The sequence below is a fragment of the Mesoplodon mirus genome, assembly GCF_964341445.2.
Source record: "Mesoplodon mirus genome assembly, chromosome: 20".
NCBI lineage: Eukaryota > Metazoa > Chordata > Mammalia > Artiodactyla > Ziphiidae > Mesoplodon > Mesoplodon mirus.
In genome coordinates this window covers 9,416,881-9,561,059 of record NC_138996.1, presented here as the reverse complement: position 1 = coordinate 9,561,059, position 144,179 = coordinate 9,416,881, and the positions used below count along the sequence as shown (strand labels likewise).

The following is a 144,179-nucleotide window of genomic DNA, read 5'->3' as shown; positions in this document are numbered from 1 at the left end:
TGTATCCATCCATCTATGTATCTGTGTTATCTATGTATCCATCCATCTATGTATCTGTGTTATCTATCCATCTATGTATGTATGTATCTATCTATCTATCTATTTATATAGCTATGTATCTATGTATCCATCCATCTATGTATCTGTGTTATCTATGTATCCATCCATCTATGTATCTGTGTTATCTATCCATCTATGTATGTATCTATCTATCTATCTAATCTATACGTATACATTCTTACTCATGTCATCAGAGTTGTTAGTGCTTCTGATGCCATATTTGTCAATAAGCCTTAATGAATAGCATGAGATGCTGATAGTTGGAGCCTTGCAACACTACAGATCCCAGGTCACAATCAGAAAACCTCCATGGGGACATTGATGCTAGAGTGCCTCCTTGACCTGTTCCTTCAGGATGATCCACTGCAGAAGCGGCATGAAATCCCTGGTCCCGGTGTCTCAAAATGGGTGCAGAGAGTAGATGCCTGATGCAATCCAAACCTTCCTCAGTGATCCACGTGAGCTATCTGCCTACAGAGGCTTCCATTTGTGGGAAATCACGTTGCTATTCAGCTTATGCTGAATAAGCTGATAAGCTATGCAGCTTATCCAGGAATTCTTTACATGAAAGAATTGGCTAGAAGCTCTGTCTGGTGGCCTGGATTTAATCCTGAAATTGAGAGGAAGGCAGGGAAGTGGGGTATGTGCCAGACTAGACAAGGGAAGTGATCAAGAAACCAGAATCACCCATATTTCTTTCTCGGGGATCATATCTGGGGAAGAATATCTTGGTTTTGATCTGCTTCTTCTCAGACGGCTCCTGATTTTGGTCGATTACAGCTCCTGCGGTATCAATCACAAGTCTAAGCCAGTTAATTGAAAAACACTGATAACCAGACACTATGGTTTCTGACTCTGGATTTGCTTTTATCGTATGGGTGTATCTCTACATTGTCTGCACTGTTTCTCAAAGTCTTGCAACAGAGGTATTACAGATACTCTTAAATCAATTATTGAAGGAGGCTAGCCAAGAAAACTTCTGTGGTTTCTCATTTCCGATACGACAACTGAAGTCATTCTTGTTGAATTACTGAAGAGGAAACATCTCAAATCTTGCCTAACATTTCCAGTCAGACTTAGATAAGACCTTACAACACAATCAAGCATATATTCTAAATGTTTCTTAATGATGCTCTTTCTACACCTACTTTATTCTCCTTTTTCCCACCAATGCTGGCATTGTAGGAACCATGGGATTTGAATCAAGAAATGAGCTCCTGACACCAAACTTATGTCATAGTCAGTGACCTGGAAATCTAGAATCAGACAGACCAACGCAGCATTGCCATAATGAAAGCTATTTATGGAACACCTGAGCACCAACTATTTATTGGGTACTTTTCGTAATTTCTCCCTAGTTCACACATCACTACGATATAGTACATATCTCATCTCCAGCCCCATTTTTACAGATAAGGAAATGAGCTCAGAAAGATTAAGTAACCTTCTCAAGTTACAGCCACTAAGTAGAATGACAGTCCAAACCCAGGTCTGTCTCCCCATCAAACCCGCTGCACTAAGCAGACCATTCTTCACGATGGCGGCTATAGCCATGGCCCCCTTTTAAGAAGACTGCTCAACTCACTGCACCTGTACAATGAATAAGCCTTAGATGCTTTCTTGTATGTGTTGCCCTGCTGAGGTCATTATTAGCTCTGGCCAAGCTGATTGGAGCAGGGGTGAGTACTGCCACTAGGCTGCCCAGCTGGCCAGTTGATAGGTTGAACTGTGGCCCATGAAGTATCTCAGACCAAAGAGCATTGCCCAGAAAGCATAATGATGATTCACTTCATCCAGTCAAATCCTCCTTCTCTTGGACTTTAACAGGAGAGACAGGGAAAGAGTCGATAGCTCGTTTTGTTGGGGGAGCACTAGGAAACCACACAGGAAGAAGGCATAGAAAGAAGACAGGCCATGAGGGCTCAAGAATAAGCAGTGTCAATGAGAAGCTGAAGATCTGAGTCAACAGAATAAAACACCCATAAAAGATGGGGGATGAGATAGTAGGTTGGTAGTCACCTGAGTGCTGGAAGCAGCGAGGAAGACGTTCTGAGTCACCGGAATCGTGGGAACCAAGAAACTCCAAGGGTGGGGAGGAGTGGGTGGGAGAAGGCAACCTGGTGCCTAGAGCTGCGTCTTTCCAGCTCCCAAGCTGTGTTCCCGTGTCTTTGAGGACAGCTCTGCACCTCTTTCCAAGGATACTGTGACATCCCTGTCCCCCTTGTTACGTACGTATTCTTGCTCTGAATCCGCATTCCTTGACATCACTAAGGACCAGGGGAGGCAAACTGACCCGCACCCTCCTTCCCTTATGTGGTGCTCCTCGGGGGATGAGCGCCTGCAAAGTTCTCTCCTGTTCCTGCTGCAGCCCGGCCAGGAGAGCGGCTGAAGCATCTCTCCTAAGCTGGCTGAGTCCCAAAGCCTCGCTGGTACCCAAGAGAGGACCTCTGGTCACAACTGCGGAAGATGCAGCTCCCTGGCATTTTCATACGACACAGGGACAGCCTCGAAACAGCGCGAAACGACTTAACTGATGGAAAAAGGATGGGTGGTTCCCCACTCGGCTTTTGTTTCTTTCTGGGATTGTGGGCACCTGTTCCTGTGAGGTTGCTGACAGTCTGAGCCTCAGAGATACACCCTCAGCATGGTCTCGTGAGCTTTGCCTGGACTTGAGGGTCTGCTTGCTTCCTGCGTGTTCCTTGCTACTTGGGTACAGCCAGAACTAAGCAGAGGGTTTCTGGTCAGGAATAAAGTTGAGAGAAGGGAAATGAGAAATGGTCAAAAACTCCATTTGAGACCCAGGAAAAAAAGGGGGTTTATAAAAGAACATGCTCATGCCCCTCCTAACGGCTCTGGATCTGCCCCCAGAAAGAGGGAAGGACCCTCCTCTGCCCCGACTTGAGTCAGGAACGCCGGCCAGCAGTGCACTGAGGCACAGAGGACCAGGCATGTCGTCCTGCAAACTTCCTTTGAACATCAAAGAGCCCAGGGCCTTCTGGGTGACCTTGGAGGAGGGAAAGAGAAACGGGGAAGCCCGGAGCCCCGTGTTGATGGTACAAAGATCAAACGGGACCCAGTGGAACATAATGCTTCCCTTTATCTCCTGACTCTAAGAGGTTTCAAACTGCCTGCCGTGCCCTGAAGCTGGGGAATTAGGAAGGAACTGAGGTGTCTTTTTTCATTGGGGAGACAGAACAATGCAGAAATTATAACTCATCCTAGGAAAGCCTGCTAGGGGATTTTCACCTTCCCTGTGCTGGGGAAAGCCCTTGCTTCTGAGAAGTCTCACCCCCCTCATTGCACACCCCTTGCTCCCCGCTCCAGGGCCCCTGCCTCTCTGTCACTGTCATTCTCTTGAGACTCAGCACCCGGTCCAGTACCCGGCCTTGAGATGGCACTAATAAGTATTTGCAGAATAAAAGAGTAATAAAGGAATGAATGAGTGTAAGATGTCTTGTTGGAGGGGGCAGTGGATAAGCACGGTCAGTCTATCAGCATTGCATCATTTCGCTCAACTTCAATGAACATACACGAACCGTCTGCCTGTGTGTAGGGGGAGACAAGAAGAGCCTTAGACACAGCACCTACGCTCAGCCGCCTTCAATTTACCTAAAGAGATGACATATGGACCCATTACAGGAATGTGTGTAGAGTCTCAAACTATCACCCAGGGAGCACGAGTTAAAGATGCAAGTTTCCCAAGCCCCACTCACCAGGGCTTCTGATTCAGATAAGGGCCCCCAAATTGAAAATTTGAGCCAAGTCTCCATGTAATTCAGAAGCTGATGTAAACCAGTCCACTCCTGGAGAAACACTGACGTGTGGGGAGAAATAGACCCTCTAGGCAGGTACTGAAGACCTTGCCCGGTCTTTTCAATGACGTCCCATGACTCCTGAAACCTTTCCGGCCTCTTCTCAGCACCCACTTCCTATCCCATGATGACTCAAAGCTCTGAGCCCCATATTGTATGGGTGCACTTGGATCTCTGCGCACACATTTCTGGCAAACTGACTGAGAAGGCTCAACGAAGCCTGTTGCCTGGGGGCTAAGACACATCCTGGGAGAATCAACTCCATTCCCCACCCCCCACCCCCCTGCTTTCGCTCCTGCAGGATGTCCTATGGGAGAAGGAACCAGTCACAGCGGGCTGGGTTGTCAGAAGTGAGGGACACGGGGAGGATGGGTTCTGGCAAGCAGACCTCTTCCCCTCCCCGTCCTCCTCTGAGTCACCTGGAGACGAGGGAGTCTCTGTGTAACAGCTCAAAGGACAATCTTATGAAAAGTGTAAAATCATTAGGAAACAAGCATCACTCCCCCAGGACACTCAACACCCCCGTCCCACCCAGGTCAAAGCACGTAGCCTGTGAGGGCAGAAGCACCCTGGGGGCAGGGCATGGGGGGACCACGCAGGGGCGCTGACTCACTCACCAGCACCTTCGAGACAACCCTGGGAACCCCCAGAACCCCCCTTGGGAGGAGGCGGTGTAGGGATACAGGGTCATCCATGGAGCAACAGCCATTAAATTTGTGTCTTGGCTGTTGGTTATCCCCACATGGACAAAATTCTAAAATATCTCTTGAATCCACCTGCACGTCTGCCTTATCTTGGGATGACTACTCAACGTCCCACTGGGTCTTCCTGTCTCTCATTTCTTCACTCTCCATTCTACTCACGGTACTTGCAAGCATTTTTTTTAAACTGTTAGTCTGACCATGTTTCTTCCCCATCACCTACAGGATCAAGTTCAGACTTCTGCAGACCCTTCAGAGCTTGATTCAAGCATAAGGTCCTCCAGGAAGCTGTCTCTGGCTTCCTTGGGTAAAGAATGGGCCACTTCCTCCTCTGCCTCTGCTGTATTTTGTATAAAGTCCATGTCACATTTCATGGGCTTTAGTTATTTACCTTATTCCCCTAGACTGGCATCTCCTTGAGGGCAGAGCCTGTGTCTCTCATGCATCTCCATGCTCGTGCCCAGCACAGCACTAGGTGCACACGATGAGTTTGACCAGCGTTTCACTCATTCATTCATTCATTCATTCATTCCTACCCTCATATCAACTCCATCTAGGATTATTACCTCCTTGCACCTCAACATGTTCTCATCCCCACTACTGAACTTTTCTTCTCTTCTTCCCCTTGCCCGAATTGTTCTCTATTCTCCTTTTCATTCCTCTTTTCCTTCCTCTTTTTATCTCTGTGACATTTTCTGTAACCTATCATTGTAATACATCAAATCCTCGAGAGAACGGTCCTGCCCTTTGGTGTTGTTTATGCTGACTCTTGCTCACAGTGGCTTGTTTCCTTGTGCAGTTTGTAATTTGGGGTTACGAGCTTGTGTTTGGTAAGGTGTCCTAGGGCACTACGAATCAAGAACCACTTAAAAGTTAATTTTGTAGCTTGAAGTTTCCTGCACAATGCAAGTAGTATAAAGTTAAACCCCAATCCCATGGGAGAGTACGCCTACCTATGGTAACCAAGTCACAGGGCAGATACTTTTCTTTTTCCATCCAGAGCCCAACCTGATAAGACAAATTTCCTTATCTGTTTTTCTTTGCCCAGGGCCACATTTCTCCTGTACCACATTTTCCCTGGAGATCTTGTTTCATGTGTATGAGGGATGTCTCCATTCTATCTTCTTACCTTGTATGGGCCCAAGATCAGAAGACCCACAAAAGGCATTCTACTCTAAGACTCCAGATCAGAAATTGGTAAAGTATGGCCCAAGGCTCAGGTCCAGTTTACTGTAAGTCAAATCTTCTTATACCTGCTGCTTATGTATTATCTCTGGCTTCATTCATGCTACAAAGGCAGAGTTGAGTTGTTGCAACAGAGAACCATATGGGCTCATAAAGCCAAAAATACTATCTGGCCCTTTACAGAAGATGTTTGCTAAGCCCTGCTCTAAACAACGAGGAGTACCAAAAGCAGTGTCAACTCTCACCTTTTTGCCAACTCAGTGATGCATTTCAAAGGAATTTTGTATCCAGCAAGTTTAGCTATATTGTATGGGGAGATTTTCTAAGACATCTAGTCTACCGCATTGCCAAAAGGTGAAATTAGCCTCTTCTTTCTTTTTTAGCCTCTCAAAAGGCTAAAACGATCCAAAACAGAACTGCTCTCCTTCCCCAGTGATTTCAGCTCATGTTATCATTCTCTATGCTTCTAACACCCTTGCCCTCTATAACCTATGGTTCAGCAGTTCATTGTAGGGGTTTGTGTGTCTGTGTGTGTGTTTGTGTGTGTGTGTGTTTGATTGCTCTCCAGTTGCACTGAACAGGTAATTTTTCTGCTTTGTGAGGTTGCCAGCACCTTGAGAACAATGTTTATCATTTAGATCAAGACCTAGTATTGTGGGTTTAGAGAACTGGAACAATCCTCAGGTGCTAAAGAACCCTAAATCTGGTGGGTTAGAAAAGAACCCTTGACAGTGGAGAACGTAGCAGAAGGCAGTAGTGAGTGATCAAGCCTTGGGTTTAGACGGAACTGCGTTCAAGTTTGATCTCTGTCACTAGCTGCACGATCTCAGCAGCTACTTAATCTTTCTAAGTTCAGGTTGTTTCATCTATGACATGGAGAGTGATGTACCTTCCGTGGACAAGTGGGAGACTTAGAATGGATGCACAGTATCTGGTACAAATAGGTGACCAATAGGCTATCATCATGCTGTTATGGGAACAACTTGTTTATTAATGCTCTTGACACTACACTTGAAGATGGCTTTGACTATTCTAATACTCAATGCATCGCAGCTGGAATTTGATCTGCATTTATATCCAAATTTGTAAAATTTAAACAAGGAGCATAGGAAACATAGAAAGTGAGGAGTTGGGAAGGATGCATTCCTAGACCTTACAAAAATCAGATTCCCAACATTTCAGGTCTGACCATAGAAATGCTGCAGGACTGGACTATGAATGGGCCAAATGATCTAATCCATCTAATCAATAAAGAGTGCTTCTGAGTTATCACTGTAATAGCTGTCAAAAAGTGTTGGTTGACGGTTACTGCCATAGGTACCTCATCTTGGTTTTGCATTTGGCATTGGCCTCCTTAAGCTCTGTTGGTGTCTTGTCCCATCATCCTAGCAGCCCTGAGCTTTGCCAGCTAGCCCTGCTCTTTAGAGAAGAACACATTTGTTTGTCTCTTCTTTCCTTTCTCTTAGGATTTGTAACAGAGGAATAGGACCCAAGGCAGGAAGTTAAGAGAAAGATGGGGTGGCCTGAGGTTGTACCCCCTACCTCCAGGGTGACTTATACCTATGCCTTCGGCACTGGTTTGGGGCCTGGCCTGGGGGCTCTGGGGGAAGGGTTTGAACCAGGGATGGCAGGGGAAGGAGGCACAGATATACTTATGGTCCCAGCCACAGAAGAGGCACAGGGAGTTTGCTGGTGAGAAAGCTGGTTCTTTCAGGCACAGGGCCTTGATTTCTTAGCACTGGGCACATTTACTGCCAGCTTGACCTCTCTAAGGCCTTGCCTGTGGCTGGCACAGCCGCCAGATCACCACGCTGCTCCTGTCCTCCTGGGACGTCTGAACTCACCTGCTTCATGCAGTTTTCTCTTCCAGGCGGTGAAGGGGGCTCCCACCCCATCCTCACCCTGCCCAGACACATCCTGCCTGCGTCTCTCTCCCCATTTCCCATCATCTTCCTGGTCCATCACTTCCGAATTACTCAATTATGTTTTTTTTTAAATCTACTTGTTTGTGTTTCTTGCAGTGTCAAACACAGGTGTTCTGTGTTTCTTGACTATTTCAACCACTGTTTGTTAAGGTGTTTTGCACCTGACAAGGGAAGTTAAGCAATCGTGAATGTGATTTGTGCAGTATTCTTTTTTTGTGTGTGTGTGCAGTATTCTTTTTAAGGAATGTAATTGTATACTTTTTTCAAGTAAATAAAGTAGCTAAATTAGGTCAGGACTATGGTTTACTAAGTCATCTAGAATGATCTATAACAAGCAATAAATTGATGAAAAGATTTCAATTCCAATTTCCCCGGTATACAAAAAGCATTGCAAAAGAGATCAAACCACAGCAGAAAAATGGCAAAGAATATGAACAGACAGCTCACAGGAAAGGAAATAAAACATGGATTTTAAATATAGGAAAGTGCACTCAACCTCATTCATAATCAGAGAAAAGCAACTTCAAACTATATCATCTTACAGTTTTTTGCCTTTCAGACAGGAACAGATAAAAGATTTGATAACATACCTTGTTGGCAACTTTGTGAGCAAAAGTGTGGGGAAATAGTCCAGCTCATGAGCTGATGGAAGGAGTATAACATGTGATTTTGCAATATTCATAGAAATGACAACCGTTCACAGCTTTGACCTAGGAACGCCACTTGCAAGAAATTATTAAACACATGTATTCTCACATATATGTGAAATAACATATACACAAGATTATTCATTGTAGTGCTATTTATAATAGCAGTGATTTGGGAATAAAACTTAAATATTCATGAACAGAGAACAATGCTTAAGTAAATTATGGTATATCCATAAAATGGAATACTATGCAGCTGTCAAAAATGAAGGGAGGAGGGGTAGTTCTTAGGGAAACTTTATATTGTTAAGGATACACTGTTAAGTGGAAAAAGCAAAGTGCAGGAAAATTTGTAACTTACATGGTTGTCATCTGTACCAAAAAGCGCAGGGAGAGGAGAATACATACAGATACTTTTATATGCATGAAGTATCGCTAAGGATACACAAGAAATTTAACATGGATCGCCTCTGGAGAATAAAACTGGATGTCTGGGAAAGAGAGATGAGATGCAGACTTTTCACTGTGTGCTGTTTTGTACCATTTGAATTTTGACCATCAAAATAAATAAAACATTTTAATCAAGTGCCTCAATTGTTGGTGATGAGTGATGCTTCTGTTGTGCATCCTGAGCATCACCAAATCCCTTTTGGAAGTAAGATGGCTGCCAAATATTGGCCGACTCCAGCTACCAACATACCCTTGTCATTTCTGGGTGCACTGGAGGGCTGTTTCTCAGGTGCCCTCAAACCATCTGCATCTGTGCCACCTCTGCCTCATCCTTCTCTCCCACTTATCCTCCCACCTGCCCATGCTACCCCCAGGAAGGCCTCCTGGAGTGGCCTCACCTCACTGCTGCCATTGTCTCTGCCAGGACAACTCCGGATGCCTCCAAAATTTTCCATTCCCCGGAAGCCTCGTTCCTGACGAAGCAGGTGAAGGACCAGCAACCCTGCTCAGGGCTGTGTTTTCTCTCCTTGACCCTGAAGCAGCTCTGCCTGGACAGAGAGTCTCACGTCTCTTGAACATTTCTATCGGCATCTAGTACCAACCTCCAGTCCCCTGTTTGTAAAGATCAAACTGACTCCACAGGGCTGATGGGAGACAGATTCCCTAAAACCCATCAACCCTTCAGTTTTGTGAGGGAGGGGCAGATGGTGGAGGGGCATGCTTCCTCCCCCATAAATCCCTTTCTCTTCCCTCAGAAGTAAAACAAATATGGGTGGTGGTGGGTAGAGGGAAACAGATGTTATCAACAGCACCTGCAGTCAAGTAACAATTTTTGGTAACAACTACACTTATAAAAATACAGTTTTGGACAATTCCTTTCTGGCAAGGATGGGCACATTAGTTCTTCCTTGGTGTTTTCCACCACACTGATTTTGACGCTGATTAGCCCAAATCCATGAGAGCTACCATCCTGCAATTACCTTCAGCCCAGCCTGGTTCCAGTCTCCCCTCTGAGCTGTATCAGCCCTCCTAAAACACCCGAGTCAGACTACGTCTGCAGGATTGAGTGTCTGAGACCATCGAACTTTTCAAAGAACCCTGGAGAGTTACAGCCCATGTAAAGGAGACTGGCTGCATTGATCAGGCTGGAAAACGGGACAACACACCCGACGAGGAGTTATGCGCATGCTCTGTGGGAGTTGCTGGGCTAAGTGACGTGTAGGAGAGAGGGATCTGGTCTTCAAGGAGCTGCAGACAAGGAGAGAAAATAAAACTTTCACACCGAGTGGCAGCCATGCAGGGCCCAACGTGGCACATGACATAAAATCTGTGCAGACAACATTCAGTGCAAGTTCACAGGAGGGAGCGGTTTCATCCGGCTGGAGGCAGCAATGAGATCCGAGGAGCGGCATGAAGGAAAGGGAGAACTTGGACACACAGAGAAGGAAGAGGAGAGTCTAGCCACGTGAAAAGATGCTCAGCATCGCTAACCATTAGAGAAATGCAAATCAAAACTATAATGAGGGGCTTCCCTGGTGGCGCAGTGGTTGAGAGTCCGCCTGCCGATGCAGGGGACACGGGTTTGTGCCCCGGTCCGGGAAGACTCCACATGCCGCGGAGCGGCTGGGCCCGTGAGCCATGGCAGCTGAGCCTGCGTGTCCGGAGCCTGTGCTCCGCAACGGGAGGGGCCACAATGGTGAGAGGCCCACGTACCACAAAAAAAAAAAAAAAAAAAAAATCTACAATGAGTTACCACCTCTCACTGGTCGGAATGGCTGTCATCAAAAAGTCTACAAATAACAAATGCTGGAGAGGGAGTGGAGAAAAGGGAACCCTCCTGCACTGTTGGTGGGAATGTAAATTGATGCAACCACTATGGAGAGCAGCATGGAGGTTCCTTAAAAAACTAAAAATAGAGCTACCATATGATCCAGCAATCCCACTCCTGGGCGTATATCTGGAAAAGATAAAAACTCTATTTCAAAAAGATACATGCACCCCAATGTTCATAGCAGCACTATTCACAATAGCTAAGATATGGAAACAAACTAAATGTCCATCGACAGATGAATGAATAAAGAAGATGTGGTATATATATATATATATATATATATATATATATATATATATATAAAATGGAATACTACTCTGCCATAAAAAAGAATGAAATAGGGCTTCCCTGGTGGCGCAGTGGTTGAGAGCCAGCCTGCCGATGCAGGGGACACGGGTTCGTGCCCCGGTCCGGGAAGATCCCACATGCCACGGAGCGGCTGGGCCCGTGAGCCATGGCCGTTGAGCCTGCGCGTCCAGAGCCTGTGCTCCGCAACGGGAGAGGCCACAACAGCGCGAGGCCCACGTACCGCAAAAAAAAAAAAAAAAAAAAAAAAGAATGAAATAATGCCATCTGCAGCAACATGGATCGACCTAAAGATTATCATACTAAGTGAAGCAAGTCGGGCGAAGACAAATATTATATGATATCACTTGTATGTAGAATCTAAAAGATAATACAAATGAATATATTTACAAGACAGAAACAGACTCACAGACATAGAAAACAAACTTATGATTGCCAAAGGAGAAGGGGAGGGAGGGGTAAACTAGGAGCATGGGATGAACAGATACACACTACTATATATAAAGTAGATAAGTAACAAGGATTTACTGTAAAGCACAGGAGACTATATTGAGTATCTTGTAATAACCTATGATGGAAAATTATCTGGAAAAATATATATGTATAACTGAATCACTTTGCTGTATGCCTGAAACTAACACAGTATTGTAAATCAACTATACTTCAATAAAAAATCACATTTCTTTAAGAAAAAAGATAAGAGCCTGAGCAAAGGGGACCGTCTGGAGGATCTGGACAGGACCCTGAGCCCGGGAAGATTTGGTGGGAGTGAGCCTGGGGTAATAATCATAACACCTACCGTTTTAATGGAGCTCTTTCCTGCGAATTGTCATGTGATGTCACAGTGACCTCCCCTGATTTAGACACTTTCATATAAAGCAACGAGGGCTCAAAGAGAGCTTGAAATAAGTCACCCAAGGTTACTCAGTGGCAAAAGTTGGTTTTAAGTTGGGAAACTACATGGTACTGTGCATGAGAAGGCACTAAAAATGCCGTAAATATGTGTTGGTTGGCCCCCAGTTGCTTGAGGCTAATTTTAAAAGTTCTTTTCCATAGTTTTAACATTCCCCTTGAGTAAATAATTTTCCAATATTAATTTGTATTATGAGTCATTTCTTGAGGTTGAATTTCTTCAGGTAATTGCCAGGTTAAACTTCAGGCTTGACCCTCTTAGAATTATCCAGATTACTGGGGGGTGAACTACTGTCTATTCTTTTAAGTCAGGCGGCCCAGGCCAGTCATTCCAGCCTCATCATTTTCACAGGCATTTGTTCACTGCTTTTGTGAAGCCCTCAGACTAGTTAGAGTAACTAACGGGGAGACCCTTTATCTTTTTCTCCTTTTTTGGTTTTTGTTTTTACTGTTTTGTTTTGCTTTTAATGAGGATTAAAAGAAGGAAAGTGGTTCCGATACATCTTTAGGACAGAAGTGAATGGATTTCGTTATTATGTCTATTCTGAAATTTCTCCCCAGGCTGATATAACTGAACTGGGTCGGTTGCAAATAATCACTTCCTATGAGATGCCTGTTGTTGGGTAGTGATTTACTTTTATTGTTCTTATGTCCTGATTTCTGTTGTCTTATTGGTGAGTGGATTTTCCGTTCTATTTGTTTTTTTTTGTTTTTTTTTTTTGCGGTACGCGGGCCTCTCACTGCTGTGGTCTCTCCCGTTGCGGAGCACAGGCTCCAGACGCGCAGGCTCAGCAGCCATGGCCCACGGGCCCAGCCGCTCCGCGGCATGTGGGATCTTCCCAGACCGGGGCATGAACCCGTGCCCCCTGCATCGGCAGGCAGACTCTCAAGCACTGCGCCACCAGGGAAGCCCTCTATTTGGTTTTTGTTTTTCTTGTTCTTGCTTTATTTGGGTCCAGGGAGGGTTGCTGGGTAAATACTCTGCCGAGAAAGAGTTCAGCTCTGCAGGGAGAAGCCCTGCCTCAGTGGCACTGTCCTTGCCCCCGTCCTGGGTGTTCTGATGGCGTTTGCTCAATGAGAGAAGTCATCCTCACCCAGGTGAACCTAGAACTTTCCAGAACTCCAGGGCTTCCTCACTTGTTACCCAGAGAGAGGCACCCAGGGGCAGGGATGCGGGCCAGTTCATGCCCATCCCCATCACAGGACCTGGATGAAAAATATGCAGTCTGTTTTTGTTTTTCAAGGGAGTTACGTTCTACAGTGTCTGCACACACCGCCTTAGTGAACACTGAACCATGGCTCCGAGGTGCCTGCGAGCCTCTGGTCACAACATGTTCGTCAGCCAATTCTTACTAACCTCATTTTAGGTCTGTTGCAGTTTAAAGACGGCTTTTAAAATATTTACTGTTGATTCATTAACATAACTCACAGCCAACAGCACCGTAACTCGCACCTGAAGGAAGCGTGTCTAACCCGCATCCTTTCCGAGAGGTAAGTCACAGCCTTCCTGTGCCTGGGGACACTGGACAGCTCTTAGTCCTATTCTTGGGGGCTAATCGAAACAGCGAAATCACCAACAAAAAGCACAAAAATGCAAAAAGAAGTGGCACTAAATAGATCATGAAAAGGACATCTATTTACAGGAGGAAACAAGAGGGCAGAGGGTTACCTTTTTTGACCTCAGCTGGGAACGGGCGCAGCAGGAGACCCCAGCAGTTCATTGGCAGGTCCACGAATGACCACAAAAGCACCATGAGCACTGGTTTGGGGTGATGAATGCATTTTAGCGAATTCACAAACACAGAATTTGCAAAGAATGAGCGTTGACAGAATATTAAAAGTGTGTGTGTGTGTGTTCGTGGAAGGAACGAGGGGTGCTGTCTGAGGCTGGGCAGTGTCAGGCTTGTACCCAGCCAGCTCAAGGCCACTGCTGTCTATCTGGCGTCTTCCTATGAATTACAGGCGCCCACGGCAGCCTCAGACCCACAGCTCACAACTGAGAAGCAGGCAGAGGAGGGGAGGAGAGGAACCCCTTCCCTCAGGGCGTGAAGCTTCGCACAGCATCGCCTGAGCTCTGCTGAGGGAACACCGACAGGATGCCAGGCCCTTCCCACCATCCCGATGCAGGCGAGATGCGGTGGTGTAGCTGGGCCAGCTCCGTCTTGAAGCAGAAATGAATCCTTTAAACATGCCCTGTCAAGGAGCCTCCGAGGGGACCTATATGTCAGCATTTCCCTCCTCTGACCCATGTTTTGCTCCAGGCCTGAATTTGTTTAAAAGCCCCTATATTTTTTTCCAAGGGCTGCTGTAATAAATGACCACAAACTGGGGGGCTTCCAATAGAAATTTGTCCTCTCAGAGTTCTGGAGGCCAGAAGTCTGAAATCAGGGGTCAACGGGGCCATGCACCCCTCTGCAAGCTCCGGGGAAGAATCCTTCCTTATCTCTCCCAGTTTCCGGTGGCTTCCGGTCCCCCTGGCTCGTCGCTGCCAAGGTGGCTCATAGCTTCTGCCTCCGTCTTCATGAACTTCTTCCCTGTGTTTGTCTCTCTTGGTCTGAGGACACTGGGCACTGGATTCAGGGCCCACTCTCACCTAGTGGGACCTCGTCTTAACTAATTGCATCTGCAAAAACTCTATATCAAAATAAAGTCACGTTCTGAGCTTGCAGATGGACCTGAACTGGGGGAAACTATATTCAATCCACTACCACCCTACAAATGACATCTCGGGGGGTGGGCATCCTGATCATAGGGACCTTGACAGTTGTCTGATCTCCTTCTCCCAGAGCCCTAGATTATTCTCAGGCTCTCCACTGTCACACCCCACCAGCATTAGGGGATCTTTGCCCCTGTGTCCTCTTCAGGCTTGAAGGGGTTGGAACTGATGGTAGCGCAAGAAAAGAAAGAGAAGGAAAAACAAACGGCTGCCGTCGGAAAAACACTAAAAACGTTTCACCTTTTGAAAGTTTATGCAAATATGTACACAACCTCTGCTCAGCAACATCTTAAAGTTTGCTGCAACCCGAGGGCGAATTCCAGGGCTTTAGCACCGCAACCAGAATAAAACGGGAGGCTACACATCAATGACCCCTTTGGCCACGTTTCCCACGGACTCAGGAAAACGGCACCTCAAAGCACACCTTTGTCACATGTGTCCTGACACATTCCGTAGGAGACCCCACCCTTCTGTCTGCTCCGAGCTTTGGACTCTTGACCACGACCCTGAAATAAGTCCCGTTCAGGTGCATCTCTGCCTACAATCTATCCACCAATACCTAAGCCTAAGTTCTTCTGACGACAACAGAATAATCTTTTGAGAATGATTCCATCCACTGCCCCGTAGAGTCAGTACCAAATACAGTGGACTCCACAGCTCTGTGGACTGCTCAGCACCGTTCTGCTCTCCCCCCATTTGTCCAGGTGTCCCAGGTGGACTTCACTCCACCTTTGCCTCCAGGTGGACAGGTAAACTGAGCCCGCCCATCTAGAGCACCGAATCCTTCTGGCCGCAGCAATTGGATGAAAGCTGGGTGTCAGACACAATCGGGGCCGATGAAGAGCAGGGAGACAGTCTGGGACTTTGGGGAGAAGGGCACAAGCCGTTCCCGTTGGGTGTGTACAGCCGCCGGCAGCCACAGTGCCACCAGGGAATTACTTGGCAACGAAGCCAAGATGAAGAACAGCAGAGCTGAGAGAAGAGTCTAGACTGAGACTTGTCAGTGGCATCATTTGAGCCCTGCCTTGAGCCACAGATGAAGCTGGGACAGCATCTACTGGACTCTGAGTTACATGAAGCAGTGAACTCCCTTTTCTGCTCATTTGAGTTGGGTTTTGTGTCACTTGCAGTATCTCAACTGACATGGCCACAGAGGACTGGTTATCCAGGGGGTTCTGACCCTAGACTCCATCTCCTCTTCCCCAGGACAGAGGAGATGCTTCTGAGCCAGTGAGGCTGAGGTCCCTGTGATCACCCCATCGGGTCCTTCCTCTGGGTCTCCCATTGCCCTCATCCCACTCTGTCTGATCTTCTGGGGTTGTTGATTCTTGATCATCATTCAGTCTTTGCATATATATCGGGTTCTCTAGATATACCTCCTCCTGCAACCCAGATGGACAGAGAAAATATAATATTTCTGGTTTGCCAATAGCATATCTGATCTTTTCCCTCTGGAGTCTCTACCCACTGGTTAACAAGAAACTATTGAACAAATCCAGTTTAAACGTACTCTAATCCAATCACTCAGATTTTTAAAATAAATTTATTTATTTTATTTATTTTTTTTGGCTGCATTGGGTCTTCGTTGCTGCGCACGGGCTTTCTCTACTTGCCAAGAGCGGGGGCTACTCTTCGTTGCCGTGCACGGGCTTCTCACTGCGATGGCTTCTCTTGTTGCCGAGCACGGGCTCTAGGCGCGCAGGCTCAGTAGTTGTGGCACGCGGACTCAGTAGTTGTAGCACACAGGCTTAGTTGCTTGGCAGCATGTGGGATCTTCCTGGACCAGGGCTCGAACCCATGTCCCCTGCACTGGCAGGCAGATTCTTAACCACAGCGCCACCGGGAAGTCCTGAAAACAGATTATCTTAAAAAGAAATACACAGATTTATTTGGATAAAAATTCTCAGTTACTAAGACAGAACTTCCCTCTTCCTGCTTCTCTCCATAGAGGGTGTCTGGGTGCACGAGAGGAAGGGGCTAGCTCACCCTGTGTCCGCAAGGATGGATGAGAGGCCTTAGGCTTGGTATCCTCAACCTCCTCCAGGGTCTGCACACCTCCCCAGTCCACCCAGGAGAAGTCTGCAGTGTAGATCTTGCCCTGGCTATTCTTGCTTATCTTGCTCAGAATCAAGTATCTACCCCAGGCTGCCTTGGCCTCACCTTGGCTGCCACTAGGGCTGGACGTTGAGTCTCTGCCAGCCCACCATCTAGTCCAGCACCCTGCAGGTCTGGCACCAGCCCCTACAGTGGACCACCTCCACCTGCCACGGTGGATGCCATGACGGGTGCCCTGGCTGCCCGTGCAGTGTCACATCCCAGGGTGACCAAACAGGAGGCAAGTCTGCAGGGCCTCCCGAGGCTACCCTGTGCCACGGGTGACCTTAACATGACTGGGTACCAGGCTGATGTGTGGCAATTCTGCTTTTAACGTGGCCCTCCTGCCTGACAGCCCTGCCCTCACCAGCCCAGGTCTGGGTCAGCAGACGTGAGTCCAGCTGCGCCTGGTCCTCAGTCCTTTTCTTCTCCTGCCCACATTCTCCAGGCAGAACACACACTCTGCCTGTACTTCAGAAAATACTCGGATTTGTGTTTTCTTCCCCTGCCTCCAGCTAAGCCTGGCTACCCTCTTTGTGGTGAGGAAATCTCTGGCCCGAGTCGTCTGGGCTTTGCTGCTGAAATGTCAGAGGGGGCGGTAAAGAGATGTGGACAATTGGTTTTCAAGACGATAGTCTGACACACACAGCTCTGTTATTGTGAAAGGATCAGATTCACAGTGTCAATGGCTGAATATCAAGTGCTTCTTCCGCTTCACATTTCTTAAATAACTTTCCTCATTTCCTCTGTGGCCTTCAACCCCTGAACAGAAGAATGCTTACAGCCGACCTGTCCAAAAGAACTTTCGCAAGGATGGAAATGGTCTCCATCTGTGCCTTTCAGTCCAGTAGCCACTGGCCAGATGTGACTATGGGGCCCTTGCAGCGTGGCTGGTGGGCCTGAGGATCTGACTTGGTAATTTATTTCATTTCAAAGAATTTAAAAAGCCACACCTGGCCTGACACTACGAGATCAGACAGCACAGAACTAGAGTAAGGGTCTCATCCTCAGCAAGGCAAGGAAGAAGGGTACAAGGATCACTATAAAATCTGATATCTCCCAGGCCACTTGAAAGTGGTTGTATCATTCTGCGATCTTCATTCCAGTGCAAGTGTTCTGTGTGGTTAATTACTTCACACCCAATACTTTCCATTGTCACCCCAGACAGCACAGCCGGTGTCTGGTTTTGTAACATTCCGCCCCACACAAATTTCCAAGAGCTGTAAGAGGTGCAGGCCATTTCCAAGAAACAAGTCCTTAACCTAGAATCCTGACGTTCTCATCCAGACATCTTCCTCATTTTTTTGTTTGTGTGTTTTGTTTTTCCTTTTTGAGCGTTTTTTTCCACAGCATCACGTTGGCAAACATCTCGGGAACCTTTAGGAGGAAGGTCAGTGAACAGCAGGAAACAGCTCATGAAAGCCTGATCTCCCGGGGCTTCAGGAGGTCACAGGAGAAGGGCAACCTCCCGGTTTGGTATATTTTCTCTGGGAAATGTCTGTCATCCTGGTCTCTTTCATCCTGCAAGCCTGCAGGCACCCGCTGGACCAGGAGCCTCCTGCAAAGATGTTGGCAGGGAGGACCCATCCCCTGAAGACCCCCGCCTTCCAAGACACACCTCCGTGCCCTCTGAGTGCCCCTAAAACCTGGGGACCTGGAAGGATGGGACGCCTGGCCCCTTCCCCATCCTACTGAGGCTGCTTCCTGAGTGGAAAGCAAGGCCAGGCAGCTCAGGGCCTGCCCAGTGCTGCACCCCTCAGGAGGATGGCTCGGCCTAGGACACACTCCCTCAGGTTGAGGTGCTCTGGGAACAGGCTCAGAGTTCCAGGAGCCTCCCAAGTGCCCTCTGTGTGGGCTCCCCTGACACACACGTCCCTCAGGGCTGCTTCTGTGAAGCCACATGGGGAGAGGGGTGCAGCTTCCTGTAGCCACACTGCCCCAGGCCCTTCTTTTTCCTTTTTTCTTTTTTTTATTGAGGTATAGTTGATTGACAATATTATAGAAGTCTCAGGTGTACAACATAGTGGTTCAATATTTTTATAGATGATACTCCTTTTAAAGTTATTACAAATGAACTTATTTACAACACAGAAACAGACTCACAGACTTAGAGAACAAACCTATGGTTACGGGGGGCAATGGTGGTGGGGGAGGGATAGGCAGTTTGGGACTGACATGTACACACGGCCATATTTAAAATGGATAACCAACATGGACCTACTGCACAGCACAGGGAACTCTGCTCAATGTTATGAGACAACCTAAATGGGAAAAGAATTTGAAAAAGAATAGATATATGTATATGTATAACTGAATCAATTTGCTGTACACCTGAAACTAACACAACATTGTAAATCAACTAGACTCTGATATAAAATAAAAAGTTAAAAAATAAAGTTATTACAAAGTAATGGTTATATTCCCTGGGCTGTACAATATACCCTCATAGCTTATTTTTTTTTATTTTTATTTTTTTTGTGGATGGGCCTCTCACTGTCGTGGCCTCTCCCGTTGCAGAGCACAGGCTCCGGACGTGCAGGCTCAGTGGCCATGGCTCACGGGCCCAGCCGGTCCGCGGCATGTGGGATCCTCCCGGACCAGGGCACGAACCCGTGTCCCCTGCATCGGCAGGCGGACTCCCAACCACTGCGCCACCAGGGAAGCCCGGCTTATTTCTTTTGTACACAGCAGCTTGTACCTGTTAATCCCCTACCCCTCTCCTGCCAAGGCTGGTGACAGGAGGCCTGCCGAGAGTGGGGAGCATGAGGCTTGGAGGCCAGAAGGCTCGCAGCCACTAGGCCGTCGCTGGGTGACCCCAGGCAGCCCAGGCCAGCCTGCTCCTCTGTCACCTCCCTGCCCCCACTCCTGTGCAGGGAAAGTAGAGATGCTGACCTCGAAGCCCCTTTCACCCGTCCCTTCACGGAGCGCCTGCTGTGTGCCAGGCACCCTGCCAGGAGCTGGGAAGATGCTCAGGGGCCAACCCTCAGGTTCCGGCTCACGGAGAGCTTACTATCTAGCTTGCAAAGGCAAGAGCCCACTCAGCTGTGCTGGACACACACACGCGTGCACACACACCACACACACACACCACACAACACACACCACATCACAAACACACACAACACACACACACATCACACACCACACACACACCACATCACACACACACCACACGACACACACACACCACATCACACACACAACACACACACACATCACACACACAACACACACACAAACACACACACACCACACACACCACACACACACACACACACAACACACACCACACACACACCACACAACACACACACACCACATCACACACACACCACATCACACAACACACCACACACACACACACCACATCACACACACACCCACCACATCACACCACACACAAACACACACACACACACACCACACACACACACACACCACATCACACACACACCCACCACACACACACACACCACACAGTAGGCCTCCATGGCTCTCTTCCTAAAAGCCGTTTGAGGATCAGTTAGGACTTGGGTTTGCTGCCCTGACGCAGAGGGTCCAGCAGCTCAGGAGCCGGCTCCCCACCCTGCCGTGGGCCCTGGCTGTGGGGCCTTTCCCTCTCCAGGGGGAGGGCCCCTGCGCTCGGAGCTCTGGGCTCACCCAGACGTGCATGGCTCCAGCACCTGAACTGGTGTAGAGCCTTCACGGGCATCCACTGAATTCAGTTCCGACGCTGGCGTGAGTGGGCAGTGCCCACCATTCCCGGGCGCACTGGCCCAGCTTCCAGCAGCAGCAGCCATTCATTTACTAACAGCCACAGAGGCTGCCAGCGAACCTGCGCTGCCCCTGGATCGGGCGTGCAGGGACCCGCCCTGCAACCTGAGGCAGCTCTCACCGACTCTCCCTGCTCCTTCCTTGTCACCAGCCAGCCTCCCTCCAAAGAACTGAAAAGCAGAGATTTCCCCCTGAAGCCACCCTACAAAAGCCCCTCACCTCCACCCGAGCAACACCACCATCCTCTTGGTCCCTCAGAAACCATTCATGGCACCATGGTGCCAAGTCTGGCTGGACTTCAGAATTACCTGCAGAGCTGGGACCCACCAGGGGACAGTCTGATTTAGTGGGTCAGGGCTGGAGCCAGGCATCTGTCTCAGAATTTCTTTTTTTTTTTTTTTTGTGGTACGCGGGCCTCTCACTGCTGTGGCCTCTCCCGTTGCGGAGCACAGGCTCCGGACGCACAGGCTCAGCGGCCATGGCTCACGGGCCCAGCCGCTCCGCGGCATGTGGGATCTTCCTGGACCGGGGCACGAACCCGTGTCCCCTGCATCAGCAGACAGACTCTCAACCACTGAGCCACCAGGGAAGCCCGTGTCTTAGAATTTCTGTTTTCAACTTCACCCTCCATCAGAATCAGCTGCGTGTTAACGTCGATGCATATTTGTGTACAGGGGAGGATGGTGGATTTAACATACACATTTGCCGGGGCCTAAAAGGTGGAATGAATCCCCACCTCCTTCCAGCATGATGAGATACAAGCATTCAGAAAATGGAAGGCAGTTTGGTGGGCTGGAAGGCAGGAGATCAGGTTCCAAAGTCCAGCTCTTCATCCGCTAGCTCCGTGACCTTGAATGTACCACCCCACCTCCTGGGCCTCGGTTTCCTTGGTTCAGGTCCAGGGGGTATACACATGACTTGATACAATGACTCAGGCCTCTCAAACAGAAGAGGAAGAGTTGCTAAGTGCCCCCACTCTCTTGGTGGTTTGAGATCTTGGATCTTGGTTTAAGGTCACCAAGGGAGAACTTCAAATAGCATTTTCCAAGGAACAGAAAAGATTAGAGGCCTCCGAACCCAAAGGGACAAGAAAAGTCTCTTACTTCTAGAACCTTCCACAGCCCGAGTCTCGAGTCACTCTCAGCCCAACAGACGGTGTTATTGGGCTCCGATATCCTGGATCGCCTTTTTTAAAATTTGAAATGGGACTTCATCTTGGCTTCACCAGTGTCCCTGTTGCATGCCAAAGTCACAAGAAACCATGGGGTTAGTGCTGCTGGCTTTCTTCCCCATTGCTGTGAGCACCAAATCCTCATCGGTTTTATTTTTTTATTGATTTACAATGTTGTGTTAGTTTCAGGTGTATAGCACAACGATTCAGTTTATATATATATATATGTGTATGTATGTATGTATCTATATATTCCTTTTCAGATTCTTTTCCTTATAGGTGATTGCAAAATATTGAGTATAGTTCCCTGTGCTATACAGTAGGTCCTTGCTGTTTATCTATTTTATATATTGTAGTGTGTTAATCCCAAACTCCTAATTTATCCCTCAATCCCCCTTTCCCCTTTGGTAACCAGAAGTTTGTTCTCTATGTCCGTGAGTCTATTTCTGTTTTGTAAATAAGTTCATTTGTATTATTTTGTAGATTCCACATATAAGCGATAGCATATGATATTTGTCTTTGTCTGACTTACTTCACTTAGTAAGATCATCTCTAGGTCCGTCCATGGTGCTGCAAATGGCGTGTTTTCATTCCTTTTTTTATCGCTGAGTTATATTCTCACTGGTTTCAGAAGGAACCTCACAAGTCAGAACTGAGAATGGCTGGGATGGAGACACCTTTTCTTTTCTGTTTGCAGGGCCTGGGTCCACCAGATGCCAGTCACCGTCCAAGGTCTGCGGGGGCTGATAAGGAGATGAGTGATGGTTTTCTGGGGAAGTTCCAGGTCAGTGGGGTTTTCCAGGCCTGGGAAGTCCTCCCTGTCAATCCACGGCTCAACCGCAGAGCTGTAATTGGGAGCAGACGGCTTTGCACACCGACAGGCTGAATGAAGCAGGACGTGCCCATGGCTCTTGTCCATCATCAGTTTGCTCTCAGACTGGGAATAGCAGCTTGACGGGGAGGCTCAAAGCAGAAAGAAGCCAAAGGGTGAGTTAATTCCCAGAGGAGCCTCAGCCCAGCCAAGAGGGGATGCAAGCTCTCCAAAGGAGAGAGGACGGCTCTTAGAAGCACAGCTAACTGGGATGGAGACCCTACTCCTAAAACCAGCTGAGGTCTTTGGGGCCGAAGTACCCTTGCTGCCTGCAGGCCCCTCGTACAGCATCATCTCACATCCACATCTTCTTGAACATGGTCCAAGTGGCAACTTATTTATGGACGCACCATCGACACTGCCACCCTGGAGAGGGATGGCCATGTAGCAGCAGCCCATGATGAGCTGCGCTCCTCTCCTGGCCTCACTGAATTTTTCCTGCCTGAGCTCCCCACCCCCATAGGGGTCAGGAAAGGCCTCTGCAGAGCACGGGAGACGTCTGGGTCCCCCCATCATTTGGAAGCAACCAGCCATGGACGATGAGGTGCAGCGGGAGGGGATGTGGCCTCTGTGGCCGGCTGTGTGTCGCTCATTGTTAGAGACGTGGCCACGCCTCCAGGAAAGACAGCAACTTGCCGTCCCTGTGGATGGCACTACCCTGGCCCGGAGGGAAAGGAGCCTGGCTTGGGGAAGGGCAGAGCTGGGGGCCTAAGCTGAATGTTACTAAGTCTTCCCACGAGGGTCTCCCCAGCTGTCCCCAAGCTGAGACAGGCTTGGGTGGAAAAGATCGGGAGGGAGGGGCCCTCGACAGGGGTCGTCTCGCTTCATAAGTTTGTCCCATTCCGAAGCCTCCCATGGCTTCCCGACAGCATGGATTCCAAACTGCACGCCCAGATTAAAGCTGCTTAAATGTGGTCCCACTTGACCATCCCAATGTGTCTGCCCGCACTTGGCACGGATGTGATCTCGGCCTCCTCACCCCTGCTCATCCCCCAGTCCAAGCCGATGCTCACATGCACCCTTCCCTCTGGCTCCCCCACATCGCTCCACATGTGAACTCTGTTCCCTTGGACCCCACACCCGTCCATACTACCCCATTCTCTAAGCCGTGTATGAAGACCCATCAAGAAGTGTTCCCCAATCACCCTTGCTGACACTGACCTCCCTGAAACACTCGTTCTTGCTGTGTGGTTTCCTTATGGGAAGAACTTCAAGTCCTGACGTAGCCTGTGCTTAGTAGTTTTATACCTCCCACTAGACTGTCAGCTTTGAAGGAGAGAAAACCTTTGAATTTTTTAAAACATCATTCATGTGAATGAAGGGACTCCAGACTCAGGTGCCAAGGATCCTAGGCCACTGCCCACCTCTGAGCAGCTTTCCAACCTGTAATTGCTGCACTGAGGTGGGATTTGGATGGGGCTGGCGTGATAAGGAGGGTCCTACTCAAAACCTCTCGCTCTGGCCTTGTACACATCACCTTCAGTCTGGCCCCAGTTCCTTGACACAGAACTGCCCAGCTTGCTTCTGGGTCGATAGCTAAGCACAACTCTAGAGAGTGCCATTCACTTAGACTGTGGTGTGACTTAGCCCCCTAGATTTGCTCAGCGCGGAACCTGCACAACCACACATGGCAATACTATCCAACTTCCTGTGGTCGTGTGGTTAGAAGTCCATGTTTTTAGAGCTCTCCATCTATGGCCACTAGGAAGAAAAAGGACACCAGAGATGAGCTGAGCATGGAGTTTGGCTGAACATTAAGCCTGTGGCCTGAGAAAGAGCCAGCTTCTCTCTTGCACACTCCATAGCTTATGTGCCAGGAATCACACTGAACCACCACCTGGCATCTGGTCACGCCCCTCCTCTCTCCTCACAATGGAGAAACTCTGGGCCAGGCTTGGGGTCAAACCAAGGGCCTGGGGGCCCTCTAGGTGCTGCCTGGGATTCTGACAAATTGACACAATCTAGTTGAAATTTTGCCCCTGGATCTTAAAAAGCCCTGAATTCCAAATGAATTCCCAGCATCCCTGTTCCTCTTCATTTTTCTCTGCCCCAAAGAACATCCTGACCTCCTGGGCTGCCCACGCACTTGCGGGGACCGAGGCTTTCGTCATGCCATTAAGACTTTCCAGACAGTGCGTAAGCAGAGCAGCTCTGCAGCAGGCAGGAAATTATCAGTAGAAGTGGAAGTGACAGGGTGTTTTGCAAACATTAAACCAAGGAAGCTTAAAAGGGCTTTGAGCATCGTTAAATAAACATTTAGGATGACTGAGAGGGCAGAATATAAAATGGAAAGGGAAGTATAAACACTTTCTGTGGGTGGGGAGACCTTACTCTTCCATTGTCTCCCGAGCATAGGGCTGCAAGGCTGCTAGGAGGGCCCTGAATGAAGCTACCGAATCCTTAAGCTAAAATTACCCTTTGGAGGCGAAGCACGAATCAGCAGACATTCTGAGCAAAGGAACGTGGTCTCTTTGTTTGTCTCCACAGTCAGATTTGGCTCAGATATTTGTGCCCTGCGATGCTGGGCAGGTCCCCAAGTCTAGATGGTCCCGGGAGCTCAGCTGACTCAGGGCCTCACCCCCCAAGACACCCCAACTGGAAAAGCAATGGGAAATCCAGTGTAGGGACTGAACAGCCCCCGCTGAGTGCCAGATACATTACTTAAGCTTCGAAACCACCCCCATGGCTTAGATGTTCTTACCAGCAGGCGAAACGGAGGCGGAGAGAGTAAGGTTGCACAGTGAGTGGCAGAACCGGGGCTGGGGCTCCAATCCGTGGGCCCCCGGGGCCCATCCTTCCAGCTCCGCTCCCGCATTGCCAGGAAGTGTCACAAGGGGCTCCCACCGGGCTCCTCTCAGGGGGACCGCGAGGGAAAACGAAGACTGGGAGAGAAAGGGGGCCAAGCCCAAAGTGACAGGAGCAAGTGACAAGGGGGCACCAATGGCAGAGATCACGGACCTCGAAGCTTTAGGAAGCAGTGTCTGCTGCGCCCCTCCTTGCTTTCTGGGGGTTCTCAGTGCCTACTTTGCAGAAGATTCATTTCTCACATGGCCCCAGTCAATCCAGGCAAAGGGCAGCAAGGGCAAACTTGAGGCAGAGGAAGGCCAGCCAGCCTCCCTGCTGCCGGGATGAGTCCTGACAATGTCACCATCAACTCAGAGTTGGAAAGCCTGTCCTCATTTTCTGCCATCGGGGCTCAAGTCTGCTAAATAATCTCAGGGCTTTATGGGCTCCTGCAGACAGAGAAGACACAGGCACAGGATTAGCGAGTGTGTCTGCTTAGGACTATCCCACACAGACACACACACATACACTACCCTCTCCCCTGACAACAGGGATGGCTGAACACCAGAGGCTATCGCAGGCCCACCACCTCCCCACAAGAAGACCACCTCCCCACCAGGGGCCTTTGGCTGCACTGCCTTGCTTTAGTAACTGGAGGATATAAGAACTTAACCCAACAATGCAAGGCAAGTCAATAAACAATAATTCAATAAGTGCAAGAGAAACAACCACGGAGCCAGATGCATCCAGCAGCGTCTCCCCTAGAGCCTCAGTGAAGGCCATGCCTTGCCCGTGTCTACAGACTCATTCTGCATCCCAAGCTGCTTCTCTGCTTCCTTCCCCAAAGCTGTCCGAGGCTCCCCACAAAGCAGCAGAGAGGACCAAGTAGCTGCCAGCACCCAGCCAGTCTCTTGCTGTCTGTCTCCCATCCCAGGTGCCTTCTGCATCCCCAGTTCTGGGTCACCTCATGTGATTTTCCTCCCTCCTTCTTTCTGTATCTTCTCCAATCTCTGCCCTCCAGCGAGGCCCGGCTCCACCTTCCCTTCAGGAAGACTCCCTTCCCGCTGCCAGTTCCAGGGACACCCCCTCCCCTGAAGCACTCTAACCTCAAGCCTGGAGCTCGGCTGCCTTCCTTTGCACTGAGGAAATGAATTCTGACTCCTCTCTTAGACCCTCAATCTCTGGGCTCAGAGGCCACAGCTGCTGTTTCTTTGCCACCTGGCACGTGAGGGCTGCTTAGTTAGCCGGGAAAGGCACATCTAGCCTTTCTGTGATAAAGTCAGGCCAGCAGCGTGGCTCTTACTGGTCGGGCCCATCCAAGATCTAAGTGGATACACTCCAGGGACCCCAGAGCATTAATGAAACCTCGGCGCCTATCCAGATCAGTCACAGCTTCAACCCCGACCTCCAAAATCAAACCCTGACCTAATTTCTCTTGTGTTGAACTAAATCCCAGTGACACCAAGAAAGGGGCAAGAATTTTAAAATAGGCTTCTCTGTTACATGTTGAATCAGTTATGAACTTCCACAAACAAGGTTCCATCTTTTCCAAATTAGAGTTATTTTTATAGTATAGTACAAGGACTCAAAGAACCAGTTGTGTGATTACAACAGCTGGCAGGGCCCGTCTGAAGCCTCAAACATGTGTGTTTGCTTACACAGCCCGGGATTTTTAACTCTGCTTTGTTTGTTTGTTTGTTTTTGTTTTTTTAATTTATTTATTTATTCATGGCTGTGTTGGGTCTTCGTTTCTGTGCGAGGGCTTTCTCGAGTTGCGGCAAGTGGGGGCCACTCTTCATCGCGGTGCGCGGGGCCTCTCACTATCGTGGCCTCTCTTGTTGCGGAGCACAGGCTCCAGACGCGCAGGCTCAGTAATTGTGGTGCACGGGCCCAGTTGCTCCGCGGTATGTGGGATCTTCCCAGATCAGGGCTCGAACCCGTGTCCCCTGCATTGGCAGGCAGATTCTCAACGACTGCGCCACCAGGGAAGCCCTCTGCTTTTGTTTTAATGTAATGATACATCTTATGTGTGAGGCAGTCTCCACAGGGATGTGTTTCAAGATGCTGTAGAAGTGCCCGTGTCGGGAACTGAGTTCCCAAAAGCATCCAGGAGGGAGTGGAAGGGGGAAGGCCAGCTGTGTGCAGGCGAGAGGCTGTGGGCGGAGGAAAGCCCAGGCTCTGGATCAAGACGTGGGCTTTGCTTCCAGTTCTGCCACTGAGACCTGTCTGCCCTTGGGCAAGTTACTGAGTCTCTCAGAGCCTTTATTTTTATTCCTGTGAAAGACACTCGTATTAGTTTCCTGGGCTGCCATGACACAATACCACAGACTGGGAGCTTAAACACCAGACATGTCTTTTCTCACAGTTCTGGAGCCTAGAAGTTCAAAATCAAGCTTTCAGAAGGGCTGTGCTCCCTCTGTAAGGTCTGGGGAAGAATCCCCTCTTCTCCCAGCAGCTTCTGGTCACTGCCAGCATTCCTTGGCTTGTAGCTGCATCATCCAGTCTCTGCCTTCATTGTCAGGTGGCCTTTCTTCCCACGTGTGTCTCTGTATCTGAGTATCTCTCTCCTTTCTCATATAAAGGCTCCAGTTATTGGATGGAGGGCCCACCCCAGTGCAGTATGACCTCATCTTAATTTGATTAGATCTACAAAGACCCTGTTTTCCAAATAAGGTCCTGTTCACAGGTATCGGGGGTTAGAACTTGAATATATTTTGGGGGGGGACACAATTTAACCCACTTCAAGGGGATAATAATTTGTGCCTCCCTGCAATGTCTAGGGAGAGAGAGGAGGAAGTAAAATCACAGAGTGCACAATAATTGGCCCATATATGCACAGTAATTTAGAACAGTCATAATCGTGGTGAACTTGGCCTGTGCAAGGATGGGGGCCAAAGAGCCCAGGAGGGTGGGGTTGGCCTCACAGCTGGAGTCTTGGGAAGTGGTGTGCACAGGACAAGTGAAGAGCCGTGGTGTGCTGCCCGGTGGTCCCTCTGGTTTAGGGCAGACATCTGCCAGGAACTGGAATTAGTGAGAACAGGGCCTGGCTCCCAGGGAAGAGGTCACCTGGGTGTTTGGGTCCTCTCATATTGGAGAATCAAAGCAACAAGCTAGTCACACACACTGGCCAAGCAGGATGGAGCAAAGAAACCTCCTAAGCACAGAGGTACCCCTCATTAAGGACAGAAAGACCACCTTTTGGAAGGGACAGTGATGGGTCATGAGATGTGCCTGCTGTGGTCCCACTGAGCCCTGGACTGAAGTGGGCCTGTTGTTTGGGGGAAATCCAGAAATGATAGGGGACCCCTCAGACACAACCATCACAGACCTGTGTCATCTCTCTCTTTGAAATGATGAGCTGCTGTTGGCACCAGCCAGCTCAGGGAACCCTGCTTCACTCTCTCTACTGCTCTGTGTTTCTCGTGTAAATCCTACCTACTATTCAAGGGCCTGGTTCATCATTCAGCTTCCCTAGAAACCTTTCCCATGCATCCTAACCTCCTCCCTCACTTTACATTTTAATCACACAATTCACTCCTATAGAACCTCTTACTATTGTTTTGTAGGTTAATTTCTTCCCCAAATGGACCATGAGTTCCTTGAGAACAAAGATCCTGCCTTATTCTCAGTACTCCCATGAGCACATGTGTGGTACCCGGGATATAATACATACTCATAAATACTTGCTTATTAATTTCTTATATTTCACCCATCCTCCATTCCAGAATTTTATAGGTTTCAACAGAAGATGAAAACTATTTCCAGGGGAAAAGATGTGGCTGAAGACTTATATCTTAACCCTTACTATTTTTTAGAAGTTGATTCTGCAGCAGGTTCCAATAAATAAGTATCATATTATTCCATGACTCAGTTGGAATCTTCCTACCAGATTGGGGTAAAGTCCTTCATCACCCTCAACTACAAATATCTTAGGGCACTTACTATGTGCTACACACTAAATTAGCATAGGCAATGTCAAGAGGAAGAGACCCCTGCCTTTAGGAAACCAGAGTACGTACTGGATTTGTTATAAAAAAACATTGTCCAACTGAAGATATCCTGCTGACCTAGTGGGCAGGGGTTGACCATGGAAAAGAGCCAAGTCCATCTGCTGCAAAATGAATTAACGAGGGAAAAAAGTTTTCTAAATTCAAAAGAGGACACGAATGAATTGTGTCAATACTACCCTCCTCCTCCAAGATCTGGAGTTTGGAGGCCAATTTTAGTTTCGTGCTTGATTGGGACATTGATTTAGTTGGTGGCATGTTAGCAATGCAAAGGAATGGACTTGAGAGAGGTCATGGCAGAAGAGGAAGAAGTCCAAAAGCCTTGGTCACTTCCCCTCTCCTCTTCCCACACGCCCGCTGTGCAAGGAGAGCATGAGCATTTCTAGTACCAAAAATGACTCTTTCATGGAGGGGAGCCACGGTGTTCCTTGAAGAGGATTGATTATAACAAGACCAAGAACGCAGTATTCCTCTGGATCATCTGATTGAATATGAACACAGTTTTGTTGTACAGAGTCCAAAAGGACCTATAAATGTTACCATCTCCTGAATTAATGTCAACATTGGATGTAAGTCTATTTTTTTAAGGTCTCCAACAAATATTTGTGTATCATTATAACGGCATAGGCCCATTCACCAGGCAAAACTTATTAGAATAATCATCTCCACGCATTATGACAAGTGTCAAGAATAGAAGAGTAGCTCACAACTGGAGGAGTGGGTATCAGAAACCCACACAGCCCTCTACATCCCAAACATGCCTCTGAAACTACGATAGCCCCTCACTGCTGTACGTAGTTTCAAACAGCTGCTCAGGAGACCCAACCACTGGTTGAGGGCCTCCTGGATTTGTGTCAAAGCAGGATTGGTTTCCCAGCAGCTGCAATGATAAGTAATGAACATGATTGTTCCTGTCTTTGCAAATTCCCATCCACATTGCCCAGGAGATCATTCATAACAGCATAACGGCTCTTAGTCCTGAACAAGAAGATTCACTGAAGGTTAAAATGATCCTGATGCCCTGACTCAGGACTCTCAGGCCACCTTGCCTCTTTTGGAGATGACTTAGACGAGTTGAGCATCTCTTGGCTTAGTTTCTATGAGAACCGAAGGAGAAAATAAGTGTGTGTGAAAGCACTTTGCAAAGTTGAGATAAATATCATGGACTTTTGGTTGGGCGTCCAGAATCTGAGACAAAGTTTGACAAGGACCTTGGCTGGGGGGAGACATAAAGCAGGGAGACAGGCACGTGACTACTCTCAACCCTGAACCCCAAGCTCCCACTCACACAGGGTCTAACTGCTTGATGCCCAGACGTCAGCATCCACACAGGGCAAAGCAACAAGTTTTCTTTCTCAGAGACATGGATGGAAATGTCCTTGTCTCTCAAGGTGTCAGCTTTTAAAAGAACAGTGGAGCCTTGGGAAGAGTACTTTCCCAAGCTTTGGGACTGTATGGATTTGTGTGGTGTCAGCTTTGGGAAATCGGAAGTAAAGTAGAAGCCAGATTCCTTTGACAGTCAGAAGGTCAGGGCAGCATGCCAGGTGCTGCCTGCGTCTGTTCGCGCACACCGTCATTGCCTGCGGCCTACCCCATTGCCATGGGGAAGCAGCCAAGCCCAGGCCAACTCCAGATGCTGCCAGATCCCCTCTTGAGCACCTTCAGTTCATGGCCCAGGTGGGTTTTAGCACCATGGCATAGGACGTTGGTTGCTCCTGCAGAATACCCATCACCAAAGTTCCAGGTGCAGATGGTGAGAGACCAGTGGGGGTTCTAGTTCATCCTCAGGGGTTCTACGTCATCTGTATAGGTTCTTTCTTGTCCTTGCTTCTTCTGCTTCATGAGCATCTTTACAGACTGGCCGCCCAGCTGGTCATGACCCAGCACCAGTTTCAAAATCCAGAACCTCTCATAGAATGCCCATAATGGTCTAAAGCTAATTCTCACAATAAACCCCTATTGTGTAGAACTCCTTGTGGCTTCTCTAACTGAACCTTGTCTCATACAAAATTTGGTACTGGGAGCTTGGTTCAAGATGGCGGAGTAGGAGGACGTGCTCTCACTCCCTCTTGCGAGAACACCGGAATCACAACTAACTGCTGAACAATCATTGACAGGAAGACACTGGAACTCACCAAAAAAGATACCCCACATCCAAAGACAAAGGAGAAGCCACGTGAGATGGTAGGAGGGGTGCAATCACAATAAAATCAAATCCCATAACTGCTGGATGGGTGACTCACAAACTGGCGAACACTTGTGCCACAGAAGTCCACCCACTGGAGTGAAGGTTCTGAGTCCCACATCAGGCTTCCCAACCTGGGGGTCCAGCAACGGGAGGAGGAATTCTTAGAGAATCAGACTTTGAAGGCTAGTGGGATTTGATTGCAGGACTTCGATAAGACTTGGGGAAACAGAGACTCCACTCTTGGAGGGCACAGAAAAAGTAGTGTGTGCATCGGGACCCAGGGGAAGGAGCAGTGACCCCATAGGAGACTGAACCGGACCTACCTGCTAGTGTTGGAGGGTCTCCTGCAGAGGCAGCCGGTGGCTGTCTCTCAGCGTGAGGACAAGGACACTGGCAGCAGAAGTTCTGGGAAGTGTTCCTTGGCATGAACCCTCCCAGAGTCTCCCATTAGCCCCACCAAAGAGCCCAGGTAGGCTCCAGTGTTGGGTTGCCTCAGGCCAAAAAACCAACAGGGAGGGAACCCAGCCCCACCCAGCAGCAGTCAAGCGGATTGAAGTTTTACTGAGCTCTGCCCACCAGAGCAACAGCCAGTTCTACCCACCTCCAGTCCCTCCCATCAGGAAACTTGCACAAGCCTCTTAGATAGTCTCATCCACCAGAGGGCAGACAGCAGAAGCAAGAAGAACTACAATTCTGCAGCCTGTGGAACAAAAACCCTATTCACAGAAAGGTAGACAAGAAGAAAAGGCAGAGGGCTATGTACCAGATGAAGGAACAGGAGAAAACCCCAGAAAAACAATTAAATGAAGTGGAGATAGGCAACCTTCCAGAAAAATAATTCAGAATAATGATAGTGAAGATGATCCAGGACCTTGGAAAAAGAATGGAGGCAAAGATCAAGATTATGCAAGAAATGTTTAACAAAGACCTAGAAGAATTAAAGAACAAATAAACAGAGATGAACTATACAATAACTGAAGTGAAAAATGCACTAGAAGGAATCAATAGCAGAATAACTGAGGCAGAAGAATGAATAAGTGACCTGGAAGACAGAATGGTGGAATTCACTGCAGCGGAACAGAATAAAGAAAAAAGAATGAAAAGAAATGAATACAGCCTAAGAGACCTCTGGAACAACATTAAACACAACAACATTTGCATTATAGGGTTCCTGAGAGGAGAAGAGAGAGAGAAAGGACCCGAGAAAATATTTGAAGAGATTATAGTCGAAAACTTCCCTAACATGGGAAAGGAAATAGCCACCCAAGTCCAGGAAGCACAGAGAGTCCCAGGCAGCATAAACTCAAGGAGAAACATGCTGAGACACATAGTAATCAAACTGGCAAAAATTAAAGACAAAGAAAAATTATTGACAGCAGCAAGGGAAAAATGACAAATAACATACAAGGGCACTCCCATAAGGTTAACAGCTGATTTCTCAGCAGGAACTCTACAAGCCAGAAGGGAGTGACATGATATACTTAAAGTGATGAAAGGGAAGAACCTACAACCAAGATTACTCTATCTGGCAAGCATCTCATTCAGATTTGATGGAGAAATCAAAAGCTTGACAGACAGGCAAAAGCCAAGAGAATTCAGCACCACCAAACCAGCTCTACAACAAATGCTAAAGGAACTTCTCTAAGTGGGAAGCACAAGAGAAGAAAAGGACCTACAAAAACAAGCCCATAACAATTAAGAATATGGTAAAAGGAACACACATATCGATAATTACCTTAAACGTGAATGGATTAAATGCTCCAACCAAAAGACACAGGCTTGCTGAATGGATACAAAAACAAGACCCATATATATGCTGTCTACAAGAGATCCACTTCAGATCTAGGGACACATACAGACTGAAAGTGAGGGGCTGGAAAAAGATATTCCATGCAAGTGGAAATCAAAAGAAAGCTGGAGTAGCAATACTCATATCAGATAAAATAGACTTTAAAATAAAGAATGTTACAAGAGACAAGGAAGGACACTACATAATGATCAAGGTATCAATCCAAGAAGAAGACATAACAATTATAAATATATATGCACCCAACATAGGAGCACCTCACTACATAAGGCAACTGCTAACAGCTATAAAAAGGGAAATCAACAGTAATACAATAAGAGTGGGGGACTTTAACAACTCACTTGCACCAATGGACAGATCATCCAAACAGAAAATTAATAAGGAAACACAAGCTTTAAATGACACAACAGACCCGGTAGATTTAATTGATATTTATAGGATATTCCATCCAAAAAAAGCAGATTACACTTTCTTCTCAAGTGCGCACGGAACTTTCTCCAAGGTAGATCACATCTTGGGTCACAAATCAAACCTCAGTAAATTTAAGAAAATTGAAATCATATCAAGCATCCTTTCTGACCACAACGCTATGAGATTAGAAATCAATTACAGGGAACAAAAAGGAAAAAACACAAACACATGGAGGCTAAACAATACGTTACTAAATAACCAAGAGATCACTGAAGAAATCAAAGAGGAAATAAAAAAATACCTAGAGACAAATGACAATAAAAACATGACAATCCAAAACCTATGGGATGCAGCAAAAGCAGTTCTAAGAGGGAAGTTTATAGCTATACAAGCCTACCTCAAGAAACAAGAAAAATCTCAAATAAACAATCTAACCTTACACCTAAAGAAACTAGAGAAAAAAGAACAAACAAAACCCAAAGTTAGCAGAAGGAAAGAAATCATAAAGATCAGAGCAGAAATAAATGAAATAGAAACAAAGAAAACAATAGCAAATATCAATAAAACTAAAAGCTGGTTCTTTGAGAAGATAAACAAAATTGATAGCCAGACCCATCAAGAAAAAGAGGGAGAGGATTCAAATCAATAAAATTAGAAATTAAAAAGGAGAAGTTACAACAGACACCGCAGAAATACAAAGCATCCTAAGAGACTACTACAAGCAACTCTATGCCAATAAAATGGACAACCTGGAAGAAATGGACAAATTCTTAGAAAGGTATAACCTTCCAAGACTGAACAAGGAAGAAATAGAAAATATGAACAGACCAATCACAAGCAAGGAAATTGAAACTGTGATTAAAAATCTTCCAACAAACAAAAGCCTGGGACTGGATGACTTCACAGGTGAATTCTATAAAACATGGGACTGGATGACTTCACAGGTGAATTCTATAAAACATTTAGAGATGAGCTAACAACCATACTCCTCAAACTCTTCCCAAAAATTTCAGAGGAAGGAACATTCCCAAATTCATTCTATGAGGCCACCATCACCCTGATACCAAAACCAGACAAAGATACTACAAAAAATGAAAATTACAGACCAATATCACTGATGAATATAGATGCAAAAATCCTCAACAAAATACTAGCAAACAGAATCCAACAACACATTAAAAGGATCATACACCATGAACAAGTGGGATTTATCCCAGGGATGCAAGGATTCTTCAATATATGCAAATCAATCAATGTGATACACCATATTAACAAATTGAAGAATAAAAACCATGTGATCATCTCAATAGATGCAGAAAAAGCTTTTGACAAAATTCAACACCCATTTATGATAAAAACCCTCCAGAAAGTGGGCATAGAGGGAACTTACCTCAACATAATAAAGGCCATATATGACAAACCCACAGCAAACATCATTCTCAATGGTAAAAAACTGAAAGCATTTCCTCCAAGATCAGGAACAAGACAAGGATGTCCACTCTCACCACTATTATTCAACATAGTTTTGGAAGTCCTGGCCACAGCAATCAGAGAAGAAAAAGAAATAAAAGGAATACAAATTGGAAAAGAAGTAAAACTGTCACTGTTTGCAGATGACATGATACTATACATAGAGAATCGTAAAGATGCCACCAGAAAGCTACTAGAGCTAATCAGTGAATTTGGTAAAGTTGCAGAATACAAAATTAATGCACAGAATCTCTTGCATTCCTATACACTAATGATGAAAAATCTGAAAGAGAAATTAAGGAAACACTCCCATTTACCATTGCAACAAAAAGAATAAAATACCTAGGAATAAACCTACCTAAGGAGACAAAAGACCTGTATGCAGAAAACTATAAGACACTGAAGAAAGAAGTTAAAGATGATACCAACAGATGGAGAGATATACCATGTTCTTGGATTGGAAGAATCAATATTGTGAAAATGACTATACTACCCAAAGCAATCTACAGATTCAATGCAATCCCTATCAAATTACCAATGGCATTTTTTACAGAACTAGAACAAAAAAAAAATCTTAAAATTTGTATGGAGACACAAAAGACCCCGAATAGGCAAAGCAGTCTTGAGGGAAAAAAAACGTAGCTGGAGGAATCAGACTCCCTGACGTCAGACTATACTACAAAGCCACAGTAATCAAGGCAGTATGGTACTGGCACAAAAACATAAATATAGATCAATGGAACAAGATAGAAAGCCCAGAGATAAACCCACGCACCTATGGTCAACTAATCTATGACAAAGGAGGCAAGGATATACAATGGAGAATAGACAGTCTCTTCAATAAGTGGTGCTGGGAAAACATGACAGCTACATGGAAAAGAATGAAATTAGAACACTCCCTAACACCATACACAAAAATAAACTCAAAATAGATTAGAGACCTAAATGTAAGACCAGACACTATAAAGCTCTTAGAGGAAAACATAGGAAGAACATTCTTTGACATAAATCACAGCAAGATCTTTTTTGATCCACCTCCTAGAGTAATGGAAATAAAAACAAAAATAAACAAATGGGACTTAATGAAACTTAAAAGCTTTTGTACAGAAAAGGAAACCATAAACAAGATGAAAAGACAACCCTCAGAATGGGAGAAAATATTTGCAAACGAATCAATGGACAAAGGATTAATCTCCAAAATATATAAACGGCTCATGCAGCTCAATATTAAAAAAAACAAAGAACCCATAGACATTTCTCCAAAGAAGACATACAGATGGCCAAGAAGTGCATGAAAAGCTGCTCAACATCACTAATTATTAGAGAAATACAAATCAAAACTACAATGAGGTATCACCTCACACCAGTTAGAATGGGCATCATCTGAAAATCTATAAACAACAAAAGCTGGAGAGGGTGTGGAGAAAAGGGAACCCTCTTGCACTGTTGGTGGGAATGTAAATTGATACAGCCACTATGGAGAACAGTATGGAGGTTCCTTAAAAAACGAAAAATAGAATTACCATCTGACCCAGCAATCCCACTACTGGGCATATACCCTGAGAAAACCATAATTCAAAAAGACACATGCACCCCAATGTTCATTGCAGCACTATTTACAAAAGCCAGGTCATGGAAGCAACTAAATGCCCATTGACAGACTAATGGATAAAGAAGATATGGTACATATATACAATGGAATATTACTCGGCCATAAAAAGGAATGAATTTGGGTCATCTAGAGACTGTCATACAGAGTGAAGTAAGTCAGAAAGAGAAAAACAAATATCGTATATTAACGCATATATGTGGAACCTAGAAAAATGGTACAGATGAACCGGTTTGCAGGGCATATATTGAGACACAGATGTAGAGAACAAACATATGAACACCAAGGGGGAAATTGGTGGGGGGTGGTGGTGGTGGTATGATGAATTGGGAGATTGGGATTGACATGTATACACTGATGTGTATAAAATGGATGACTAATAAGAACCTGCTGTATAAAAAAATAAATAAAATGAAATTCAAAAGTTCAAAGAAAAAAAAATTTGATACCAGAAGGTTCCAGAGGAACAGATCTCAAGAATCAGTTCTCTGAATTAGGCTTTCAAGAATTGGTTTTCTGATCTACATTTAAAGACTTTAGTGGTCCTGTCTCCAGTGGTAAAATGGGCAAGAGCAGCCTGTGGTACTCAGTGGCAAAATAGTTCTCTAAATTATCACTTACAGACACTTGTAATCCAGTGTCTAGAGAGGGCAAGTCTTTGAGTAACCAAGTTTTTGCTGCCACTAAAATTTTTAGTGAAAGTAAGAAATACAGTGCAACTGGTTAATTGTTTCTAAGTGCAGTGGAGAAATGGGGGCTGGGGGATGATGATATCAGGGCTTTAAATTTCCAGTTCAAGGTTCATACAAGGGACTCGAAAGCTTCCATTACGGTCCTAAATAACCCATCTTCTATAGCCACCGAAATGAGACTTCTAAAAACAAAATCTAAACCCAAAGTCTAGCTCGGCAGGTAGTTAAATTGTAACACAGATGGAATTGTCTCCCTCATAGACTTTCTCATGTTAGTTAGAGTTGGTTAGTTAGTTAGATTTTGAAGGAGTGAGACTCTGAAACTTGGGTAGATTCTAACTCCTCAATTCGGCCACACCTCCTTTCCAGAACTTTCACCCAAGAATGGGGAGGGTCGTCTCCCATTGGCCAAAGAAACGAGAGTGACTTCACCTGTCTGGTAAGGGATTATACCTCCCCAGCTCTTCCTCACCCTCTCTCAGCACTTCCAGATTTATGGCCAGAGTCGAGTCCCCAGGCTCCAGAGGGTAAAGTACAAAGAGAGATTCGTGAGAAAGTATGATGTACAATGAAAGAATTGCATGATTTTGCCAATTTATGTTGATAAAAACCTGGGAAATACATGTGGAATGGTTCCAAATGGTGTGGGATTAGATTGGAAGGAAAATTAAGTTGGATCAAGCCAAACTGATCTATATGGACCACTAAGCAGAGATTTCAGATTCAGTGTGTTCGCTGTACGGGCTGAGAGTTCTCTAACACTTTTCCTGGTTGGTGGACAGAAATCTGGACCAAAAGGTGGCTCACACTACAAGTGGCTGAAATGCCAAGATTTCCAAGGCACATGGTAGGGAGATGTTACTGGCACGGTGACCGTAATGGACAGCAGAGGCCTTGGGTGTCCATAGGACTGACAGGATGGGGATCCCACTCACGTCTTGATCCATACAAGCTGAGAAGCTCTAGGTCTGAGAAGCACAGTAGAGTCATGGACACTAAATTCACTCCCTATTAAAGCCAGTTCACTGTTCCAGAGACCCTTGAAGGAAAGGGAGGCCAGGTCTTCTTGAGGAAGCACCTGCTACACAGCCCAAATTTTGCCCTGGGAATCTTCCTCCTCATCCCCTCCAAAGGCACCTGCACATTTGCCAGGAAGACTGAGCTTCATGGAAGGGAAATAATCAGAATTTGGAGAGACAACTGGACTGTGATTCTGAACTGACAGTAATTCCTAGACACCCGAAACTCCACAGCGGTAGACTAGTCAGTGTAGAGGCTTATGGTGATCAGAAAATCAAAGAAGTTTTGACTCAAGCCCATCTCATGAGAGGTCCTCACACCCCAATCCCACTCTGTAGCTATTTCCCCAGTCTGGGAATGTATAAGTGGAATATATACACTCAGCAACTGGCAGAATCCCATGGAGTGAGGGCTATCATGGTAGGGAAAGCTGAACGGAAGTCGCCACGATTGCCTCTATCTACTAACCAAAAGGCAATACCAATCTCTAAAGAAACCAAAGAGATTAATACCACAACCAAGAAATTGAAAGATTTAAGGGTGGTGATTCCTACTGCACTCCCTTTCAACTCACCTATTTAACCTGTACAGAAGAAAGATGGATCTTGGAAAATGACAGTGGATTATCATCATAAACTTGATTAGATGGTCACTCCAATTACAGCCACTGTTCCTGGTGTTTTTTAATTGACAGAGGAAATCAATATATCCTATAGAATCTGTATGTAGCTACTGAATTGGTAAATGCTTTTTTCTATGTACCTGTATTAGTTTCTAGGGCTGCCATAACAGAGGACCACAAACTGAGTGGCCCTCAAAACAGCCACTGAAGCCTCTAAGGGATGATCCTTCCTTGCCTCTTCCAGCTCTGGCAGCCCCAGGTGTTCTTTGACTTGTGGAGCATCACCCCAGCCTCTACCTGCATCATCACCTTGTCATCTTCCCTCTGCAACTGCATCTTCACAAGGTGTTCTCCTCTGTGTGTGTGTGTGTGTGTGTGTGTCTGAGTTCAAGTTTCCCTCTTCTTATAAGGACAGCAGTCATGGTGGATTAGGGCCCATCCTAATGACCTCATCTCAACTTGATGATGTCTGGAAAGATCCTATTTCTACATAAAGTCACATTCACAGGGACTGGGGGTTAGGAATTCAACATATATATTTTTTGGAATACACAATTTAACCAATTATAGGCTGCCTTAAGTACTCCCATGCCCTGTGATTAAATTAATGTAATGGGATTATCATTATAAGAGAATAAATGGATGGAAAACTACAGACGGTACTAATGGCCCAGACCCTTCAGGAATGAAGTCTGGCTCACCTCACTAGGTAGGGAGCCATGACCAGCCAAGGTGCTTGCTAAGAACAAAAGGAATAAATATGTTCTGAGAAATATAAGATATGTATGAACCATAGCTGCAACCATGGACACAATTGCAGAATAAGAATTGGAATAGTTATGAATAATTTTTCTTTCTTTTTTTTTTTTTTTGCAGTACGCGGGCCTCTCACTGTCGTGGCCTCTCCCATTGCGGAGCACAGGCTCCGGATGTGCAGGCTCAGTGGCCATGGCTCACGGGCCCAGCCGCTCCGTGGCATGTGAGATCTTCCCGGACCGGGGCATGAACCCGTGTCCTCGGCATCGGCAGGCGGACTCTCAACCACTGCGCCACCAGGGAAGCCCAATTTTTCTTATTTTGATAAGAATATATTTGAGTATATATTAACCAATTCTTTTCTTTCTTACTCTCTTCCAATTCTCTACCATCTAAGCTGTGTTAACAGTAGTTTACCTTATACCTCAGTATTTAAGTCAGAGATATTAACATGTTATTGACCAGGGGATTTTTGCAGAAACTAATACCTGTGGCCGTAATATGTCTCTGGTCAAAAATGTGTTAATAAGGGAGTGTAACTCAGCCAGAAGTGGAATAAACCTCATCCACAGATGGATAAAGGGATTTTGTTTCTTCTTTTCAGGAGAAGGTTAGCATGTTTTCAGTTGTGTGGAGGATAGTTGTATCATCTTAGGTGAAAGCATGGTTTTGCTATTGTCTTTGTTAGGAAATAGTTAATAGTGATACATGTGGATAAGAAGTTTCTAAGGGTATATTGTGGTAAATTTGTTTCAAGTCAACTTAGCTAAATGAAACTTGGTTTCCCAGAAGTTCTGGGTTAGCACTGGCCACAAAACGCATTTTGCGTGAGATCTGGAAAGCAGAAGTGAAGCTGGAGCCTTATCCCTTTCATGCTCGGAAAGTTGGTGCAGGGTTGCTGGCCCTGCTACCGCAGACACACACTGTCACTCATCTGGCTCGCCTGGGTGATGGCGCAGCAGCTGCATCTCCGGCCAGGTCTCTCTTCAGCTCAATTCCTGGGCCAGATGTGTTTAGCTCCGTGGCAGCTCCCGCCAGCTTCTCCTGCCCATCGACACCCATCATCAAGGTTGGAGGCTTAGAGGTGACAAGAGGTCAATGCAGATTCTAGTCCATTCTCATAACTTCCGGATCATCTGTGTCAATTTCAGTTTCTCCTTGCTTCTTCTGTATTACGTACATCTTTTCTTCCCAACTGCCTGGCTGCTGAGTTCAGATTCCAGCACCAGGCAAAGAAGAGACAACCTCTTAACCTTTGTGAAATTAAAGTCATATTTTTATGGCAAGACAAGAGAAATTTAGACAAAAATTCTTCTCTGCCCTTTGGCCTCCTCTCTCCCCCCACTGTGCATTGTATATCTGCATTAAGCATCACCAAACCTCCCCCACTGGCAGGAATACCTGCTGAACCATAAAAAGCAGCACTCCCCCTGCATCAACAAGACAACTCCATAAAAGATAACATTCCTTCTTGATCTTGTAAGGGGTCACATAACCCACCAGGATGACACTTAGATATCTGGATTATGTGAACTGCCAATAATATGTCTCAAAAAACTTATATAAACTGTGTCTTGACTTCAAACGGGTGGAACAGTTCTCAGAGATTTCTGAGATGCTTCCTGGGTTACAACCCTCAAATTTGGCTCGAATAAAATTTTTCATTTCTTTCTTAGATTGATTAATTTTTTGTTGACAGCTTTTCACCAACTCCCACAATTGTGGGAGATCAAATCCCCACAATAAACCCCTCATTATAAATCCTAGTGGGTTCTAGGTATTTCACTGTAAGAATCTTTGCCATAAGCAGTTTCTCAGCACAATTAATTGGCCGTAAGACAATTTTGCCATAGAAGATAAAATAATAAAAATAAGATAAAAGATGGACATTAAAAAGGACATAGTGAATCAGGAAAAGTTAATGACAAAAACTTTTAAAGATCTTATGGTGAAAAATGAAAATACAAAAAAAATTGAATACATTTAAAATGTCTCTGGGTTCATGGCAATACTGCACAAATAACTGATTTTAACTTGTGGATTGTATCTCAGCACTTGTCTTCCAAATCTTTCCTTCATTCATAGCACTACAATTTTTTTTTTGCTTGTTAATTCCCTCCTAGTATGGCATTCCATTTTCCCTGTTGCACTAAAATATCCCTCTTTATTAAGACAGATATCAGTTTCCAAATCCTAGGATGTATATTTGTAACTGCATTCTGTGTCTCATTGTGGAAGCTTCTACACTATTGTGTGTTCTTGGCATATTGTCACATGGCTGCTGATAGACATTCCAAAGTTCTATGGGAAATGTGCGTTCAACTGTGTGCCTGGGAGACCCTCATCCTCTTTCTCTTCCAATGTTGTGTGCTTCAAAATAAGAAAGCAACTCTTTGTCACCTGTCAGCTGGATAAAGCCATCAGTAATGTCACTAACTGGAAGAAATGTTAACACTGCAAAGCATTTAATTTTCACGTTAAATTCAGCATCTGTTTGACAGAGCAACTTTTGTTCAGTGTCAATGATTTTGTAGAAATGTTTTTTGCCATATAAAACAAACAGCTGGGGAATTCCCTGACAGTCCAGTGGTTGGGACTCCGAGCTTCCACTGCAGGGGACATAGGTTAGATCCCTGGTCGGGGAACTAGAATCCCTCATGCCAGGTGGCAAAACAGCTCGTTATCATTGTATTCAGGTATATCTTTTTTTTTTTTTTTTGGCTGCGCCAGGTCTTAGTTGTGGCACATGCGATTTTCACTGCGGCATGCGGGAACTTTTTTTTTACTTGCGGTATGCGGGAACTTTAGTTAGAACATGCGAACTCTTCGTTGTGGCATGTGGGATCTAGTTCCCTGACCAGGGATGAACCCAGGCCCCCTCCACTGGGACAGTGGAGTCTTAGGCCCTGGACCACGAGGGAAGTCCCGTATTGAGGTATATCTTAAGGAAAGTGATGATACTTCCCTTCTCAAAGTCGATCAATAAGGATTCAGGATCTAATGTTGGACATAAGTTCTCTACTCTATACATATAATCTGCTGTAAGTCTTTCCAGATTTCCCCGGAAGTAAAACTAGGGATGCTGCTATTTCTCATTAATGTATGTAACTGCTAGAATGTATCTGGGCTACATTGGAATATTCCATCACCTGCCCAGTCCCTTATATTTCACCAAATCATCTAAGCCAGATTCTGTGCCAAATACCAAAATTCCATCTACATCATGTTCTCTACTACCAAATAGCAAAAAAAGTCACCATTTTCAAGAAACTTATGTTCATCAGAAATCACATAACCATACCTTTTGGGGGAGAGGGAGGGGCTTGATTCTTCTTCTGCCTCCAACTTCTAATACCGCTGATATTGATAAATTTGCTAAAGATGGCAAGAGAGAACAAGCTGGTGTATCTAAATCAGCCAATGAATCTATCATGAATGCTCTCAAAGACTCTTGTGAATTGCCACCTCTTATAAAGACTGTGGCCCCGAGGGGCGGGAGGGAAGACTGTGCTCATGGAAGGATTTGCAAACTAATATGTTATCATTTTCTACTATGGTATGCAATCCAGCTCTGCACACGCTTATTTTACACTTCCACTAAGTTTTCTTATCATCGTGTGTTCTATCAAGTCAATAAACATGGTTGTTTTCATCCACTCTTTTAAGATCACCATAACTACATCACTGTAGAGATCATTACGGGGCCTGAGGTGTATATAATAGAAGAAGGGAGTATTGTATCCATGGAGAAATGAAACCCAACTGGTAATCAGCTGTCTTGCCTTTTACGGCAAAATTACATTACAGCCAATTAGTTGTGCAACAAAGCTGCTTGTGGCAAAGATGTTTCTGGAGAAAATATGGACACAATCCTAGAGGTGCTGCTTCTCTGGTTGAAGCCTGCTGACACAATGCTGTCCCAGACCTTGACCTGCCAACCTTAAAAAAGCACGGAGAGGCTGTAGTCTTAGCCACTGGTCTGTCAGCTGCGTCAGACCTGCCCAACATGGTGGCCACTGAGGGCTCAGTGTTGAGACGGTTAAGGTTCACACCCAAGACCCATTTGTTAATGTTTACCCCTGTGGACATCTTTTTATAAATGTGTAAGGTATCCAAAAATTGTGTTTATTAGGTACCCTTTACATTGTTTTCCCATATGTTATGACTGAGAGCTAATCAAAGCTGCTCATCAGAGGAGTGGGCCAGCACTGCTGTCCTGCACTGAGCTCATTCCATCCAAAGACAAAGAAACCTGACGCGCTGGCCAGCTCTCCCAGGAGGGGGAGTCGTCACGTCGTCAAGTTTCCCTCAGAAAAGCCTGTGGGGAGAGAGGACATCAAGATGGGTGAGCCACGGGGCTTCCCTGGTGGCGCAGCGGTTGAGAGTCCGCCTGTCGATGCAGGGCACACGGGTTCGTGCCCCGGTCCGGGAGGATCCCACATGCCGCGGAGCGGCTGGGCCCGTGAGCCATGGCTGCTGAGCCTGCGCGTCCGGAGCCTGTGCTCCGCAACGGGAGGGGCCACAACGGTGAGAGGCCCGCGTACTGCAAAAAAAAAAAAAAAAGAAATAAAAAAAAAAAAGATGGGTGAGCCACAAAAAGCTTCCCAGTGATCCTCGTCAGTGGGATCATGACAGTCCCCAGCAGAGCCCTGAAAGCAAGGGAAGCAAAAAGAATGGGTGGAGGTTGGGGGAGGAACAGGTGGACTCCCCCGCCCCCCATGGGGAGCAGAAGAAGCTCTCCGGCAGCGTTCAGAGCCTGCAGAGAGGCTGCCTTTCTGCAACAGCATGAAAATAGAACTGCACACAGTCAGAGAGGAAAGTGTAGAAGGCCCTCAGTCAATGTGACGGTCGGGACGGATCCCAGGGCAGGTCCATTGCTAACCCCGATTCAGCTGGTTAAGTCAGCAAAGCTTGGACAATGGCACAGATAAATCCAGAGCAAAGAGTCACCCCAGGCAGAGCTCTCCGGTGGAAGTGAACAGAGAAGAGTTCATCCCGTGAGTTACCTCTGAAAAATAATGACAAACAGGCAATAACAGTAGCCACACTTGGCGTGGGTTAGAGACCTCACTCAAGATCTTGCACTGTGCTGAGTGAAGTCTGTGACCTTGAGTAGGTGACACCTTTCCTGGCTTAGTTTGCATCTTTAAATAAAAGAAGGACCAGAGGGCCTCCTTGGCAGGGGTGTTAAATACGCCAAAGATCTGCACTCTAGTCTCTGCTGGAAAAGCAGCTCTGCGGCCAGGACTACATCTCCCAGACTCCTTTGTCATTAGCTCTGGCCAATGGGATGATGAGTGGAACTGATTGGATGTCTTTCAGACTAAAATGGACAAGAAATGAACGTGCCTCTTCCATACTCTCTTCTGCTATATCCTGGCAGGGTGTTGTCATGCAGGGCAGCCCTGGGAACCACGTGTACAGAGCTCCCATCAGCCCACGCTCCCGAAAGCTCGCATGGAGCAGAGCCCAGTCCTCACAGATAGGACTCTGCGTGAATGAGAAATAGACCTTTATGGGCTTCCCTGGTGGCGCAGTGGTTGAGGGTCCGCCTGCCGATGCAGGGGACATGGGTTCGTGCCCCGGTCTGGGAGGATCCCGCATGCCGCGGAGCGGCTGGGCCCGTGAGCGATGGCCGCTGAGCCTGCGTGTCCGGAGCCTGTACTCCGCAACGGGAGAGGCCACAACCATGAGAAGCCCGTGTACCGCAAAAAAAAAAAAAAAAAGAAATAGACCTTTATTACGTTCAACAAGTGACACTGTAAGATTTCTCTTTCAAAGCAACTAGAAAAACTGATAGGGCTCTCAGCTATAAGTTCATGACCAATTAACAGCTTACAAATACTTTCATTTAAAAACATTTTGGTGCTGAATTTGACCTGAAGAACGACCACCCTGTGAAATAGGTCAGTTAAATCTTTCTTTCATTTAACCTCAAGAACCACGCTCTGCTAGCTTCATACTTTTCTTCTGCAGCTTCCTCATCTCTCTCAGCCTTCACAGAATTGAAGAGAATTGGGGCCTTGCTCTGGATGAGGCTTTGGCTTAAGGGAAGGCTGTGGCTGGTTTGATCTTCTATCCAGACCGCTGCAACCTTCTCCATATCAGCAATAAGGCTGTTTCCCTTTCTTATCGTTCGTGTGTTCACTGGAGTAGTACTTTTAATTTCCTTCAAGAACTTTTCCTTGGCAGTCACAACTCGGCCTACTGTTTGGTGCAAGAGGCACAGCTTTCAGCCAATCTTGGTTTTCATCATGCCTTCCTCACTAAGTTAACCATTTCTAGTGTTTGATATGACACAAGTGATGTGTGGCTCTTCCTTTCACTTGAACACTTCGAGGCCAGTGTAGTGTTATTAACTGGCCTATTTGCAATGCTGTTGTACCTCAGGAAATAGGGATGCCCGAGAGATGGGGGGAGAGCCCACTGGTGGAGCAGTCAGAACACATACATTTATCAGTGAAGTTTGCCATCTTATATGGGCGTGGTTTGCGGCACCCCAAAGTAATTCAATAGTAACATTAAAGATCACTGGTCACAGATAACCAAAACAAATATAATAATAATGAAAAATTTGTAAATACTGTGAGAATTACCACAATGTGACACAGAGACACAAAGTAAGCAAATGCTGTTGGGTAAATATGCTGGTAGACTTCCCCAAGGCAGGGTTGCCACAGAACTTCATTTTGTAAAAAACATAATATCTATGAAGAGCAATAAAGTGAGGTGTGTCTGAATATTGAGAAATTTAAGAGGAAAACGATTGTCACCCAAGATCTCTCTTCCTCTCCCCAAGATCACCACCGCTAACATTTTTGTGTCTTCATTTCTAGGTTTTTCTCAGTGGATATAAAAAATACAAACGATTTTAAAATAAAATTGAATCACATGGTGTAAGTGTTTTATTACTCTGCTTTGTTCTCTTGACATCCTATGATAAGTATTTTATTGCCATTAAATACTCTTTCAAAATACCATATTTATCACAGAATAATATTTTTAGACATTCAGGTTGTTTATAATTTTTAATGATTGGACATAACACTGTGATGAAGATCATTAGACATAAGTCTTTAATCACATTTTGATTATTTTTTTAGGAGATACTTGAAAGTGGGATCCTTCTGACAAATGACATAAATATTTTTACGAAAATTCTTACTGCTAAGTTGTTTCCAGGAATGTTGCACCAGTTTATAGCCCTAACAGCAAGTATGGGTTAGTGCAAAAGCACTGCAGAAACAAGTCAATATTTTTAAGTGTTTTTCATATTAATAGGAGGAAATGATATCTCATTATTTTGATTGATATTTCTTTGATTAATGGGTCTATTGACCAATTCTTAGGTTTGTTGGCCATTTGGATTTCTTCTATGAGTTGCTTGTTTATTTTCTTTGGTCATTTTCCAATTGGGGTATTAGTATCTTTTATTGACTTGATGTAATTAAGGCTGTTATTCTTTGTCAATTTTATTGCAAATATTTTTGCCATTTTTTTCATTTCACTTTTAATTTTTATTATAGAGGGATTTTTAAAAATACAAACAGTTTTGGGTTTCTTGTTTGTCTTACGTAGTTAAACATAACAGTTTCCCCTGTGATGTATCCCAATGGCTTTATGCTTAGAAAGCTCTCCACATCTCAAGATCAGTTAAATGTTCCCCTATCGTTTCTTTTAAATAATTAAGAAGATTTATAAAATCACAACCTATAAGAATTGGAAAAGCACTGTGTTCTTCATTTTATAAATGAGACAACTCAAGCTTAGGAGGCAAAGTAACTCAAAAACCGGGAGACAGCCAGTGAGTAGAAAAGCCAAGATTTTATTTCCGATTAAAGAATAATTAGCACACAATAAAAGTTACATATCTTAAGTATTCAGTTTGATATGTTCCGACAATTGTACACACTCTTGTAACTACCACCCAAACCAAGATACAGAATATGTCTACCACCATCAGCACCTACTATCTGACATTGTTCACTATAGATTTTTTTTTCCTTTATTTGGATTTTATAAAAATCCAAAAGTACTTTTTTGTGACTCTCTTTGTTCGCTTACTTAGCATAAAATGTTTAAGATTCAATCATGTTATTTGGTCTACAAGTAGTTCAGTCATTTTTTATTGTTGAATGTACTATGAATACACTAGTAATTGATCACATGAATATATTATGTAAATATAGTATGTTTTGTTCATTCTCTTATTTATCAACTTCAAGTTGTTTCCAGTTTGGGGCTTTTTTGAAAAAGGCTGATGTGAATATTCTTGTAGAAGTATTTGTTCACACATGTGATTTCATTTCACTTGGGAATGGAACTGCCGGGTCATTGAATAGATGTGTGTTTTACAGTTAGGGTTTGCCAGCTGACTCTAAACACCATGTCCTAAGCCATTCAACCACACTGCCCCTCAGAGGTCCAAGCATTAGGAGATCGAGTTCAAATCCTAGCTCTTCTATGTCCTTGCTGTGTAAACTCGGGCAAGTTACCTCATCTCTCAGTGCCTTGTTTCCTCAGCTGCACCAGCCCCTCAGGTTATTATGGAGATTAAATGAATTAACAGAAATAAAGCACTTCGAACAGGTCTGGCACATGGTTAGTTTTTATTCTTATTCTTATTCTTATAAGAGAATGTGTCTACATTTAGCCTCGCGAATACTGGATTCAGAGAATGGTTCTCTTGAAGCCAGGGGGAAAGGCCTCCCTGTCGAAGGTGGGACCACACCGTAAAGATGATTTATGGAAGAAGACTGTCCCTTCCCACAAATTCAGCTGGACCTGCCACCTAGGCGCCTAGTGTTGGGATCTGGCAGCCTCAGGCATCTCTGAGGCTCTGAGGGTCTCATTCTCTAGTTCCTACACTCGTCCTTGTCCGGTCCTACATGCATTCGGCCTCTGTGTCTGCAGGTTCCACATCCACGGATTCAACCAACTGCCATTTTATATAAGGCCCTGAGCATCCTTGGATTTTCGTATACATGGGGATCCTGGAACCAGTCCCCTGTGGATACCGAGGAACAACTGTACTCTATCCTCATGCTCAGTGTCCAGCCGCAGCCAGTCCCCGAGGACTTGCTCTGCCCTGAAATCCTCCTTCACATCTGAGCAGGAGCACATACCTGGCTCCACCTCTCCTCCCTGGGCATCAACCCTATGGCCCAAGACTCTAACAGTGCTGTGTAATTACCGATGTCCCAGCCTGAGGTCAGTATGGAGGGAGATCTTCAGGAGGAACACGTTAGTGGCCCGAGGTAGTGCTGTTGGTCCTGAAATGAAGAACACTTTTCCAATCTTGATTATTTCCTGATCTCTTTGGAGCATCATCAATTATGGCCCTTTCTCCACGCCACTCTCCCACTGGCCAGTAAGCTCCACAGGGGCAGAATCCAGACTATTTAGCGCAGGATGGCATACTTGAGTGCCTAGCAGAGACCCGGCATACAGTCAGGAAGGCACCCAGTAAGCATTGCTGATGTGTAAGAGGAAAAGGTACTTACAGACAAGTATTCAGCGTCTCTCCTCTCCTCTTACCTGCCGGGGAGATTTCTGCCTCCCCTCAGAGTTCTGGGCTTTTATTATCAAGATCAGAAAATAGTTGAGAAGGGAAACAGAGCCCAAGGAGTCTTCTTAGATTTTGCTGGAAAATAAATAGAAGCAAACTATTCATCCATCAACAGGAGTATTTATAAATAAATTATGACCATGCATATAATAGAGTATATAGTGTAAATACACAATCTAACGTGCACTAATCCATAGACTTTCTCCATGCTCTTATGAACACGGATAAACACATAAGGCTCGGTTTTTTAAATTTGGAAGGTGATATATACGTACGTATATGTGATGCCATTCAAATGAAATTTGAAAAATGCAAAATTATGGTACTGTTGCTATAATAGATGGTTATGAGATAGACATAGAAATATTATATATACATAATATTATGAAAATGATAAATACCAAATTCAGGATACAGGTCATGTAATTTGGGGGCAAACTATATGATAAGTGCGCTTTATTTGTAGAGTATAAGTGAAAGTATTGGGGGAAAGAGGTTTTTCATTCCATATCCATCGAGTGACCTTTAGGTGCCAGGCACTGCTATTGGCACTTAGGATAGATCAGGAACCAGACAAAAGTCCCCATTGTGGGCTTCCCTGGTGGCGCGGTGGTTGAGAGTCTGCCTGCTGATGCAAGGGACGCGGGTTCGTGCCCCGGTCTGGGAAGATCCCACATGCCGTGGCTGCGCCCGTGGGCCATGGCCGCTGAGGCTGCGCGTCCGGAGCTTGTGCTCCTCAACGAGAGAGGCCACAACAGTGAGAGGCCCATGTACCGTAAAAAAAAAAAAAAAAGTCCCCATTGTCACTGGTATCCTTGTAGCTTTCTAGGCCTGAAGTAGAAGCACCTGTCTCAGGGTGGTCCAGCTGACAGCTAATGAGGGCCTGGAGGTGTGAGGGGAGGGAAGAGGAAGTGTTGGAGCTAGAGGCCACCTGGGTGGAGGGCAAGGCCCTGCGGTCACGGGGGAGGCACGGTGTCTTGGAGGAAAGTGGGACTTTGCATCTGGGTGCCCCGAGCAGTGGGGTGTCAGGGCAAGAAAGAAGGGGCTCCTGCTCTAGGCCTCGCCCTGCAGCAGGGCCAAGTTCTGCAAAGATCGATGATGTGTTCCCTGCCCCCAAAGAGCTCGCAAATTAGTTGTGACAACCATTCACTCAGCAGTTCGTTCAGCAAATACTCTCTGAAGAAGCATGCCGACATCTGCGCTAGAGAACTCATCCTCCTCGCGACCCAGCCAGAACTTGACCTCCAGCCCCCGAAGACAGAGACGAGAGGGCCCCCGGCTCCGGACAGCAATGAACCTGGGAGAGTTACGAGGTGCACTCTCCTCTCACCCAACTCAAGTACCTGCATGTCTCTTCCATAAACATTGTTAATTCCCCACGCCAGGTCTCTTGCTGGCTCAGCCCCCAGGAGCAGCAGGCCACAGCCATAACTTTCCAAACTCAAAACATCCACTCAGGCAGGATAAATTTCTGGTTCTGGCAGGACCCTCTGGGAAGGGCTGTTACAAAGGCTCACCCAGGGCAGCTGGCTGCTCTGGGGGACTGAGCATCAGCCTGGAAAACTGGAGAACAGAAAGAGTCTGTAAGCAAGTCAGAGATCTGGGTTTAAGTCTCAGCTCTGCCGCTAACTAGCTGGGTGACCCTGCACTACCACTTAACCTCTCTGGGCTTCAGTTTCTTCATGGGTAAAAAGACACACTTAGATCTCTTGGGGCCACTCCAGCTCTCACCACTGTACCAGTTTCCTAGGGCTGTTGTAACACAGTACCACAAACTGAGAGGCTTAGAACAACAGAAATGGAATGTCTCGCAGTTCTGGAGGTTGGAAGTCCAAGATCAAGGTGTCAGCAGGGTTAGTTCCTTCTGAGGCTATGACAGGGGAGAGTTCCAGGCCTCTCTCCTGGATGCTGGTGGTTTGCTGGCAGTCTTGAACATTCCTTGGCTTTTAGAAGCATCACTCAATCTCTACCTTCATGTTCACTTGGGCTTCTCCCTCTGTGTGTGTGTGTGTGTCTCTCTCTCTGTCTGTCTGTCTCTTCACACAGTTATTCTTTTTATAGGACACCAGTCATATTGGATTAGGAGCCCACCCTACACCAGTATAACCTCATTTTAACTACTTATACCAGAATGACCCCATTTCCAAATAAGGTCACATTCTGAGGTCCTAGGGAGTTAGAAGTTGAATACGAATTTTGGGAAGACATAATCCAACCCCTAATGAAAATCTTGAATCTCTAATTCCTCCTCCCATGGACCTTTGGGGGGGCATAACATTTATTATTATCATCCAAACAGGACATTTTGAGAATGAAAGGGGGCACCATGAATACTTATGACAGACAACAGGTGTAACTGGGAACTGACCCAGGCAAACTGGGACATACGGTTCCCGCAGGTACTGTTAGGTCCAGCAGAGGCACTTGACACAAGACTGAGAAGCAGGGATTGGGACTCTTCTCCTGCTTCCTGCTGGTCACTCTGTGACCAGGCTGAAAATCACATCCTCTCTCAGTGCCTGGGAAATGCCGGAGGCTGGGACATGCTGCTGCTGAGGATGTTCACCCATGGGGATGAGTTGGAGAAAAGTCATCCCAGTTTCAAGCAGGAACTCTTCACTGAGAGGCAGATATGGACTCGAGCCCAGGTCAGACCTGCAGGGTGTGCGTGACACCATATGAAGTATGGAAAAGTCCCCTCAATGAGTCTTCAATCTATCTTGAGTGAGATTGAGTCACATGAGTAATGAATAAGGAGGTACTGGGCTGCTTGGTGCAAGCAGGGTTCAGAAAAGGAGACAGTCGAGTGCTCTAAAGTAACTGGGAGATTTCAAGGTGTGTAAATGTCACTTAAGGCCAAAAGAAGTAGCCAGGCAGCCTGAGTAAAGCAGGCTTCATAAAATGAGTTGAGAAGTGTCCCCTCTTCCTCTATTTCCTAAATTTGTGTAGGATTCGTGTAATTTCTTCCTGAAATGTTTGATAGAATTCTCCAGCGAAGCCACCTGGGTCTGGAGTACTATTCTTTGTGGCATGGCTTTAAATTATGAATTCAATTTCTGTCATTGATTTGGGTCTACTCAGACTTTGCCTTCTTCCTGAGTCAGTTTTGGTTGTTGGTGATTTTTTGTTGCACTTCACCTTTCATCTAGGGTGTCAAATTTATTGACATAAAGTTTAAAAAATAATATCCTCTTAGTATTCTTTTTTTTTTTTTTTTTTTTGCGGTACGCGGGCCTCTCACTGTTGTGGCCTCTTCCGTTGTGGAGCACAGGCTCCGGATGCACAGGCTCAGCGGCCATGGCTCACGGGCCCAGCCCCTCCGCGGCATGTGGGATCTTCCCGGACTGGGGCACGAACCTGTGTCCTCTGCATCAGCAGGCAGACTCTCAACCACTGCGCCACCAGGGAAGCCCCTGCCCATTTTTTGATTGGGTTGTTTGTCTTTTTAATATTGACTGCATGAGCTGTTTTTATATTTTGGAGCTTAATCCTTTGTCCATTGATTCGTTGGAAAATATTTTCTCCCATTCTGAGGTTTGTCTTTTCATCCTCTTTATAGTTTCCTTTGTTGTGCAAAAGCTTTTAAGTTTCATTAGGTCCCAGCTGTTTGTTTTTGTTTTTATTTCGATTACTCTAGGAGGTGGGTCAAAGAAGATCGTGCTGTGATTTATGTCAAAGAGTATTCTTCCTATGTTTTCCTCTAAGAGTTTTATAGTGTCCAGTCTTACATTTAGGTCTTTAATCCATTTTGAGTTTATTTTTGTGGATGGTGTTAGGGAGTGTTCTAATTTCATTCTTTTACATGTAGCTGTAAAGTTTTCCCAGCACCAGTTATTAAAGAGACTGTCTTTTCTCCATTGTATATTCTTGCTTCCTTTATCAAAGATAAGGTGACCATATGTGCGTGGATTTATCTCTGGGCTTTCTATCAATAGCTCTTTTACTTAAATAAACTGTTTATTTTGGAACAATTTAAATCTACAGAAAGGTTGTAAAGATAGCACAAAATTCCTATATAACCAACTCCCAGTTTCCCCTAATAGTAACGTCTAACATAACTACGGTACGTTTCTCAAAACTAAAAAATTAACACTGGTACATTTTTATGAACTAAACTCCAGACTTGACTTTACTGGATTTCACCCGTTTTTCCACTAATGTCTTTATTCCAGAATCTAATCCAGGATACCACATTGCATATGGTCATCATGGTTCTTAGTTACCTCTGGACTGTGACTATCTCTCCATCATTCCTCGTTTTCATGATCTTGACAGTTTTGAAGAGTATTGGTCGAATATTTTCTAAAATGTTTCTCCAGGGCTTCCCTGGTGGCGCAGTGGTTGAGAGTCCGCCTGCCGATGCAGGGGACATGGGTTCGTGCCCCGGTCTGGGAAGATCCCACATGCTGCGGAGCGGCTGGGCCCGTGAGCCATGGCTGCTGAGCCTGCCCGTCCGGAGCCTGTGCTCCACAACGGGAGAGGCCACAACAGTGAGAGGCCCGTGTACCGCAAAAAAGAAATGTTTCTCCATTAGTGTTTCTCATGTTTAGACTGGGGTTATATGGGGGTTTCGGAGGAATACCACAGAGGAGAAGTGCCCTTCTCATGGTATCATATCAGGAGGTCAAAGATAATAAAATATCACTGGTGATATGAACCTTGGTTGCTTGACTAAAGTAAGGTCTGCCGTGTCTCTTGCTGTAAATAACTACCTTTCCCACTCCATGCTCTTTGGAAGTGAGTGGCTAAGTCCAGCCACACTCATGGCAGTGGAGGTGGGGAAAGCTAAAGTATTGTTTTGCCATTTCTTTCCATCATGTCTGTTTCTGAGTTTCCTTTGAGTAATATTTTTGTCTTAGTTATGAGTTAGATTTTCCTGCTCCTTTGCAAATCTAGTGATTGTGTGAATTTTATGTTCTTGAATGCTAGATTTTGTTGCATTGCTTTAGAGAGTGATGGATTTATTCTGGCAGTCAAGTAAGTGATTTGTACATCAGTTTAATCTTCTGGGCTTTTATTAAACCTCTTTTCAGGACGTCTAGAGAGTCTTTCTTCAGATTCATTAAGTCCTTCTATTAGGTATGTCCCTTCTGAGGCCTTAATGATATAGAAGAACGTCTCTCCACACTGTCTGGTGGAATTGAATGATTCCCAGTTCTGTGTGGGGTGTGGCAATATTTTGACTAACAGTTCCTCACTGTCATCCTTCTCAGCCAAAGACTCGAGAAGACACCATGCATGTTTCTGGATCTCCTTTCCTATAAAACTCTTTCTTCCCTGGTATTCTCCCTCACAAACTCTAGCCACCTCAGCCCCCCTAAACCCCAGTCTCTGTCTCCCAAAGTCAGCAGGACACTGGATTCTGTTTGAGTTTCCTCTCCCCTTTCCATGGTTCAGGAATTAACTCCCAGCAGAGAACCAGGGCCAGTATAGAGCTTACCTCTTTCACTTTCCCCTTCTCCGAAATCACAGTTCTGAGCATCCCATTTACCCAGAGTCTAACAATAGCTATTTTATCTATTTCATCCAGTTTTCTAGTTGTTTATGGCAGAAGGATCATTACAGACCATTTACCATTTGTGGTGGGAAGAACTTCGAAACTTCCATAATTCCTGTCGCTTCCCTCAGTTCCCTAACTGAGGGTACCGACATCCTAGGGTTACAACTTTCATAATACCTTAGTAGTTGGTTTTGCCTTTTCAGTTCTCCAATACAATTGGAAAATTGTATCATTAATAATTATTTATATTATACTCTCTCCATCAAAATAACGTGTTTTCTGTCTCCTGCCAATCACCTTCCTTCCATTTATTTATTTATTTATTTATTTATTTATTTATTTATTTATATTTTTGTCTGTGTTGGGTCTTCGTTGCTGCGCGCGGGCTTTCTCTAGTTGTGGTGAGCGGGGACTACTCTTTGTTGAGGTGCGTGGGCTTCTCATTGTGGTGCCTTCTTGTTGCAGAGCGCGGGTTCTAGGTGTGCCGACTTCAGTAGTTGTGGCACACAGGCTCAGTAGTTGTGGCTCGCGGGCTCTAGAGCCGAGGCTTAGTAGTTGTGGTGCATGGGCTCAGTAGTTGTGGCGCATGGGCTCAGTAGTTGTGGCTTGTGGGCTCTAGAGCACAGGCTCAGTAGTTGTGGCGCACAGGCTTAGTTGTTCCGCGGCATGTGGGATCTTCCCAGACCAGGGCTCAAACCCATGTCCCCTGCATTGGCAGGTGGATTCTTAACCACTGCACCACCAGGGAAGTCCCTTCCTTCAGTTTAAAATGATAAGAAAGAGATGGAGGGAGAGGGTTGGTGATAATGCATTTTTTAAAAATTGAAGTATCATTGATCTCCAATGTTCTGCTGTACAAATAATACATTTCTTGAAGAAGGTTGGTGGCTTCATAAAAGTAGATATAGATGTGATCTCTCTGCCTACCACCTCAAGCCAAGGGGCCCTGGAACTAGAGCAGAGGTCAGCAGGAGAGTTCCCAGAGGAGCATAAAAAGCGTCCCCAGGAGTTGGGAAGTCCTAGGGTCATGCGTCTGACTCTCAACAGTAGACCTCTAAAGGCAGCAGGTGGATGGTTATTTGGAAAGCCAAAGTCATGAGAGGGCTGCTCTGGGAGTGGCTTCAAGGGCCAGGCTTTCCCACTGAGGCAGAATAGGTGGCTGGGAGGAGCCCATGTAAAAGGCTCAGGTGACCCTGGCAGACAGATCTGGGATTGTCAGCTGGAAGATGAGATATCGAGGTATCTCTATGTGTGTTGGGGAGGATTTCCAATAATTCATAAAAAAAAATTAAAAAAAAAAACATGAGAGAAAGCGCCTAGTTTGGGGCACCATCCAAATTAGATGGCCTTACTTTAGACTATTACATGCTAGAAGAATGAGAACTTCTCCCACCGGGATCCCACTGCAGGGGGGTGCAGGACAAGGGGAGGAAGAGACCACCTCCCCTTTCTCCCCTGTAGGTTTCAGAGGCTGGAGGGGGGAGGGAGGGAGAAGTCAAACCTGAATAAGAACTTAAAACTTTTAGGCAGCCTGGACTCTTTGGTCCATGAAAACGAGATTCCTCCTTAGTACCTGCAAGGACCAGAAAACTATGGAAGCTGCATGAGTTCTTGGGATCAGGATCCAACCCAGCAGCTGGGAAAAGCAGTAGTTGGAAAAGGGAGTACTGTTTCCTTATTTCAGGCCAAGTTCAGTTCATGGAATAAACCAGTTACAAATACTAAACACGTGAAAATAGTTTATAGGAAAAGAGATGGGGCTCCAAAGCCTCCCCTGAGTCCATGATGGTGGCCTTGCTGTGGCCAAACCAGGGTCCAGATCTGCCTTACCACCCAGAGTGCCCACTCCTGTCGTGGACACTTTAGACTCGTGTCCTGCCCCACTGTGTGGGCTTCACATGGCTATGCAGACACAGCATGTGCCACGTGTGGTCCATCTGGAGAGAGGAAAGAGACTGGGCTTCACAGGACAGACCTCAGCAAACAGTGTGAGGGAGAATGGGGTCTATTTCAGGAAAGACCACAGCGGTAAGTGAAGGGAGTGCTCCCCCAACTCTCTGTCATGAAAGACTAGTAAGGTTTTTCTTCCTGGTCTGTCCAAGAGCTCTATATATTGTAAGATACAATAAAAACAAATTGTTAGGAAAAAATTGAATAAAAGCAAAGCATACAAAATCCAAGTGCAACATTCGTATCGTTAGATTCGACATGCACTCGCTCCGTCAAATAGCAATTTTGTATCATTAGATTCGACATGCATTCACTCCATCAAATAGCAATTTCTGCACGTATTTCGTATTTCACGTGTATAGTGACAGCCCCCCACGGATCGGGCTCTTGAGTAGCACTAGCCGGGTCAGTTCAATGACAGCCGCTCGCTTCTCAAGCAGCCTTGGACAGACCCAGGCTGTGTCTGTCCTCCCTGACGGCCTCTCCAGGCTCCTTGAAAGCAACTTCTGATTATGTCCATCTCCAGAGCATCGGAGGGTCCCGCGGCACCAGCTCCGTGCCCTTATTCTCTCTCTCAATGTTCGTGCTGTTCCCTCTACGTGGGACACCCTCTTCTTTTTTTTCTTTTTTTTTTGCGGTACGCGGGCCTCTCACTATTGTGGCCTCTCCCGTTGCGGAGCACAGGCTCTGGACGTGCAGGCTCAGCGGCCATGGCTCACGGGCCCAGCTGCTCCACGGCACGTGGGATCCTCCTGGACCGGGGCACGAACCCGTGTCCCCTGCATCAGCAGGCGGACTCCCAACCACTGCACCACCAGGGAAGCCCCAGCACACCCTCTTCTTGACTTGGCATATCCCATCCTCACTATTCTCTGGGGCCCAACGTCAGTGCCACCTGCCCTACTTTTTTCCACCCTCCTGGATAGCATTGCTCTGAGACCTCTCTGATCTGGTGCTTCACTTTCTACGTAGCACTGTGGTCAAGTCCATGTCTTCCCTTCCCTAGGAGACCATAGGATACTTGGGAGAAGGATTCATTTCTGCTTTATCTTTCCTGCCTTCATAAAGGCAAATAGTGAATCGCCTCCATGCCAGTGGTTACCCAAGAAAGTTGGCTTTTATCAGCGACTGGCAACAACAGAACCGTCTCCCACGGTCTGGATGGAGCAGGCCGGGCAGAGAGAAATGGCTGTTTGTCTGTTCTTCCTAACCTCGAGGGCCAAGAATGTCCAGGCCCTGACGGCCCCTGGCCAGGGAAATCCCAACATCACTACGAAAAGTAGTTGATTGCTCAGGGGACCCTTTTGAAGGGCTCTGTGCCTCTCAAAGCTCTTCAGAAAATGAGGCCACCAGCTGTCCCCTGCCTCAGTCAAGCAGGACGTTTCCTTTCATCTCACTCAGGCCTCTCCCTGCCCAGCAGGGTGTCACAGCCCAAAGCCAGTTGTCCCAAGCTGGGGAAGCAGATCTGACAGATGGAAGATGGGTCAGCTGTGTGTAGGGAAGCACTTTTGTTTAGAGCCTTGCATGCACGGCAAGCCCAAGTCTTGATTACAGGGTGATGAATCACGGGAGGAATGTGCCACCTGGGCTGGAAAACCATCGGGGCTTGTTTTTCTCCTGCATCGGAGGACAGCACGCAGGCAAAACGTGCCACCTTTCATCCCTACGGGAACGGACCACGCCCCTCCTGTCCCTCAGAGAGGCTGCCGTCCCTTCAACTCTGCCGTGATGTCCCTGCTGCACAGCAAGCTTGGATGCCCTCAAGTCAAAGGCAGTCTGAACTGGCTGGCTGAGAAGTGTGCGGGGCAGGGCAGCCTCTGTAAAGGAGGCTCTCTGACCTGGTACAGCGGAGACAGAGTCCCCGAGTGTGGTCCAGCCTGCGGGAGAGTCCCTGCTGCATCCCACCTCAAAACACAAGTCCCCGAGCCAAGGATTGTATCTGGCTATGAAAGCAAGGAAGACGAGGGGAGAGCTCGGAAAACAGGTAGGAAGATTGAGGGTGGAGGAGGGGCCGGAGGGAGAGCTATGAGGAAAGATGATTTTTTGTGACTTTGAATATTTTTATTGAAATATATTTGACCTATAACACTGTATAAATTTCATGCATAAGACATGTTGACTTGATACATGTATATATGGTAATATGATTGCCATCATAGCCATAATTAACACCACAATCATGCCACATAATTAGAGTTTCTTTTTAGTGGCTGGAACAATTTAGATCTAGTCTTTCAGAAAGTTGGATGACTATAACACGACACTTCTGTCTATATTCACTATACTGGACATTAGGTCTCTAGGGCTCTTCACTACTTGTTGCAACTTTGTACCGTTAAACCTCTGTGCTATTGCTCCCGACACACACAGCAGGGGTGGACTGTGAGAACATTATGCTAATTAAGTCACACAGAGAAAGACAAATACTGTATAATATCACTGAAAGGTGGAATCTAAAAAAGCCGAATGTGTAAAAATGGAAGGTGATTCAGACATAGAAAGCAAACTTATGGTTACCGAAGGGGAAAGGCGAGGGATAAATTAGGAGTTTGGGATAAACAGATATACACTACTATAATATAAAATAGATAAACAGCAAGGACCTACTGTATAGCACAGGGAACTATATACAATATCTTGGAATAACCTACAAAGGGAAAGGATCTGAAAAAGAATATCTATACGTGTGTGTGTGTGTGTGTGTGTGTGTGTATAGCTGAATCACTTTGCTGTACACCTGAAACTAACACAGCATTGTAAATCAACTCTACTTCGGTTTTAAAAATGGAAGATGATGACAGAGAATGGAAAAGAAAAAAGAAAAGAATGAGCAGCAAGAAAGGAAAATAAAGAAATCTTAAAAGCCGGGGTTGAGGGGAAGAGAAGGCAAATAGGGAACAATGTTTGCAGAGCCTCGTGGATTGATGGATGCTGTTGCTTGGATACATGTCCCCTCCGAGTTGGGGCCTTCGGTCCAAACTCCGTCTTCTCACACCAGCAAGGAGCAGGGCCACACAGGTGAAGCCATGAGCTTCTCAGCAAAGCCCAAGGCAGCCCCATCCCCTTTCTCCTTCCATTACAAGTCCTGGGGGCCCAGGGGGGCGAGTTCAGGGTTCCACTCCAGCCCAGCAGGGGCACTGGGACATGGTGTCATTTCACACAGGACATCTGCTGAGCTGGCTGGAAAGTGTGTGCACGTGAGTGTGTGCATGCCTGTGTGCAGGGACGGTTGAGGAGCGTGCCTGCCTGGGTTGGAGAATCTCGCCCGTCGGAGAGTTCTGCTCACTTGTGCTTTGGGCGAAGCTGGTTTCCTCTTGTAATCCCCAGTGTGGTGAGCAGAGGAAGTGGAAAAAGCACCCCTTGAGGTTTTTTCCATACGGAGGCCACGAAATTGCCCAAGGAACTCAGAAATAAGGGTCTGCTGCATCCGTAGCTTCCAACTCACATCTTCCTGGGCTCTGGAAACCCTGTTTTGTCCCGGAAATGCCCAGGAGAGATGGAACAGTATTTTTAAAAATTATTTTTAATTGTGGCAATTAGACATGCCCAAATTGACCATCTTTTTTTAAACTTTATCTTTTATTGAAGTATAGTTGATTTACAATATTGTGTTGGTTTCTGTTGTACAGCAAAGCGACTCTGTTATACATATATATACATTCTTTTTCATATTCTTTTCCATGATGGTTTATCACAGGATACTGAATATAGTTCCCTGTGCTCTACAGTAGGACTTTGTTGTTTATCTGTTCTATATATAATAGTTTGTATCTGCTAATCCCAAACCCCCAATCTTTCCCTCCCCTCCTCCCCCTTGGCACCCACCAGTCTATGCCCAAAATTTACCATCTTAACCATTTTTTTTTTTTTTTTTGCAGTACGCGGGCCTCTCACTGTTGTGGCCTCTCCTGTTGCGGAGCACAGGCTCCAGACGTGCAGGCTCAGCGGCCATGGTCACGGGCCCAGCCACTCCGCGGCATGCGGGATCTTCCCGGACCAGGGCACGAACCCGTGTCCCCTGCATCGGCAGGCAGACTCTCAACCACTGCGCCACCAGGGAAGCCCTCTTAACCATTTTGAAGTGTAGAGCTCAGTAGTGTTAAGTACATTCACATTGTTCCCTTTTCATCTCACAGACTTGAAACTCTGTGCCCGTGAAACAACTCTCCATTTTCCCCGCCTCCAGCCCCTGGCAAGCACCATTCTACTTTCTGTGTCTATGGACTTGACTATTCTAGGGACCTCATCTAAGTGGAATCACACAGTACTTGTCTTTTTGTGACTGGCTTATTTCACTTCATATATAATTTGTCCTCAAGTTTTGTCTGTGTCATAGCATGTGTCAGAACTTCCTTCCTTTTTAAGGTTGAATGATATTCCATTGTATGTATATACCATGCTTTGTTTATCCACTCATCTACCTTTTGGCTATTGTGAACAATGCTGCTGTGAGCGTGGGTGTACAAATCTCCTCAAGCCCTTGCCTCTTGTTCTTTTGAGTACATACCCAGAAGTGAAATTGCATGGATCACATGGTAATTCTATTTTTCATTTTTTGAGGAACTGCCATATTATTTCCCACAGCGGCTGTGCTATGGCTCCCTCTCTCTAGCCATGCACAAAGGTTCCAGTTTCTCCACATCCTCGCCAATGCTTGTTATTTTCTGTGTTTCGATAGTAGCTCTTCTAATGGATGTGAGGTGGTATCTTGTTGTGGTTTTGATTTGAATTTCCCTAATGATTAGTGATGTTGAGAATCTTTGCATGTGCTTATTTGTATATCTTCTTCAGAGACATGCTTATTCAAGTCCCTTGCCCATTTCTTACTCAAGTTCTTTATTTTGTTGTTGAGTTGTATGTGTTCTTTATACATTCTGCATCTTAACCCCTTATCACATGCATGATTTGCAAATTCTTCCATTCCATGGGTTGCCTTTTCACTCTGCTGATTGTGTCCTTTGATGCACAGAAGTTTTTAGTTTTGATGTAATCCAATTCATCCATTTTTTTCTTTTGTTTCCTGTAAGAAGAGTATTTTAGCCAATTTCAATACCATGGCTCTTCTCAAGATGCCTTTAAGTGAGAGAACAAGATAAAACCCTGTGCTGATCATGGGTGCCCTGGATCTCAGTGGCCACAATGAGCAAACGTGGACCAGGACAGGAGCTAACCTTTCCTTTCTGTTACTTTCCGAGTCAGAGTTTGTACGAGGTTATAAGAAATCCTTTTTTTTTTTTTTTTTCCAGACCTATGCTAAACTTAGGGGTTTGGGTTTTGGCTTCTTTGTTTTGTTGTTGCTGGTTGGGTTTTGTTTCGATGCTGGGTGTTTTTTTGTCCCTGCCTTCTGGGTATACATTTTCCCGTCGTACAGCAAGGAATCTTAAAGAATTAACTTCACATACAAGATCCAAAATGAGCCACTTATTTAGGAGAAAATATCCCAGGTTTTCTGGCCAGTTCAGATCTTCGTTACTTGCATCAGAGGGGATCATCCTAAAAATCAATCAAGGGTCCCCAGGGAGTGAGCCAAATGCAAACATTTAACTGCTCTGAAAGATAAGGAGCTGAAAGCATCTTAGAAGAAAGAGCTGAACATTCAGGTCTTGGCTCTGTGCTTTATGAGTCCTAACTCTGATCGGTGTCAGTTGCTGAGTCCTCTGCCAAAGAAATACTGGAAAGCCAGCTCTCCCTAATTCCCTCGGTACGCCAGCAGCTGAAGGTCACCTTCTGTGAGGCCAGACCAACCTTTAATACATTCCAGTCTACTGGCATGAACGCACCACTTTCCTCTCATAATGGAAAAAGCAAAGCTAGTTTAACTGAAGACACTTTCAACCCAATGGTGCCACAGGAGGTGAGGAAGGGCTCCCGGGCAGGGACAGCAAAGCCACTGCCACACCGCCCACCCTCTTCACCCTTCCCCTCACCTTCCTCCCTCATGTGAGGCCTCACACATGCTCCCATCTGCAGATTCAGAAGTCCCGCTGTTTCCACTCATCCCCCTTGTTTCTTAACCATCAAGACAAGTTACCCATGTAGACAAGTTACCTGAGTACAGGCCGTGTGCCAGGCAGCGGAGGGGCGTGACCCAGAACTAGTATCACACAGGTATAATGCGGGTATAACGTATAACGTTCCAATTACCATGTGTAATGCATGGTATAATGTATATTACACTAGTATTAGACCTCACGTGCTACAAACAGGTCGAAGGGATTAAAAGACATCCCAGGAACAAGAGCGACCCGTATGAGAGAGACTTGTCACAGCACCACTTAACGTTCCATTATACGTCAGGTGTGGTGGGTGCTCGAAGAAGAGGGGCCTGTGAGGAGGGGACCACCCCCCCCCGCGGTCTGGTAGTGGAGCCACGTTACACCACACAGACGCCAACATCAAGGCAAGCACACACGTCCCAACATCAGCTCTTGCACGCCCCGACACTCACACACACACACACGCCTTCCATACACATCCACACCCTGCAAAGAGATGTGTTCTCTGCACACCAGTTCACGGGTAATTGTTTGTAAGTTCCTCTGCTGAAAGAAATGAGAAATGGACAAAAGCACATAGTTTCCTAAAGAAGTTTGGGTGGCCCAAGAAAGCACTCCCGGCTGAATTTTTTTACTGAACTATAATTGATTTACAATGCTGTGTTAGTTTCTGCTGTACAACAGGGTGATTCAGTTATATATATATATATATATATATACACACACACACACATATACATATATATTCTTCTTCATATTCTTTTCCATTATGGTTTATTACAGGATATTGAATACAGTAGGACTTTTGCTGTTTGTCTCTTTTATATATAGTAGTTTGCATCTGCTAATCCCATACTCCTAATTTATCCCTCCCCCACCCCCTTTCCCCTTTGGTAACCATAAGTTTGTTTTCTCTGTCTGTGAGTCTGCTTCTATTTTGTAAATAAGTTCATTTGTATCATATTTTAGATTCCACAAATTAGTGATAGCATTCATATTTGCCTTGCTCTGTCTGACTTAGTATGATCATCTCTAAGTCCATCTATGTTGCTGCAAATGGCATTATTTCATGCTTTTTTATGGCTGAGTAATATTCATATACATATATATACCACATCTTCTTTATCCATTCATCTGTCAATGGACATTTAAGCTGCTTCCATGTCTTGGCTATTGTAAATAGTGCCTCTATGAACATTGGGGTCCATGTATCTTTCTGAATTAGAGTTTTCTCCAGATATATGCCCAGGAGTGGAATTGCTGGATCATATGGTAACTCTATTTTTAGTTTTTTAAGGAACCTCTATACGGTTTTCCATAATGGCTGCACCAATTTACATTCCCACCAACAGTGTAGGAGGGTTCCCTTTTCTTCACAGCCTCTCCATTGGCTAAATGTATAATGTCATCCTCCTTTTGCCCCATTCCAAACAGGCTTTATGAGTAACCCATAAGAAAATGCACCCTAGATTCCTGGAAGGGTTGGGCTTTTTGAAGGAGTAAATTAGTGTCCATGGGAGGTGGTCGCTGGAATTTCAGGGGAAGAAGAGAAAAGTGTGAAGTGTTCATCCCGGAATTTCGAACGCTCTTGCGGATAAGCATTTATCCCATGAACAGACGCTGGCCTCTCTTTTCATGGACTCTGGCTCGTTTCCAGCACAGGTCAAGTTCAAATGCTTTATGCTGCCTAGACAGTTACTGGGCCGTGAGCAAGTCCAGGTGGTTCTGATCAGGTCTAGAGACGCCTGGCTTTTCCACTAGAGAATCGGTCGGTTCCAAAGGTCGGCATTCCTGCCCCTCGGTCAAGTTTCATGCCTAATGGAACGTCGCTTCCCGGTTCAAAGTGAAGATCTTTGATTCCCTTTTCCCACCTACCTTCCTCACAAAAAGTCATAAGGAAAAAAAATGGTTGGCTTGGAATAGAGGCCCTGAGGTTTGTTTGGATATCACCCACCCCTTGTAAATCAACATTTTAATGAGTTAAGCACACAGTGAGAAACACAGGGGTCACATTCCTCTGCAATACTTGGTCGGGGTGCATTTAGCCTAATCCCAAATCAGGTGGCAGGCCAGGCCCTTGTCACATCTCCCTTGTCCCCAGGTTTGGCTCAGCACCCAGGACCCCGGATGGTCAGGACAGAGCAGGGACTCACAGCCTTGAATTCCCGTGCTGGTGGGTGACAGCTGCCTGACGGCCTGCCTGGGGAGGGGTGGGGGACACTGGCTTCATGATGGATACCAACAATTCCCACCGCGCTGCTGGGATGGCCTCCCCGAGGGGCAGGCAGGCAGAAGAGGAGGCAAGTGATAATGAGAACAATGAAAGGGTCTGACATGGACATTTCAGTAGGAAACAAGCAATTACATGAGAACAAACATTCCCAGCGGCCACTCACACTCATCCGAACACATAACAGTGATTATAAAAACGATAGCAACCAATTGAGACCCGGAGCTGTTTGTACTTTGAGAAAACGGTCCTTCTGGGGCGGAGCTGTGACTGTCCTCAGGCACATGTGTGACTCTGTGTGTGTGGTGGGGGGCTTTTGAAACACATGAATTCCATTTGACTTGATTTAAAACTGGATCTCTTTCCCCTGCAGTTGAAACCACTTCTCCTGAACAAACACATTTCCATCCACCAGGCGGGGAGGAAATAGTGAGTCAGAAAAGAGGGGAGGATTTTTCTGGACCTGCTGTAGGTTCAGTGGAGCCCTGATGGGAAGCGTTCAGACCCGAGGAGAATGGTCCCCAGTGCAGAGCTCAGGCTTGGAGGTCGGATCACATCGAGGAGGGTCTAGGATGCAAATATTTTGCTAGGAGCCTAACTGACCACAAGTTGTCCTTTTTTTCATCAAGTGTCACAGCACAGTCAAGCTAGTTCTTAGGGTTTTAAAGGTGAGTTCTTTTCCTTCCAACTCACTAAATGGAAATAAAAGTAAGTCTCTGGGTCCGGCTGTCCATCTCAACTGTCCCTACATCGTGGGATGCCTTCATCACCCCTCTCCAGCCTCCACATCTTAAACAGCCTGAAGAGAGGAGACATCCAAAAGTAAGGAGTCGGCTCTAGAGAATTAGGAGAGGGCTCGGAGAGTTTAGATGTGACAGAGGTTGGCAAATCAGGGGCAGAGCTAGACAGGCTTCCTGCTGACATTAATTGCCATTTACAGACTGGGGTGCAATTTTCCTCTAGCCGGCTCCACGCTGCGTCTTCCGTCTTCCGTCGCCTCTTCCTTCTCTGCAGGGGCCTTGAGGCTTCCCCCAGGCCTGGCCCAGGTCAGGGCCTGACTTGCATGTCAGAGGGGAGCTACTGTTGCTAGACGTCACTGAGTAACCTGCAGGATGGGCAGCCAGACTTGGATTCCCCGTGGTCTCAGCTGTCAGCCTCTGGAGGGAGTGCTGACCCCCGAGGAATCCAGTCAATTCTGTGGAACCCACCCTGGCTGTCTCTGGGTCACACTGTGACACGCACACTTGGGTTTTGGCATGCGATGCCTTTCTTCCTTCAGCTGATGGGCTAAATCTTCTAGGCAAAGGGGCAAAATTACCCAGATCTGGTCATTACAAACTCTCCAGAGGTCAACAGCAAACATGGAAACCGAGGCCCTTAAAGCACCTCCCACCCCCAATCCATTCCCAGGTACAAATAGTGAGGGTGATGCTGGTGTGAATTATTAAAAAGTGCAACAGAGGTGGGATTATGTACAAAACAGTTAGCAGCATCTCCTCTTTTCTTTCTAATTCTCTTTTTTTTTTTTGAAAGGAAATCAAATGTGCACTTCTGGGGTTTAATGGCTTTATTTATCTCTAAGTCCTGACATCCAAGGAATCTCAGAGCAGCCCTAGCCCAGGATCCCACCTGGCTAGCTGATGGACAGGCTTCTGCAGTGTGCTCAGTTTCAGGGCCCAGGACTCAGGAAATCCAGGGCAGAGAGAAGGTAAAACCATTCCTTGCATCTCATGGATGCCTACAGCAGAGCTTAGCTGAGACGCCGAGGACAGGACCGTGAGAATTCCGAATCCTTCGCCCCCGCCCTATCCACCAACTCTGGTGCTCAGGTGATGGGAAGGTCATCCTAATTAAAGCCACGTGGTGGGGTTTCAGCTGTGGAAAAATTGCTGGATCCTTTCTCCTACCTCCCATCTCCTCTGTCTCTCCTGAAACATACACATGCAACCTTCCCTCCCTTTATTTAAGCAAACAACTCTCTCCGTGATTAACTACAGCCCCCGCTTATCTAAATAGTCCACAGACCTATAAAGACACAGGCACTCTCGGGTGCTATTCCGAGCTTGTTCTGGCACCCGTCTTCTCCAAACCTACAAAGCGCAGCCTTCCTCGGCCTTTGCTGACAGAAATTCCTCACGCCTGTTCCCCGGGTAAAGCAGCCTTGCTCGGCAGGCTGTCCTCAATTTATCAGAGAGGTGGGATTTCCCCTCCAAATACTTCATCCCCCCCCCCGCCACCCCTCTTTTCGTGGCCTCTCCCATAACCTGAGCTTGAAGCTGCCCAGATGTGAACATCGGAACATGAAAAGCCCCCGTTCTGTTGTCAAATTCTGATTCTGTTTGGCGGTGGAGGGGAACACCATCCATCGAGAGGTGAACCCCAAGGCCCCCCAGTGGGCGGGGCTGGGGGAGGGATGACGGGGAGGTCCAGAGGCAGACCTGGACAGGACAGGTCTGGATGGCTAATAGTTTGCTGAAGAAGAAAAAAAAAAAAAAAAAAAAGAAAGGAGTCTGAGGAAAAAGAATCAACCCTGGAGAGCTAGGACAAAGAACCCTAACGAGTGGATGGAGAGGATGGGCCCCCAGCTTTGGGTTTCAAACTGCGACTCTCCCACAGTTTGATTTTCTTTCCACCCCAAAGCATGGTTCGTATTTTGAGTTCCGAGGAGATGGGCGCTGCGTGGAGACCCAGAGGTGACCTTATTAGCGCAGGGAGCCAGGACACTGCTGAGCGGGCAGCCCTTCTTCTACGTGCCAGTGCCGCTTAGGGCCTCCGAGGACCGGCAGCGCCAGCTCCGCCCCTCACCCGGAGCCAATCAGAAATGCAGAATTCCAACCCGCCCCCAGATCTATCCAATCAGAACCTGCATTTTAACTCGGTCTCCAGGTGACATATGCATATTGGAGGTTGAGAAGTACTCCTTGGAGAGCAGGATGTACCTGGCAGTAAAGAGTTAGGTTCATCCCCTCCCTCGTGTATCTAACTTACCTCTGTTAATTAATACCTAGTTAAGACTAACACAGAACTTCAGAAAGGGCTGCAGCAATATGAAGCGTGTGAGTAGGCAAAAGAGATACCAAAATAATCGTCTGCCTCTCATTCCCAAGCCACCACGTATGTCCTACTAGGATGTCATGCAAAGTAAGATCCAGAGGACTGCTGGCATCTGGAAAACCTAGAGCGCTAGCTCAAAGTTGAGATTCTAGGGCCCCATGGCAAACCGCCCGAATCTGGATCTCTGGGAGTGGAAGACAGAAACTGCACATTAGTAAGCGCCCCTCGGTGACACATGCTAAAATTTAAGAATGAGCCTCCCTATTTCCTTTAAGTACTATTGGATGGTTGGTACGGATTTCTCTTCCTCCAGAGAGAAAGTGAATTGCTAGTACTTCTGGATCCGTTGCTGCCTTGGAAATAAGACCCATCTAACTTGGATAACTTTGTGACCCTGACTTCTTTCTGCCCCTGAGTTGGAGAGCACCTGTACAAGTCCTTCAAGAGGTGTGAGTGCTACGGAGCCTGAGGGTAAGGCTGCTGTTCTCAGCACTGCCACCCTCTCTTAATCACGAGGCTCTGGCAGTCCTGACACTTGGAACACCCCAAACTCCAGGGCGACGCCAGCTGCTGAAGCCAGGATGCCTTTGAACACACTTCATCATCTTTTTGGTGATTTGATTTTTTTTTTTTGATAATTCTATTTTAACTTTTTAACTTTTTAATTTTTTTAATTTTTAATGAAGTATAGTTGATTTACAATGTTGTGCCAGTCTCTGCGATACAGCAAAGTGACTCAGTTATACTGATTTGATTTTTAAAAATGCAAAAGAGCAGTGAGAACATATGGGTCGTGGTGGTGGGGTTCAGTGGGGTGACAATGATATCCACGCCCAGCCTAAAAGAGATTTTCCTTCTTATTAACCACAGAGGAATAAAAAGGAAATGCCAGGGCTTCCCTGGTGGCACAGTGGTTAAGAGTCCGCCTGCCGATGCAGGGGACACGGGTTCGTGCCCCGGTCCGGGAAGATCCCACATGCCGCGGAGCGGCTGGGCCCGTGAGCCATGGCCCCTGAGCCTGCGCGTCCGGAGCCTGTGCTCCGCAATGTGAGAGGCCACAGCAGTGAGAGGCCCGCATACCCGAAAAAAAAAAAAAAAAAAGGAAATTCCAGTATTTTCCTTGGCTGGGCTGGCATTCCAGGTACAGGTCCAATAGTATGGGAAAATCTTTTTTTTGTTTGTTTTTGCGGTACGCGGGCCTCTCACTGTTGTGGCCTCTCCAGTTGCGGAGCACAGGCTCCAGACGCGCAGGCTCAGCGGCCATGGCTCACGGGCCCAGCCGCTCTGCGGCATGTGAGATCTTCCCGGACCGGGGCACGAACCCGCGTCCCCTGCATCGGCAGGCGGGCTCTCAACCACTGCGCAACCAGGGAAGCCCTGGGAAAATCTTTTGATACCAGAGCATGACTTAGTGGAATTTTTACATGTCCTCATACCACGCCTTAAAAATGGTTTCTCTGTGCTTAGGTGTGGTCTGGGGTCACTTGGAGTATTTGCTCACTTCTGGGTGAAACTGCCAGTTGTCTGAGGTTTGGAAGTGCCTTGTTAGTCAGGGAAAGACATGAACTGAAGTTGTCACTGTCGTCACTTACAGAATTAAAAGTCACAGCGAATTCCTTAGGCAAGAAGCCTATAGCAGCCTATAGCCTCATATCAGAGAGCTTGGGGTCGCCAAGTGGCACAGTCTGGATCCAGAGGGAGGCTCAGCTGTAATTCAGACCTTGATCCCATGGGACTGGGACTTGGGAGCCCTGGGTTCTGGTTCCAGCAACGCCAGTGACCTGGGAGCCTCACCCTTCTTGGGAAACCCTAGCCATCTCACATCTGAGCTTCCCATCTGTAAATTAAAGGGGCAGACATGGTCTCCTCTAAAGCTCATGTGGGTCTCAGACTCCAGGTACCAAAGAGTTTTCAAATTTTAGTTGGAATTTTAACATAGAATTGGCTGGAGGGGAAAGATCATCTGAAACCAAAAACATGGAAAAGAAACGCAGGCAGCGTTGAAAAATACATTCTTGGAGAGCAAGTATTTAACTTTCTCTCTGATCTGAAACACACAGCCGGGGGGGAACTTCTGGAAATGATTCATGGGAGCAGGTGGTGTACATGGGATGGGGTGAGGGTGTCTGCAGGGCCCCCCAGGTACTCCGCTGGCCCACCATGCCCTGTTACCATTTGAAAGCTGTTAAACTGGGACCCGAAAAAAATCAAGAGATGGGTATGTGTGCAGTGGAAGAGGGTGAATGGTGCATCACTGGCGGGAAAAAGTCACCGTGCACATTACCATTGATTAATTGAGTGATTTTAGTCGAGTGAATATTGATACATGGCAGGAAGGCATGAAAATAAAATGAACACATACGGGAATTACTATTAACATAAGTGATAACATCAAAACATCTGGTAAGATGCAGTTAAAAAAACAACACACAAATGAAATGGAATGTAAAACATTTTCACAGTATTCAAAGCTTTTGTAAGAGATTTAGACTCTATAAGAGGAGTGCTACGTGGAGAACTAGAGGAAACAGGAATCTCGTCTGTGTCCTGTGTATCCGCTGGTGAAAGGCCAGGAGGGCCAGCACATTAGGCCACAAGAGTCTCTCCTAAATCAGAACGCCTGAGCCCAGCACATCCACGGGGTTCCAGCAGAGCAATTAGTTACCTGGAGTCTGATGAGAAAGACAGACTCTAGGTTTGGGCAATGGGGTTTCTGGAATTTACAGACCCAGAGGCCTTCGGGAGCCCTCAGTGCTAATTCACCGACACCCAAAGCCAAGTGTGACACAGGATGCTCTAAAAATAAAGCGTTCTTGGAATTCTCACCTCACTTTCTATCTTCTAAGATAAGTACGAATATTCTTCAAAGATTTAGCTGAGTTCTGCCCATGACCTCACTGGATTCCACCCAGAATGATGATTTTAAACCTTCACGAATACGACCTTTGCACTAGCAATAATCACCAAATCACACACAGACCTCTTTTGGAAACCAATGAGAAAGCCAATGAGTCTGCACATCGTTTTTGTTACATCCTTTGTTGAGAAAAACAAAGGTTTGTGATCAAATGCAGCTTAGGGCCCAGAGCCTCCCTTTGCCCTGCAATGGCTGATGTGTCATAGTCAAGGCTGTCCCAAGTCCACAGTGAAACTCAGTCTCGGGACTCTGTGGTTGGACTCTACAATTGCAATTCACATTTCCAATTTATTTTGAACTCTCGTACTGCTTCCTACCTGAGAATTCCCATTTAGAGAGTCCACCTGTTCATTTATAACCTTCCTGGGGTAACTGCTATGGCCCACACAAGGGCCTTTCCCAAGGCCCTCACCCTGGACAGAGGCCTTGTTGCCTGACCCACTCTGTCCAAACAAGCAGATACATATGAGCACAGAACTTGTGAGTTAATCAATCAAGACTAAAACCCAGATCCAGACGCTCACGAAATTGCTCTGAATTTCAGTTGACAATAGGAAAGTAGAATATCTCGAATGAACTAATATATATACACATTTAAAAAAATCATCCAAAATTACAGGCAAATCACTTAAGATCCCCAACACTTTATGATTAAAGGTCAGAGAGAACCAAAAAAAAAAAAATGTATGAAATGATGGGTCACTAATTGTCAGGGGTTCATTAGATCAGGATAACCCTCAAGAAAGTAATGAAGTTGGCAGGCTGGCTTTCAGACTGGAGTTTTGGGAAGTTAACAGAATCTTCCACTGTTTCTGTGTCAGGCAGAGGCCATGCGGGTGATGCCTTCCAGCCCCACTGAAGCATTGGATTGGGTATAAACATTTGCCCAGAGAGACAATCGTTAAATCCTCGAGGTGTTACAGAGAATTGAGAATCAGGCTTGAGGGAGAAATTAATTTGGGAGGAATTACTTCCTATACATTGAATACAGGAGTCAAGTTGCTTCCGTGAATGGGTTTATGTACATCACTTATTAAACGCAATGGCTTTGAGAATTATCTTAAGGCCCTTGGGGGAAAACCGTAGCTGCTTTGCCTTTTAGACTCCCTCTTTGGATGGGGACCCTTGTAGCTTAACTTCCCCTCTGCAGAAATGAAAAAAAAAGCCAAACAAACATTTTTTTAAGTGCAGAGGACAGGCAGGCAGGCTATTCTGAATTTCTCTGATCTCTAGGCAATCAAGTTCAAAGGAATTCATTTCTTCACAGGAAAGACAGGAATGGGATGTATTGTGAGTTTTGATTAGCGTTGTGTTCGGGCCAGGGCAACCCAGAACCCCTCAGGAAGGAGGATCCACAGCTACACTACCAGGAGAATCCACCTCCTACTGGAAATGCTCAGAGAGACAGCCACTCAGCTAGAAAGTTGCCTCAAAGGCACCAAGAGACCCCAGTCTTACCACACCTTTCAAATGCTCAGTGGAGATTTTTTTTAAAACCTTGAAAAGTAAGTGGGTCTGTTGGTCACTTTAAAGCAATGTGAAATGAACAAACAAGGGAATTAGAATACTAAGCTCTTTACCCAATGACAATTCACCCTAGACTAGCAACTTGCTCGACTGTTCTCAATTTTTTCTGTTTTTCTCCTTTAACTCTGTTTTGTGAAAACCACCGTTGCCTTCTCAGTCTACGAATCATCACCTCTGTCACACCAAGGCAGGCCCGTGCCACCCTCCATGTTGCAGGAGGTGAGATCAAACCTGAGGCTGACGGTAACCACCTCCAGGGCATCTGAGACTGGCTGGTTCATATCAGAGATGACACATGGCCACAGGGCCAAGCAATGCAGGCCCCTCCCTTTGTTCTTACTATTCCTCCTGCGCACTGTCACTCTCTGAGTGTGGTGTGTGTCTGTTTCTGTCCACAACGAACAGAAAGAGAAACTCCTCGGGAACTGAAAGCCGTGCATCTTACCAACAGTTAGAATTTTCTAGTTCCAAAGGCGTAGATTAGCTGATAGATCCATAAGCAATTTGTAACGACACAAAGAGAGTGGCAGAAGCTAACGTTTGCGCCGCCTCTCCCTTGCTGCCAACCCCCTTTCTTAACCGGCAGCGCTTTCTTTTGTAGTGACTGTGTCTCTGATTGAGATGGTGCTGCACCTGCCTTCCCCTGGAGACGTGCTGCTCCACACTGCAGGTCTTCAGAAGCTTCCTGATCTAAATGGGTTTCCTCATCTGGGCATGCAGCTTTAAATATTGGCTATACTGGGGTCTGGAGCATGGGGATGGAGGGAGGGGTGGGAAATGCTGCAAGGGCAAAGTAGCTGGATTACGATGCCCTCCACCTTGAAGGAGCAGGGGGTGTGAACCACCGAGGGTCCAGGGGTGTCCGCTCCCCCCAACCCACCCCACGAGAATCACTTAAAGACCGATTGGAAAGTGGGACATTCGTGGTTCTTCATCTTCTTCATGAAGTTTTTGAATTCTTTGTTTTTCTTGTCCCACTTATGGATGGCCGTCAGCAGGTACTGGCTCTTGACCTTGCGGCCCATGATGAGGAAGTGGTGGCTGAGGTTGTCCAGCTGGTGACAGGGGCAGTCGGCCCCATTCTTCAGGTACAGGACCAGCTTCTTCAACTCCTTCTTCTTGATGGGCCCCAGCTTTAGGGGCTTCTTCTTCTTGGGAACAATCTTCTTGTCGCCATTTTCCTTTTTCACTTCTTTGATTTTCATCCTCAGGGCTAGAGACGGGGAGGACACAGAGGGGAAGAGGAGAGAGACAGTTTTAGGACATGGCTTTTCATCAGAAACCACAACCCACCTGTGGGCAGAAGAGCAGGAGACATAAAAGGCAAAGAGCACCTAAAAGAGGGAGGCTCCATCTCTCTATTCTATAGATAAGGACCAAGGTCTCAGCTCACCTTCACGTACCAATTCTGCTCCCTGGGTTTGCAGTATCTGATGGTATCTCAGTGGTTGCCACAGGATGCCATGAGAGTCTCAGATAAATGTTCAAAACCAAATCATGTGTCTTTTTTTTTAAAACTCCAGGACTCAGACTATCGTACAATGCTTTAAGAGAAGGAGGGGATCATCTAATCCAATCAAGTCCACGTAATCGAATGCTACCAACATCAGCACTCAGAGAAAAAAACTTACCCTGAGTTTTGTTTGTTTTAAGGAGAAAGTTATTGGTTTAGGGTTTTTTTTTTTAACATCCAAAGGACCTAAAATTCTCTGTCAGTTGGGTCCTGGAAAGAAGACAGACAGAGCCTGTGTGTGTGCAGTCAGCAAGGGAAAGCTGACTGCATCAAACGTCAGCGTCCAGCTTTGTCATCAGAGAAACCAGGGTTCCAACCACTGGACCTCCAGCGCGTTCAGACAGCAGGTACCGTTGACGTGCTGTCCACCACTCATCAACCACTAGATGGCGCCACTAATGGGCTATCCTACCCACCGTGTAGACCCACAGAACCAAACTCGGCTTTGACCTCTCGACCCATTCGAGCAAGTCCTGGTGAGGGCCTGATGGATAAATCCAGGTGGTGATTCCTTAAATCTCACATGGTACCTGGGCTTCTTCCATTCTCAGCACGGCTCCCTGAAGAGAGGGAAAGCCAGCCCTCGGCCAACTCTGCCTTCTGGCCTCTTTGTCTCTACAGAGCCTGAGTCAACAGTGTTTCAGGGTTCGTGTGTGGACCACACACTCTAGTGCTGGCTTCACGGGGTTAACTGGTGAGGATAAGTTAGCGTGGAGGCGTTCTATTCATTGGAAATGCACCAGAAACACAAACACAGCGTCCCTATAACAGTCAACTCCCCTCGAAGCCTCGCCAGCCCTGGAGAGTTCCAAAGGAGTTGGAAATCATTTCTAGATTCTGGTCACCAGATGATGTGTCCATCCCTTGAATTCTTGTGAATTCCAAATCACCAAGCCCTCTCTTTTGAATAACTCAACGGTTCCACCCACATTCCATGAGGAAAGACTTGAATCGAGCTACAAAACAGTAGCTAATGACTAGGAAAGCATCTGGATGCCCTCAAGAGCGCTGAGTATTTTCCATGTACTTCCTCGGTGAAACCTGATACCTCCACGAGGAAGGTGCAATTATTTCCCCCATTTAACAGATGAGAAAACTGAGGCATAACGGTTACGTTTACTTGCCCAGAGTCACTGACCCTAAACTAAACCCACGGACTGAATGTGCACTTATAATCACCATGCTGTCTAGGCCGAATTGCAAAATTCTTTATAATGAAGCTGACATTTCAAGTGCTGATTAAATGGACCAAGACAATACGGGAAAAGAGCTCGGGCTCTCTTCCCAGGTTTACCCACATTTCAAAATGACTTTACTTACGAAATGGTTAAGAGTTCCTCCCGGTTGAAAGGGAACACCGCAAGAATGAAGGCTTTATTATTTATTCTTTAGCTGATTAGAAAGCACACCCTTGGCCACCCCAAGAATTAGGAGAAATCCTAGGAACAAAGCTTCAGTGAATGTGTCAAAATCAGGAAATCAAATGCACTCCCATCCCTTTTGCTTACGGAAGGAGTTCCAGATCTGCAGCCACCGAGCCCCGGGTAACAAATACCCCAGGCCCACAGCCCTTAAGAAAGACCTCACTCCCAAGGGTGGCGGAGGTCTTGGGGACTGGCCCAAGCAGCAGATGGTTAGCACACGGGAGTGCGCTGAGCACAGTTTCCCAGTGAGCTCCTCTCTTTACTGCCCCCCGTCCCACGGAACCAGCCACTGCCCAGCACCTCTGATTTTGCTTGATTCCTGCACCCACTCCCACCCTGAGGGCAGAGGCAGGGGGACCAGCAGGTGGGAAAGCCGCGACTAGGGATCAGCAGAGACCACCCCTCTGGGACCTCCGCCCAGACCTGCCCAAGCAGCTCTCCCTCTCCCGCCCCGGCTCAGCTCCCCTTGTCGGCTTACCATCCTTGTACCTGGTGGGTCACCTGAGAAAAGACTTCACCTGGGCCAGTCTATAGTTCGCTCATCTAGAAATGTGTCCGGGGGGTTGAGCCAGAGGAGACTCCCTGCCCAGGCCCGGGCAGATCAGGGCTCCATCTCTGCCCGCCCTCCTCCGCACTGCGAGAACCGACTGACCCGAGGAAGGCGGCCAGGGACTGCAGGAAGGCGAGGCGGTGAAGACACCCTCCGAGAAGTGCCCCGACGTGTCACGTGACCCAAGGTCTAAAGCTGGGATAAATTACATCCCTGGCAGGGACGAATGCATTTCCAGTGACAACTGGGCAGCCTCTTTTCTGCAGAGAAGTGGGCCATCATTTGTTTTTGGAGAACCCGCTGTGTGCCAAGCCCAGGACAGGTGCTCTCTGTGCGGCTCTCCTGACTTAATGCACAGCAATTGCTGTTATTACTGACGACGATCAAGGACTCAGGTTAAGGGACAACGCAAGGCCACACTTTGTAAAAAGAGACTCAGGACTAGAACCCACCCCTGACCCCAAAGACCACGCTGGTTCCTACTATACCATGACGGGGTTTCAAATGCTATTGCTCCAGTGGAAACTATTTCCCTCTTTTGATTGTGTTGCTTTTAATCACAACTCAAATCAAAAATTAATGTTCCTTTGCCATGACCGTGTCAAGGAATTTAGTTTACATAGGTGGGAGCATGGCGGGGAGAGGGAAAAGCAAACGATGGAAATGTGTTCTGCATTAGACTCTTCGTTTCTTGCCATTTGGCTCACTTTCTTTTTTTGAGGTAGGGAGAGTAGAGAAGAAGGAGGCACATGTGGCCAGAAATTACTAACATCTTTCCATCTTTCAGGGCTTTATTTTAGGGATGCAGATTACCAACGATGTTTGGATAGGCGATTAGCCATTCCAGGTTGATTTCCCCCTGCCTTGTGGGTATGTGTGCAGCCTCCCACCACATACATTCAGGGGCTGCTGGGACGGGGTGGAGGGAGACTGATCACCACTTCCTTTTCCCCCACCCGGCCTCCACCACGCAGACAGCCTGGACCCCAGGGATTTCACCCATGGACTGTGTTTGCGCCGTAACCGGTGCTGGTGGGCAGTGGGGGAGCAGCCCCAGCAGGCAGCAGCTGGGCTCACAACAGGGGCGCTGCTGGAGTCCCAGGTCCTGGGTTCTAACTGGGTGGCCACAGAACCTAGATCTGAGCTCCTGGAGTCTGTAAAGCATGGAGTGCAGTCTGCCTGCTGGCCTGGCCGGTCGAGCATCCAGAGGGCCCGTGCTGGGCAATCCCAGGCAGACTACTGCGCCCACCCTGTCCCCGTCCTTCTCTGCCCCCTTCCCGAGCCTGTCTCCCACAGGGTGATGATTCTACACCTGCCTCAGGCCCTTGATCTCAGCTACCCGTGACAGCCAGACCCTGAACTAAAACAAAACAAAACAAGAAACAAAAACTTTTCTGCATTTTTTCTTAGCAGCAACTGAACACTCTCCAACAGTAGGATATGACTCCTGCCTTTCACCTTGCTGGTCACGGCCAGCAAGGATGCAGAGACCAGGAACTTTGAAAACTCAAAACTTAAGGTCACAGTTAGGGGCTGTCTGGGTCTTTCTCTGCAACCTTAAAATAAATAACCCCTTCTATTCAGGTTAGACCCTGGAAGTTTCATCCCACTTGCAGTCACCGAAACCGTATTTTTTGCCCACAAATGATACCCCCCTTGGTAGCCTCCCCACAAAGCCTGGCCATTTTCTGAGGCTGAAATGAGCAGACGAAGCTTGTTACACTCATCCCAAACCCACACTCTCTTCAAAACAATCTTTTTCTCGTGACCTGTTTATGCTAATGTGGCCGCCATCCTTCCAATTACCCAGACAGGGAGCCTGGATGAGAGGCCACTGTTGGCCAAGGGCCAGGCATTTACACGATCGACAGTGTGGAATCGCTGCAGGAGTGCAAGAAAGGGCCTGAGATGGGGAAGGTGCCGAACGGGCTGAGTCAGTCCCCAGCTTTGTGACTCATTTGACTACAGAAAACGGTTGCAGTGAAGAATAAAGTACAGAGACGAGAAGAGAAGGAGGGACCACCACTGGGGAGTTCCTGTGAAGTCATCAGAGGCACGGATGGAAAACTAGGCAGCTCAGCGTCTCAGAAAGCACAGGGGGAAGGCGCTTCAAGTGGAAGAAATGCTCCTTCATCCCCAATGCTGCAGAGTTTAAGAATGAGTGTGGGACTAGCTTGCTAGCCTTGGCAGTGGGGGCGGGGGGGGGTTTGCTGACGACCTGTGGGAACCACGATCCCAGGGGTTGAGGGAGACTCCCAGAGAGCTCCACACCAATGGGAAGTGAAAAGGTTTTCCATCCTGACAACCACCAAGCGTCTGGAATGTTTGTGAACAGTTATCACCGGCCACTTCTAGCCAAACATAGTAGATGGAGCACACAATCATTTCCACCCCTCTAAAATTATAGTTTAAAAAAAGTTATAAACACACGCAAGAAAATGGTAAAGAAACAAGGACATCACATTTAGTATAATAGAAAGCAAATGGATGGTGGGTCCTGGCTTGATGAGAAAAGAAAAGCTGAAACCCAGCTGCTAACAGAGGGAGCTGACAGTAAGAAAGCAGCAGATCCACATGGCAGGACCCAGACATGCTCGTGAACTGGGGCCATTGGGTGCTTCTGCACTCGATGACAGAGACTGTATTAAATATAGGAACTGAGGAGTCTGCATCAGGGCACCCAGATCCACCAGCCTGGCCATAAATCCGGATGAGTGCCCCTCACCAACTCCAGCTGCAGCCAAGACGTTTATTCCGTACAGAAGGTTTGAACCCAGACAGACTGGGCTTGCGGACACCAGACTCACAGGAGGACAGGGTAGGGAGGAGCTGCCCCGACACCCAAGGATTAAATGAAGGTCTTCACAGTGAAGAGTGAGACCCTCAGGTCTTAGAACACTACAGCGATACCCCCAGTCAGAGGACTGTAGGGTTTCTATCTAAAGAAACTAGTAGCCCCAAAGAAAAGACCTACAGCTCCCCCTAACAAAATTCCAAAATGAGGCCCAACAAATCACAGGCCATGCATACACACAAAGAGCTCCAACTTAGTGCTTTACTCTCAAACGCCAATGGCCAGCCAAGGATCAGCAGGCCTTTAAAGGAAAGCCTCTAAATGTGAACAGGAGACCAAAACGTACAAAACACACAGAAAAAAAGAAATCAGAGATAACAGAAACAAGGTATGGCACAGAGGAAAACTGTTTACAAAGATCATGGAAGATATTGTATTCATGAAACCAGAAGAGAATGCTATCAAAAGGAATGTTCCGAGAACCAAGAGTAGTTGAAGTTTGAAAAGGTAAGAGCAGAAATAAAGAATGCAACACACGTGCTTTGAGATGAGGTTGGAACAAAATGACAAAGAGATGGAAATAGGAGAAAGAAAGATAAAAGAGAGAATCCAACCAGGAGGTTCAATATCTGAATAAGAGAAAACCAAGAAAACAAATGAGAGAAAATACCAAAGAAATAATACAAGAAAAATTTTCCAGAAATGAAGAATGTAAGTTCTCAGATTAAACAGTGCCCAGGTCAATGAATCACAGCATTTAGAAACACCAGAGGTAAAGAGAACTTATAAAATCCTCCAGAGGCAAAGAGAGGCTACATCTGCTGCAAAGGACCAGGCATCAGAATGGTACTCGATTGGTCAACAGCAACACTAGAAGCCAAAACAATTTCCAAATTCAATACTGAGCCAGTCAATGTGGGAGAGGAGAATAAAGACAACTTCAGGCATGTAATGGTTAAAAAAAAAATCTTCCATGTATCTATTCTTAGGAAACTGCTCCAAAAATGCAGCACAAGACCCAGGGTCAGGAAACTAAAGCTCTAACATAAGATAAAAGCAATGGAAGTCTTAGAATGGTTTCTCCAGGACAACTGTGTGGCCGGCGTAAAGCTCAACCAGTCCAGACTGAAATAGGAGGAAAGAGGGATAGATGTACATCTACAGGAAGGTCTGGGGCTGAATTCAAAACACAAACATGGGGGCTTCCCTGGTGGCGCAGTGGTTGAGAGTCCGCCTGCCGATGCAGGGAACACGGGTTCGTGCCCCGGTCCGGGAGGATCCCACATGCCGCGGAGCGGCTGGGCCCGTGAGCCATGGCCACTGAGCCTGTGCGTCCAGAGCCTGTGCTCCGCAACGGGAGAGGCCGCAACAGTGAGAGGCCCGCGTACCGCAAAAAAAAAACCCACAAACATGAGGAGCCAGGAAAATAAAATGAGGCAACTGCTATCTCAAGGGAAAACCAAATGGTGTATAATACAGGAAATCTACATGCAGTACACTACAGGGCTCAGCTGCAAATAATATTGACATAATTACAATAAATCAAACGCTGAATGTCCATTTAACCGGAAGTGTGATATAACTCTATTGAAAAGAATGGGGAGAAGAGGGAATAGAGTATAAGACAGATGTCTTTATCGTCAGTCATAGAAAAGCAATAAATAGTGTCTAAAAATTAAAACGAAGAATTTAACTAAAACTTAAAATTGGGTAAAAATTAAAATTAAGAAACAAAAGTGAGACAGATCTTTGTCTTCAATAATAGAAAATCAATAAGCAATGTCTAAAAATCAAAATTAAAAATTAAAATTAAGTATGGTATTTATTTACTCCATTTTGCTATCTATCGTAAGAAACAGCTAAAATCGCTGAAAATTATTACCTCTGGGTTGTGGAAATTAGTGGTTGGATGGCATGGGGCAGAGGCCTGCAGTTTTTTGTTAAAAGCCTTTTAATACTATTTGACGTTTTAAATTGCATTTATTCTGAAGCAAAAAACTTAGATTTTAAAAAAGCTTGCTGTCTAGTAAAGAACTGAAATGTATATAAAATGTCAATGAGTCACAAAATGGGAGCTCTTAAAAGAAACACAAAGATTACATTTCCTGGTCCTTCACTCCCCATTCAGCTGGAGCAGCTTGGCGTTACTTAGGGCTTCTCAGGAAGGGTTTTGTTTAAGAATTCTGCTTTTTCCACTGTTTATTTGGGAGGATGGGGTAGCCTATAGAGCTTGTCAAGCCGATCATTTTTCAGATAAAAAACCAATTAGGTTAGAATTCGGATTATTTACTTTGAATGCAAAGGGACGTCAAACCTGGTTCAGCTGAAAAGGCTGCCCGAGGCTGGAGGTGCCCGCAGCTCCCTGCCTCTCAGCCCTGCCACAGCTCCTCCGAGCAAGGAGCAGGAAAGCATGGGGTCCCTGCAGATTCTGGGGACAACTGACCAGCAGTCAGATATACTGTCTCCAATAGGTGCTAATAAAAAATCATCCTGGGGGCTTCCCTGGTGGCGCAGTGGGAGTCCACCTGCCGATGCAGGGGACGCGGGTTCGTGCCCCGGTCCAGGAAGATCCCACGTGCCACGGAGCGGCTGGGCCCGCGAGCCATGGCCGCTGAGCCTGTGTGTCCGGAGCCTGTGCTCCGCAACGGGAGAGGCCACAGCAGTGAGAGGCCCGCGTACCGCAAAAAAAAAAAAAGAAAAAAAAAAAGAAAAAATCATCCTGGGGCAGGTAACCCACCACACAGTCTGACTCCTGACTTGCTTGCTTTCCTAAATTACTTTCTCTGGCAGACAGGGCTGACGTTCCTAAACAGATGATCTGTGCAGCAGTGGGGCAAGGTGGACAAACTCCTTACCGAGTGGCCTGTTCCCAGACCCCAGGACAAGGAAGAGCCCACAGGTGAGCGCCTGGAGCATCAGCCCTGCGGGTTCAGCTTACACCCCTCCTCCCACCCTGCCTCCTGGGGAAAGAGCCTGTTCAGATAGCAAGACCTCTCACTTAGCAGTCAGACAGAGAGGACCTGCTTTTCTACGTCCCAGCCCCGTTTTCACAGATCTCTTGGGTGGGCGACCCTGAGGCAGAAAGCGCCATCCCCAAAGCCAACTGTGCAAATGAGATTTGGTAACAGCGCTGCGCAAGGGCGGGGCTGGGAGAAACTGCTGCTGCTTCCAACACTCAGCAGAGGGTCTGGGCACCGTGCAGGCTGGCTTGCAGGCATCGGGATCCAAATGAGTCCTGCTGACAAAGGCCCTGCAAAGGCAGCTCAACAGACCTCCGTTCCCAGCAGGGGCCAGTGTTTGCATCATTAATTCCTTTAGCAAAGAAAGGGGCTTGCGCTTGGTACAATAACTCAGACTCTCTCCCTGACCACAAACCACGTGCTGCATACTTACATGCATCTACTGGCTACAGGACAGACGCTACAGAAAGAAAAGGAGAAAAAAAGAAAAATCAAAACAAACAAACAAAAAGATTGAAAGCGGTTTTTTTTTTTCTCATTTACAAAAAATCAGCAGATGTAAAAAATGCTCCTGAGTGGCTTATTTGAGACAAATTATGTAATTGAAATTGGCCTGTTTTCTGGATCCCAGACATCTTGGGGAGGTGGGGGGATGGTCAGGCAGGAGGGTGGAATTTGCAGCTCTATGCCCTCCCAACCCACTTACAAGTACTCACGCACACAGCATGGCGGCGTCGGTGTCAGCCATCGGAATCCTGTTGCCTAAGTGCTTGATTTCATGGATTGTGTTAAATCCCCACTGATCGAAGCTAATGGTGCAAAATGGAAACCCCACTTTGAGAGCAAAGGGCTGCCTGGTGTGGGTTTATTCTGGACGACGTGTGCACCGCGGCCCAGGCAGCAGGGGCTTGGGCCCCTCTCCTCCCAGTAAGGACCGCATCCCTCATCCATGCCTCCCAAAGCAGTCGGCAGAGGAGAATAGGAGACTTGCTTAAATAAAGTCAGTCAAAAGGATTAATGGAACCTTGGCTCCAAGTCCGGGCCAACCGGCCAAGGCAAACAGTCCTCCTGCCGGAGGGCTCACTAGTTTTCCATTCCAACCCGCAGTGTTCATCCCACACGGCACGTTGGAGTGCGCAGTGGTCTCTTGGAAGGAAGACGGTGGGGAGTGGGTTTCAGAACCAAGAATCGGAAAAGCCATGAGCTAGCCCTGGCTCTGAGAGATGCTCCAGAGAGGGGTCCTCAGGATCTCCTGCAGGGCTTGTTAAAATGCAGATTGGGGGGCTTCCTGGTGGCGCAGTGCTTGGGAGTCCGCCTGCCGATGCAGGGGACACGGGTTCGTGCCCCGGTCCGGGAAGATTCCACATGCCGCGGAGCGGCTGGGCCCGTGAGCCATGGCCGCTGAGCCTGCGCATCCGGAGCCCGTGCTCCACAACGGGAGAGGCCACAACAGGGAGAGGCCCGTGTACCGCAAAAAAAAAAAAAAAAAAAAAGGCAGATTGCCGGCCTGCCCCCAGAGCTTCTGCTTCAGCAGTAATGGGACAGGGCCTGAGAATGTGCATTTCTGACCTGTTCCCAAGTGATGCTAATGCTGCTGGTCTGGGGACCCCACTTGAGAACCACTGGTCCAAAGGGTCTGAGGGTGGGCTTTTTGGTCTGTCACCTTGGTTACTCACAGTGACGCATTCTGAGGACGCTTTCTTGGATGGTGCTTAAACTTACTGGAAGCCCAGGGCAGCCCGCCAAACTCATTAAAACTCAGGCTGAAGTCAGCACGGGCAGGTCCAAGACCCAGCTGACCTTGGGCAAGCTGGTCTAGTGCCATTTTCAGAATCGCGGAGGTCTCTGGGGTCCCTACCCCGCAGGGGTGGAATCTTGCAAAGTCAGGAAAACCAAGGCTTTGTTAGCAAGAGGCCGCACCTTTCAGAGTAAAGGACTCTGAGTCCAGAATCACCAACTCCAGCTCCTGGTTGGGATTCCATCACTAACTTCTGTACAAATCACTTTACTTCTCTGCGTCTTCATGTAGCCATCTGGACCAGTTAATCTCAACTTCCATTCCAGCATGGGCATTCTGTCTAAGTCTTCATATTTCCTTTCTCTGTCTTGAAATCCAGTATAGATCATCCAAGGGAAAGTATCCTCTATCTCAGACGGTACCGGCTGCCCTCGCCTGCTCATGGTGCCCAGGGACCCAGATGACAGTGGTCACAGCCCAAGCCCACAGAGAACACAATGGCACAAGAGCCTGGCCCTGACTGTGGAGTTGTCTAAACTCAAAGACAGCCCCCCAAAAGCATCTCCCAGCATGGCGGCAGGCAGGTCTTCACGCTATCCCATCTGACCGACGGGAGAAGAGGCCTGGGAGTGCCCTGACCCCTTGGCTGGGAGATCCCCGAAGCAGCTATGAGGCACGCCTCTGAGAAGGCCTCAGATCTCAGCCCTTCACTGTTCTCATAGTTGATCCCTCTGAAGGCAGAGCGCGTGCTCCAGACAAAATTTATGCTTTTCCAACCCATCCCTCCGGCCAAGCCACAGATGATCTTCTCCAGCCTTGACCTTCAAGGCCCCACCCCCGCCATCTGCATATGGACTCAGCACAGGTGGTAATTACCCATGAGTGTGCTTCCTCAGCGCCCTCCCACCGTGAGCCTGCAGGCCTGGCCCACCTACACACCCCTGTCCCTGGACTAGTGGGTGTCCCACACATCCCAGAGCTCAGCTAACACTGATACACAAGCGAACAAAGAGATGTAAACAGCACAGTCTGCCCTGAAGTTCACGGCCTCACTGGTGAGACGGGCATCATTCGCCCAAACCTCTGCTTCAGCAGCAACCACCACGGCCAACAGCTACTTGGCAGATCAGGCCCTGGTGTAGGTGCCTTTACATGTTAACTCACCGAATTCTCTAGCAACCAACCCTGTGAGGTGGACACCCTCCTGATAACTGGCTTGCTGATCAGGAGGCTAAGGCAGGATGGCTCAAGAAACTGGCCGAGGTTCCACGGATCTCGAGGGGACGCTAACTGTGCCAGGAGGCGTGGAGGCGAGGCCATCACCATCCACCACCTGAAGCACGGACAGTGCTAAGGTCCAGGTGACCCAGGCCTCGTGTGAGGCCTGGGCCAGTGGCCGCTGCAGGCTGGGTCTCACTAATTCTTTCCTAACACACAGAGAATGTTTTCCGACAAACCGACCCCAATCACTGTCCCTGACAGAGGTATGCCTGTGAAACCCTTGCATGGTACCTATAATTAAGAGAACATTTCAGAAACTAACACAACACTGTAAATCAACTTCACTTCAATTAAAAAAAAAAAAGAAGACATTGGGCTTCCCTGGTGGCGCAGTGGTTGAGAGTCCGCCTGCCGATGCAGGGGACGCGGGTTCGTGCCCCGGTCTGGGAAGATCCCACATGCCGCAGAGCGGCTGGGCCCGTGAGCCTGCACGGCCGGAGCCTGTGCTCCGCAGCGGGAGAGGCCACAACAGTGAGAGGCCCACGTATCGCAAAAAAAAAAAAAAAAGGGGGGGACATTGATACGTTGAAACAGTAAGTAAGAGAAAAATCTCTGCCTTTGAAAGGCCTAGGGTGAGGAAAACTGCAGAGCAAGTTTAGGAGTGTAAAAGTCTACCACGTAAATTTATTTGGGAAGCAATCACTATGCAAAATTGTGCACATCAAAGACGCAGAGGAGAGAAATACTCCAAAATATCAGCAGTCGCTGTCTCTGGGCACCCTGAGTATGGCTGATGTCTAAGCTCTTTATTGTGTTTCCCACTATGCTCCAGGTTTTATAATTTTTCCAGTGAAAAAAAAAATTATCCCAAAGAGAAGTAAGTCTTATCTTACTCTGGGCAAATAAGATGTTTACAGCTTACAGTTCATGACTCTTCCAGCAGGTGCTCAGCAGGTCTTCACAGAAAGCCCACAAGACACCAAATTAAACGTCGATTAACCCTGTGTGCATTTGATCAGATTTCCCAAACAAACAAAAAATTAAATTCCTTGCTACTCCCTGAAGTTTCCTGGGGCAGCCGGCAGGGAAAAGCCCTGGTCATGGGCAGGGAAGCGAAAGGAATACAACTGGGCCTGCAAACCAGGACACTTTGGAGATAGAGGGCCATTCGGTTTTATGCTGGGACCACAGGAATAAACCGGGGCTTTCCTGAGCAAACAGGATATGTAGCCACCCTAACAAGGAGGTGGCCCGTGTGTAAAGGGGGGGGTGCATGTTTCACAGGTGTGGCTGGCATGGAGGTGGTGACGAGTGGCCTGGCAGAGGAGAGGGCACCGGAGGCCCTTCTTCTCCCTCTCCTGGCTCCCAAAGCTACCAGGCAGGTGCAGAGGTCAGAGGGTCAGCACCCTGTCTGACCGCAGGGTTGCCCACACTTCCGCGGCCCTGGCTGGGGAAGCAGAGTCCAGTGGACACAGAACCATCGGGCTGGAAGGAGCCTTTGACACAGCCCTACGTTCTACGACCCATTCCCTCCGTGGAGTGAGGACAGCGAGGCCCGGTAATGTCAGTGACGCCGGGCATAATAAGAAGAACAGGAGACCCGTGTCCTAGGGCATCCTCCACCGCTGGGGCCTGGGGGCAGGGAACGTCCTCACTCAGGAGCCACTGTCCCCCTTTCCCTCCCAAGGACGTTCGAGGTATAAAAGGATTCGGAAAGGGAAGTACCTCTCTGATTCGTCACAGGTATCTCTCAAGTACCAAGTTCAAAAGAGGGCCAAAAAACAGCCTATGTCCAAAATCGTTCATTCTAACCATCACAGGATGGCACAGGCAGAAACAGAGGCTGGTCCTAGACCTGAGCCCACCCCTTGCCCGACATGAAGGTTCTTCCTGCTCATCCGAGATCCTGACCCACGTAGCTACCCAGCAGACTGCACTTGAATGTTGCTGTTTCTTTTTTTCAGTCTTTCTAGGCTTTGTATAAAGAGCAGGGAGGGCAGAGGGCGCAGTCACCCTAGCAGCCTGTCTGACCCCGGCCTGGGAGGCACCAAGGACCAGCCCGAGTCCAGCCCACCGTGCACACCTTCCCCATCCATCAGATGGGGCAGCACCGGCTTCACCCCAAAGCCCCAGAGAGGGGCAAGAGCACACACGTTCTCCTGTCACCCGCCCAGCACTGCCCCACCACAGACAGACGTGTATCCCCTTGGATGACAACGTAATCCAATCAGGATTACAGTGTATCTCCAATCAGGATGGAGAGGAATGCTGGTCTCCCAAAGGTGAAGTTTGTCTTGGCCTCATGTAGGTCTGGATGAAGCCAAGAGTCTGAAAAGTTAAGGGCAGTCGGCACCCGGTCCTAGCTCTGAGCTGGCCTCCTCTCGAAAAAGGAACCCTCCTACACTGTTGGTGGGAATGTAAATTGGTGCAGCCGCTATGGAAAACAGGATGGAGGTTTCTCAAAAAACTAAAAATAGAACTAACATAGGACCCAGCCATCCCACTCCTGGACATATATCCACAAAAACAAAAACACTATGTATGCTGAAAAGATATATACACCCCAATGTTCATAGCAGCATTATTTACAATAGCCAAAACATGGAAGCAATCTAAATCATTCAGATGAATGGATAAAGGAGATGTGGTGTATACACACACACGCACGCACACGCACACGCACACACACAAATGGAATACTACTCAGTCACGAAAAAGAATGAAATGTTGCCATTTGCAGCATGGATGGACTTGGAGGGCATTATGCTAAGTGAAATTAGTCAGAGAAAGACAAATACTGTACGATGTCACTTAAAAATCTAAAAAATACAACTAACTACTGAATATAACAAAAAAGAAGCAGACTCATAGATATAGGAACAAACTAGTGGTTACCAGTGGGGGGGCGTGATGGGGGATGGGGAAGGGGGTGGTACAAACTGTTGGGGGGAAGATAGATAGGCTCAAGGATGTCTTATACAACACAGGGAACGTAGCCAATATTTTGTAAATGGAAAGGAACCTTTCAAAACTATATAAAACAACAGCTAAAATGAATTGAAAGCTGGCCTCCTCTCTACTGTCTAGGGTCCTTGCTCCCGCCAAGCTCAGCAAGCAGGCACGCAACGTGGCCAGTGGTATCGGCCCTGAGCTGGGTGTCCCGAGTCCTGCTTCCAGATCCTCTGACTTCACTGAGTCTCTTTTCTTTCTCTCCACCCACCTGGAGCCCCACACACAGGTAAGGGGGCAGATGTGGGTCCTCAGAGCCTGGGGGACCGCGGGAGAGGGGAACAGAGTGATGGGATGGGGTGCCCCACTTGGGGCTCTTTTCTGCTTCTCCAGGAAAACTACTTATTTAAAAGAGACGGAAACAAAAATCAACACATCAACAAACAAACTTCCCCATGGCTGCGGAAGCCGCTGCGCCCCGGGGCCGAGTTGGCCTAAAGGAGACCCCTGGGGAAGCTGGTGGATGGGCAAGGACTCGGATAATGACGGGGACAGAGCTTCTTGGGCAGCAGGTGTCTGACCACATCCTGGGGCGGTGCGCCAACTGCAAAGGCACGCCTACCACTCAGGCAGCCAGTGCTTCCTACGTGTTTACCAAGCTCCTGGCTGCAGAACCGACAGATTTTGGTTAATGGGCCCCAGGACGCCCCGTGTGAGGTGCATCCCTTCCTGCTGAAGACAGTCAGGACCCCGGGGTTCCGGGCGATGGCTCTGGCTCAGTTTGCTCCCCAGCATCCGGCTTCCTGGCCAGGCGTGCCCTTCACTGGCAGAGGTCAAGAGGGCTGACCCTCTGAGCCCACATACTCGCTTGCCCCCAGTTGTCCCCCCAGAGCTGGGATGAAGCAGGAGGAGTCGGGAAGCTGGGCGGGTCCCCCCCTGGATCTGCCCAAGAACGGAGGTCACCGCCCTGCTCATGCTCCAGGCATCGGAGACTGATGTCACCGCCACTGACCAGGGAAGGTGGAAGACGAATGTCACCCAGCTTATGATCAGAGCTCCGGCACCAGCACAGACACTTCAGGACACAGAATGCTCGAGCTCACGGCCACCACCCGGCCGTTGCAGATAAGCTGGTACTACGTAGGAGGCACCTTGTCACCTGTCAGCACCCGTTTTGATCTTTGATGGACAGATGTATAGACACCGTACACCCAACAGCTACAATGCCAATTTGTCGTAAATTGAGGGTTTGCAGTGAAACCATCCTTAACACGGCTGCACGCGTGACTAACTACTACTGGTAGCCTGAGGGGCTGACACACCCTCTGTATGAAGAATTTCATTTGCTGGCCAGTGAGGAAAGATGCGGTTTCAAGATCCAGGCCCCCTGAGCCGTTTTCTGGCGTTCTGATCTACGCCAGTCGTGATTTCTCCGAAGTTCCTCCCTCCTGTGAATGCAGCTTCTCATGCCCCACGTTCAACAAATAAACGGTTTTTAAAGGGTCCTTATTTTCTAAAGCGCTTCAGATGAGCTGCTGGGGCAAACCCATCCATGTGCTGGAGACCTTCGGGGCACTGCAGGCCAGAGGCACAGAGGGGGGCTCCACGATCGCTCCCGCCACCCTTTAGAACCTGTTCCAAAGATGCCTTGGGAGCCGACCTTGCCCCACATCAGCAACTGACTTTCCCTGGCTTGGCTGAGGGGAGACATCCTCTCACCTCGAGACTCTAGACACTGCACCTTGAGGCTCTTGGTTTTCTGCGGTTCTATTCCCAAGCTCACTTATAATGTTAGAAATCAGCCTTGTAACACCCCTGCCCCCAGCAGCTAAGCAATAGAGCCACTGGCTGTATTTGGAGCTGCTCCCTGCTTCCCAGGGGCCACCAGGAGCCAGGCCCTGCTGTGTGTGACACGGCGCTCAGCGGGCCACCATCTCACATCTAGAATTTTCTCTGCCAGGCCAGGTGCTCCAGACCAACAAGGCTTTTTCTGCCTTACAGATGCCTTCCAAGATTCGCGCATTGGTACTCACCGCATGAAGCCGGCTTTCTTTGTCTGCGAGCCCATCACGCCTTTGACGACCACCGCCCTCTGCTGCGACCTCCCAAGTCCACCTTAGGGACCCCGGTACTGACCGCAAGTGTCAGGCATCATCCTTAAGGGCCTTCCAGAGACCTGGTAAAGTCGGTACAACTATCACTCACCTTGTAAGACAAGAGGATTTAGGCTACAGTTTTCCAAAAGACACCAGCTAGTAAGTAACGGAGAACCAGGACTCGATCTCAGGTAGGTTGGCTCTAGAACCCTAAAGTGAGTTCAGTAGCGTGCCCCCCAATTCACATGCACCTGGACCCTCAGAATATGGCCTTATTTGGAAATGCAGTCTTTGCAGCTGCAATTAGTTAGGATGAGGCCACACTGGATTTGGTGGATCCCAAACCCAACGACTGGCGTCCTTACAAGAAGAAAGGACACAGACACAAGGGAAGAGCCTCGTGGAGACAGAGTGGAGACTGGAGTCATGAGTCAAGGGATGCCGGGGACTGCCGGCAGCCAACAGAAGCCAGGAGAGGGCCCTGGAGCCGAGTCTCCCCAGAGCGTCCCGTGGAGAGCACCCCGCCTTTGGTGAGCGGCAGGACCACACGCTGTGGGCGGCAATGTCATCGTCCATACCCACAGGGGTATGGACAGGCCAGGGGACACTGGGTAAAGGCCCCGATGTCCATCCAGGAAGAAAGGACACAGCCCTCACACAGTGTCTCATCGGATAATCACAGCCCTTCCTCCTTGAGGTCAGACACCCTCCCAGACGCCCAGGAACCTCTTAAACGAGTAAGGGTCAGTCATGCGCCACGAGTAAGAAGTGGCCAAGCTAACCCAGGTCCAGGCCCCCCTCCTCCAGCGTAGAGGCCCCCGTGGACCAGTTTCTGTGATGAAGGTCAGGGTAAGATTTCCTTTGAAGAAAGGTTCTGCTTCGTGGTGTGTGTGTTTAAAGAACACTGCGTTAGGACATGGAGCACGTTCTGAGAGCGACATGGGATTTAAGAGGCCATCCAGCCAAAGTCTTGTTCCAGAGATCAGCGAACAGGGGCTGAGAGGAAGCAAGCATCCGGCTCATCAGGAGCTGGAACCAGGACCCCCGCTGCCCCCCCCCACCTCGATCCCCAAGCGCTGTCCTTCAACACACACTCCGTCTCGGAAAGAGGACACCCGGCCCCTCGGGCTCCAACTGCAGGTAATCACAGTCCCCTTCCCTCCTCTCCAAAGGCAAACAACCCTCCCCCTGCTCCAAGGCCAGAACAAAATGCCCCAAACCGGAAAACCAAGCTGCAGCCGGGCTGCAGTACAACCCCGGCTTGCTCTCAGGTCTGTTCCTTCCTCCAAGAAACGTGGCTGCAGTGAAGGAGGAAAGCCGGGGCCAGAGGTCCCTCTGCCAGTCCCCGCCCCCGCCCTTTTCAAGGAGAACCTGGCCCCTCACTCTGACCCAGGACCACCCATCAGGCAGAACAGCAGGCTGCGGCCCAGCACTCCATCCCCTCCGGTCCAGGAAACTCTTCCTGAGCCATCCTGGGGCCTGTCCTCGTGAGTCCCAGACCTGCCTTCCTCTGGGGGCCTTTGTGGGTGAGTCAGGGGCTTGGAGAGCAGGCTGCAAACCCCAGGAAATGGGCTCCCAGGCTTCACACCCCCGTGACAACCAGACCCGGGGGGAACGCCAGTGACCCTTCAGGCCACTACACACGTAGCTGCGTGTCGGTTTCCTGAGCCAGGGTTTTTTGGGGTGTGGGCCCCCCTGGAATTTCCACGCTGAGGGCTCCCAGGGAGGAAGCAGGCAGCTTCTCAACTCTGGCTGGGGTTCCTCATTCTAAGGCCCCGGGGCCAGGCAGGAGCACAGAGCGTTCTCGGCTGGTCCAGACTGGATTCCACCCCCCAACCCGCTCGGAAAGGGGGGACCAAGATGGGGATGGTGAGCAAAAGAAAAGGAAAGCACCGGTGCTCTGCGGGGCCTGAGTAATCAGAACAAGGAAACCTGCCAGAAGACACATTAGGTCTGTAAGGGAAGAAGGCTGCAGGCGAAGAGCTGTCAGTCACGAGCAAACCCACACCAGCCAGGGAGCCCCGTCATTCCAGAGAAGCCGGTCCCGGGCTCCGCTGCCCCCAGCGCCTCACACACACACACCCTCACACACACAGTTACACAACTGGGGAAACCAAGTCCCCAGGAAAGCTGATACCCGGAGTGGGGGGTGGACCAGATGTCCCGCCTGCATGAAGGCAAGGGCAGGAGGGAGGCCCGCCCGGGCCTGCACTTCATTCTAGGTCTGTCGGCCTCCTCCCTGGCAACCGGAGGACCAGTCCCCAGGAGTCAGGAGCTCCAAGCCATCCGGTCTTCGCCACAAAGACACGCAACTCAGACCAGCTTCGAGGTTCTGCTATGCACACCAGAGCCGGCCTTTCCCTCCTGAAGGGTCTACGCGTGAGGGCTGGGGGGGACTCGAGGCTGGCATCCCAGGTTGCTGGGTGACTTGACCAGGCCGCAGGCTGTCCCTCCACCTTCCTCCGGAAAATCAGCCGACGTCCTCCTGGGAAGGAAGGTTCGCCCTCCGACACAGCCACCTTCCTGGGAAAGCCACCAGCAGGAGTGCCGCCAGCAGGTGGCCTGCGGACCACGGACTCTGTGGGGCTAGAAGGACCGGAGAAGTTATCCTCCTGCTTCCTGCCAGATGCAGGCCTCTCGGGGTCGCAGGCAAGAGGCCATGCCCCCTGTGAACAGCTCCCTGGGGAGGGGGGACCCCACCACCTTGTCGGTCAAGGTTTTGTTTCCTCAGCAAGCCGGGCTCTACCTGAGCTACACAGCACACGATGTCCCTTGGCTGGACAAGCCAGTCCCAGTTCTCTCAACCACCGTCCTCCTGGCCCTTGTGGTCCTGAGAGGCAAACACAGCCTTGTCGTTTGAAGGAGGAAGTGGGAAGAGAATCACCAGGCCCCAGAGAAAGCGGGAAACACCCAACTTTGACCCTGCAGCACCTAGGAGTGATGCTCACAGCCTACCTGCTGACACTTCACAGCTGCTGCCCACACAAAGTATCCGCCATTGGCTACCACGGGCCAAAGGGATGTTGAGTGCTCATTCCACAGGCCAGCACCAGTGCAGAGGGTGTCCGTCAAAGCCCCGGGTCACTTGCCACTGAGGGACAGAGGTTCCCAGATGTGCCCTGTCTGCACCCGGCTTGCCAAGGCCACTGGCCCCTCTCGGGGACAAGACTGACGCAAAGTCTCAGTCCCAGACGTTCTGAGCGTCCTCTCCACCTGATGCTTTGAACTTTAGTCTTCAGGTAAGATTTGCTCCCCTTGTGAACCCAGAGATGTCTGGGGGGTGAAATCAGCGTGTATTTTAATAACCTCTAAAATTCCTTTGAAGCTCCTCTGAGAAAAGCATCACCATTAAGTATCCTGGTTCAGATCTGGTCTATCTGTAAAATGCATTCATTTTATTTTTTCTTTTTTAAGGAAAGCCAAGTGTGTGGCTTAGGTTAGAAATGCTTTAGGGAAGAGAGGCCATGAAGGGTTGCCCAGCAGAGCTGTAAGATGGCACGTGGGACCGCGGCCAAGGTCACAGGCTCGGGGTGGATTTGCAGTGTGTCCTTTCCAGGACACATCGGTACAATCTCATGGGGTCTATCCACCAGTTCTGAGAAGTATACACAATTATCCCGATTTGGCAGGTGAGAAAACTGAGGCCCAGAGAACTGGAGTTGGCCAGAGTCTCATGGCTGATAAATCATGGAGCTGGAATTGAAAATCGGTTCTGAGGTTTGGAAAGTCCTCCTTGGAAATCACCTGCACCGTGCCTGCAAACTGGTCTCCCACCAGGCTGTCTTCCCCGCACAGGTGGAAAGGGTCCCCACTGTCCCTGGGTTTCTGAGGAAGCACGGGGGGACACGTCCAGGAGAGGGGCTGAGGTCAGGGCGCCCAGCAGCCTGCCAGGCCCCGTCAGGGAATGCAGACCTGCCGTGGACCAGTGCCGCTCCCAGGCTGGGGGTCCCACAGCTGCACCCCAACCCAGCTCCTCTGCGACGGCCTCCCACTCACTGCTCAGCTCTTCCACACGCGCCTGAGATGGAGACCCAGGTCCTCGGCAAGCAGGGAGATGCCAGCAAAGATATTTAGCAAGAAACCAAGTCACAGCACTTTGCGGAACAAAACCATAAGATTTCAGAGCTGGAAGGAGCCTTAGAGGTCATCAGGGTGACCCCTTCAACTTGCTTAATAAGGAAACAGGCTCAGAGACGTCACTGACTGGCTGAGTGGCAGCGCTGGGTCACATCGCAGGACTCCAGGACTGGGGCGATTGTCTGTCACATCCCCCTTTATCTCCTCGCACAGAAGTTTGTAAGCTTGTTTTATGGTTGCGTTTTGTGTACAGGTGGGTAAACTGAGTCACAGAGCAGTGAAGCGGCTTGCCCAAGCTGACACAGTAGGTGGTGGGACCAGGCCTTGAACTCAGGCCTGTATGACACCTCAGGCCGTGCCTGTTCCTCCGGATGGACTTTTTATATCCCAGGGATTACACCATGCCCTTCACAACAATCCCTGTGAACCGCTGGCATCTGCGGAGGAGGTGGTCTCGCCCAGAGAAGCAGCAGTTCTAAATGGACTTGCTACAAACACTGAAACCTAACAAAATCAGCCTGGTTGGCATCTGGAGGAATAAACAAAACACGGGGACTGGAGGAGGGCTCGCCGACCCGCAGAGGTGGCCCTGGGCGCGCCTGCTGCCCAGAAATCCCTGCCAGGCTCCAGAGCCTTCCCGAGTCCGGGGAATTGGCGGCGGGTTCTGGAAGGCCTCTCTCTGGAGCAACGGGGAAAGGAGGAGGCCCCTGACCTCGGCCGTGGAGACTCAGCCCCCGGAGGGGTGACTGGCACCCACGCTCACCAGGCAGACACACTGTGCACAGATGAGCGCGCTCAGATCTACCCACACACTCAGACGTGCGCACACACACAAACCACACTCGCACCCCAGCCGAGGCCTCCCCCGCCCCCTGTGGCCGCAGCCCCTCTTGCCTCCCCCTCCACGAGGCCCCGGACCCCTGGGTTGACTCAGCCCCACCATCGCAGGCCTGGCTCCACAGGCGCCGAGCGTGCTGCCCGCCCGGCCGCTAACGAGGGCTGGAGAGTGAGTCAGGAGTTTACGACGGCTCCTAATGACCGCCGCTCTCGGGAATGACACGCTCTGCGGTGACCCGCGTGTGGGCTGATGACACTCTCGGGCTCCTGCCCCGCGCTCCCCAACGGAAGTCTCCCGGGGCCCTGACCGCAGCAGATGGCCTGCCCGGCTGCCCAAGCCGCGTGCCGACCTCATCAGAACGGCCGACAGCGGCGCCTTGCAGTGGGTGGCCCGGCACCGGCCAGCGCTGCCCTGAGCCCACAGGCCCACCTGTCCTAAACCTCTCACCTCTGACACCTGAGGCTCTGCACATCAACGCTTTGGATGAATGAGCACCTCCTCCTTCAGTTTTCCTCCTCCCCCTCTTCTTACCCCTCCTCCCCCTCCCCCTCTCCCTCCTCCCCCTCTTCCTCCTCCTCCCCCTCTTCCTCCTACTCCTCCCTCTCCCCCTCCTCCTCCTCCCTCTCCCCTCCTCCTCCCCCTCCCCCAGCCCCTCCTTCTCCTCTTCCTCCTCCCTCTCCTCTCCTCCCTCTCCTCCCCCTCCTCCCCCTTCTTCTCCCCTCTTCCCCTCCTCCCCCAGCCCCTCCCTCTCCTCCCCCTCCCTCCCCTCCCCCAGCTCCTCCCTCTCCTCTCCCTCCTCCTCCTCCCTCTCCCCCTCCCCTCCTCCCTCTCCTCTCCCTCCTCCTCCTCCTCCCCTTCCTCTTCTCCCCTCCTCCCCTTCCTCCTCCCCCCCCCCTCTGCTCTCCACCCAAGCCCTTCACTTTAAAACAGGCTCCTGACGCCCCTCATTGACAACAAGACAAATGTTCCTTTCTTCAGCATGGCATTCAGGGCCCTGAGCTGACTTTTGCCTACGTTGTCAATCTCATTTCTAGATACCCACCCCCATACGCCTTATAAGCCGTCCACAAAGAGAATCGCCACTCCCCCATATACAGATGACGTCATGCCTATGTGTCCTGGTCTCGGAGGGGTCCACCACTTAGAATATTCTTCCTATGTCCATCTTTTTGGTGAGAAACTCCAACCAATCCTTCAGTGGACAGCACAAGGCGCCTCCTCTCTGGAGCTGTCCCGACCCCTCCCCAGGAAGACCTGCTCCCTCGCCTGTGCTCCCACGGCCCCAGCGCTTACCTGTTACAGGGATTTCAGCATTGATGACGTGATCTTATGCTTGCCTGTTTTCTCCCCTCTGTCCCCTCTAGACGGTAAGCCTTCTGCAGGTAGGAAGCACACCCCGGTCATCCTGCACAACCACTGTCGTGTGCACTCACTGCTCCCGAGTCTGCATGTGATACAGCCTTCAATTCCGCCGGCATTTAGGACATCTCTAACGCCAATGCGGGACTGGGTGAACCGCTCACTTCCCTCTCAAGGGCAGGGAACACCATATGGGCTGGCACAGAACTGGTGGGTGCCAGGTGCCGAGAGGCAGAACAGAAGCCCCATGGGGAAGCCCCCAGATGAAGCTTTGGCCTCAAGCTGGCTCCAGGAAGAGGGAGGGTGAGGTGCCCTGGTCCTCCTATGAGGTCACCTAGAGACACCCCGCCCCCCGAACACACCACCCCCACCTAAACCTCCACCACGTTTGGATGGAGACCTGATAACCTGGGCCGCTCACCCCCTCAAGGCAGCTCAGTACAGGCCTTCTCACTGAGAATGCAGTTTGAAAGGCTGCACACAAAAGGATGGACGGAACTGCCCCTACTACAAAGCTCCCCTGATGTGCACAGGTAAAAGCTATCTTCTGCCTGAGGTCTGACCTTCCTCGCCAAGGGCAGGGCACCTGCAGAGAGGAGGCAGCGCTCTCTTTGGCCTTGACCGTGGGGACTCCCCTCCTCCCAGGCTCTGGGAAGAGACAATACAAACACTCCTGCCTCTGGATGTCTGTCGATCCCAAAGTCAGCATACGTAGCTTAAAGTATAAGCAGGGCCATGTCCTCCGCAGAAGCCCAACAATCGTCTGTAGGATCAAATCTGTGCAAGACTGCCCACCTTCTGAGATCGTTAGACTTTTCAAAAGAAAACACACGCACACGTCATATGCCTGTTTTTAAATGAATGCATGTCAAGAGTAAAGGAGCTGTCACCCTAGAGGCTGGGTGCTCGCTGGCACCTGGCACGCTGTGGGCACCTGAGCCTCCGCATCTCAGAACAAAGGCCAGGCCATGACTCTCTCTAGTCAGCCCCCTCACTTTCGTGGAAGCCGCTGTAGTTGACATGAAGTTAGAGGCTGTCTTCGTAGGCTCAGTCGCCCAGAGCAGATTGCCACACTCCCCCTGCAGCCATGCCCTGCCGGCAGGATCCCTGACTCGGACCCACAGCCATGCTGGTTGGGTCACCCCTGTAACACACCTGCTCACTCCAGCTGCTGCTCCCCCTGGGGCCCCAGCATCCTACCAGCGGGGAACCCGGAATCAGAAAGACCACCTCCTTCCTCACACCTCAACTCAGCCCTTGCGTCCCCCGGTTTCGGCCAAAGCGAGTCCGAACAGGACGCCGAGTCAGCTGCCAGAACCAACAGATGACCTTCTCTACCTGTGCTGATTTACCCGAATCAGGTTTTGTCAATTTAAGAAGTACTATTTGATACCATATGATCTCGCTTATACGTGGAATCTAAAATATGACACAAATGAACGTATCCATGAAACAGAAACAGACTCACAGACACAGAGAACAGACTTGTCACTGCCAAGGGGGAGGGGGCTGGGGGAGGGATGGAGTGGGAGTTTGGGGTTAGCAGATGCAAACTATTATATAGAGACTGGATACACAACAAGGTCCTACTGTATAGCACAGGGAAATATACTCAATATCCTGTGATAAACCATAGTGGAAAAGAATATGAAAAAGAACGTGTACATATATGTACAACTGAGTCACTTTGCTGTACAGCAGAAATTAACACAACATTGTAAATCAACTATACTTCAATAAAATAAATTAGAAAAAAAAATTTTTTAAGTACTATTTATTTCGAGTCTTAACTCCTTTCCCAGCCCTCACCTCCTGACACCAGGATGCCTTCCTTGACTTTCTCCATTAAACTTCATCTCCTCTAGGGAGCCGCCCTGGATGTATCCAGCCCCCGCAGGAGACCCTGCCCTCCTAACAGGCCCAAGAGTTGGAACCCGGCACTAAAGCAAGAGAACAGGGACTGACGAGCCTGGCTCCAGCCTGCCTCATCCTCCAGGTCCTCAGATCAGTTAGGGACCTGATGGGGAGCTGAGACCACAGGAAGGAACACAGGCCGTCCCTGCCACAGACACAGGCCGTCCCTGCCACAGACACAGGCCTGGGTCCAAGAGGCCCCAGTGGAGCCTGAAGGGTTGCACGTGCTTATTCCAGGCCCCGATTCCAGCTCTGCGGCCATAGCCATGGAGGTGGGGACTTCCTTCAGCCCTAAAGCCGTGTCCAGAGCCAGTTGGCTTTGCAGTGCAAGACACACCAGCGTGAGCTCATTTTCAAAGGGCTCACAGAGAGCAGAGAACACGTCTGAGGAAACTCCCAGGAGGCAACGTCCTGGGGAAAATGCTGACGGAAGTTCTCCCAGGATAGAGAACATCCCTCTTGGTTATCCTGCCTGAAGGAGAGAGAGCATCGCTTAGGGAAGCTGGTTCCTAATTTTTCCCCTCTGCCAGAGTACTATTCTGGCATCTCTTTCCAACTCACAGACATCCTTTCAGAATCTGCTGTAAAGGATTTCCCTTAATTCCTGCCCTAAAGAAATACTCCTTTATTCCCCTAAATACCCACAGGCCAGTAAGCATCCATTACCTGCACATAAATCCCTAAGGAGCTGTTAGGACCGCCGGGCCTTACACACCCACGGCTCCTCCAGCCGTGAAAGACCAACACCGTTTCCTCTCAATCCTCAAACGTGAGCCCTGACCCCAGCCCCCAAAGCCCTCGCAGGTGACTTCATCGCTTCTAGGGTCCTGGCTTCCCCTCCCTGACCCACCAAGGAAATCAGGATGAGCAGGACCCAGGATGGTGCCTAAATAAGAGGTGGTACCCACAAACACCTTCAGACTCAGCCTTCCATGAGGACCCCAAGACCAGGGTGATCCAGAAGCTCCAGACTCCAGGGCTGTCTGAGAACAAGCAGTATATAACTCAGCAGCCCCTCCCTGAAAAGTCACTATAAATAGCTGCTGCACTATCTCCCTCAGAAAGACCTAGAAGGCTCCGTTTCCTCTCATTCCATCATCACCATTCATCCATTCATTCCCTCCCCCACTCAGCCAGGTCCTGGGCACACGTGCCTGTGCCGCCCTCACAGGGCTGGATCTGCCCCCTTTACTCCTAAATGGAGCTCTCACAACCCCCAACGCGCAGAGCCAGAGACCCTGGGAAAGCATCTCAGCCATCTGCCCCCATCCTTCAAGCTCAGCAGAATCTTCAAGGTGATTTCACCCCTGACCACCATGCCCCGGCCCCAGCTCCCAAATCATTCAACACGCCCCAGCCTCCTGCCAATTTGGTTCAACAAATGTCTATTTGCAAAGAAAACTAAGGTGGCCACTTCTGGATGGGCTGTTGGTGTGATGCAGGGGGAAGCCGGACTGAGGCTTGCCCCCATCTGAACCAGGAAGTTCCCAGTGCCACACTAAGTGGCACTTGAGCCCAGGGAGGCCCATGCAGCAGGGGCAGCTCTGGCACACAGGGGCCCTGCCAGTCCTTGGGCCTGGCAGCCCACCGGCCCGGCTGCAGGGCCAGGCCCTTTGGGGCACGGCGGGAGTGACAGTGTTGGTGACAGGCCGGGCCTCTGACACAGCAAATCTGTAGCTCAAATATTTATTGTATGCGTCTGGCTTTCACACAGAATTTGCAATCTGCCAGTTACCAGTGTTTACCTTGGTAGAAATTCACGGGAAATCTTCGTCTGAACAGGCCCGGAGTTTATTTTACTGCCAGATAAACAACTTTCTTTGATAAATCATCCATGTGACAGTGTTCCTGAAAGACTAAACAAAGATTTCAAGTGCAATCTATAGGGCTTTGAGAAGCCTTCCAAAGCTAATGCATGTTTAATTGGCTGCTCCAAGCACGGCGAGGGCCTGACATCTCTTTGGCCATTTGCTCTCCTTTGAAAAATAAATACAGATTGGAGCTTCTGGCTCCTTTCTGAAAAACTGGAAGAAATGTGCCAACACTTAAATGCTCACTTGCTTCTGAATATGGCCTATTTCTCTGGCTCACAGGAGTGCATATCACAGATATCACAGCTGCTGGAAAAAATGTGAAAACTGCCCCAGAGACAGTGCTTGGGAGAAGGGGACAACACGGAGGACTCTAAGGTCTCTCTTAGACTCAAAGTATTATGAGCAGAAAAACTCACATCAGGAATAAGATTTCTAAAAATCACTCAAAAACAAAAGAACAGAGTTCAGTGGGCGTGTCCTAGAATTAGCAAATGCTCAGTCCAAGCCCTACATATTCTGCCGTCATCATTGTCCGATGACTTCCAGTTTTTAGAGTGACTTTAGGGTGTCATTTCACTAAAGCCCGGACTGTCTAACTTCTAGTATTTATAAGGTTGCTTTTTGTTTGGTTTTGGTTTTGTGAACTTCAGCACCTTGAAGCCACATCAACCTTTTAAAGTTTTCCCCGGTGGGGTTTGTAAAAGATTTCTCCAGTTTAATCCTCTACTAAGAAGAAATTCATCAGGACATTCCATTCCATTTCCTAATATTTTGTGCCAAGCTAGCTGTTTTATTAGTGCTTGAATCCTCCTACCAAGGCCAATCTCCATGCTGAAACAACTCTTCCCAATAAGAAGAGAGAATAACGGTTATGGCTGGAGCAGGCGCCATGTCCCAGGAAATGAACATGCTTGACTGACCCAATTCTCCTCCCAACACAGTCACACAGGAATCACCATCCACAGGTGATAGAAACAGGCTCAGAGAGGTTAAGAGACTTTCTCGTGGTCGCTCAGCTCATAAAGGTGGGATTTCATCCAAGTCTGTCTGGCCTGAAGCCTATGTTCTTTCTATTCAACAGCACCGCCTGCCCCTCCACAAAGAAACCAATGATCGCCGAGCTCTTTCCCTGTGTCAGGCACAGACATCCGTCCATTTATACCCGGCAAACTCTGAGAGCACCCAGTGCCCCTTCCCAGAGAGCTTCCTCTCCCATTCCTGGCAGGATGGGAACGTGATGGACATGAGGGGACATGAAGGAGGAAGGGTGTGGAATCCAGACTGGCTACCCAGCTAAGAGCTGCTGGGAACAAAAAACGGTAAGGGATGTCAGGCAGAGAGTGGCCTTGGGCAATCTGATGACTAACTCCTTTACCTGAGTCTTATTTTCCTCCATCTGTAAGCTGAGCGCCCTGGACTGCCTGATCTTTGAGGTCCCATCCAGCTCAGCAGATCTTCAGAATGACAAAGGGGTACGGAAGAGCAAGGCAGCACCCAAAGAAATGGGCGAGCAGCCCCCCCTTGTCTCAGCTCATCCTCTACCCCCCTCCTTCTCCACCCACCCCCAGAAAAGCTCCAGGGAACAGAGGTGAACTTGAGGGTAAACCCTTCCCTTGGCTCCCCTTCTCCATGACCGTTTACATACACATCAGATGATAAGGAGGACACGATGCTAAGTGAAATAAGCCAGACACCAAAGGACAAACAGTGCAGGCTTCCACTTACACGCAGTACCTGGACTAGTCAAAGTCTTAGAGACAGAGAGCACAGTGGCGGTTCCTGGGAACTGGGGGGAAGGAGAAGGGGGGTTAGCATTTGGGTACAGGGTTTCCGTTTGGGATGAAGAAAAATATCCAAAGATGGATGGTGCCGATGGCGGCACAACAGTGTGAATGCGCTTAATGTCACTGAGCTGTACACCTAAAAAGGATCAAAAGGGTACATCTGGGCTTCCCTGGTGGTGCAGTGGTTGAGAGTCCGCCTGCCGATGCAGGGGATGCGGGTTCGTGCCCCGGTCCGGGAAGATCCCACATGCCGCGGAGCGGCTGGGCCCATGAGCCATGGCCGCTGAGCCTGAGCGTCCGGAGCCTGTGCTCCGCAACAGGAGAGGCCACAACGGTGAGAGGCCCGCGCACCGCAAAAAAAAAAAAAAAAGGGTACATCTTATGTCATGTATATTTCATCACAATAAGTTTTTTTTAAAAAGCAGGGGAAGGCAGTGAGGGGGGGGCCACTCAACAGGAGAATCACGGAATGGCAGGTTGGAGGGCGCGTCAAAGGGCACCCAAACCCCGCGGTCTGGCAACCGACCGTCCCAAGGAATAACCTCTTCGGAGCTGGACTCATCGACAAAGAGGGAGCAGTCACGTGCCCCCCCGCAACCACGTGTCTTGGGTCAAAGAAAGCAGCAACTCCAGCAGGATGTGAGACAGGGAAGGGCTGGAAACAACTGAGCGCCTTGGAGCCGCACACCCTGCTCCTCTAGTGAGGGGAGGCCTCATCTGCTGGGGACAAAGGGCTGGGCCACCCGTCCTTGCCAAGCCCCCCGGCATGAACAGTTAGCGAGTCCAGCGGGTGTGCGGGGCCCGGGGCTGGGTTCCTTACACCAGCTCACCTGTGCCTCACCAAAGCCGATGCTGGGTATTAGTGTCACCTCGTAGGGAAACCGAGGCCTGGAGAGGTTCTGAGATGTCCCAGTGTTGCCCGGCGTACGTATAGCGGCAGAGGGAGAATTGAACTCAGCTCCAGGGGTGCCGCCTCCACCCGTGGAGCCTGGGTTTCTGGGTCCTTTCTCAGTTCAATATACTTTCTCAGGGCCAAGTATGCTAAAGAAAAGTGTTGCTATTGGCATTTGCCTTATCTAAGAATCTTCCTGCCAGGTACAGCCAAGAGAGAATTAAATGTGCAGAGAGTGCTCACCAGAGGGGGAAATTTGGCTCTTTTCCCAGCTTTTCCTTGCGGTGCCTCAACATGGCTTCAGAGTGCAGAGTGGTCCCCATGGGATCTCGGCCCAAACTGCCCGGGGCTTGATTCCCCCAGCCAGGCCCCCAGCTCTCCACTGGGAGGCCGTGGAATCGCCACCAGGACCCACCCAGCCCACTGGAGGGCTGCAAAGGCCCTCAAGGGTTCAGCAGTGGTCTCTGCACGGAACAAACCACCCCCATCACGGGCGAAGGATTTAGGACGGGCCACAGGCCACGAGCTGGGAGTGGCATTTCCAGGGCACCTAAAGCTCTGACCCCGTGTTTCCCTGAATGTGAAATGCCATACGGCTCCTTCCAGCTATTTCCAGATCTGTGGATGGGCTGTGTATTTTAGAGACCTTCACTGACAATAAAAACCAGTTGTTTTCAGCCTGTCAACTCCACCCCGGGGTTACAGTTCCTTCCTCCATGTCTATTTAATTTTACTTTGACTGAACTAGATTTCTAGATATTAGGGCTTTTTTTTTTTTTTTTTTTAACATATACACTCAGTCACCCAAAACAGGGAGGCAGTTTCCCTCGAATTTAATAAACAAGTTACACATACTCGCTCGGAAAGACGTTTTCTCCTTTTATAAAAAAGGAAGGCCATAAATAACAAGGTCCTACTGTATAGCACAGAGAGCTATATTTAATATCCTATAATAAACCATAATGGAAAAGAATATTAAAAAAATGTATATATATAACTGAATCATTTTGCTGTACAGCCAAAATTAACACAACATTGTAAATCAACTATACTTCATTTAAAAAAAAAAAAAGAAAGAAAACTGGAAAACAAAATAAAACCAATGCTCTGTTACTTTTTGCCTACAAGGTGCATCTACTGCCAGAATAATATCCTTTGTCTATTCACCGGTTTTCCATAAGTACTAGTGGAATGGGATAATAGTGAAAAAAGAGGATATACAATGGTTAGGTCAAAAAAAGGCTACCCATACAATAAGTTAAAAAGTAAGTCTAAATTATCCCAATTTCTAGTCATCTGGGAACATTTTAATATTAAATAATTTTTACATTGTTCTTCTCACTTAAATACAACCTAATCTTGTGATATAAATGTACTTGTTCCCATTTAACAATTGTGAACATTAAGGAAAGGCATTTCCATGCACTCTGTAGAAAATCTAGGATTCGTACTCAGATGCGTGCTTTCTATTATATATTTTTGGATTTAAAAAATTCCTATATTATTCATCTTTGTGAATTTTAAGATGATGCAACATAAAACCAGGTTGTAGTTACTTTAACAGAAAATAAACTGGAAATTAAACCACTCAAAAAAAAAAAAAAAAAAAGGCGAATTTCCATCTCCCTACCTCCCGGCACACTGTCATTCACACACACATCCAACGAACTTTTATTTTATGCCTACCGCGGATAAGACACCATACCAAGGACGATTTAACTACACACAGGCCCTGTTTTATTCATTTTAAGACACAGATTCTCTTCACATTTTAATGTGAAGCATGTTTTCTCTGTGGGCGGGGCATCTCACGTGATGGATGGTGTGTCTCACAATCAATGGGTGTCTTAACGTTAGGTAAAATATGGTATCAGAGACAGATCCTGCTCTCAAGCAGCTTACAGACGTTGCAATTACTGTGCTGGCAGCTACCATCTCCTCCTCTGTGGGAGGAAACCCAAGGTTTAGTTTGGAAAGGCTGAGCCTCTTTTTTGCAAGAAATCAAACAATGCACCTCCAAACAGCAGCCCAGCCAAAACACCTTGAAAGCAGAGTGAGCCAGAGTGAGAACAAATTAGTGAAGGTCCAGAAACCGCAGAGAATGTTTCTTCTAGGAAATACTCCCAAACACTAATGGTGAGAGCCAATTTTTTTCTCTTTCCTCTTTGACTCAGTTTAGTGTTGCAGTGTACAGTTTTACTCTTTATGAGGAAACATATAAATGGGGAAAAATATGCTTCCAGAAGGCAAGAAAAATTTCTAGGGGCCAAGAAATCTTTTTTCCACAACCAGAAAATACTGGGCTAAAGAAGTGGCCACTTGAACTCTCAAAAAAAAAAAAAAAAAAAGGAGAGGCCAGTACAAGAGGAAGCTCTGAACTGTCTTAGCAGAAGTATATTATTCCACACATTTCCACCAGGAAAGCTTAAGGGTGTTTACAGATCCAGAAGCTAGAGAGAGTGGCCAGAGGCAGGATCCTAACCTCACAGCCATTATAAATCAGATCCCCCATCCCTGGGATAAGCTGAGCTGAAGGAAAGACAGCTATGGGTGCTGAGTTGTTAACAGCAGGATTACTAGTGTGGCAGCTTGCAAATAATATATTGACCTGTCGAAGGGAGAACAGCAGCACCCTGTTGTCATGGAGCAGGAAAAGCAGAGAGAAAACAAGCAGCAGGGCTGGGTGTTCTCACTGAAGCACAGCAGGCAGCCTGGCCGCCATGTTGAATCCAGAGATTTTGCACCATCTAACTTTTGGCCGTCACACATCTGGTGCTTGATCCAGGCTGATCCAGCTGCATTCCTGAGCATCAGCCCACAGGTGTTTCTACTGAGGCTTTTCCCTGCTGGGGGCAGAATATGTGCTCTGAACTGAGGAGGTACAGTGCAGGGGTGGAGAGAACCAAGCAGACCTGCCAGAGAGTTAAAAATGCACCGCCCGGTGCAGTGGTTAAGAATCCGCCTGCCAATGCAGGGGACACGGGTTCGAGCCCTGGTCCGGGAAGATCCCACATGTTGCGGAGCAACTAAGCCCATGCACCACAACTACTGAGCCCTCGTGCCACAAGTACTGAAGCCGAAGTGCCTAGAGCCCGTGCTCCGCAACAAGAGAAGCCACCACAATGAAAAGCCCGCGCACCGCATAGAAGAGTAGCCCCCGCTCACTGCCACTAGGAGAAAGCCCACGTGCAGCAACGAAGACTCAACATGGCCAAAAAAAAAAAAAAAAAAAAATGTGCCGCTGCGGGAGCCGGTGATGGGCCGGGCAGGCCCAGCTCCATGGGGGCGGCAGGGGTCTGAGGACGCACTGGCAGGAGAGGGCGAGGGCGTGCTGACCCAGAAGGAAAGCACCCCTTGTTCCTGGAGCTCCCAGGGAGCCTTCCAACAACCTGATGTCTTCCCACAGGGGATGTCAGGGCCGCTTAAAGCAAAGTTTGATCCCTAGAGTAGGGAGTAAAGCATTCTTTTTCTTCTCTGTTGTGTGTCAGCTTGCCCTGCTGCATTTCTTTGTCTCTTAACTGAATCCCATCAGCGTGGCTGACTACCTCCCTTACTTGAAATGAGCTGAGCTAGGAAACAAGTTTCTCAACAAGGCTGCATTCTCCAGGGTGCCAAGAAGGGCAGAGCTGAGCTCAGCCCCTGCAGAGAGAGAGAGAGGGAAAAAAAAATCCTATTTACTGCCTTATGAGACCATGACACACAGAAAACCCATAAAAGTCTCTCCTGCATCCAGATAAAGAAGCCTGGCGTCCAGGACACCCAAGCACGGAGGAGATAAATGCCTCCAGGATGGAGCCCAGCGGCTGTTCATCTTCTCTTAAGGGGGGAAGGCAGCGTGACAGCGAGTAAAAGAGCTCCAGTGGGGCAAGTCAGACGCCTTATTTGTGAAATAAGTGGACTTGATAGGATGACCTGGAGGATCCAGGAGAATTCAAAAGTTCTAGGGACTCAAGAAGGAGATAATGTCCGGGCGAAAGGAACACAGTCCCAAACAGCTAATCAGATTGCCCAGGCCCTGACTGGTTATTTAAATAAGATACACCCCGGGCGCCTGCACGCAAGGAGCTGGGAGCCACTGCCACGGGGAGAGGATGTCCCTCCCCAGGGGGCTTACCCCAGCCCCCTCCAGACCTTTCCCCTTCACCCAAAGGTCAACCTTCACACTCAAATTCTTTCCCAAGGTTTGCTTCTTCAGCCCATGTCTAGCGAACGGCTCTAGTTTAACGAGTTGCCACTAAAGCCCCCAACAAATGCAGGTTGGTGGGTTACTGAGAATCTGAACGGGAAGATGCAGATTCTCTTCTCACGGCTGCCGAACAGCCTTCGCCTGGAGTCTCCACAGCGCCCCCTTCAGGCAGTGAGTTCTATGACGCCACGATTCTCTAGGAAATCACGGATTCGTGTTTGGTCGGGGCGAAGAAATTTCTTTAATGAAATTTTCGTCTATTCTAGGTCCGTATCTGAGGACACGGTATCTAGCACAGAGCTCTGCACTCAAGAAATGTTGAGTGACCGACTGGACGCGTGGCTCAGTCAATGACTGGACACACTGAATCTGAGTCGCGTCCTCCGCACATGCAGTCCCGGGAGAAGTCATCTGAACGTAAAACATCAGCTAATAAATATATTACCTTTCAGAGTGGGCTCTAATACGGTTCCCTGGAGTTGCTGAAACGTCAGGGAGTCGACTTCTAAAAGAGAGTGTGGTGATTTACACTATCGGAAGAGGGTCAGTGAAATCTAAAGGTGGCCCCTGAGTATTATCCACACTGCCCCCGGCCCCCCGCAAGGAAGGATGCTTCGGGATAACAGCCACAACCGAGCAGATTCTTCCTGCCACCCCCGCCCCCCTTCAATCACGCAGCAAAAGGCTTCTCATCAGGACTTCTGAGAGATTTTATTTCTGGCCTTTTTCTCGATGCCCAAATGCCTCTTTGGGAAGGAATCTCGCGCCGTTTGCGGAAGGAAAGCTTGTGACAGGCTGGGGCCGCGCAGACTCTGCCGCAGAGACCCGCCAGCCTCGCCGGGCATTGGGCCCCCCTTGATGGAGCAAGGGTGTGAGCCTCAACAAGCAAGTGTCACCGCCGTCGGACGGAAGGGTCATCAGAGTTTGGGAACATTGCTGCAGGTCCCTCTACAATTTATTTGAGTTCATTTAAAATGGCAACCAGAACAAAGGATGTGACTCAGACACAAGCAGTGGAACGCCTGGGAGACGAAATCGTCCCAGAGGTCATTCACCAAGAACCAAGAAGGCACGGAGAGATACTTAATGCAGAAATAGGGCACTAAAAACGTGTGCGTTCTCAAGAAGCTCTCCGTGGCAAAGGGTCAGAATTCGCCAATTCCCGCCTTCAGTCACAACGACAAATACCCTGAGACTACACCTGTCACATGTACCATTTCCTTCAGCTTACATGTGCGCACATACACGTGTGCAGCTCTCCAACACGGCACTTTGCCAGCACGAGGCCCTGTCATGTACTTTATTATGCTTGGTTAGTGAAAACCCAGAGTAGGTAGCCCTGGATGGACGTAAACACTCACGTTACCATCATGCTTTCCCTGGGAGGAATTCTGTAAGAAATCCAGCCTTGGGTACACAACGGCCAGAATCATGAGAACCTGTCCTTGGCAAAGCAGGCCTGGCGGCAGTCACTTCTCAACATCCATATAAAATAGGCAGGCTGGAGGGAGTCGGCCCTTCAAAAGGATGCAGTTCACGTCTACTTTTCCAGAGGACAGCCTCCCAAGGTGTGTGAAGCTCGGACTTCTGCCGGGCAGACTACCGGGGACTGTCCCTGAGAGGCTCCCTGAGATCAGCCCCCGGGGCCACATCCAGCCCTTCTCCTAGGGCTGCAAGTGCAGATCCAGAAGTCCCTTTTAGCCCAGAGTGATTTGCGAAGAAGGGAAGGAAAACCCCTCGCTGTGGGATTGTCAGTTTCCTGGCCTGGAAGGACCCGAGAGCCGCCGCACCCACTACCCGCCCGCCCCGGCAGTGCCCTGAGCACATGGATGCTCCCCTCCCAGATCCTGGCCAGAGTGGTGCTGACACCTAGGGGTGGATGGAAGAAGAGCTGTGCCGAGAGGCCAGCCCAAGCCGCCCGGTTTCCCCCAGCTCCTCTACAGCTCTCCCCAAGCCTGCCTCCCTCCACTCCTCGAGAAGGTCCCCCCAAACCTGCCCAGCGATCCCACACACGGAAGAACAGAAGGCAAGTTGGACTTTCATAAAAACCGGCCAGTTCCCCACCCTATCTGGTCTTCCATCTGCCTGAGAACAGCAGCCGTCCGGGGAGAATGGAGGGAGAGAATACACATCCCCAAAAAGATGCTCCAACAGGCTCTGCACCAGGGATGCGGAACGGGAGCAGCCAGGGACGCCCGACCTCCCGGAGGCGGCCAGGGACGCTTTCTTACCAAACTCGCTGGCACAGAGATGCTCGATTATGGCTTCGGATTTCAGCTCGTTGTCACAGGGAGGACACACCGTCGTGCCTAGGAAGGGCAAGGGGAGAGCAGGAGCTGAGTGACTGCGGTGGAACGCAGGGAGGATCTGCCCCTGGGGCCCAGATCAGCCCAGGAACCGGGCTGAAAGGAGTTAAAGGTCTTCTGGAATTTCTGATAGGGCAACTTGAGAAAAGACGAGTCCTGGAGACCAAAACAGACGCATAGTTTCTTGAAAATCTGGGGACTCGAGCTGTTGAATACGGTACAACTATTAAAACCAACATGATGTGAGGCTGGATGGGGCGGGTCCTATGAGTCGTGGCTTGATGGATGTGGTGGGTCCCTAGGAAAAGCTGACTTGTAACCAAACACTTCTACCCCAGTTGTTTGTCCCCTGTTCTCCCCTCTCCTTGAAATATCCCCTCTGATTCCTGCCCCCTTCCTGTTCCCAAACTCCCCACAAGACGGCCGATCCATCCGACCAGCTCTCTAGGAGCCAAGAAAGAAAATCAGCCAGACTCACAGACTCCAACCACAGGCCCTGAACACCCCTCCCCAGGAGAGCTATTGCACTGAGCTCCTGCCGGAGGCGGGAAGCAGGAGAAGCTGGTGGGGGCTGGGAACGGCACCAGCCCTGCTGCCCAAGGGAAGGACTTGGCGGGACATGGGAGAGACCCTCTGGAGGCGTTTTCACACTGTGAAGGGCTTTGAAGAGGAGGTGTGTGTGCTGCAGGCATGGGGGCCACTGGGGGCAGCTGAGGCCCCGGGGGACGGGGAGGCCTTGGAGGCCAGGGCCAGCGGGTCCTGCCGGCCAAATGCTGCTGACGCTGGAGAGACCCCTGGGAGGTAAGGGGGCTCCGTGGAAGGCAGGGAGAGAGCGGCCCAGTGGAATCGCCAGAAGGGAAGGCGGCTTGTCACCACCGCCGCCGTCCCGCCGTCACCTCCATCATCTATCAGACAACTTGGAGTTTTATCCATGAGGCAGGAAAGCAGGAGCACGTTCTAAGGGCCCTCCACCTTGGCACAGCACTGGTGGAGGCCATGCCCGGCCACGCTGGGGGCGCAGTCACCCCCAGGGAGGATGGGGCACTGAGTGACCTTCGCTCCGACTCAGGCTCTTCATCCTCCTCCTCCCCCTCCCTCTTCGTGGCTCCTCTGACGGCATCTCCTTCACCTTCGAGCACTTCTATGCCTCAGAGAAACAGGCAGAGCCTCCCACGGTGGATGAGGAGGGAGCTGCACAGTCCTCCGGGGCCAGTGCCGTCCCCCAGGACGCAGCTGGTCCCCAGCGCCAGGGAGGTGATGCGTGACCCCCCCACACATCCAAGCGAGGTGCAGCAGAGGCCGTACACCTTAGTCTTTACTGACAGATCCCTGTCCCACCTTTACTCTGTGCCCAGGGCCGCACTCCATCCAGAGTCCTGCAGCAAGAACCACAGCCACGCCCCGAGCAGGAGACCATGGGGCTATCTTTTGGCCCGGATGCTGGAAATGTGCTTTTCAGCCAGAACTTGAGATTGGATTCCAGAGGTCGTGTTTCTGACCAAAGGGAAAAATTCACCCAGAATTTTGCATCATGGTTCTTGCTTCCATGGGGAGAAAAACAGAAAGCAAATCCTGCAATATGGGAAGGACCGTGGTACCTACTTCGGGAGTGTGGACTGTGCTTTGGGGCTTTCCTTGTTTGGGTTATTTTTTTTTCAGTGGAAGTTATCACGTTGCAAAGTTCTATGCATGTGACCTTGACCAAACAACTAGCAGGGCAGGACTATCCGAATACAAACACCGGGTTCCCTCTCACTCACTCACATCACCTTGTCTGGACGCTCTGAGTTCCCCTATCCAACTGGTGGCCCCAGGCTCAGCTACGTTTGGCCCTCAGCATCTCCCAGGCGGGCAGGAGCTGGCTGGAGTGAGTTCTGCGTGTTCGCAAGGCTTGCCCCCACCCACCTCGACTTTTCTCACAGCCAACTGTGGAGCAGCTCTAGATTGTGTAGGGTGCTATTAATCTGTGGCCTCTCTGGATTGTGCTGGGGGGCCCTGCAGGCGGCCCGAGCAGGAGAAATCCACCCAGTCATCCATCGGAGAGGCAGAACGAAATGGCTGTTTTAAGGTGTATTTGAAATAATGTTTAAAGCAAAAGAACCAAAAGCCAAAAGGTTTTGTGTTTCATCAATATTTGAGGGAGAGGAGGGAAAGTCCAACACTGGAATCAAGAGTAAGTGGATTTTTAAAAATCAACGCACACGCATGCACACAGCACACACCCCCACACAGCGCTCGCGTGCGCGCGCGCGCGCGCACGCACACACACACACACACACACAGAGCAGGTCTTCCCTGGCCAGCTCTTCAATACGGGGAAGGGACCCTAAGGAAAGCTCCCGGGAAGGATGAGTGCATCGTGGCCTCTTCGATCTGTGACTAAAACAGCCAGGCTGTTTTACCGCACAACATGCCTAATCAACAACAAAATAAAACTAAAAGTATGTGCTTGTTCGCAGAGCTTGAATCAGTAAAACCTGGCTAAGAGGAGGAACGACAATTTATCGGCCTGGGAATGTACAGGTCTAATGCAAGTGCAAAATTTAGAAATAACTTTCCTGAAAACAAGCAAACAAACAAACAGTTTTCCTCTCCCATAGCAGATGCCGAAGCAGCTTGGGCATCAGCCTTTTGGGGGTGTGGGGGAGTGTCTCTTGACTCATTCTTATTATCAAGTTTATCTTTAATAACATGCGGCCCCAAAGCCCTGCTCAATACCCCCAAACGGCGCTTGTCCAAGTATGTGAACAGAAACCAGCCTGCAGCATGCAGAGATATGCCGCTGCTTTGAAAATTCCATTTTAATTTTACAGAATAAAAAGAAATAAAGAATAAAAGTAGGGCATGTATACTCGGTCTCCTCCAAAAGTACCAGTTCTGATTCTGCAGCCACCAGCCGTAAGGTTACAAGGACCAGGAGTTTGGTCAGTCTCCACCTGCCCCACACACACCCACACCCACACCCACACCCACACCCACACCCACACACACACACACACAGCCCTCCCACCTCTGGGCTCAGCTGACAGTCAGTGGCCACTCGGCCCCAGAGGACTGACTCCTATAGGGCGTCCCTCCCACTGAGGGGCCGCAGTCCTGGGTTAGGAGCAGAGCCTCCCGCAGAGCTTGTCACCAGAGACTCGGCGGGGAGAACCAGGTCCCAAATCCCACACGGGACTGATCCCTTCATAACTGTTCTCTGTGTGCAGCTGGTCTCAGGAGGGTGACTACCTGAGCACTCCTGGGATGGAGGGGGGAGAGGAGATGGTACAAGGGGCAGACTTTGGGAGCAGCCAAGTGGGCCAGCAGCTAAGGAGTCAAAAGCTCCAAGAAGAGAGCACGTATTTGGTCTCCCTACCACCACTCCACCACCCCTGCCTTTGGGGCATCGAGCTGGAGGATGCTCGTCCCTTCCTAAGTAGGCAGCCCAGCCAGCACCCCTACCTTCCCGTCGGAAGGGCGTCCCCCTCAGAAGGGTTCCGTCGCTGATTGTACCAGAAAAGGGACACTTGCGGGGTGGACTCAGCCCCAGCAGAGCTGGCCGCGGCCTCCGGGGGCAGGGCTGGACTAGTCTGCCCGCCGGCAGTGAGAACGGGGAGAAGGAAAATCCCGTGGGTTCCACGCGCACAGAACACAAAGCGCTTTGTCCGCTCCAGGTAACGGCTCGGCTCCCGTTCTCAAAGGGCTGCGCCTCCCCGAAGGTGAACTCTGTGCGGACCCCCAGGAAGGCGGAGCAGCGGGACCCAGACCTTGCCCCCGCAGGCGGGCCGCTGCCCTGCCCACCCGCCAGACCTGCCACCCCACACCCGCCCCTCTGGACCACCTCCTCCTTCCCTGGAATAAGCCAGGGCATTCAAAGTTCGGGGTGCCCTTTCCCGGGACTACCCCGCCCTCACTCTGGGGCGTACGCCCCTCGGGGGACCTTTGTGCTTTGGCATCCCTTGGAGATGAGCTGAGTCAGCAATGAGCAGGTTTCCCCCCACCCTAAACCCGTTCCTCAAAACCCCTGGGATGCGGACCGCTCTGCTCGGCGCCCTGGGTAAGGCTCCCCATCCCTGACGCCTTCCACCTCTTTGAGCCTCAACTCCGCTTCCGAAGAATTTGGGGTTGCATTCACTCCTCTAAAAGTCAGGCCACAGTGCTGGGTTGTTTTCCTTGGCTTGTTTGTCCTGTGGGGTTTTGTTTTGGTTCCTTTGCTTGTTAACTTGTTTTGCTCTGTTTCGTTGCCTCCCCGGGATGGTTTTTCCTCCCCCCACCCCACCCCATCCCCCAAGAACTGCCCTTTAAGTGGAAGGGGTTTCAGAGAAGAACCTCCGGCTCATCCCTGGGGCTGTTAGGAAAGCCTCCCATCTGCGGAGCCTCGCTCCCAAGGGGAGCTGAGCCATGAGCTAATGACAATTTTATCTTTCTAATTACCTGAGGATGTGTGTAAATGAGAGGAGCAGGGGGTATGCAAGAATGAGAGAGAAGAGCCTTTCCATCCCGCCCCCGCCCAAACCTTCCCCAAGCTGTTAACTGAAAGGGGTAGAGAAACAGAAAGCCTCGCAATTTCTGAACTTTTTTGCTCGGCCAGCTCTTCACCAGTGCTGGAGCTCCTTGGCTGAATGACTAGCTAAGGAAAGCGTTTAAAAAAAAAAAATCCTCCTCAAACCTAAGAAAATAAACAAAGCTGCACCTTAGCATATGCTCGGCCTTTCTGAGCTTCCCAGATTTGGGGTTTGGGTTGTTTGTTTTTTTTTTTCCCCGGCCCATCCCGTCTGGGGGGTTCAAAACTCCGATAGGGACTCGGTTCCCTCGCGGGGGTCAGAAGAGCTCTTCTGGGAGCCAGAGCTAAGGCTTTGTTTCAGCGTTGACTGGATCCCAGGACAGCGGCTCCAGGACCCGGACCGGGTGCGCGGGGGGCTCGTCCCGCCGGGCACCACCTCGGACGGGCCGGTAGCTCTCAAGGCGGTCGGGCACGGCCGAGAGCACGTCCCCAGTCCCGGGGCGCAGCGCGGACAGCCCCGGGAACCCCCCGCCTCACCTTGGGGCTTGGAGGCCTCGGTGGCGTTGGGCGGGGTCATGGCGATGCAAACGTCGCCCTCGGGGAACTTGTCGCACTTGAGCATCTCGGGCCAGTAGAAGCCGAAGAACTGCATGACGGGCTCGCACGAGTCTCGCACGGCCTCGCAGAGCCAGCGGCACGGGTAGATGGGCCGGTCCAGGCAGACGGGCGCGAAGAGCGAGCAGAGGAAGACCTGGGTGCCGATGTGGCAGTTCTTGTTGAGCAGGGGCACCCAGCTGCTGGCCTGCTGCTTCACCTCGGCCATGGTCTCGTGCTCCAGCAGGTTGGGCAGCACCATCCTCTTGTAGCCCACGGTGTGGCACAGCCGCAGGTCCACCGGGATGTCCACGCACTGCGGCGGCTTGGTGTAGAAGCGCCCGCTCTGGTACGCGCCGACGTCCGACTGGAAGCTCACGTAGTCGTACTCGCTGGCCGAGCCCGCGGCCAGGAGCCCGGCGGCCAGCGCCAGCAGCGCGCCCGCCGCGGCCCAGCGCCCGCCGCCCATGCTCGGCGCCCCGGCCCCTGCGACGCGGGGCGTCCTCGGCCGCCTCCCCGCGCGCGTCCCGCCGCGAACTTCCAGGAGCCTCCGGGCACAAAAGGCACCGTCCGCACCCGCGCCAGGCGCTGGCGGGGCGACCCTGGGGAGCTCGCGCGGGGAGGCGAGCGCGCGGCCCGAGTGCGGCCCGGCTCCCGAGGCGGCGGGACCCGAGTGTCCGGCGCTCCCGCGGCCGAGCCCTCCGAGCCGCGCCGGCCAATCAGCGCCGGCCGCCGCGAGCGCTCCGGACCCGCCCGTCAGTCACCCGCGTGGCCGGCCAATCGGCTCGCGGGCGGGAGGGGTCGGCTCCCTAGAACTCAGCGCAGGTCAACACCCCTTAAAAAACAAAACCAAAAAATAAATAAAGGAAGGAAGAAGGGGGGAAAACGAGAAAAAGAAGGAAAAAAAAAAAAAGGAAGAGAGACTGGGGACGAAGAGAAGCGTGTGGTGGGTAAAGACGATGTTTAATGCTGCTGTTAACTTGAGTCAGATGGCAGGAAAGTAAGGAACCTTAACAGTACTTGCAAGTCCATGAAATAATCAAGACCTTTTTTTTTTAAAACACTTTTCCCTAACTTTACGTAGCAGCCCATCTCCTCGGTGTTGTTCTCTGTGGCTGTAGACGAAGATGGGCCGTTTCCGACAGACCGGGGCTCAGGAAGGCTGCGGCGAGGGAGATCTGCTTTTCAACCCCCAGCCCGTGGGGCTCGGCTCCCGCAAGGGCCAGGCGAAGGTGTCGTCGGGCTGTTTGCTGGCTTAAAAAGGCAGCGCCTTTCCAGGTGGGATAACCGGATGATGGCCCTCCGACAACCGGAGGCAGTGTGGCAGGAAAGGGTGCTAACAAAGGTGTTAACTTTGGGAGAACAGTTTAAAAAAAGAAAAAGAGGGAAAAAAAGAGCCCTACTCAGGGCCCAGCCCAAGAGCACGTCTGTGTGTGCACGCATATGCACATTGACATGTTTGTGGTCTAGAAAGCCAAAACATTAAAAACACATGTGCACTTATCAGCGTGGCTTGTGTAAATATCAAGTCCATCACTCAGGCACACATGCTACATTCAGAGCTGGCCCAGGGACCTCAAGTCAAAAAACCAGGGGTTCCGTTAAAGCAGGAAGCAAGAGGGAAGTCTTAGCAGAAACAGCCCATCCTTCCCATCCAGCACCCCCGGGAAGTGAAGTCCCTCTGCCACTGCCACCTCAGAGTTCCTGGGGCTTCTTTGTATCTTTCAAACAGGACCCTCAGAGGGAGGCTCAAGCTTCAGGGACCTGAAGTGTGACCACGCCTGACCCCAGGGGCAGAAGACAGCAACAGCGGTTCCTGAGGTTAACTGGGTCTCCACACTGCTTGTGTCCTGAAATGTGGGGTGGAGGGCGGCCAAGAATGCTGCAGACCACATCTGAGCAGTGTGTCACCACCCCAGGTGGCAAATGGCCACAGAGCTCCGAGCTCAAGGCAGACACCGGAGGAGGCGCTGCCTTGCTGGGCCGGCTTGTTTGTAAAGCTCTGGGGAAGCTTGCTTTGGATTCTGCAGACCAAATTTCTTGATGGACAGATTCCAAGTCAAACGACTAGAGTTTCTGAAGAAGCGAGGCTATTTTCTTAAAGCCCTGGTGCCCCTCACGAGATGGTGATTCCTCTGTGCACACAGGAAGCAACTGCCGATGGTCAACTTCTCTGTCATTTCTAAGCTAATGAAAGGTGCATTAAAACAAGAGGGGCAGCGTGGAGGCAAAGAGATGGCGGGAGAGCAAGTCTTTGGGTGGCAAAGGGTTAATCCCTAAACAATTGGTAATGCTCAGCCCCAGAAGCTGGGGAAGACATTCTTCACAGACACAGAATAGACCTCAGGAAACCAGGCAACTGTGACTCAATTCAAGGGGCAGTTAGAGAAAAATGCAGTTTGGTAGGGGTCCTTTTCTCTCCTCCAGGCAGGCCCTCAGTCCCAAGACAAATGTGTCTGTTTACGCACTCATTGCAAAGAGTTGTGTTAGCAGATAACATCCTGTCACCTCTGGATCCAGGCTTTGCCCAGCTCTCACTCATGTTTGCACTGTTTCCCCAAATGGTGGGAGGACTTGGGTCTGCCCACCATGAAAATTCTGGAAACTAGTCCAAGTGACTACACCTCCACCAGTCCTGGGGCGGGGGTTCTCGAGTCAGGAGTAAATCTCACAAATCCGTTCATGGCAGGGCCTAGCCTAGGTCTTGTTGTTTCCCACTGATCACCCTCAAATGGCCTTAGCGTGAGGCCTCTTGGGGCAAGCCAGGGACATGACTGTCCTGAGAAATACAGGGAGTGTGGGTGTAAGACCCCAGAATCCTAAACTCAGTACATTTCTGGCTCCTCTCAAGGCCCAGCTGGAAAGGAAAGGCTCAAGTCTCAGACCCACTGACAGACTTTAACTCTCACCTAGGATTTTGGAGAGTGACTGCCCACCACCGATCAGTGTCTGTGGAGTTTGGAACTGCACTGAGCATGACTGCCCAGATAATCTTTTAAAATGTTTTTAAAGAAAATGTCTTGATTTTCTTGAAATTGAGGAGGAAGCTAGCACTAATTTTTATAAGGTCATCTCATATATAACAAGAGACATAATGATTTCTAAATCCAGATATTCAGAGGGTAAGTGGAAAATTGAATAAAGGATTAGCTCTGAGCAGACAACTCTGGTGAAAATTTACTGAAACAGTACAAATATTATAAATTCTAAAAAATATGTGGAACAGCTATCAGTTAATAAATTTTAAATTAAATCGAATAATATAATTTAGCAAGTTTGTTAAACTAATAAATTTTAAACACTTTAGCTATTGTTTTTGATACCTGAATATTTACCCTAAGTTGACCTACTGCTTTTTAAGAATAAACACAATCTCTTCTTTCTCCTCCTCCCCCCTCCCCCTCCCACAGAACAGCACCAGGCAGAACAACCTGAAGACTTCATATTTTAGAGGTGCATGCAGCTGTTGGGTTTGTGTGTGTGCTTTGTCATATTGTCAAAACTTTGCACTTCAAAGCCCAGTCTCCCTTGCCCTAATGGCAAGGATGTGTGTGTGTGGGGGGGAGAAAGTTCTAGAACAAAAGTTCTTTAAACATGTTATTGACATGACAGAGCTCTCAGAAACCAGGGGTCTCCATATGGGAGTTGTGAGCCAGGCACATCTTTCCTTCTTGAATGAACAGGGGCAAAATACACCTTTAAACTTGTGGTTTTCATTCTAAAAAAGTGGAGGTGGGACTTCCCTGGTGGCACAGTGGTTAAGAATCCGCCTGCCAATGCAGGGGACACGGGTTTGAGCTCTGGTCCGGGAGGATCCCATATGCTGCAGAGCAACTAGGCCCATGCGCCACAACTACTGAGCCCACGTGCCCAGAGCCCGTGCTCCACAACAAGAGAAGCCACTGCAATGAGAAACCCGCACACCACAACAAAGAGTAGCTCCCGCTCGCCGCAACTAGAGAAAGCCCGTGCGCAGCAACGAAGACCCAACGGAGCCAAAAATAAATATATAAATTTATTTAAAAAAAAAAAAAAAAAAGTGGAAGCGTGTTCCCTGTTGCTTCATAGCCTCAGCTTAAGGAGGCATTCTTCAGTCTCCCGGGTCGCCCAAAGCTGAATGTCAGGCCACGCAGGGTCACTGCGGGGCCTCCCCGGCGCCTACACACAGAGCTCCTTCCTGCCCTCTTCCAAAAAAACAAGGGTTGCGAGGTGGACCTTTCCAGCCAGTTTCTCCCATTCTGTTTCATTATCATATCATCAGTGATTTTGATGACACTCTCCAGAGGTACACTCAGCATCCTCTCCATCATCCTGGAGCGGGAGTGCAGGGCGGAGGGTCTCCTGCCTGTGGCTGGATGGTGATGGGTCTGCGTTCAGACCCAGGATATGCGGAGTATGGCCCCAGTTCTGCTCCTTACAGGCTGGTTGACTCACACTTGACTCTGCGCTGAGTTCTCATCTGTAAATCAGGGCTATTAATGCCTGCCCCGCTACCGCAGGAAATAAAATATGTGGATTCTCAACATCCAGTGTCAGGGAGGCACACAGTCCTAACTGTGTTCTACAGTCTGCAACGTTTAAAATGACGTTCCAGACAAGACACCACAAAGCACAGAAACGTTTTCACTTGGACAAGCTTCTTTTCCACTCCGCCTCTGTGGAGGTGCAAGTGCCCGGAGGTTCCCAATCCCCTCTGACTCAAGAATTGGCCTGACCTGCTGTCTGGGGTTGGGAATGTCTGAGAAGAATCATAGACATTTGGAGTTAAAAGCATAGTCCAGCTCCACCTCCTCCCAGGCAAGCACCCCCCTACATCTTTCTTTTTATTCATTTTTTACTGTGCTAAGAACACTTAACATAAGAGCTACCCTCCAAATGCATTCTTAAGTGTCCAACACAGTATTGGTGAAACTCTGCACCATTAAAAAAAAATAGATGTATTTATTTATTTAGCTATGCCTGTGCTGGGTCTTCGCTGCTGCGCGCAGGCTTCCTCTAGTTGCGGCGAGCGGGGGTTACTCCTTGTTGCGGTGAGCAGGCTTCTTGTTGCGGAGCATGGGCTCTAGGCATGTGGGCTTCAGTAGCTGTGGCTCGCGGCTCTAGAGCGCAGGCTCCGTAGTTGTGGCTCACAGGCTCAGTATTTGTGGTGCACGGGCTTAGTTGCTCCGCGGCATGTGGGATCTTCCCGGACCAGGGCTTGAACCCATGTTCCCTGCGTTGGCAGGCGGATTCTTAACCACTGTGCCACCAGGGAAGTCCCCGAACCTCTGCACCATTCTTGATGGGGGCTGGCTGAGCACCAAGCTAACACCACTGGACCCTTTCGCTTCTTGGGGACACAGCCACCAGGTTCAGGCAACTTCATGAGAATGTTCTTCCTTTCCTGAAGGGAAATTCTGCTCCCTGTAATTTCTCCTCCCTAGGCCACCCAAGCATTAGTGCCCACCCTAATCTACCTCAAGGCCATGGACACACAGCCCCTGCCTGCCCCACTGCCCAGATAGACCCACCCTCTCACTCCCCAGAAGAGGCATTGTCAAACTGGGCTTGGCAATTTGTATTCATTTATGAATATACTACCTTATTTATAGATATATACATTGTAGAATTTATATACCGCCTTCCAGAAAGGAAGGAACTAAAACACACATTTTTAACATAACTTTTAAAAATCTCTAATGGGCTGGTTCTCCGATTAAAACCCTCACAGACTTTTTGATTGTCCACAGGAAAAAGCCCAGACTCCAGCAGAATATCAAGACCTTGCCCTCCGGGCTTCCCTGGTGGCGCAGTGGTTGGGAGTCCGCCTGCCGATGCAGGGGACACGGGTTCTTGCCCTGGTCCAAGAAGATCCCACATGCTGTGAAGAGGCTGGGCCCGTGAGCCATGGCTGCTGAGCCTGCGCGTCCGGAGCCTGTGCTCCGCAGGGGGAGAGGCCACAATGGTGAGAGGTCCGCATACCACGAAAAAAAAAAAAAAAAGACCTTGCCCTCCAATGTCCCTCCAGTGCCTCCTTCTTACACATGTTGTTTTGTCAGTAACACCCTCCTTCACCTTAGTACAAAATCCACTCATAAACTTCCCAGATTTAGCAAATGAAACTATAGGATGCCCCCGTAAAATCTGAATTTCAGATGAGCAAGAAAAAAAATTTTTTAGTATAAGTATATCCCAAATATTGCATGGGATATACTTATACTATACATTATTTCTTGTATATCTGAAATTTAAATTGAAATCGGCATCCTGTATTTTATGTGGCAAACCCACCTGTTCATCTTTCTAGCATTGCTTCCCCCCAGCAGCCTTGTCTGACCCCATCTCGGCCCATCACCTCCCTCCTCCACCCCAGTCGGATTAACCACTCTCTCCTCCTGTTGACCTTTCATAACTGCTTGCTTTGGGGTGTCTTTTACACAACTGGGAGCTCTTGGAGGGTCAGGATCTTATTTTGTCTCCTTTATCCTTGCATCCCCAGCATCTAGCATGGTGCCAGGCATACGGTAAGTGCTCAATAAGGCTCTGCACCCCAATAAATGCATAAATATGTAGTAGAGAGAGGCAGATGTGTGAAAGACCCAGGCTGAGAGAGGTATGCCCTTGAGCATCGACTTTACACTGTGTTTCCTGAGAACCAAGGCAGTAAGTAAGAATGAATAACTCACATGGTTCTCTCTGTCTGCAGAGGAACTGATCCTCAGCGCCTTATACAAAGACTGTCAACAGAGTGTGGGACTTTTGTAGGATGTATTATCTATCATCTTACAGCTTGGGAGGTCAGAAGCCTCTCTGGGTTACAATCAAGGTCGTGGCAGGGCTGCGTCCCTTCGGGAGGCTCTGGAACTTTCTGCCTTTTCCAGCGTCTGGAGGCTGCCCACATACCTTGGCTCCTGGTCCCCTCCTCCATCCTCAAAGCCAGCAATGGCGGGTTGAGCCTTTCTCCTGCATCCTTCTGATCCTCACATCCGGCCTTGGGGACAGACACGTATCTAACTCACCTCTCCCCAGGGCCTGCACCAAGTAGACTGCTCAGTTGCAGATGGGCATGGGAGATGGGCAAGTTAGTGAATGTACTGGCCGATTTCCAGAGGAGAACAGAACTTCCTGCAAATCCTGCGTGGACACTGATCCTAACACAATCCTGTTAAAAACAGGGTCTGGTACCCAGAAGGCCGGGGTTCCTGGGAGCCTCTGACAGCACCTGGGAGTGGAGGAGGGGCAAAGAGAAGCTGGAGAGGGCTCCGCAGGGTGGGACCTAGTGCCAGGTCCTGGCTCAGAGCTCCGGGCTTTGCTTGGACATCACAGAGCAGGGAAAATGGGTCTTGAGGAACGCCCCCGCTCTGGTGATCCGGGCAGTGAAAGTGAAGTGACACAGGCTTCGGAGGCCCGTAAATCGCTGGGATTGCTTCCGGGGATGGGGTGGGGATGGCCAACGGGAACACATGCCCCAAGGAGCCGCGAGCCGCCTTTCTCATGGGTTTAGTATAAGCAAGGCGCGGGGAGAGGATAAGCGAGCACCCGTCAGGTGTGGTGACCACACGTGCGCTTTGAAGGCGCGCATCCCCTGATCTCCATCCACGCCTGGGGGGTCTCCTCTCCCAGTCTCCCTCCGCCTGAATAATGCACCGTGTCCTAGAGGCCCTGCTCCCCTGAGCTCAGGCACACTGCCCCCCCGTCCCTAGCCCCTAGCCCCAGTAGTGAGCTGCCATTCTTCAGTCTTTCCCAGTTTGCAGTCTACCCTCATCATCGCCTTTGGACCTCACAAGAAGCCTCTGAGCTGGCACAGCAGTTCGTTATTCCCATTTTTCAGAAGAAGACCCGGAGAGTCAGAGTGGTGGGACCGCCACCAGCAGTTTTGAAAGAGGGAGCGACAGAGAGATAGGTCTGAAGCATGGGCAGGTACATGAGGTGTCTTCCTGTGAGTCCTAGAACCAGAGAAGAGTGGGATGGAGTAGCGGGTGCCTGCAGGGGTCAGAAGTGGGGGCTTTGGAACTGCTGCAAGGAAGAGTGACCCGACCTGTCCTGGGTTGCCAAGGAGACTACGGTGCTCTGTGCAGGCAGCTGCCAACAAAGCACGTGTGGCCGACCTGCCAGCATGTGGATGCCCAGAAGAAATGCTCTAGGGGAGAAACGACTGGGAGCCATGCAAAGAAGGGGGGCTCACTACACCCGGGAGAGAGAGAAAGAGGGCTGTGTGAGAGCTGGTCCAGGATGTAAGGCAGGAGTTCTGTCTATGGTCCTCTTCAGGGCCTGAACATCTTGAGTTACGTGGTCTTTCCAGGGGGGATATTAAAAATATTTAAAACCCATTATGGCACAACTGATCAGATTGTATGCCAGACAGAAACCACCTGTGCAGCCCTACAGGCATGCCACCTTCATCCCAGCACTGGGACGGTTCCCATAGAGGCGTGAGAAGATGTACCATTCCCAGAATGCATCAGGCCAGCTGTCTTCCCAGTCGGTACCCAAGACTCAGCTCCCCATCTTCTCTTGGCTGGCCACTCCCCAGCGTCCCCAGCTAGAAGTGGCCAGGGCAGTCCTCTGCCCTTGTGCACCATGGCTATCCAAGCAGCCCTCCTCAAATACCCTTTGCTTGTTCACAGGTCTGGAGCTCCTCCAGAAGCTTCTTGAGGACAGAAGCTATATCCTTTTGGTCCTTGTATCTTCCATACTTAGCCCACTGCCTGCCATGTTGTAGACACGGGATTCCTGAATGAGATGGGTCCTATGACCCAGCTCTGAGCAGTAAGAAGTAAGTGCAGGTTGGTAACTGGGGCACCCTGGAAAGCATTTTGAAACAGACAGCCTTAGGAAATACCCCGGTGGTCCAGTGGTTAGGACTCCATGCTTCCACTGCAGGGGGCCTGGGTTCGATGCCTGGTTGGGGAACTAAGATCCCATAAGCTGGGCAGTGGGGGGAAAAAAAAAACCCAGATAACTTTAGAAGGCATGCACCTTGACCCTCCCTCCACTCTTCTGCCTGCCTGGAATTCAGATGTGATACCAAGAAGTACAGCAGCCATCTTGCAACCATGAGACCACAAGCATGAGGATAAAGGCCCACACACTAGAGTGGAGGGACAGAAAGATGGAAAGAACGTGGATCCTACGTACTGACCTGAGTGGCTCACCCTGGAATTCCTGTTGGGCGGGACCTACAACCTCTCTGCCTCACTGGTTGAAATCCAAAGTCATTTGGGTCTTCTCGTTCATACAGCTAGAAACAAACCTAAGTGATACAGGTCTCTCACTTAGAGGCTCTCCCAGCAGACAGGAAGCTCGAAGTCTGAACATTCCAATTGTTACTGTCTCCTGGGACATTACTATTCACAGTGTGGTCCCCAGACCAGCAGCATCAGTAGCTTCTGGGATCTTGTGAGACATATAGAATCTCAGGCCCCACCCGGATGTATTCAATCAGAATGTGCATTTTAACAAGGTTCCAATATGCATATTATGCGTATTTAAGACTGAGAAGTACCATCCTAAGAAACTCATCCAAGGCTAGGAAGTTGCTTTGTCATTCTCCTGTTTCAATTCCTATGGCTGCAAAAACAACCTGTTTCTAGGTGTCAATGGATTTGTCACACACGGGCACCCGCATTGCTCTGCATTCCGCGATTTAGCAATCAGCTGGAAGGGGCTTATGGATCCCCACTTTTCAGAAGAGGAGACTAAGTCACAGAGAGGCTCGTCAGCCACCCCAAGTACGGAGCATTCAGACAATCCTTCAACAATGAAATCAAGCTCACAGGCCAAAAGGGTGGACAGGCAACTCCCTTTTCTAAGGGAAGCAGCGCTGCAGGGGTGCTACAAAGCAAAGGGCAGGCAGCACAGAAGCACTGCCCCTTGGCACCTCTGAGGCTGACTGCAGCAGTCAGGGGCAAACAGACCCCGCTTTCTTCCCCACGTGCTGCAATATAAGCAGCTGCGCCATCTGGAGGCTTCTGTAATCTTCCAGCAGCTCCAGGCTGTATCATATTTAATATCTGTCGCTAGACAAGCATGGCCTTTTATGGGTCCTTCTAACACTTACAGTGTTGCAAAAAAGCCATAATCCCCAACCCCCAGGAAAGCATAACTTGTCCATCAAACCCCTTTGTTCTTGATTTTTAACTGTAGTCTATTAACCAAACTGCTTAAAACACAGTATAAGCTCCATCAGTAACAACTTCCCAAGTACAGCCTCTCAGCCTTGGAGTGCTTTCCAAGTTCTGCATGAACTCCTTGGGTGTGAAAAGTTTTCCAGCCACTTCGGTCCATAAATACATAGCCGACCACTTCCTGAATTGCCACATAATCCTCACCACTATCGCTTATGTTTTCTTTTATTGCCATCATCACTGGCGCTTTGACAGGAGAATAAAATACTCTTTCTGGAGGATGAAATGCTCGGCATCCTGCATAATTTTAACTCACCCACAGTCCCAGATTGGGGGTTTTATTTCCATCTTCACTGCAAGGAAATTACCTCTTCATAATCAGTGGGGATTTCAGATTGGGGGTTAATTCCATCCTCTCTTTTCTCCTGACATAAGCTTTGCCTGAGCCGGGTCCTGTGGGGAAGAGAGGTCTTCTAAGATATAGCCCCAGACCCCTAAAACCGTAGAGATGGGAAAGAAAGACACACATCAGAGACGGCTGAGGGGGCCAGTGTATGCAGAGCAAAGCTGGGAGGGGTGGTGGTAGGAAGAGCGTGGGTGATGAGCTGTCACACTCTGTCAGGACAACATGCTTTATCCTGGAGCTGCATCTGCCCACCTATTGTCCCCAACTCAGGGAAACCAACGGACATGCTAGGAACTCAGCCCCAGAACAAGCCCCCCAGAACCCCGCCTCACCCCCACCATGGTTTGCAGCACACAGAGACCCCATCTTCCTCAGGTCCATCATTCAGTCCGGCTGGGAGACAACTCTCTCTCTCTCTCTCTCCCCACTCCATCATTTTGTCCACCCCCGACTATCCTAAACAAGGAGGCTCTCAGCCTCCTGATACCACCCCCAGAGGTTGAGTGGTTGCTGTCACGAGAATAAGTACACCTGTAAAAGATTAAAGGGGGTGGCAGGGAGGAAGAACCAGGTGGTGCTGGAGTCCAGAGGAATCACACTTCCAAACCTCTGTCTTGTTAGGGAAGACCTAAACCAGCAGACCACACCCTGCCTTGCCTCCTTCCTCCCCTGGCTGAGGTCCTTTCTAGCCCTCCAAAGTGAGGGGAAGCTTGGGATGGAGGCCCAGCTTTGCAAAAACACAGGGAACCAGAGGTAGTCTCCCCAGACTCACACAGACCCCCTTCTCTGTGCTTAAAAGGGCATATATGATAAATGTGTCAGCCCAGGCTCTCCGTCTCCAAGGCCTTCCCTCCTTATCTTTCACACATCATATTTCTCTTGCTTCGGGCATAACTGACCTTGGAACCAGAGATCTGTAGGCAGCTCAAAACAAATCCGGTGACCCCTCTTGTCCTCGGAGGTGGAATGTTCTTGATGGGAAATGGATTGCAGAGGAGAAGGGGCTGCTTGATTGGTGACTGTGCCCTGCAGAGCGGGGGTGAGGGAGACAGGGCTGGACCACCAGGGCGATGTGCCTGGTTCTGTGGAACTTCCCACCTTTCCACTCCCATCCCTGGCTCGCTTCCTGGGCTCCTGGCTTCTCTCAAGACCCTTTCTTTCTACCCGAAGGGTTCCAGATGGGGTGCCTTCCCCCCCCGCCCGCCGATTTTCCCTGGGAGGTGAGGCACCCATGGCCCCAAAGGCTGCCTGAGCAGCTCCAGCGCTGGGGGAGGGGCGTCTGTGGAATGCAGCCCTCTCCCCCCGCTCAGAGGCCAGCCCAAGGGGCACAATAGAATACATTAGTCCCACAGCCCTTTCAGCTCCGCCTCTTTAAGGACAATGGCGGCCACTGAGCTGATTTTTGCCAAATGACTGGCTTTAGTCCATTCGGAGCAGAATGGAGGCCGCCAGACAAAGTCCATATTCAGGGCTTCAGAAGGGGTTGGCTAATGGGCACCAGCCCAGGCTACTTCCTGGGACCCCCTCTCAAAGCATCCCAGTGGCCAAGAAAGAGCCCAGCAGCTGACACCAGCCAGCCAGGCCCATCCCCATCCTGGTCAGAGCCATGCTGCTCCTGAGACAGGGGACCACGCTGCCACCCTGAACACAGGCAAGGCAGAGTCCCTGTTTAATTTGAGGGTCCTGGTATCAGTGGTAAACTCCAGAACAATCTTCAGTATTGCAAGTTTTATTTAGGAGAAACCAGCTTGGCTTCTGGAAGGGAATGGTGCCGTAATAACATGCACTCTGTGATGTTAGGAGTCTAGTTTTCCAGCCTGACCAAGCAGAGGGACCGACCTCTCGGTCTCTCTGAGCCTCAGGGCCTTAATTTGTGAGGCAGTTAGGCAATTTAGGCTCTAGACCCCTTCAAACCTTGAAATTTTATGTAGAAAGAAAACTCTGGCCATGCCTCCTTTACTTTACATCTCATACTGCGTTAGGAACTCCGAAAACACCAGAAAACCCAAAAGCCCAGGGCAAATCATAGTGATGATTATAACTAACAAAGATCAGTGTGAAAAAGATCGGTGTGAAAAGATCAGTGGGAAAAAAGCAAAGCCACCACCAGAGATACAGCTGTTTTGAGGTGACTTTGTTTTGTTTTGTTTTTTGTAGTTTTTTGGCCGTGCCGCGTGGCATGCGGCCTCTCAGTACCCTGACCAGGGATCGAACCTGTGCCCCTTGCATTGGAAGCTTAGAGTCTTAGCCACTGGACCCCCAGGGAAGTCCCTGCTGATGTGATTTTTTTTTTTTATTCCTATAATAACTGTGTCCAAATGGGGAGACGAGAGAGCCACCTGGTTGGCAGTGCGGACTGGGTGCTACGGTGTCGCCCTCACCAGCCCTGCCTTCCCCCAGCTCCTTCTCTTCTCTGCCGTGGACATGCTCCGATCCCCCCCGGGAAAGATGCACGACTCGGCCATAAGCTATGAGCACTTCTCTTTGCATTTTTCTTCTTCGCTACTGCATTTATCAATATGGAAGATAGAAGAATTTTGCCTAGATTTTTTGGTGCACCTGAGAAAGTCATTCCAAGCACCCAAAGCTTAGGTATTGAAAATAGGACATCTCGGGAGGGGTTATGTCCTGCCAGTTCAGCCCAGACATCACCTGCTGGGGGGGGCTTCTCTATTTAAATTGCACCCAGCCTCTCCACAGCGACCACCCCCTTTTCCTGCTTCATCTTCCTACCCACCTCTTATGCTCTTCTAACACCCACATATTTTTCTCATTGATTTTATTGTCTGTCTCCCTCTATACCATCACCAACACTTCCCAAGGGCTGAGATTCGTATCAGTTTTGTTCACAACTGCATCTCACAGAACAGTGCCTTGGTCCCTAGAAAGCACTCAAGAAAGAGACACTTGCTGAATGAACAAATGAACTAATGATGAATGAACAAATGAATGAATGAGGAGAATATAGGATACAAACCTATCTATAGTATGATTCAAATTTTGCCGAAAGACTGGAAGAAGAAAAAGAAGGGAGTGGTACAAAGTACTGTACATAAAATAGGTAAGCAACAAAGATTTACTGTAGAGCACAGAGAATTATACCCAGTATCTTGTATAACCCATAATGGAATATAATCTGAAGAAAAAACGAATCACTTTGCTGTACACCTGAAACTAACACAATATTGTCAATCAACTATACTTCAGTTTAAAAAAAAGTGGGCTTCCCTGGTGGCGCAGTGGTTGAGAGTCCGCCTGCCGATGCAGGGGACACGGGTTCGTGCCCCGGTCCGGGAAGATCCCACATGCCACGGAGCGGCTGGGCCCGTGAGCCATGGCCGCTGAGCCTGCACGTCCGGAGCCTGTGCTCTGCAACGGGAGAGGCCACGACAGTGAGAGGCCCGCGTACCACAAAAAAAAAAAAAAAAAAAAAAAAAAAAGAAAGAAAGAAAGGAGGGAGAGAAGGAAAGAAGGAAAAAGACAGCTAAAAAACTGAAAATAACTACACTGAAATTTTCATTGTCTCTGGTTGTTGGAATCAAAAGTGATTTAAACTATCTTCTTTTGGCTTTTCGTCATTTTCTAAAATGTCTACAATGATCATATATCACTTTGGGGGAACAAAAAGTGAAAGTATAGATATTCACTTTAAAGTAAAAAGGATAGGCAAAGAGACCAGCATAACTATTTTTCTCAGCAAAAGGAACAACGTGAGTCTCTAATATTAGTCCCAATGACGTAGGTTTTTTAAAATCCCGCTTCATTTGAAACGTCAGGTAATTATTGCAAAAGATTTCATGTGGGACAGGGTGAGTGCTGGCTCACATTTTCTGGATAATTGCCCCCACTGTCCAGTTCACGATGCATATAGAGTCATATCTGCATCTTCCGGACCACACAGAAGTGAAGTCTGGTGTGAGAACTCTGGGGCCAGCGATCAATCAACAGGTATTTAATGAGCTCCTACTACGTGCAAGGTTCTTGCTGTGCATCTTTGCTCACTCTTGTGCACGTGGCCTCCTCACTGCCCACCAAGACCTCTTGCCACCCCCGTCTGCTTTGTGTGGACTGCCTGCCCTCCCGGGGCATCCCAGGCCCAGTCTGGATGTCTTTCCGTTGCGTTCTGCATCCCGTAAGGAAGAGATTCTGAGCTTCGTCCACCTGCTCTAACTCTGGGCAGCAGCAGAGGAGGGTTTGAAGCAGGCTCGGGGGTCATGCAATGGTCCCTGGGGGATGCGGGGCCTCTGATTTCCCTTCCAGCAAACTTGCCTCGGTCCCCTCCACCCTCCCAGCCACTGCCGGGCATGGCACAAACTCTGCCCGAGGTGACCCACCCTTGGGAAGGGGCCAAGAGGGGAGCCTTGGAAGGTCATATGCCTGTCATATCAGGAGAGCATTGACAGCTGCCCTTTCCAGGCTGCAGGAATTCATCCTGTAATAGCTTGCCACGCGAAAGACACCTTTCCTTTCCCATTTGGACTGGACTGTGTCCCGGGAGGGAAGGGCTGGTGAGAACTCAGCCCTGAGCACAACAAGGACGACCTGCATTTCCTGCGGAGTCTTGGGGGTGTTTGTTCTGAGGAAATGCTGGACCAGTGGGGTGTCACCCAGCAAGAGAGGGGAGGCGGAGAGCCGGAGGTTCAGACATCGGGAGTGTGTCTGGGCATGTGGCAGGATCCTGCGAGGCTGGAGGGATTTCCTGCCAAGCTAATGAGGGTGCTGGCAGCGCACAGCCATCACTGCAGGAATCCTGGCTCTAATTGGGATCTAGCCTTGGCTCCTGTGGAGGACGGCCGCGTGTGAGTGCTGGGGCCCATCCTCCCCGGGAACTTCCTGCCCTGCCTGTATTCCCCCTGCAGGGCACAGCCCCGGGACACTCTGCAGCCTGTCCCCAGACCCCCCAACTGCCCCTCTTCCCTCCCCTGCCCCCACATCGAAATGCTTTCTGTATCCCACCCAGGACACCTTGACCTAAGTAGACGTGGCTAGAGAGACCAGCTTCTCTGCAGCCCCACCTGAGTGCTTTGGGCTCCAGGCCAGCCTCTGCGCCGCCCACTTGTCCGGGTTCTGACGCCCATGTGTGCTGCTTTCCTTCTTCCTTCCTACAGTCTCCTGCAGATGGAGAATTTCAACCAGAAGGAGAGAGCACGGCCGGTGCTCAAGCTGGACCTCGCAGCCTGGGGGACCTGCTGTAGAGGGGGAGGGACCCCCAGGGCTGGTGGGGCCTCCAGACTCCAGGGAACATTCTCCAGAAGGAAGGACGATTCCCCCCCTTTCAGGGCGTGACCAACCCTTGATCAGCGTGTTGTCTTGATGAAGTTATTATAGTTCTGGCCTTTTCGTCATTCATTCAGCTACTCTGTGCTGGGTGGGAAGCGATCAGGGCAAACACGAGGCAGATCCACTCTCAAGGTAGCCCAGCCTCCTGGAGAGCTCATTTGCCTGTCCGCCAGCTGAGATGAGATTCAGATTCTGACTCGGTGAAGATCTACTCAATGCTTTTTTTTTTTTGCAGTACACGGGCCTCTCACTGCTGTGGCCTCTCCCGTCGTGGAGCACAGGCTCCGGATGTGCAGGCTCAGCGGCCATGGCTCACGGGCCCAGCCGCTCCATGGCATGTGGGATCTTCCCGGACCGGGGCACGAACCCGTGTCCCCTGCATCAGCAGGCGGACTTCCAACCACTGCGCCACCAGGGAAGCCCTCAATGCCTTCTTTGTGTCAGACACTTTGACAATCATTTATACACAGATGAGCGCAGTAGAACCTCAGCAAGTCTGGGAGGTAAGTTAGTTCTGAAGAAACTGAGGGTGAGACATTAAGCAATTTGCCCAAAGTCACTCAGCTGACAAGTAGAAGGACCCAGGTGCGGGGCTCAGAAAAACTTTGACACGACACAGTGGCCAGGGGGGTAGGGGTAGGAGGAGGGGGGCTACTCACTGTAAAGGTTAACACATCAAAAAGAGCCCCGCGTTAGGTGACAGGTCCTGTGCCACTGGGCCACGTGCACCCAGGGATTGAAGGCCCTCGCTAGGCTGGGTGCCACTCCACGCCCACTTGCCAGAGAGGCTGCCTCATCCCACCCCAGCAGAGGACCCTCGGCACTTTTCCGACAGCTGTGGCTGCAACGCAGGGGACTCCTTCCACGAGCGGCGCGGAGGTGCACGTTTGGATCGGCGTTCCAATCTGGGCTGCTTGTTCCCTTCTGTCTGTGTCTGTCCTCCTTTTGAAAAAGAAAGCCAGGTCTCTATTGTATCCCATTGTGTACTGACTGCCCAGCCGCTGGTTTTTCCGCCCTGTCCCGTTAAGATGGATGGGGCTGCTGCCTTATTCATAATTGGGAAGGTTGCCCTTTGTTTCCCTTTCCTCTCCTCACTAACGAAGCCTGCTCCAGTGGCTCCATAAAGAGCCTTGCAGCCCCGGGCACACCTGTGCCCTGCGTGCACGGCACCGGCTGCCAAGGCACGTCTGTTGGCCAAGCCTGAGAGCCCCAAAAGTACCCACCACACCCAGGGCTCTGGAATCACAGGAAGGAGGGCTGCCGCCGTCCAGCCCCAGGGAGGCTGCTGGACCTGCCCGGGGTCACCCACAGCGTGGAGGTGAGAACCCCAAGCCAAGTCCTGGATCTGCACCGCTCCAGCCTCTGTTCCACTCGCTTTGCTGCTCTGAGTATCTCTAATCCTTTGGCAAACCGGCATCGTTCTAGACACTGGGACCACTGTAGTGAACAACGCATCAAGTTGCCTTCTTGCCTGGCTTTCCAGTAGAGCGAGACAAGAAAAGAATAAACCCACAAGGAAGCAAGATGTTAAGAAATTGGGAAGTGCTGTGGGGAAAAAGTCAAACAGAATGACTAGCTCTGAAGGGCTGAGATCAGGCCGCTCTGAAGAAGTGACATTTCCCTGGGGAGCCGAATGGAGTTAAGATGGTTCCAAGCCCCCAGCAAGAGGGCAGAGCCCTCAGGACCGGGACTATCACATGTGAAGCAGTGAGAGCCCAGCAGGCATTATGTTGTATGGGGCTGATATTTAGCTGGACTTGGCTGGAGACTTCAGGAAAGAGATGGAACCTACCTTGGGTTACATCGGGGCTAGGCTAAGAGGGAGAAGAGGCGGCTGGACAGTCCAGGAGAGGGAAGCCTGGAGCTGGGGCAAAGCTAGGGGTGGGGAGAGGGCCACCAGCCATGAGTCAGGAGGATGCAGGCACGGGGTCCTAAGTCTCTGTAACCAATGGGTCTGGGTGCTTGACCCCCTCCCCCTCCCCTCACTTGCAATCCTGCCTGTCTCATTCCAAATGGATGGGACCCGATCCCCCAGGCTGTGGCTGCAGAGCCCAGGTGAACAGAGAGGAACAGGGGAGATAGGGACATCCAGGTGAAGGAGAACTCCATGGGAGAAAGGTGAGGCCTCACCAGCTTGCCAGTTTGTACCAGCCGTTGGCCGTAGGAATTATGTTCCGGGCACAAGTTCAGACTTCACCAGGCCTGCCCTTTCTGCCTCTCCTGCTGAGAACATAGGTGTCTGTCCTCGGAAAACACTGCAAAATTCCTCCAAGGGCACAGAGTCCCCTCCGTGTCTACCCTACCCCCCCCCCAAAAAAAAGCAGGAAGGAGAAAAGGGAGAGATGATATTTGCTTCTTGTAATGCTACCTGATTTTCTTCAAGCCCCTCTGACATGTTTTATGTCCTGGGCTTAATAACGAAAGCTTATTCACCCAGCCAAAGAAGACAAGGATCTCTCTGCTTTCAGTGATATCCCAGTTTGAGGGATTCTGGCCCCCAAGTCCCCGCTCCCACCCCCGCCATGTCAGGAAGATTAACGTCCTTTCTCCAACCTGTGAATGGGAGGCTGGGCTGTCACTGACCTCCAAGAAAAGGGGGCCCCCACATGTTTGCATGGGACCGAGGGAGCTTGGTTGAGTGCACACACATACACACACGTGCATCATCCTAGGATCCACCAGGGGAGGCTTTTATTCTCCACGCCGTTTTAGGCTGCATCAAAATTTATCATGGCCTCCAAGTGGAGGAATTAGGTTGATTCTCTAGTACATCTGGGGGCCGGCAGGTCCCATGGAGGACGGCACCCAGGCTCGGTCTGCTTGAGTTAACCCCACAGATTTGGTAAGCCTCCACCGTTGCTTCTTTTGGTCCTGCTCCCAGAATTTACTGATGAGAAGAAAGGAGCAAACCCCAAGAGCCCTGACCAAGTGCCTCCCAGGCACCAAGTGCCATGTGCGTCTGAGGTTGCCACCTGCCCATGGCCCACCCTCAGGGTCTGCCCTGACTGCTACCTGCTCTCTTCTCCTGCCCCAGGGTCTGACTGGCTTCTCTCCTCCTGACCTCACTCCTGGCGTCAGGTTTTAGAATGGTCTTCACACCTCATAGCCCTGCAGTTGTAACACAGACGCTGGAGTCTGGCTAAGTCTGCCCCCCGCGGCTCGCCGCCTCCTGCCCATCCCCCAGATCTCCTTCATTTGATTTGTAACACTATGTACATACGTTTCTGAGCATGTTTCCTCAGGCTAAAATAGTGAGGATCCTAGCAGCTATCTCATCAGGGTGTATGAATGCATTTAAAGGAGGTAATGCGTTGAGAAGCATAACGATGCCTGTCAAACAGTCCTCATCATCCACAGAACATTAGTGATGCTTCTTCTTTGCTGGATTGCAGGACCCTCTGAGCAGCTACATCAAGAGACTGGGGTGTATTCACCTTTGTTCCCCAGCTCCAGCTCTCCAGCTTAGACCTTTGCACACTTGACAAGCTCATTAAATGTTTGTTAAAAATACCCCATATCCATCCAGTCCTGGGTGCTGATCACTCAGAAGCCGGCAGCATACAGATGTGCTGACCTAAGGAATCCATTCGTCCTGAAGGTCAGGGACCCAACAATTCTCCATGTTTTCCCCTTCCCAGGTAGGCATGTACATGCCAGGGACCTTGTCGTCCTTAAACCAGAAGAAGGCCTAATGGCGCCCACTTATGGCATTGGCGGGGCAGGGATAATTATTGTGGACACAATACTTTTTAACACTCTTTAAGGTATTGTGAGAAGTAAGCTCACTGTTCATTTAAAAGGACAATGATGACTTGTGTTGCCAAGGGGGAGGGGGTGGGGGAGGGATGGAGTGGGAGGCTGGGATTAGCAGATGCAAACTGTTATATAGAGAATGGATACACAACAAGGTCCTACTGTACAGCACAGGGAACTACATTCAATATCCTGTGATAAACCATAAAGGAAAAGAATACGAAAACAAATATATATGTGTATCACTGAATCCCTTTGCTGTACAGTAGAAATGAACACAACATTATAGAGCAACTGTACTTCAATAAAATAAACTTTTTTAAGAAAGGACTGTCATGGGACTTCCCTGGTGGTCCAGTGGTTAAGACTCCCCGCTCCCAATGCAGAGGGCCCAGGTTCGATCCCTGGTCAGGGAACTGGATCCCACACGCGGCAATGAAGATCCCACGTGCCGCAATTAAGACCCGGCGCAGCCAAAAAAATTTTTAAAAAGGAGTCATGACTGAGACATTTACACCCACCGAGCGATGCTTCTCTTTGTCACTGACAAAGTTTAATTGCGTCAGACTCTGCCTTTCTTTGACAAGTTCTTCTGGTTGATGTTTTTCTTCCATAAGGGCGACCCATCACTTAGTCATCCAGCCGTGCCTCGTGGGGCTTTCACGATGGATCCTCACACGAATGGGAGTGGCCAGCAGTGCTGGGACAGGAGGGAAGTGGCTGGGCCCTCCAGGTCAGGGAGTGACAGTGGGTGTGGACTCACCCACTGGGCGTCTGAGAAGAGCCATAAAGAGTCCCTCCTGGTGGCACTGTCCCTGGCGGCTGTGTGTCGGCACCGCTCATGACAGGCACCGCCAGCCAGAAGCCTTGCGTGGATCCTGACTACCTCGTGCAACGAAGCCTAAAGCCAGGGCCCTCTGCAACTTGGCTCAAAAGTATCCCCCCATCTTCACCTCCACGCACCCTTACTCCACGGCCAAACCAAACGGGTCCCCTTTCCCTAAGCAACCGCAGCCTTCCCACCTGCCAAACTTGACCTTTGCTGCTTCTGTTCCCTGAGAGGCTAATCCTATCCCCTCCATCATTTAAAACCCCCTCACCTCCCCCTCCAGGTTCACCTCCCTTCCTGACCACATCAGCAAGACCTCTTCCCTGAATGCTCCTGGAAGTTTATTCTCTGCCCTACGGCCCTGCTCTTTTTCTACTTTGCTTTATGTGTGTCTCTGTCTCATCCGTCTTCCTAGATTGGAGGCTCTTAAAGGGCAGGGACCTCATCTTGTATATTTCCCACCACATCTCTTGTACACTGTCATAGGTGGATGGGCAGATGGATGGGAAAAGGGAGGTGGGGGAAAGCGAGGGAGGAATGAAGGAAGACACAGGAAGGAACAATAAACAAAGGGCCCTTTGCCCTGGGGACCACCAGTGTCCTAGGTAGTAACCAGAGAGGCCTGGCCCACTGAAGATGCTAGACGTGCAGGCCCTTCTTTCAATGGCTCCCCCCTTCCCCTCCCCGCTGCCTGGTGCCCCCTTCAGCAGCATCCGTCACACAGGCCTGGGCTCGTTGAGGAGAAAAATATGCAAAGGCAGAGCAGGGGTGGCCTTGCCCCATGAAATCCTCTTCTTCAAGGGCCACTGCATGCACAGGAAATCAATGAGATACAGACCCACCTGCTGGGCCCCTTTATCCCACGGTCCTGACACTCCAGAAGCTAGTGTGACCACATACAGCAGAAGACACACAGTCACCTCAACCGGGGAGTCACCGGTTGTCACTGGCTGTGACAGATTCTCCCTGCTGCACAGACACACTAAAGCTGATGCTGAGTGACAGGGACAAAAGCCACCTTCCACAAGATGCTTCAGTTAACCAGAACTCCATTGGTCACAGTTCTCATCTCGTGGAGGTTTTTGTTTATTTGTTTTATTTCTTAGATCCCAGTACCCTTTCTGGAGGAAAAAGAGAAGTAATCCAAGAAAACACACTGACAGTAGAATTGTGGTGAAGAATAGTTCCTGGAAAAAAAAAAGAGGGGTGATGCTTTAGCATCCAGAGTTTCAGAGGCAATTTCAGCAAAGGCGGAGGAAGTGACTCTGCCCTGAATCAGCAAACACAGCAGTTCTCCTTCCCCCGCTGCCCCAAGCCCTCGCTGGAAGCTGGAGGCTGCCTGCACCTGTCGACTGGCCGATTCACAGAGCCGCACGCCAAGGATCCAGGTGACCTCACGGTACACAGCTCACTTTCCCCACCCTGGTAACTGAAGGATCCGAGGACCATGCTGTGACTAAAGCCACCAGAGCCACTGCGTGGCCTCACTGCCCAGGAGGAGCTCTGGTGTCCCACAGACGCTTGTCCCAGTCTCTCTCCCATCAGCCACTCTCCGTGTGACCTCGGCAGGTAGAAACCACCTTGCCTCGGGCTCCTCATGATAATGACATACGCTCATCAGGTGGGGAGATAATGCGTGTCATGGAGTCTAATTCTCTAACACACGTAGGAGCTAAACAAAAGTTGAGTTTCCTTTCCTTCTTCCTGCCTTCCAAACCTCTCACACCCCAGGCCCCTGGCCTTCCCTCCTAGAGAGTTCTGTGTGCACCCCACCAGGCCTCCTAAGGTGAGATGCTTGGACCCATCAGACCCTGAGACCCCCCCGGGACACTGCCCCCTGGATCTGAAGAGTCTGGGGCAGGCACCTGCCCTGGTGAGCCATGCCCCGCAACTGGGGAAGGACAGAGCTCAGAGAGAAGACAGACAGTCAGCCCGTGACGTTCTCCCACAAGCCTCCTCGAGCCATTCTTCTACCCTGGCACAGTGCCAGCTCCATCACATGCCGAGATACCTCACTTAGTCCCTATGACGTAAGGACTGATACTGTCCCTTACAGATAAGGAAACTGGGGCCCAGAAAAGTAACTTTCTCAAAGTCACACATCTCATAAGCGGTGGAACCAGCCTTTGAGCCCACGGGGTCTGGCTCCAGAGCCACGCCTGCAGCCCCTCGGGGCACTCTTCATCCTCAAGGCTTCGGGCAGGAGAAGCTCCCCAGCCCAGCACTGCCTTGGGGGAGTCCCGTCGTGGGTAAACATTTTTCATATATGCTTCCCAATTCTCACAGCAAGCCTGCACGGTAGCTATAATTTTCCCATTTTTCCAGATGAGAAATACTGAGGTCCAGAGGCGGGAAGTGAACCTGTTAAGTCACAGAGCTTATAAGAGGCCGAATCAGATTCATCTGACTCCAAAGCCTGTGACTCTTCCAATGCCCCAGATGAGAAGTCAGCTTCAGACACACAGAGGGAGTCTGAACATCCACCCTCAGGATGGTTTAAGAGGTAATGAGGGCCTCCCTGGTGGCGCAGTGGTTGGGAGTCCGCCTGCCGATGCAGGGGATACGGGTTCGTGCCCCGGTCTGGGAGGATCCCATATGCCGCGGAGCGGCTGGGCCCGTGAGCCATGGCCGCTGGGCCTGCGCGTCCGGAGCCTGTGCTCCGCAACGGGGGAGGCCACAGCAGTGAGAGGCCCGCATACCGCAAAAAAAAAAAAAAAAAAAGAGGTAATGAGACCCCATCTCTTCAAGCTCCCCCAGGACCCCCAGGCACAAACCAAACTCCAGCCCGAGTCTTGCTGCTCCATGACCTTTTCCAAGAGCCCAGCCAAGTGTCTGCCGTAATGAGTGTGTTATCTGGGACAGGAACACACACACTAACGGACAGATTAGTGGGGCTGCCTTTATCTGGGCTTGACTGTCTGCTGGTAGAGACCAGAGCCCAAAAGGATTATGACAGAGGAGGGGACACTGATTTGGCGGGGAGGGGGCGTTGGATGTCTAAGGGGCTGTCAGGGTGACTGGGGGGAGGGAAGCCTGAGCTTGGAGGTGGGAAAGCCGGAGAAAGGGCGCCCAGTGCAAGTGGGCTGGACAGAGGTCAGACGCATGCAAACCTAGCCCTGCGGTGTTGCAAGCGGCATCACTTCTGCTAGCAGAGAGCCGGTGAGGCCCTGACTCCCACGGCTATTCTTGCTGTTATCATTATAATCAGCAGCAGCATCACTTACTTATGCATCGGCATCATTTATTCATCCTCTTGACATTCTCTGCAATCCTGCACACAGTGTGGATCCCTCCCCACTCCTAGAAGTCTCTCCACAAATGCAGGGACCACTGAGCCACAGAGCACCCCCAAAGCAGGCTCCAGCCCGACACTCCGGAACCATCCCCTCTTATAACAAAGCACAGACTCCTCAGCTGGGTCTTCATGTTCCAGAACCTGAGACCCTGCCCTCACCCAGGGAAGACAGACTCCTGAGTGGGCAAACAGAGATGCTGCCCCTTGGGGACCTGCAGCAGGACAGCCGCCTCTGGCCCTTTAAGGATCCTGCTGGGTTGGGGGTGATGGCATGCCCTGAGCTGGCAGAATGGAGTCCAGTCTACAAAGCTCCTTGGTTGAAGGAACAGCTCTCCCGTGCTCCCTGGGGGCGCCCTGGAGGGTGCTCCCTCAAATATTCACTACTGCCTCTGGTGCACCCACTCCCATCAGAGCTGGGAATATGGTGACGACTGCTCTCACTTTGTGTCTTGTGATGGGAAGCCAATATTCATTGTTGATTTCAGGCCCAGAGGTTGTAAGAGAGCCAGTGGCTTTCCAGAAAGTCTGAACAAGATAAAAGGAGATCAATAGCTGGAGAATGATTTGGGGGCTGAAAGTATGGCAAGCTCCTGGTGCAAGGGTGAATTTTTGGCTGGGAAGATATTAGATGCCTCTCAAGGATAATGAGGAGGAGTGTTGTATCAGTTAGCTATTGCCAGAAGACAAACAGCCCTGAAACGTAATGGGGTGACTCCCACATCTGGCTGATGGCAGGCTATTGGCCGGCATGACGGAGGCCACTGGGCCACGTGTGTCTCATCATCAGAAGCTTCTTCACACGGCGGCAGCCACAGGGTTCCAAAAACCAGAAGAGAAGACCAGTCCCACTGCACAAGTGCTTCTCAGCCTCTGCTGGTTTCCAAGCATCCAGAGCAAGTCAAGTGACAAAGCCCAGGAGGGTAGTCAGCGTGCATGCAAGAGGGTGTGATTCCAAGGAGGGGGCGAACTGTGGCCATTTTGTGACCTACCTCTAGGAGACCTGAGCCACCAGGCTGTCTTTTATAATACACACTCTTGCAGGAACGTCAGGTGACTTAGGACAGATGGCCAATTAACATCTTAATGGTGTAAGTGAATAAACACACAAAGAAAGAAAGAAAGAGTGAATAAGGACGGAGCAGGGAGTGAATGTAGGTCTAGCACTCCAAGTGCCTAAAGAAAACTGAGATCCTCAGGCCTGGGGGAAGATTCTGGAAATTTGAGAAGAAGCCTAAGAAAGACATGCAGCTCTTGAAGGTACAAAATCATGAGAGAAAATGATGTTGGGGAGAGAAAGCTTATGGGTGCAGTGAGCGGAAACTGAACTAAGAATCAAAAACCCTATAACTCCTCAAACTTTATTCCTTCTCAAATCATGATGGAATTAATGAATTTCCTTATTTTTTAATTTCAACTAATGTTTACTGAGCTTCTACCCTATGCCGGGCAGTGGGCCCTAAGCTCATGATGTTGCCAGCTGGAGGTCATTCTCATAAGGGGTTCCTGCACCTTTTTAGCAGCATACTTTCCCACTCTATCTCTGAAGCCCAGCATCACCCCTGCCCTGGAGGGGAGAGGCCACTCAAGCTACACCACCAGGCTCCCTCCCTCCCCCTGGAGTGCTTCTCAGGCTGGCAGCTGCTGTGACACTAGGTCCAGACCTGGTTTTCTGGGTGGACCAGTTGGAGGCCCCTGGCCGATATGACCTCGAAGCCCCCTTTACTTCTGACACTCTAGGATAAGAACGGGAACCATGCCAAGCCCCTGAGTGAGGCATCTGTCACAACCAGTCATGCTGTGCCGTGAAGAAAGCATGTGTCCGCTGGGAGTCACCAGGAAGGCCACCAAGGAACACAGAAAAGCAGGCAGGCTCTTCAGAGCATCTCCGAGCACAGCTCCTTGGCAAGGCAAACCTGCCCTCCCCCAGTCTAGTCAGCCACCATCCCGTCATGGGGCCCCCGCTTTCCTAGCACCCGGTCGCCTCATTCAGAGCTCCGTATTCCCAGGACAAACAGTGGAGGCACAGTCCCCGGTTGAGCCCGTTGGTCCTGGGCACAGAATAAAAACAGAGGCAAAACACTAGGCAGGAGGTCTTGACCACTGCTTCCTGCCAACCTGGTCTAGACCTCACCACCTCCCCAGATCTCCAGGTAGCTCTCTCTGCCCTCTGACCTCATCAGGGTGAGGACAGGCTCTCTCTCCACTCCCCCTTTCCCGGCTCAACCTTCCTGGGCGTCCACTCGTCAGAGCTCATTGTTTCTTCCTGTAGGCCATGCAGCCTTCCTCTCCTTACCCCTCGACAATGTGTGTCCTCCCCCTCCCTTATCTCACCTCTCCCCATGGGCTCCCTTCACCTGCAAACACCCCACACCTTTCCCGGCCCCCATCTGTCGGCAGCAGAAGATACAGTTGACTGTCCTTTGTGATCCTCTCCCCCAAGCAGGCATCACTTCTTTTTTTTTTTTTTTTGCAGTACGCGGGCCTCTCACTGTTGTGGCCTCTCCCGTTGTGGAGCACAGACTCCGGACGCGCAGGCTCAGCGGCCATGGTTCACGGGCCCAGCCGCTCCGCGGCATGTGGGATCTTCCCGGACCGGGGCACGAACCCGCGTCCCCCGCACCGGCAGGCGGACCCTCGACCACTGCGCCACCAGGGAAGCCCCAGGCATCACTTCCTATCGTCGCTACTCTGCCTTGGTTCCCTGCAGGCAGGCTCAGACCGTGAGGTGTAATAGCATCGTCTTTAATAGCATCACACGCTCAAGAGAGGAAATGATCTTAACATTATTGCTTGAGAATCCCTTCCCCTTCCTTCCCGCCCCCCCCCACCAATACCCTCATGATTAGTTGCCAACTTCTGTCTGTCACCCCCTATAATGGCTGTGGAGCATCCCTTTCTCTTCATTCCTACAACACCGTCTTCCTCAGATCTTATAAAGACCATTGTCAGTCTTCCAGCCCTAGTTTGCCACCTCCCCTCCCACCACCATCCCCCTATTTAAATTCACAGCCTATTTGGGGCCAAGCCTTGTATATGCCTATATTTGATCTTCTCACGCTTCCTTCATCCTGGAAGGATTCACCCCTGCCCTGCCAAATCCTACCGAGCCTTCAAGAAGCTCAGTGGGGCTTCCTCTAAAAATCCTCTCATCTCCTCCCTTTCCCCCTCTTACCACCGCCTGCCCCCCATGAGCAGGAAGTCATCCTCTGAATTCCTATTGCCCTGTCTCTGTTCCTGTACTAAGATGCTTGTCACTTTCTACATTGTGTCCTACGTGTTTGCATATTTTTCTGTCTTCCTGATGACAAAGATTCCTTAAAAGATGTAACTAAGTCCTTTTTATCTTTATACCTCCCAAAGAACTCGGACGCTGTCTTTGGATAGATTTGTTGAATGAATGAAGCCTCCAGCTTTCACAGAAGGCAGTTACAGAGCATCTAGCTCTTGGGGAAGGGACTTTGGGATCTTGCCCAGAAACAATTTAGTGATTGTAAAAGTTATCACTTGAATTATTTGCCAGAGCTATGTCTCTTGACAGCCATCTGCAGCCACCTCTGTCTTGAAGCAATGAAATTAAAATCTGCTGTACTGAACCAAATTCCTTGAGCAACCCTTCTTTTACACCCCCATGTATGGAAGGAAGGTACTTTCCTTCTCAGATCTGTGAACGGTCACCCCACAACCCAGGCCATCCCACCCTCACCCCAGCTCAGCCACTGAGCTCATGTCTTCGGGCCTAATTCATTTTCTAGACAGACGGAGCAAATACCTAGCAAATATTATTTATGACTTTGTGATAAATAAGCCTTTTACAGAAGTTATTCAAGGAGTTCTGGGGAATTTCAAGGATAACTTTCAGCAAGTTTTAAAGGTCAGGTCAGCCTGGAATACTGAGTCCATAGTATTTGCCGCTCGTTCATCTGTTTTGAATTATTGGTCTCACCCAGCTTCAGTCGGCTCTCAGTGGACGGGCTGTGCTTTAGCTCTCTGGCTGTATTTTATTTTGATAGTGGGAAAAGGGTTTTAATAATTATTATTTGTGCTAGACTGACAGAGGAGAGAGAAAAAAAAGGGGTCATAATGAAATTCAAGCTAGAAAAGATGAGTTCTACCTGACCAGGCATCATGTCCATGTACACCCAGACGGCCATGCACACGGAGCAGTGGTACCCCCTCTGTGCAGAGGTGAGAAGGCACTGGGCTGAACCTGGCAGCACAGAGGTGGGGTCATAAGGGCAGGGCTTTCCCAGAGGGCCAGGAAGCAACGGGCTAGCCTGGGACCTTCTCTAATGTATGAATGTCTGATCCTCTGCAGATGTTGCAAACAGAGCTTCTTGGGAGCAGAGACTGTGTCTCAATTCCAAATCCACGGAATCTAATGCTCTGCCAGCAGGTAGTAGGCACTCAATAACTATTTATTGGATTGGGTTGGATCAGACTGGATTGGATTGGAATGAGTTGGATTGGGTTGGCTTGGCTTGGCTTGGCTTGGCTTGCACTGAGTTGGATCGGGGAGGATTGGGTTGGGTTGGGTTGGGTTTAGTTGAAGTGAATGGAATCAAATCGAATTGAGCTCCCATTTCTCCTCCACACTAACTGTAATTTCTTTCCACAAAGCCTTTTATTTTTTTTTTTAATTTTCTTTTTTTGTTGTTGTTGGCTTTTTTTTTTTTTTCTGGTTAGTTTGTTTAGCTTTGTTGTTTGAATTTGATTTTGATTTGCCCAGAGAATGAATTTGCCTGACACAGAAGTTTAACTTAGAATGTAAAGGTCTTTACAGGTAGATCTAGACATTTCTCCCTAGATAATATGGCAAAATTCATTTTCCATTCCTGAGACCTAAGAGTATCAGTCTATTTTTCTAGAAATGGTGTGGAATAAAGAAATAAAGAATGTTGTCTCACATTACACCCTTTTAAAATAGTAAAATTTGTATCACCTTGTTATAGTTTTGAAGACGGCTTTTCCCCTAAGTCTGCTCTACTAATTTGAAACTCTTTATTTGGCATATTCCAAATGGGTGCACATAGGTTCTTTAAAAAAGTACTTGGTGAAGTGAACTGACTGCAGAAAGCCTGATTTGTTCACCTCTTTGGCTGTTTGTTTTAACTCCAGAAGGTAGAAAAATGTCTCCCCCCTGTGAGAAATCAATCAAGGGCTCCCTTTGTCTCTAGACTGAGGCACTTTCTGCTGGATTCCCTTCTTATAAACATCTGTCCCTCTCACTTTACACGGTAAACATGGCCTGAAGAAACGCTACCTTGGTTAGTTTTTTAAATCAAATTGTATTTAAATGCACTAGTGGACATTTAAAGGACTACTACCTGCAATATGAATAACTCTCTAATGTACATCCTACCAAACCCCAATTTTTCATATTGGATTTTCTCAAGGAATATCCATCTCTTCTTTGTTCTTCTTTCAGAGAAGACAATTAGCAGTGAGTGGGTTGTCTGCAGTCTCCTTGCAGGGCTAAGGCCCCAGGAGGGCGTGCCTGTTTGCCAGAGTTGCATGTGGTCCACATGGGAGCCTAACTCCAAAAGGGAGGTTTAGAAAGAGAAAGGGCTGAGATCATCAGTCCCCAGAGAGGTCTTTAAATCATGAGGGAGGGTCTATGCCAGAGGGTGCAATGGGATGGTGCAGCAGGGAAAAGAAAACAGCAAATAAGTCCACTGGGTGAGAGAGATGGAAACCCCATTTGATGTCACTGGCTTGTGATTGCTCCTGCATCCAGCTCTGTGTTGGGCCAAAGGGACCAAGCTGACAGAGTCTCTAGCCTGTTTTCCTGATGACCTTGGATTTCTGCAAACCTCTCCAGCTTCTGGATGCGAACCCTCACTCACAACCCACGTTCATGAAAACATCCTCACTCTCTACTTACCCCACACTGAGAACCCCATATATTATACTCCCTTCCCTTCAAGGTAATTGAATCCTTCTTGTCACACAATGGCACAGGTAATGCAGGGCAGGGAGGAGAGGCTTCCTACCATGATGAATCCTTCAGATCAATTTCATAAGGAAAAGCATCCTTTTAGTAAGAAGGAGAGAACAAATGAAGACTTTTTGCTCGTACTGCAAAGCATCTGGGGCCAGCTGCATGTCCTACATCAGTTGCTGGGCAAAATCCTTTGGACCATAGAATTTCTATGTCTCCTTCTTCTAGGTCTTTGCTTTTTCTACTGTTTGTAGATGGTGTTCTACTTTTTCTACCTCTTCTGGAGCACCCCCCCTCTCTCTAGCCCCTTCGCCGAGGCAAGGATTTAGCCTCATTGTTTGTTCTGGTCACCTTGCTGATTAACAAACACCTCCAAAACATAGCGGTTTGAAACAGCAATCTATTATTGTCTCTCATGTGTCTGTTGATGGACAGCGGGGCAGTTCTCATTTAAGATCTCTCATGGAGTTGTATTTGGTAGGGGCCAGGGCTGGAGTCATCTAAAGGCTTGAGT

At 49.2% G+C, this 144,179-nt stretch overlaps 1 protein-coding gene across 1 annotated transcript; it reads right to left on the bottom strand.

Annotated features, from left to right (window-relative positions):
- Positions 1-70,405: 70,405 nt before the first annotated feature.
- SFRP1 (secreted frizzled related protein 1) lies at positions 70,406-115,040 on the bottom strand. Its single transcript, XM_082608394.1, has 3 exons — positions 114,002-115,040; positions 108,904-108,981; positions 70,406-73,776 (listed from the first exon to the last, which is right to left on the bottom strand). The coding sequence occupies exons 1-3, from the start codon at positions 114,525-114,527 to the stop codon at positions 73,454-73,456; spliced, it is 927 nt and encodes a 308-aa protein (XP_082464520.1). The 5' UTR covers positions 114,528-115,040; the 3' UTR covers positions 70,406-73,453.
- Positions 115,041-144,179: the final 29,139 nt, after the last annotated feature.

Bases quoted from the DNA above. Each gene is read 5' to 3' on its own strand.
- SFRP1 (XM_082608394.1), bottom strand. From the start codon at position 114,527: ATGGGCGGCGGGCGCTGGGCCGCGGCGGGCGCGCTGCTGGCGCTGGCC. The intron at 108,982-114,001 runs GTGAGGCGGGGG...TGCCCTTCCTAG, and splicing joins CGAGGCCTCCAAGCCCCAAG to GCACGACGGTGTGTCCTCCC. The intron at 73,777-108,903 runs GTAAGAAAGCGT...CCCCGTCTCTAG, and splicing joins TCTCTGTGCCAGCGAGTTTG to CCCTGAGGATGAAAATCAAA.